The sequence below is a fragment of the Neolamprologus brichardi genome, chromosome 2 (assembly GCF_056152115.1).
Source record: "Neolamprologus brichardi isolate AB-2024 chromosome 2, ASM5615211v1, whole genome shotgun sequence".
Taxonomy (NCBI): domain Eukaryota; kingdom Metazoa; phylum Chordata; class Actinopteri; order Cichliformes; family Cichlidae; genus Neolamprologus; species Neolamprologus brichardi.
Genome location: NC_142105.1, coordinates 17,690,443 through 17,816,434, shown reverse-complemented (window position 1 = coordinate 17,816,434; position 125,992 = coordinate 17,690,443). Strand labels below are relative to the sequence as shown.

The following is a 125,992-nucleotide window of genomic DNA, read 5'->3' as shown; positions in this document are numbered from 1 at the left end:
TAGGAAAGATGTAATGATAAAAACTATTTTATTTCGTAGGTGTGTTCAGCTGCAGAGCATAAATCCTTTAATAATGAAGGATGCAATACAGCAGATTCTTTGGTCTGAGGTGACAACATCTTCACCTCAGACTCTGCAGGCCTCTGCTAGCATGTTAAATGTTAAAGTTAATGACAGTGCTGTTTGAAGTTTTTAGTGCCTTCTAAGTTTTTGAATCCTTTCTCGTTTTACATTTAGATTTCATTTGAGATTTAAGGAGCTATGATGAAAGTAAAAATGTAAATGACCATAATGTCTCTCAAATTAAATCAGTAATCGTTTCCACAAGCCCAAGGTGATGGAAGAGACAGAGGCAAGAGCACTGGTAGCATTCAAAGCATGAGAAGCACTGAGAAAGGAAATGAGAGTCGTGAGAAAAAGTCGACAGTAGTTCTTGTTGTGCCAAACTATTCAGCCTCAAGGTGGACGAAAAATCCTGGAGAGGTTAGTGCACTTGGTTTAATCCTGTCGGTCACTACAGTAGCCTGTAAATCCTCTCATAACCAACATAGTCGTGTAAAAACAATGGCTGCACTTGGTTTTAATATTTTAATAAGTCACCTCAAATAAATAGAACAGGATAGAATGAAATACAATAAACAGTGGAATGGAAAATAACTACTTAACACTGGAAACTTGTCAGCCGTAGCTCGCTGCAGTGCCAGGGTGTTTGGCAGCCATTACCCTAGCTTAAACATGCTCCTTTGAGAACAATACATGCCAATTACATACAACCAAGCACAATAAAAACACACACACACTGAGTCCCACGTGCACGTGATATTGCTACATAGTTAGCCAAGATACAAATAAAGGAAGAGAACAGATAGAACCAAACATCACGAGCATATTTTAAGTCATTTGAGGCCATTTAAGGGTTTCTAGTTTCCTTGTGTGTCTCTGTGCTCTCATCCCTCAAAGGCAAGCTGATTCATCTAACAGCTGGTTGTGTGTGCGTGTGTTTGACAGGAGGTCTTACAACGTGAAATTTGATTTGTTATTATCATTGCAACACAAATCTACGATCGTGCACTTCTCATTTTTCTTGCTATTACAGAGGTCAGGTCATCATCACCTGGATTTAGTCATGACAGTTTTAATCAAAATAAAGAATCTGTTCACACACAAGCGGAAAAAGACCCAAATGGACCGTTCTGTGTCAAAAACAATATTTTTTCCCCATTTGTAGTTAAAATAAAACATTCTGCATGATTTTGACATTCCAGGAATAGTTTAAATTTCATAATAACAAGACTAAAGGACCCAGCAAAGTATATCACTCGTAGTGGGAAGAAGCTATACAGACCTACGTCTACATGTTGTAGCTGTGATGGGGCAGTCTCGCCTGATCATGGGGGCTACTCCTGTTTATGTCTGCGTAGCTGCTGGTCTCTCGGTTTAGCCCACATGTCTAAGAATGCACAAGTCGGAGTGAAATGGAGTGTTAAACACCAAACACTCCATTTCAGCCATTGTGTGTGCTTCTGATCTATGCTTCTTGGCCTTTCATGTTTTTGCTTTTTTCCACACGTCTTCCTCTTTGCGGTGACTTCTGCTTTCCGTCCAAAGCGAGTTATTGACCAGTTTAACCTACACGAACTTTTTCAAAGACCACACACGAGTACATCTCATAGACCTCTGCATTGGCTAAGTTTTCTAAATCATTCCCACTGTGTCGCCAAAGACCTGCAAAAAAGCGGATACAACCGTGGGACCGTGAATTGGACTTAAGAGTCTACAGGAAGGATGTCAAACTCATTTTACATGGTGGGTCACATACGGTCCGCTTTGATCTTAAGCTGCCCGACCCGTGAAACCCCCTGTTCTGTCAGCATAAAGATGTCTAACCACACATTTAATCCTTAAGCTATGTCCCTATAAGAACATGAAGGCCATTTTCAACAGTACTTCTAGAGTTTTTCTACATGATAAAGAAATCCTGCTGTTGGTTTAACTGTGCAAAACTAAAAGAAACAAAAAAGACAGAAGACCTATTGTGACAGACACTTCTATATTAGATTATTAAAAAACAAACAAACAGTTACTTAATTACTTTTTTATAACAAATTATTCTATGCCCTCCCTCTCATTTTTCAAATCTGTCCAGTGGGCCAGAATGGAGTCTTTGCTGAGCCAATTCTGGCCCCCAGGCCTTATGTTTGACACCCCTGGTCTACAACCTTGCCATGAGGCTTATGAGCCCTGAAATTTCCTGCTCAGTCTGAGTATGATAGCAGCAGTTTGGGTTCATACAGGGAAAAATGTGTCCTCCACTAAGAGTTCAGGGGCTAAAGTACAAGTAAGGAAAATAATCTCTGGAGCTTTGGGGTCAAGGATGATATCACAGTATTCACAATAAACGTCCACGTAGCTTCAATCATCCATTCTGTGCTTTCAATGACATGTTAAAAGGAGTTATGTTGCAGTTTATTGGGTGTTACACATACCTGAGCAGCAACTTCATGTCATAAAACTTAAAAACTAGGAGCCAGTTTCATCGACAGCTCCTGCATAGATTTTATAGTCCAGTAAAGGTGTCCGTTTGGTCTCAGTCTCCAGTGTGAATGGATATGCTGATCACAGTGGAAAAGAAGAAAGGGTAAAGAAGTGTTTTACCCTTTCTTTAACACCTTTAACATTTCTCCGCCTGAAAACGCTGGAAACAAAGAGTAAAAGCTGGAAATTAAAGTGTAAAAACAGAGTGAGAGAGGGCAAGAGGTCGAAGAAAGGAAAAAAATGCAAAAGAGAAGAAGATTAAAAAACAGAGGCATGAGAAAACACATGAGGAGATGAGAAAAGGGTTTCCCTGAACTATGCAACCATAAAGCACCTGTTTCAGGCTTCCTCCCGACAGAGATTAAATGCATATACCTCCTGAAAGGGGCAAAGCACAAAACTCTCGGAGCTGTTTCTTATCAATTTCACGTTTTCCTGGCAAAAGTTTTTTTTTCTTCATGTCACTGCCAAAATACATCAATCTTTCCTTTCTTTCTATATGGTCATGCTGTCTTATAGCCATTCAGTTCTTTTCATCTCCACTGCACTTTTAAACACCCTGAGTGAATGAAGCAAAGAAAACTATACTGTAACCTGTAAAGTTGGTTTTCTATTTAGGTCAATGGTTTTGTTAACACTTTACACTTCGGCACATGGATTATCCTTGTGTGGAGTGTGCAAAGAAACTCTATATAATACGCCACTTGGCTTCTTTTATGAGATGTTACTTTTCCCGAATCACATAAAGAGTTTTTTTGTTTGTTCAAACACGAGGTTTGTGACCACTAACTACGTGATGTTAACTTGTAAGATCACAGCTGTACGGCCCCAGTCACACAGACCTAGAGACTGTTTCAAGGCCACCCAGCAAACACTGGTCACGAGGGAGAAATGTGGGGAAACACTCCTTGTGATTGCTTTGGTTCGTAGCAGATTGCTGCTCCTGCTTAGCAGAGGTGACAAAAGTACAGACATTCTCTACTCAAGTAGAAGTACAGATACTACTGTGAAAAGTAAAAGTTGAAGTACTGACTCAACTTCTTTACTCCAGTAAAAGTTAAAAAGTACAGGCTCTGAAAAGTACTCAAAGTAACAAAGTAGCTCCTTGAAGGACAATTCTACCACATATTTTTATGCCAATCTAACTGAACCTTGTGCTACATTAATGCAATAATAAATAATATTAGTAGATGGGAATACAAATTTTATTTCAATCTAAATTTTATTCTAATAAAAGAATCATAATTTCTATTCAGAGATCCAGCAGATTTTGCTAAAGTACAGGCTGTATTCAGCTGCTCTTTGTGGGTGTACACGTCTGAATTCAACCAGATGTTAGCAGATGTTTTATGAGTCGTCCTGGCTGATTTCCATCCTCTACACTGATAGTCCACTGTTTATGCTGTCTTTATATTTTACACTATACAACCAACTTAACTTCAAGTTCATCTCTGCCCTTTATGTAACCTAACTCTGACCATGAACACCACAGCCACTCTGCACTCTCACACACACTTTAAACCCATCACAGCACAGCAAACTAACCTATTTATCCTGCAGTAAGCTGTAGAGTATTTTCATGCAACCTTTAAAAAAACACAGTTACTCTGACACAGTTTGTTTTGTTTTGTAAATACTAAAACAAAACAAATGACTGTTTCTATTTTGTCAGACTTTAGATATTAACAGAACAGAATTCACATTCTTGTGTACAAACATCTTCTTCCCAGTAAGTACAAGATAGACGTTCAGACAATATTCATAAAGAGCAGATGGTGAGCTAAGATAGGGGACAATAGAATATTTCCTTATGGAGCAGAAAGAATGGTAAGCCAGCGGTCATTCAACATCAAAATATTTGCTAGCGACTTCTCCTGTGTACTGGTGGAATGTATCGAATCGAATCAAGGTATCAGCAACTCTCGACATCAACACTAAGCTTTAGTCAGTATTCAAAGTCAATACATTCCAAGGTAGTTACTATATATCCAAGATGTGCAATTGCAAAAGTACTTTGAGGTGCTTTTCTTATGGCGTGATAGGCTAGAGTTTTAGTTGAACAGATGTGGCAACAACAGTAACAGAGTCGGGTAGGCTCATTGCTTTTCAGTGCAAGTAAGCTACTGAATGTAGTTTACAGTTTCCTACCACAAGCAAGTCTTTAGAGCTTGTCATATTATGTCTCCCAGCCTTAATTGTGTTGTTAGGGTAAAAGTACTGTTAGTCAACAATCCGCCACTGAAGACTGATCAAAAGTCAGATCCCTCTCACGTTGATTATTCTTTTAAGAATGCCGGAGTAAGGCCAATACATCTTTATGTCAAAAGCATTATGCTGACAGTCAGCCAAGTCACAGCTGCTTTATTCAAGATAACACATGTCAGGAGAGGACTACAATATGATTCCCACATGTTTTCCATGCACGTCTGTAGGCCTGCGATCATGTGCTGCCCATATATCCTCATTCAGAAATCTCTTTCAACATTATGTGCCGAGTGTTGCCATTAGATACTAACCCTGTCTACATAAGGTCATCTAGCAATTATAATGGTTACATTTACTGATTGATGTGGCGGTTATGATTCTTTATTAATGCCTAATCAGCTCATAAGGGAAGAAATGGTAAATGGACTAGAACGTACGCAGCACTTTTCTGTTCTACCTGAGCGCTCAAAGAACTTTATGCAACTTGCCTCATTCGCCCATTCACACAGGCACTGTTTGCTATGCTTTTGCTGTCTAACATTCACACAAGTTCACACCACGATGGATGCTTTGCCTCTTGAGCTACAGCAAAATGATAATTGAATGTGTGTATTGCACAAAAAGGCTCTATGTTGGTTTTGCTACTATGAAGGTTGAGAAGAAAGTTTTTGTTTTGGTTTCTTAAAGTAGTTTAGTTGGAGATTCCATCTGGATTTTCCCTCCAAGTATAAGGTGTATTTCTCTTATAGTTTTAGCATGTGGATAAAGGGAAGCTTAGCTGACTTTACAGCTAATCTAAATGCTGTTGTTGCGTCTTTGTAGAGTGTAGAAGTCTTATTTCTGAAAGCTGGTCCTCATTAGTCATTAAAACAGAGCCGTTTCTAACATATACTAAACTGTGTATTCATATTGACCGTCTGTTTGCCTGAAGTGCTCATTTGTACCAGTATGATTAAAATGCATGTTGCCAAAGGACCCGGTTATAGTAAACAAAGATTTGGTCTTACATAAGTCTGTCTCGCACATAGTAAATCATGTATAAACATTTGCTCTTTGGACACCTTGGTGGGCTGTGGGCATGCATGTCACATTATTTATGTGAGAGCTAATTCACAGCTTCATTAAGACTTGTGGACAAAAGAATGGCAAATTTAATTCTAAGCCAACAAACAGATGAATTACTGTGACACTGGTGGCCAAAGTGGCTCTAAAACAATCATGTTTACTGTCTTTGGACTCTTATTAGACAACGTCAAATTGTTAAACATAGAAATTAAGAGTCAACAGTCACATTTCAACCTCTTAACTGGAGAAAATTACAGTCAGTTCTTGTAAAGTGTTCTACGTAGAAAACGGCATCCTGAAACTTCAACTCAAACAACTGCATCTGGGAGCATTTAACAAGTTCTCATTAGGAAAAACCACCAGAGACTCACCTGAAAATTCCTCTAGAAGAAGGAAAACATAAACAGCTTTAGTAGAAAATAGACAAAGTCCTTTGTTTTGGCTCCAGGATACAAAGCTTTACAAGAAAACCAGGTGTAGACAAGAAAAAAAGGATCCAGTTGATGTTCTAGTCCTGATGATGTTTGCTGATTTGCAAAGCCACCAACGTCCCGAGGTCTGAGAAGGAGGCAGTAAAAGAGGGGATGGAGCGCTCTGTCTGTGTGTGTGTGGATTAGTTTGACCCTCTGTTGGTCTCAGAGGCATCTGGATTTCAGTTTAACTGCTTTTCCATTTTCCCGTGCCTTTCTGTAACTGTGCAGTCAGGAATGCTGCTTCTCCATCCCCTTCTACACCTACGCTCCCTCCTTCACCTCCTTTATTCATCTCCTATTCCACTCTGTCTCTAACTATTCCTCGCCATTCCCTCTTTGAGGCTCGACTTCCACTTCATGCAGACTGTCCTGGTAGAAACAGATCACTTTCTTTTCCTTTTTGCTGTTTTCTGTCTTAGTTTTTACTCGTCTCTCTATCGCAACATTCTTTCTCTGTTGTCTCTGCCTGTTTTTCTCGTTACACCCTTTCACCTTTCCAACACTCCCTCTCTAGCTTCCTCCCCCCACCCCCCTCCTGAGGTATATTACAGTGTGTGAACGCATATTAGCCAATTATCATAACCTGTCCACAGATATCGAGCCTGCGGCTACACATGCCGACTCTCTCTTTGCAGAACTTGGCAGGTATTCAGTGTTATTCATTTGATCTGCCTACATAAGATTTACAATGAATTAAACAAGATGGGGACATTTGAGCTGTTCAATTGTGCCTTAAGCCCTGATGCTGTATGAAATACCTGCTGTTCTAACACTGTGGCACCGTACCTGCGCTCTGTTGACACAGCCGTTTTTACAGGCCTGAAGACAGAATTTTCTTTTTACCTCATAGAAACATGAAGTCTGGATTGCGGTACACCTTGGCTAAACATGAATATTAGATGTGTTATGTAAACTGTAATAGGTTTGATCTTATTGTCAGTATTTGGAAAGATTTAAGCAACTAACTAAACACGTCAATATGAATAGGCCTTTTGTTGCAGAGCTCTTTTGTTCTCCAGCCCCTCCTATAATTTCACTTTTATGTAGGTTACTTCACCTAGCTTAGGCCAATAATGTGAGGTTTAAAAGTGCAAGCTAAAGCTTGTAAAACATTCAGAGAAATATTTTGCTTTCTGTCCCCCCCCCCATTCCTCCATTGGAGAATATTATTCTTGGAAAAACTGAAAAACATTTCAAGAAGCAAACGAACAGGAACGCTGCTGGAACGATGAGCTTCTGAGGACATTAGTTTTATTATAGCAAAGAGTTCTTCATCTCTGATGTACAACTTGTTTGTTTCATAGTATTAAGTTATTGTATGGGTACAGCCCGTTTGGGTACAAAGTTTTTTGGCAAGTTTGCAGCTTCGGGCTGGTAATTGACACCTAAGCCAAATCTAGTTACTAAGCTAGGCCTCTTTGGTTTTCTCCTAGTTTTAGTGCATTCTTATTATGTTTATAGCATTCTATGAAATTAACTGTACGAACATGTTTCAGTGAGTAAAATTCTATAATTTATTTGCTTCTTTTTTTGCATGCATTGCAGCGTGAATTAGCGGGTATTGAGTGCTAATGCTAGCAAGTTTGGTTAGCAAGATGCACTCTGTTGTCTCATCTAATCAGGCTTATTTCTATTGCTAGAAATCCAAGATGGTGACAGCCAGTACATAATTTGGGCAATAAAGTTATTCTCAGAAATGTAATGTTGTCCTTGAAGCGTGTATTGTTGCCAGGTAATGTTAACATTTAGCTGTGCACACGCAGACATACAACTGTAGGTCTACATATGTGTAGCTCTGCTCAGAGAGAAAAGTACAGGGACTTCCAGTATCAAGAGAACACAGTGAAAAAATGCTACATAATATGGCCTTGAATGATTCAGCCTACCTTAATTAGTTAACTCGAGTGGATGGATATCAGCTACAGTAAACAGGTAAAACGTAAAATGTTAAGCTGTAATGTTTCCCCACTTCTTCTATAATTTTTTTAAACATTTTTTTAACATGTGTTACAATACCTAACAGGAAAATACTACATGTTAGCACATATTTATTCTCAGTCCCAGTTTCTATATTATATTATTTTAGTCATATTTGACAAACTATAGAGCATACCAAAATATGAAGTAAACTTTTTGTCTCTATTTGCTGTATTTTTAAATTATTACTATTAAATTAGTTGTTTGGGTTTTTTTCTATGCATCCCAGAGTAAGTACATTCATTTCTACTTTGCCAATCCTCAAGTATCTCCAATCAAGAAATAGCTATAATTTTGCATCACTCTTTAATTTCTTCATTTTTCTTTCAACTGCACATGTGCGCACACATGCAAACACATATTTCACTCGTTAGCTTATCATACTAATGATAGTGCCTGGTGCCAGTTCCAATCAGCCAAGGCTCCCCATTATTATTCTGTCACTTTCTTTAATCGATACATAAAAAACGTTTTTGACGTTCTATTTTTTTCCCTCTTTCTTAATAATTTTTAGATGTGTGTGAGATTTTATTTTTTCCAGCTCATCTTCAGCCATTTAAAATCTTTTTTTTTTCTTATTTACCAGTTGCGGGAATGTCCGAAGAGACACTTGCCTGACCATGTCTGAATGTGATGTGTCTCACACCCACACATAAAATGCTATGGAAAAAGACCTTCAGCAAAATACTGTTTTCCCATCACTGGGAGCATTCTCTGCCTCGGTGTAGGATTTCACTTGTTTTCTTTGTTTATTGAGACTCTCGGCCAAAGACTTCAGATTAAAGCTTTGTTATTCTGTCTTAACTTTTGTATGATGTTCTGGTGATCTTCCTCTCTGTTCCTGGAGCAGTAATCCCGTAAGCTCTCAAGTTCTCTTTTGTCTGTTCTCTTTCTTTGTGCTTCACCTAAACACCTCCATATTTCTATAAGCCATTTTCCCTTTCTCTTTGTCTCTTTGCCCTATAATACACTCCTGTAGACTAAGAAAGCGATTACACACATTTGAAAAGAAGTCTCTAGTGTATTTGTAATAGCTTTAGTGGAGGGGAGGCTCTGTTCTACATATTATCAGGTAGATTATTCACTTGTTGACTGTGGCTTAGCTGATGCTGTGATTCAGCTGCTGGGCTCCATACCAGTTTTTTTTTTTTTTTAAATTATCATTATTTTAATATTGCTCTCAGATGCAATCCGGCTCTATAAGCATATATGGTGAGACAAAATGATATCAGGTGTACAATAAAGTAGGTGAATGAGAATATTCAATTTTTAAACACACAAATATAAAACATAAACATAGTTTAGTAAGGCTGTGTAGTTGGAGCACACTCTGCGGTCCCCCTTCTTAAAGACTGGCAGATCGGGATGGTGGTTCCTGTCCAGAGGTAACGCCCCTGATCTCCACATAACATTATAGAGGTGTGTCAACCAAGACAGCCCTACAATATCCAGAGCCTTCAGGAAGTCAGAGCGACCCAGGAGCCCTACCACCAGCGAGTTGTTCAGTGACCTCATTGCTGGAGATAGATGAGTCGTCCCCAGACTCTGCTTCCTCTACGGAAGACGAACCAGTGGGATTAAGGAGATCCCAATGGCGGTGGCCTGATGAAGTTCTCAGTCGAAGTCAGCAGGTAGAGCCATCATCTGGTTTGGGGGTTACCACCACCACAGGCCCCAACCACCTTGTGGCCACAGCTCAGCAACTTCAGCACTGGAGATGCTGAACATGGTCCATTCAGACTTGATGTCCCCAGTCTCCTTTGGAATGCTGTTGAGGCTCTGCTGGTGGTGGGAGTTGAAGATCTTGCGCACAGGGCCTCTGCCAGGCCTTCCCAGGGCACCCTCACTATCCGTTTAGGTGCCCCAGGTCTGTCCCCCATCCTCCCGCACTCATCAGCAGGTGGTGATCAGATGACATATCAGCAGCACTCTTCACCCGAGTATCTAGAATATAAGACTGCAGATCTGATAATAAGATTACAAAATCAATCATCGACCTGCCGGCATCAACCCTTATTTTCAAACATGGTGTTTGTCATTGACAAACTGGTTAGAAGTCCAGTAACAGAACACCGCTCGGGTTCCTGCCAATCACACCCCTCCAGGTCTCACTGCCATTGCTCACATGAGTGTTGAAGTCTCTCAGTGGATGACAGAGTACTCTGAACTGTTGTTCGGTACAAAAGCGCAGAGGACAGTCAGGACCCATACCTGAAGGCGCAGGGAACAGACCCTGTGAGCCACTGGGAAAAACCCCAATATAAAGGCAGCAAGCTGAGGGGATACTAAGATACCCACGCAAGGCCATTACCTCGACCAAGGGCAACTTCAGGCTGAGACGGAGTCCAGTCCCTCCCAGGAGACTGGTTTCTGAGTCCAAGCCGTGTGTTAAGGTGAGTACGACTGTATTGAGACGGTATCTCTCAGCCTCACGCATTAACTCCTAAGCTCCTTCCCCACCAGAGACGTGACATTCCATGTCCCAGTTGCTATTCTCAGAAGCCGAGGATCAGTTAACTTGCTCTTTGTCTACTTCCTCACCCAGGTCCAATTTGCCATGGGAGACCCTAGCAGGAGACAAAAAGCCCCCAACAATGGCCCTGGGATTCCTGGGACACATTATTCCCTCCACCATGACCAACTGACATTCTATAAATGAAATTGAACTGAATTCAATTAAATTGAATAGCATCGTGGAATCCAAACACATGAATGACAGTCTGAAAGACCGAATGGCAGAAGAGGGGACAGAGGCAGCTTGCAGAGGGCAGCCATCCCCCCGCGCTGAAGAGGCACAAGCCACCCCTGACCACCACCCCCAAGGAAAATGCCAACACGTTCTCACTCCCAAAGCGTAAGATTTTACGCTAGGTGACAAATCGTCAACATATTACGTTTTCGGCTACCCACCACGTTCCTAAATGACGACCTCGGAAAAAAGAGGAAATATGAGAACCGTCTGGACTCAATCTACACAATCTCAATCTCGCTCTTTTTCTTCAAATCGCTTAGAAACACGCTATTTAACATCATTATAGTCCTGGTTAAGGTCAGGAATAAGGTTATGGTAAGGGCTAGGGATAAGGTTACGTTTAGGGCTGGAATACAGGGCTGGAACGTCTATTACCGCAGGCGCGTCATTGCACTGGATTCCAGCCATAACCCGCCGTGTACCATAAGAACGCCGAAGGTCTCCTTTCGCGTTCCTCAGGAACGCCGCGGGACGTGACAAAATGTCATGTTACGCCTCGGGAGTGAGAACGGGCTGAAAATGCTTATCGATGAACAGAATCAAGGAAAAGATTAATCTTCAGTAGCCATGCCAGCAGCTCTGTGAGGCTGTGTGCTGCTGTGCTTTAAGTAAAATATTGAGGGCAGCCAGCCAGCATAATCAAAGTAACAAGATCAACATGCTGATGTTCAGCAACTATGTTTACCTTGTTCACACTGATATATTAGCAACTTAGTATGTTAGAATTTAAGCTCAACTGTGGGCTATCAGAAAAAACCTGAAGTGAACTGAGACCATATAAAATATGTTACCTCATTACTAGGGGTGCAACGATACACAAAATTCACGGTTCGGTTCGGTTCGGTACTTTGGTGTCACGGTTCGATATTTTTTCGATACAAAAAAAATGTTCATGCCTTTTTATTAATTTGTCATTTATTAAATTTTCACGGCACATTCTGCACCACCTCTCTGTGCGTTCATCATTTGTTTGAAGCCAGCTCACCTCCTGCAACCACTTGTCCGAGAATACGCGCTTCTTTTGTGGTTCGGACTCCTGACATTTCTTTGGAGGTGGAGGAACACCAAAGTAACTGCTTAAAGGAGCTTCTTCGACATCTTTATGAGTTCTAAACAAATGTCTGTCCTCCTCCTGAAAATCTTATGTATGCAAACACGCGTTGCAACTTCTTATCTTGTGCGCGTTTTTTATTTTGACAGCGAATGCGCACCTGCGGACCACTTATGTGTAGACCTGGTTATTTAGCTCGTCATGTTGCAGCCACAGAAATTCTTTTGTCCATGAAACCATGAAGCTGCACTTTCTTTTTGCCTTATAGTCTGATTGGTCATAACTTTTCCGTTTTGTGGTAAGCTTTTCTTTGGCTGTCACTTCTTCACCCTGACCTGTCTTATTTGGCTCAGCAGAACTCAAATATATATCTTGCTGCTTTTACACACACACTCACATAACGCTCAGCGATTCTCTGCGCGATCAACCTCTCATATGTTTAAGCTGCGGGAGATTTCACTTGTCATGTTTGCATAGTAAGCTAACGATTGATAAGACGATGTCAGAGGAATTGGTGCGCAAATTATCATCACTCACCAATCAGTGCTGTCGCTCTCTATACACAGTTCGCGCGATTGCAAAGTGAAAGCAAAAAACAAGCGCAAATTCAAACGCGATTTCAATATGTCACATATTGACAGTGGCTCACCGATGCCAATGACATAATTACCCAGCTACATTTCCGAAAGAATGCAAAAGCATTGACATATATTTTTCCTTCCTATGATAGGCCGACGAGCAGAGCAGGGCAGCCCGACTGGAAAAATCGCTAGCGATTTTGCGAGCCCTGTATCTGATTGAGGAATCACTCATCTTTGGAAAAGAGAGTTTATTACAGAGAAATGTCTCTTTCCAAAATAAAAGCTATACTATACGCTTCTTCTGGGCTATATTCTCAGCAGCATATTAAACATATCAGGTCCCCATAAGGAGAATCATGTGCTAACGGCTGTCTAAATGACTCGGTAAAGTTTGTAGCATGCGTGCTTGTTGTTTTTGTCTGCTTCCACTTGTCTTTGCACGAGGATGATGTCGGAGTAAATGTGCAGTCATATTCGTTGTGTTCCCACTAGTGCTGTCAGCGTTAATCTGAAATGACGTTAACGCCACAACACGGCAAATCTCCGTTAACGAGCTACCGCGGATTGCCCCGTGTGGGGCTGGACAGCGTCAACACATTAACGAGCTAACTGCGCTAACACACTAGTTCCCACCAATGTAATTGAGCGTTGCTGGCACATCCAACATACTGTTTTACTTTAGTCCATGACTCGCTTACCTTCAGGGTCATACGTCACATGAAGACCAAAATAGTTCCAGACGCCAGATCTGAATAAGGGTGGGGGAGGTTCAATTTGCCATGTTGCAACGAGCTTAGCTTCTGTCTAGCTAGCTTGCGCTGCGCTCAGGGAATCTGTGTTCGACTACTCCGCCTAGGCTGCACTGTCGAGCGCAGATCCACTGAGCGCTCAACACAGACAGCACCGTCAGAAGGAAAGTTGATAAAATAAATTAAAAATGTTGTATTGTTCGATACATATGCGTACCGAACCGAAAGCACTGTATCGAACGGTTCAATATCGATACGAGTATCGTTGCACCCCTACTCATTACCATGGTCAGTTTAAAAAGCAAGTTATTTTACGTGTTTTTTAGGGTTAAGGTAAAATTATCCAGCATAATTATTTTTATCCTAAAAAAGTAGTGATACCTGATGCTATAAACGCTGTAAAGGAAAACAGTTTCCTGCTTGTGACACCTCCACACCACCTCCACACCACTGACCATTTAACAGACTTTGTCACGCTATTACAGTGAAAGCGCTGCGATATGTTACTTAAGAGTCAAACAGGTCTCAGACAGGTCAGTAACAATAAGTCTTGTTGAATTTAATCTAAAAGCAGAAGAAGTTGACTAGTGCAAAAAAAAAAAGTAATGCATGTTAGAAAATGCCAGACATGCCACAAGCAGAGCTAAAGGGTCGTGATCAGCCACAGCTCCACAAAGGTCAACCGTACAAAGGTCAACCGTACAAAGGTCAACCGTACAAAGGTCAACCGTACAAAGGTCAACCGTACAAAGGTGGGACAGTGGCACAAAGAAGAACAGTAACAATTCTCTCAGACTTTGTTTGAAAGCTGCAAATACCTCGTCGGGCATGTTAGGTGTCGATCTGTTTGTGAACATGTTTGTGTCTCATGGGTTTGGTTTCCTTCCTTCATTTCTCTTTATCATTAATTCTTTATTTTTGGTACCAGTCCTGTCCACTCTCTTCTTTCAACTCTGCGCATTATTATCCAGCCCAGCTGTGTTGATTTATCTGCAGGAAGTGAAGCACCTGTATGTCTCCCATCTTTTCTCTCTTGTCACGCACTTTCTCTCTTCTCTTCATCGCCAGCTTCTTCACAGAGCCAAGATTCCATCAGCCAACAGGTCATAAAGCATTTACAGTGTGTTGCAAATGTCTTTTATTTTCAGCAGCTCAAGTTTCTGCTTTTTGAGAAAAATAATGATAATAATCATTTTTAGGAGGAATTTTGTAAGTTAAAATATTCTGCATTGTCAAATATTTGTATGCCTTGTGATGGCTAACTCATTATTGATGACAAGTATCTTGCCCTAACCCTGAGCCATCAGCATATGTGATTGTTGCCCTTTAAAAATCCCAACCCTCCCCAAAGCTCATGATTCCAGGGCAGCAAGTGTATTTACACCTTAGAAAAATTAGAAAAAGTGTGGAGGTAAACACAGACAACACGAGAGCTCTCGATTAACACTGCTCGTTTATTCCTCATCACCACACAACTGAATACTTTCCCCTCCAAAACACAGCAACAAACTGGGTGTGAGTGGAGCCCTCCAGTGGTCCACCACAAAAGGACAAAAAAAAGAAAAAAAAATGCTCAGTGACAAGTCACCAACTTGTTGAAGATGGATATGGTCTGCTGCACATCTAACCACATCCAGAAGTTGAAAACGTGTTGTAGGGTCTAATATATATAAAGCACCTTGAGGTGACTGCTGTTGTGATTTGGGGCTGTATAAATAAAACTGAATTGAATTGAAACACTGGAAGTCGACAGAAAGCATGAAATTGATCTTCAAACAAACAAAATTACATGAACGGGCTATCACGTAGCTTCCATTACATGAGGACAAAATGAAGTAAACATTACAAAACGCATTCACATCATTTCCTAATTGTTATTAGGAAACATGCTCCTGCCTCTGTTAGGTTTTATGAGCTGTGTTGAATTTACATAATTTCCAGGTGCATCAAAGGAATGCCGATTATTATGAGTATTAAAGTTGTATCAATTACATAAAAGTAAAGGTCGTAAGAATTCATTTTCATAAAAATCTCCTGAGGGAAGTGGAGCTTCTCAACATTTGTGAACACTTGCGAACTATAATTCAGCCGTGCCTGCTTCAACAGGTTTCTGTTTGTTTCATGAAGCTTGATGTTACTCAGTCTTGTGGTATTCCTAAAATTATTAGCAATTTAATGATCAGGGGAATTTTTTGGTGTGCCTCATAGAATATTTTCATAAGTCACATAAAAGTGGGTTTTACTGCTCAGAGGTCACGTTTTCAGTGTTCTGGGAACTGCTGTTTACTTTGGTAAACCAAAAAGGGAAGACAAGACAAACCTGCAGCCTCCACAGCTACAACACAATTTTTTTTCTTTCTAACGTTTGTGATCTCTGCTGATTTTAATTAAAATATTCTATTGTTGCACAGCCAAACTTTAATTTAAGAGCATATTAACAAAGTTCTAAATCCCTTTTGTCAAAGCCACACAGCTGTAAAACACCATGTGCACATCTGTAATAGATTTTTTGGCTTTTGTTTGCACGGTGACTGTTGTCAGCATTTCACAGCTCATTTATCAGTCAGTAAAAATACACATATCTGTGTGTTGTACTGTTACAGCGATTCAAGTTTTTATTGTCTGTATGCAGCAAGTGATTTACTGTCACTGGGATAGCCAGGTATTCTTCATGCTGTGTCATAAGGAAATGGTTTGTTTCTTGGAAAGGAAAATCTGATTGTTACAATTGAATCTTATTTATGTTGCATACTTGGCAATATTATTTCTGTAGTACAAGGAATATCCATGAGAGGCAGACTTATATCCCCTCAGTTGGCTGCAATTACATTGGGGTTTTTCCTGCTGGACAAGAGGGTTTGTTCCCTCTGGGTCAGGGAATAGATCCTGACTGTCATCTGTGCTTATGTGCCGCACAACGGTTCAGGGGCGGTACCTCTGGATTGGTAGACTGGGATGGTGCTTCCCATCTTTAAGAAGGGAGACCTGAGGGTGTGTTAAAACTATAGGGGATCATACTCCTCAGTCAATGTCCCTACTCTCACATATGGTCACGAGCTGTGGGCAGTGATCGAAAGAACGAGACTATGGATACAAGCGGCATAAATGGGCTTCTTTCAAAGCATGGCTGGCCTGTCTCTTAGAGATAGGGTGAGCGGTTCAGCCATCCAGGAGGGGTTCAGAGTAGAGCCGCTGCTCCTCCACATTGAAAAGAGCCAGTTGAGGTGGTTCGGGCATCTGACAAGCATGCCTCCTGGGCGGCTCCCGGGTGAGGTGTTCTGGGCATGCCTCACTGGGAGGTTAGCCAGATAACTCGAAGCCAACAGACCTTTATTCATTATCAGCAACATAAGACCATACAAGCCAGGTCTCCACGGCTCTACTCTGTCCGTACATACATGTGCGGGGATCGGTAGTCGCCGGTGCCAGGCCGTTACAATGGTGAGGTCTATCCTGAGAACAGAACATGAGCAGCATGTAATGGCTGCCACGCTATACTCACACACCCACTAGGAGACTCCCCCAACTACTACAATAGTAGGGCAACCCCCCTAGTGGTGCTATAACACAATAAGGGTTGTTACAATATGCATCCGTAGATGAATCAGAGTCAGGGGTGGAGGCAATACTTGCTCAGCGCTCTGGCCCACAAGGTAAGCTGCAGCCTTGGCCCTTCTTTTCACACTGACAAACACCACCCAAGCAAAACTATGATGTGGGAGACTGCGAATTACTCGCAACTGGCTCTAGAGGAGAGACAACATTAGTTGGAGGGGGCCAAACAGCCTTTTGTCATCTGGAGAGATCATAAAACTTTTAAGTTAAGATTCCTCAGAGACTCAATGATTCAGTGATGAGACTCAAGTTTCCTGCTGTCCAGGCTCCAGGAAGATCAAACTCGACCTTGTCAGCCTTTTGCTTTGCTTTGTATTTTAAACATATCCTGTGTATATGTAGAAATAGTTATATCAGAGACTACTCAGTCTACTACTGAGTAGTCAGAGCGACCATCAGAGCGACCAGCTGCCCTACTCAGACTGAGATTACTCAGTCTGCTTAATCCTTTGGTGAAGATATTAAATGAATGTCTCATAATTAATTCCAGTTTAATGTTCCTCATGGGCAACATTTTAAATAAGCCCTTGATGACTAAGACTGTCTGAGGACTGTTTATTGCCAAAACTTGTTGACTCTTCTTAAGGCATTATTTGCCTTTCTCCGTGTAGCTTTGGTGCTGGGCCTGTTCAAAGATGCTAACATATTTGCAGGAATACACACCCATCATTTCAAACTTCAAAGCCAAACTTTGGTGAGACTGAAGTGTAATTGACACTGGGGGAGTTGGAGTTCTTCTTTCTCTTGTCCTGAGAAACAGAATGAGGATGCTCTGTGCAGTCCAGTGACTCAGCCTCCATAACAATGTCAATCATCACCCTCTGAAAGCAGCACTGCTGACAAGTTTAAGCCAAAGCGTTGCACACTAAGCTGTCCTGGAGGCATTTGGTAACTGTCCTGGTGCAACTGATGAATGTTGTATGAGAATTAAAGAACAATAACACCTGATGCACAAGTTCAGGATGATGGCTACACCTGCAGGCATACACCCTTTCTAAGCCTCTCTCACTATGCACATGCACTTGCAGTTATATATAAAAGATATAAGAAGATTTTGGGCACAAGACAAGATACACTACACATGCAAACTGGAAGATCCACAGCCCACCAAACCACCAAATACGCTATTATTATGTGCAAACTAAAAGGTTTTAAATATCAGGCTCTCAGGTCGAACCCCCACGCAAGCGAAAGAGAGGCCGCCCAAGAAACACCTGGCGATGAGAACTTGAGGCAGAAGCAAAAATGATGAGCTACACCTGGTCCCATCTAGAAAGAATGGCCTAGGACAGAAATCTCTGGAGATCTATCTTTGGCGGCCCGGAGGGGAGACGGGCAGTAGTAGTAGTAATGAGATGACAATATGACATGGAAAATGCAGACATGAAACACAGAACAGACTGGGAAGATGGAATAATACACAAGGAGAGGAACAGGAAAACAGATAAGGGGAACGAGGCACAGACATAATTAAAAATCTTACATAGAGGACAAGAGACTCACACAGCAGAAAGACTATGACACATAAACAAGGAAGCATGGATGAAACTTTAACCAAACAAAACCTAACAAAGACACACAGAATTACAAAATTAATTCAAAATGCTGGGTCATAGACCCGGCGCCCTGACACAACCATTTAGCAAGTAAATCCATTCAAACTACAGTCAACTGCAGCAATGCACGAGTGACCAAAACAATTGCAAAGAGGCTTTTGGTGCAGCATCATTCGACTCTTTGCAATCTGTTTCAAAGTCCTAACCGGTCAGGGTATTCATTTTTCATTAGTGATCACTGGTTGCCAGGTAGTTGCCAGGTAGTTGCCAGCCCGCCTCGGCCTGTATGACTGGGGCCTAAATAAGATACTTAAGCAACAACATCATTCTTCAAATTGTACAGAATAGTGAATAGAATAGTGCATTAAATTTGTCCAGGCAATATGCACAACATTAGCGCATGTAACAGGAAGGTGCTGACAGCTGAAAATTACACAGCGCTTCTTCCATTCCAGCTTTTTAGTCCTGCTGGCAACCTTGAAACATGCTGGAGTTTAAAACACCGCCCCTGACATCCTTTGTGCACTAGAGGAAAACCAAAGGAAGAAAAAAAACATTATGTACAAACTGAAAGAAAAATTGTGGAAGATGGATTTTCCTCCTGATTCGAAAAAAAAACCCCATCTGGGATTTATTCATATTGACCTCAATATAATCCTTTCATTTTTGGATAAAATACAAGCAAACCTTTTATTGTTAGCTCACTTGCCATTTTTTTTTTCTGGCCTCAACTTTGACACAAATATACTTTGATAGTAGGTAACTGGAAATATCAGTGTCAGTTTTTGTGGATTTCTGTCTCTTTGCAGTTAAACTTTGATGCACTTTGAAATGATACTTACTACTTTTATATGTCACAGACAACACCTCTGTGTGTTGTCTATATTGCCATGGCGATAACACACAGGTATGAGTTGGAGAGGTCGCTTGTCCTGTGTGTGTGTGTGTGTGTTTGTGTGGGTCTTAACAAGCCGGCAGAGACAGATGCTTGACAGAACAGATTTGGACCCTGGGGCCAAAACAAGGCAGCTAAGGAGGAAGCCCGCACACACACACACACACACACACACACACACACACACACACACACACACACACACACACACACACACAAAACAGACTTCATAGCTATACAAATGAAAATCTTGACAAGCCTCTAACTCTGACAAGTGTGACGCAGTTATTAAAGTTTGAAAGGTCCACGGTGGACTGTTTTGCAGGCTGCAGGATCAACAGTGTGTTATAACTGTGTTATAACTGAGTGTTATTTATATATTCAGTGCTGGATATATCCAGAAAAGGCTGCTGTCACCAGTTGGTAATATTAGTAAAATGTATTTTAATTCAATTCCCTGTGTGCCTCTTCCACCACACACTCAGGCCTTCCTTCAGTGATTTTGGTCTGTCTGCGATTGTGAGTCACATTTGTGTATTTATTTCTTAAGGCAAACCTCACGTCCACTTCCTGTACTGTAGTAGTCACCACCATCAGAGCGACCAGCTGCCCTCACATCACATGTGACACAGCTACTGGAGGGACTGGGCTCTCCCACCTAAGGCCACAGATGAAAATATCTGTTGACCCTTTGCAGTTTGCATACAGACCTAATGTGGAAGTGGATGATCAAATCTGCAGAGAGCTTACTCCTTTCTAGAGCGTGACAACTGTACAGTGAGGATCTGTCAGTATCCACCATGTGTATCATGGATTACTGACTACCAAACAGACAGGCTGCAGTACGAGCAGTACTTGTTTTGATTTGCAGATGTGCAGTACAGGAGCTCCACAGGTGACTCTGCTGTTTCCATTCCTGTTCAATTTGTACACCTTAAACTTTCAGTACAACTTTGGGTCATGCCACCTATAGAGAGACAATTCTGCAGTGGCTGGATGTGTCAGCAAGAGAAGGATAAAGAGCACTAACAAATGATTTATGGGACACCATCTGGACCCCCTGCAGTTTGCCTATTGGGCAAACAAGTCGGTGGATGATGCAGTGAACATGGGACATCCTGCAACATCTCAACTGTCCGGGAACTTATGCCAGGATCCTATTTGTGGACTTTAGTTTGCCTTTAAATACTATTGTGCAGATGACACCACCGTCATTGGCCTTATTTAGGATGGTGATGAGTCTGCGTACTGGCAGGAAGTTGAGCGGCAGGTACTCTGGTACAGTCAGCACAATCTGGAGCTGAACATGCTTGAGACTGTAGAGATGACAGTGGACTTCAGGAGACAGCCCTCAACCATATCAGACAGCCCTGTGTCTACTGTGGAGATCTTCAAGCTCCTGGGTACCACCACCTCCCAGGACCTGAAGTAGGAGACCAACAGCTCCTCCATCCTCAAAAAGACCCAGCAGAGGATGTACTTCCTGAGACAACTGGGGAAGTACAGGTTTCCACAGGAGCTGCTGATCCAGTTCTACACTGTAGTCATTGAGTCTGTCCTGGGGTCCTCCATCACAGCCACTAAACAGGACAAGTGCAGACAGCAGCGGATTGTACGGGCAGCAGAAAAGATCATCGCCGCCCCCATGCCCTCCATCCAGGACCTGCACCTCTCAAGAACCAGGAAACGGGCAGGGAAAATCATCACAGACCCCTCACACCCTGGACACAGACTCTTCTACCTGCTGCCTTCTGGTAGACAGTAGAGCCTGCAGAACAGTTTCTTTCCCCTCACCATCTCCCTTCTAAACAGTTGAACTGTCACATTGCTTCACACTGCCAGACTGCAGCTGCACTTTATGTACATTCTGTGGTATTAATTTTTGTAATCCTGTATTTTTTATATAAAAATTTAGACTGTTTATACTGTGGTTTATTTATAGTGTTCATTTTGTCGCTCATAAATTGTGTGTTTTACATTGCTGTGCTTGAGAGACACCAAGCACAGCAGGTCTGTGAGGAATTGTCTGAAAGATGGGGATCGACTTCAGAAGGACGAGGAAGGTTGTGTGACCAGCATCTATCCTGGGACAGGATATTGATGTGGTGGAGGAGTAGGAGTACCTGGGTGTCCGCATCGGCTGAACTGGGAGACCAAGACAGAGGCTACAGAAAGGAGATGAGCAGGCTCCTGCTGCAGAATGATGCAGATTTTCTGTTAGTCATTAGTCTATCGTGGTAAGTGCTGTCTGATGGGAGAACCTGTGACAGCAACAGATGGAACAAACTGATTAAAGTTGGCTCTGTGATTGGCTGCAAACTGAACAAAAGGTTGTCCAACATGAATAGTTGTAATGACTGTGCACCTGTCATTAATATTTTATTATTATTAGTATTAGTATTACTATGCATCTTGGTATTGGCTTCAGTCCTTTATACACATTAAATTATTATTGCAAATAAAAAGTTACATTTATACATTAATACATTTAAATCTATACATTGTGATCTGCTGGGGGAGGGGGGCAGCAGCATCTCTGCCGGGGACAGGAAGAGACTGATCCGAAGAGCCAGCTCTGTTCTAGGATGCCCTCTGGACCTTCGGAGGTGGTGAGTAACAGGAGAATGGTGGCTAAGCTGTCATCCCTGTTGGACAACATCTCCCACCCCGTGCAGGAGACTCTGACAGCACTGAGCAGCTCCTTCAGTGGCTGCAGCACCCACGATGTGGGACGGAGAGATTTCGCAGGTCTTTCCTCCCCACTGCTGTCAGACTCCACAACAAAGACTTCAACTGATCAAACACACACATCCACACATGTGCAATAACACTAAGTGCAATACTTTTCTGGCATCATTGTATTATACTCAATTGTATATAGCATTTGTATTCTATTTTATTCTATTGTACATAGCATTTTATTTTATTCTATTCTATACAGTTGTGTTCAGTGTCTTATTCTTATCTTATTCCAGTGTTTTTCTAATTTTTCTATGTAACTTTGCACTGTCCACTTCCTGCTGTAACAAAACTCATTTCCCACGTGTGGGACTAAAAGGTTATCTTATCTTATTTTAAGTTTTCAAAATAGTTTTATTAATGATTTCTGTGTTAGTCGAGCTCTGGTAAGGACAGCTTGTTTACTGTAAATGTGATCTTCTAGCAAACATTTGTTTGCCCCACAAGACATGAAACCCCAGTAAAAACAATTTTTGTTCAATATTATTTTGGGGAAATAAAAGGAGCTTTAAATAGTGCCTAAAGGTAAATTCTTATCATTCTTAATGATGGAGACAGACAGACAGACATATAAATTATACACCTGTGCTAACCTGTGTTGAACTCTCTGTAACTTGCAACTTCAGCAATGAATAATACATAAACGATTCAATTCCAGAGCAGCACTGCCTTTTAGCTTCAGGCAGAAAAACACGGAGCAGGGAGGGAAACAGAGAGAGGGTGAGAGGAAGCAAACAGATAGAAAAATCAAACATACCTCCAGAAATTCCAGCGCAAAACGACTGACAAGCCAACACACATACTGCAGAGTGAAGGCTTTAGTCGTGCCAGCCTCTCCAGCACACTCCTTAAAATTCATGGATGACCAGCTGTGTCCTTCCCCTCCTGTACACCAGCCTAACATAGTGTGTTACTATAAACTTAACCACAATACTGCACAATAACCCATTTACCCTGCACTAAACTGTATCAGCTCCCCTGGGATTTTCATATAACCTTTCATGCAGCATCACAGGCATAGATCCAGTCTCTTATTTAAAGTGATTGAATTTTACTCGTTGAACAGTCCTTGTCTTTTAATAATATCTCCCGTCTTCCCTTCCTGCCCTCCCTTTTTCACACCTTTCTCCAAAATCCTTAGGGCCCAAACTGTTTTTAGAACAGGTTGTAATGATGCTGTAAAGTTGCCTCTTTTATAATGACTGACTGGGATTTGGAGCCAGGTTTTTAAGCTTCCAGTGTCAGAAGTTGTTGCTTGGTCCTTACCAGTGTTTGTGGTGTGGCATATTGCTGGGGCATAGCCCCTTACCCCTAAACCTAACCATGAAAAATGATTGCCTAACCTTAACCCTAACCCTGACACTAAAACCACATTTTTAGTCTCAAAAATGCCTTCAAACTCGTGGGGACCAGAAATTTGGTCATTTAGCCATTTAATTCAGCTGTGATGGATCAAGGACACATCTAAAACCTGCAGGACACCGGCCTTTGAAGCCTGGAGTTCCCCATCCCTGCCATAAGGGCTGTTGGTCCCCACAAGTATAGTAAACTTCCAATTTTTTAGTCCCCACAAGGATATGAATACACACACACACACACAGATTTTTATTTTTTACTGCAGAAAAAAGGGAGGACACACGTGGACAAGACAAGAAGAATACAGACGGGCACAAAGAGGTGAAGGAAATGATGAAGAGGAAATTTCACTGGGAGCATCTTTGAAAGACATTAAACTTTTAAAGCTTCACAGTGTGATCACATGTTTACTGATCTTTACTGATGCTGGATACAGTGGATACACAGTAACATGGTTGCTTTGTTTCCTACCTCTGTTACCGTCCTTTCATTGCCACGTGTATACAGTCTGCCCTTTTTTTTTCTTTTTTTCTTTAAAAAAAGTATTTTATGATGCAGAGAAGCTCCAGCAAGTTCCGCTTCATCATTTTTAAATGAGCAGGTGTTCAAGAATGAAACCGGTGCCACTGTTAGTGCTTTGGTGCTGTTCTGAATTTGTCCTCATCTAATTTGTCAGTAAGCTTGCAGAGACATGCTGTCTTGGATGAATAATAGATGCTGTCAAAATCACCTGAATAGCAAAATAATCCTCTAAAAATAGCTCAAAGGTAAACATGAACTACATTTAAACCTGACACTGCCAAGTGATAGCATGCAACAGATTTTAACCAGAAAGGTATTCTAACAGTGTCAGATCAGATTTATTGAACTGTTTGCCCAATTTGTGGCTATTGGGGAGCAAAGAAAATAATAATTGCATATGACATACATCAAAAAGAGGGTTAAAACTGATTAAAATTGGTTTTCAAATGGTTAGGATAAGCTTTGTTTTCTTTTCTTTTTCTCAGGTTTGTGTAACATTGGGTATACATAGCATTTATACAGGTAAACAGAAAGGAAAACAAATCCTTAGCAGGTCTTAGCAGGCAGCAAAGATGTGATATGAACTATATGCTCAAAGCACTTCATAACGATGGAGGTGAATGCTACTAGGGGATAGTCATTGAGGCAGCTCAGATTCTTTGGGACAGGTATGATGGTGGTCCTCTTAAAGCATGAGGGCACTACAGGTTGAAGATTTCTGAGAAGACATCTGCCAGTTCGTGAAGGCATGCTTTGAGAGCACAACCTAGGATGTTATCCGGTCCCGAAGCTTTCTGTGTGTGGTAGTAACACACGTCTGCTTGAGGAATTTAAAACAGACCGGATTATTCTACAATGTTTCTCACTGCAGAATAATGCAATTCAAATTGTTTTTAAATGCCCTTTTAGCCAACTGCTAAAACTTTTTACACTCACACTAATCAAGTGTGTTTGATTACCTGGCTGCTACTTACTCTCTCAATTACAGTTGAAACATTAACCCTGGAGAACCCATGGGGTCAAATTTGACCCCATGGTTTCCCTAGAAAACCAATGGGGTCGGCTCTAACCCCATGGGTTCTCCAGGGTTAAGAGTGCATTGGCTTTTCACACACTGCTTCTGTATTTTCTATTTAAAAATAAATAAATAAATAAATAACACAGTGTATATCATATGCCGTGTTATGCTGTTCAGTCTGAGATTTTATTTTCCTAATTTTAAGACCTGACCAGGGGATTTGTATTATGCACTGATTTGTAAAAAATATAAGTTTTAATTATGTGTGGATGAGTTTATTAAAGTAAACTGTATATTATATGTACTGTATAACTTAAGCACATTGCTCAAGGTATCTTTCCACTCTTTTTTAATTGCACGCCTTTACCTTCCTATAATGAAAAATACAGAAAGCTACTGTAGCTTTCTCTCCATCTGTCGCGGCCGTTTTGTTGTTTTTCTTTCCGGCTCCGTGGCCCCTCCCCTCCCCGTCGCTGCTGTCTCCGTGTGATGACGCGTACGCCTCGGTGTTTACTATGGCGGCTATCTGCTAATTGAAAGAAAAATGCGGGTTTTGTAGCTGCAAAGACGACAACAGTTTTTCGTAGAAAGTCGGGAGACATTGCTTTCAGAATGACCAATAGAACATCTTACTTTTACGACCCAGACGTGGGCAATTTCCACTACGGTAAGTTTAATTATCATAATGAACCGGCCTACTCAGGGAGCTGATGCTAAGGAAAGCTAGCTACATGCTAATGTGTACGAGACTGTGTTTTATTCTTATTTTCTCACTTATTTTCTTTCTTTCTTTTTAACATTTAGTTTTGCGTCACTGCTACACTTTAATATTTAATTTGATTTGTTTATATATTACAGTTGGCCTTTGCTTGCTCCTTTAACCTTAAGATGTAACGTTATTGACGCGTATTGTAGCCCTGTGTTCAGTATTTGCCTGTTAAAGCTTTTATTAGGACGTCTCGGTGCTTCCTACGGTGTCCTGGATGGATAACGTGGCGGTTGTGTAACAGTAACGATAAATAAATAAAGTAATATGTCTGTCTACGCTTATGCTGCTTTTACGAAATGATACACTGTACAAATTCAAACTTTAGTGCTGCAATACGCATGCTCACAGGATATACTTACCGTGCTTATTTTTTATTTTTATTTTGTGAATTACCTCAAGTATTTTCGCTTTTGTAACAGCGCATGGATGGCTCTGTTTCAGTGTGCCAAATCTCTTTCGTCATAAATTGTACCAATTTCAACCGTGTTTCTCTTTTAGGTGATTAGCCATAATGTATACACTTAATTCTTTCTTTTTTTAAAAACCATTTTGACCTGATTAATGTCTGTGAAATGCAGATATAAGCCCTGTAATGCATGAACTGTGTGTTTCTGTTAGGTGCTGGCCACCCGATGAAGCCTCACCGGTTGTCTCTCACTCACAGTCTGGTGTTGCACTATGGACTTTACAAGAAAATGATGGTGAGCAAGCAGTAGTGACAGATACTGTCACGTGTTCACACCTGTTGATGCTTTTCACACTGAAATAACATTTGATAAATCTTGTGTGTGTTTGTTTGGTTTTTATTAGAAACAACAAGACCATGCTGCACTCTTATCAAATGTTCTTATTCCCACCAGGTGTTTAAGCCCTACAAAGCGTCTCAGCATGACATGTGTCGCTTCCACTCTGAAGACTACATTGACTTCCTACAGAAGGTCAGCCCCAATAACATGCAGGGCTTCACAAAGAGTCTCAACGCGTTTAATGTGGGAGATGACTGGTGAGTGTTGTCTCTTTCTCATTAAATACGTTTTTATCGAGAAAAAGAATCTGAATGATTCAATGAAGTTTTCACAAGATCTATGAAAAACTAAGTACACCTTTACTGCTTCCATGGGAACTAAGGACTGTATTTTTCAAGCTGCCAACTTCCTTTTCTTACATCACATCTGTCAGGATTGTAAATGTTTCAGTATAAAAGCCTCTCTGATCATCATTGCTGACAAACCCATAACCTAAATATTTCATGTCTGTGTGTTTTAGTCCTGTGTTTCCAGGATTGTTTGAGTTCTGCTCAAGATACACGGGAGCATCCTTACAAGGGGCTACACAGCTCAACCACAAGGTAACACGCACACATAAACCCAGCTGATGGTTTTGGTGCTACAGAGAAAAAACAAAACAAGACTGAGGTAGCCTAGGGTGGCATCTGTTGGTTTCATTTTGAATTACAACTTAAAGTGTTGAGAGAGACACTCATTTATGTGATATCCTTGAGGAGTAGGTTGAATCATTCATTGTTCTATGTGACCAAGGCTCTCTAGCTGAAGTAAGAAAGAAGAAGAAAGGCCTCTCTTCATGTTTGCTGGAGGGAACGTATCTCTCTCTCTCCCAGCAGCAGTAGACCTGCTGTTCAGTCTTTGGTCGTGTCCAAATTCATGGGCTACATCCTCACGTAGACCGTGAAGGCCAGGTCCTCAGGAGGATGCAGCCCATGAATTTGGACACCCCCTTTCTGTTTGTAAAGGGCAGCTAATCAGAAAACAGTGAACTTAAAGGGAGGATAGGAGAAGCACTGCCTTTGAGGAGTTTTGTGAGAATATTTTAGTTTGTGTGAAAAACTAAAATCGTTACTCATCAAAGACATTCTTTCTTTCTTGTTTTGCTTTCCATCCTTTAAAACTGTCATAGTCTTCAGCTTCGTGGTCAGTTAAAGTTGTGAGCTCTAACTGATGCTGACTCTGCTTTATTTTCCAGATTTGTGACATTGCTATAAACTGGGCCGGAGGTTTGCATCATGCCAAAAAGTTTGAGGTTAGAACAAAGCCACGTGTATTGATGTGTTTCTTCTCTGTTCAGCTCATTTGAGTTAAATGTCTCTTGGTTCTTGTGTTGGTGTAGGCCTCTGGGTTTTGCTATGTCAATGACATCGTCATCAGTATACTGGAGCTCCTCAAGTAAGACGGCGCTCCGGAGTAACTCTCCTCGAATCTTTACCGTGTCTGTTTGTGACATAAATCTCCTGCTCTGTGCTTGTTCAAGGTACCACCCCAGGGTTCTTTACATTGACATAGACATTCACCATGGCGATGGCGTCCAGGAAGCCTTTTACCTCACAGACCGAGTCATGACCGTGTCCTTTCATAAATATGGAAACTACTTTTTCCCAGGGACAGGTAAATGCAGCTTTAATTATCTAACAAATGTTTGCTGTCCACATAGTGGTGTTTATATCATTTATTATTTTACTTGCGTGCATATTCAGCCCCAAAAGGCCAATTTAAAGACATAGAAATACTGAAGTAGTCCTCTGTCAGCTGTATCAGCAGATAAATGATAAGTGTATTCCAGGCGGGTTTCTATCCGTAGACTCAGGGTGTATCTGACCCTGTTATTATGAGCCGTTTGGTCCCTATTAAGTTTGTCTTGGACTCTGTCTGGGCTGCCCTTTGTCACTGAGTCAGCTGCTTAGCAGTGCTATTTATTTTCTTTTTAAATAAGACTCTAAAGTAGTGTTTGTTTTTCTGACTGTGGAAACATTGAATGGAATTAAAAGTCCAGCAAAAACAGAAGTTCATCATCAGTTCTTCGCTCTGCTTCCTGTAGGTGACATGTACGAGGTCGGGGCAGAGAGCGGCCGGTACTACTGCCTAAATGTTCCTCTCAGAGACGGCATCGATGACCAGAGTGAGAGCAACAACACATGAGGTCACACTTTCTTATTGTTCTGTGACTATCACATGAGATTCGACCAATGTGTTTGCATGTTTTGTTTTGTCTTCAGGCTACAGGCAGCTGTTCCAGCCTGTTATTAAACAGGTGGTGGATTATTACCAGCCGACCTGCATCGTCCTGCAGGTCAGTCAGTAGCTCCTATCATTTGCTTCTGTATGATTTAATCTGTGTGTGTGTGCGATTGCCTCACCTGGTGTGTGTCTGTCTGCAGTGTGGAGCGGACTCACTGGGCTGCGACAGGCTGGGCTGCTTCAACCTCAGCATCCGCGGACACGGGTGAGACATAAACAGTTTTTTCCAGCTGAACTCAAATATTTTGAAACAGCCAGCACATGAGTACTGATAGTTGCATAATCTGTGTGTGTGTGTGTGTGTGTGTGTGTGTGTGTGTGTGTGTGTGTGTGTGTGTGTTTTTCAGTGAGTGTGTGGAGTTTGTGAAGAGCTTTAAGATCCCTCTGCTGGTTCTGGGAGGAGGAGGATACACAGTGAGGAACGTGGCTCGCTGTTGGTCAGTCTGATGTGCACTTTCCATGAATACAGCTTTAAGATGATGATGATGATGATGATGATGATAATAATAATAATAATAATAATAATAATAATAATAATCTGTGCTGTGTTGTAGGACCTATGAGACGTCTCTGTTGTTGGATGAATCCATCAGTGATGAGCTGCCTTACAGTGGTGAGCCATGTTTCATGTTTCAGTAAGATTTTAATATCTTTGTTGGATAGTTTTTGTGCGTTCTTGTTGTTCAGGATGTCACAATGAGCCTGAAAAATGATTTATGCATAAACAACAAATTAAAAGCCAGTTAGTAGTTACTCTCAGAGTCGCTACACGTGCCGCTACAGAGGACTGCGGGTGAAACAAGAAGGAAAGTGAACAGAAATACTTGGAACATCCTGTTTGTCTGATTTGGTTCGTCTGCAGAGTATTTTGAGTACTTTGCTCCAGACTTCACGTTGCACCCTGATGTCAGCACCAGGATAGAAAACCAGAACTCCCGACAGGTAAAAGCGTCATTCCTCTTTTCATTGGTGTAAAGTGCACAGTAGAGATCCTGACATGCAGTCGGCCGACCTCTCGCTGTGTTCATGTGTGTGCAGTATTTGGAGCAAATCCGTCAGACGGTGTTCGAGAACTTGAAAATGCTGAACCACGCGCCCAGCGTTCAGATCCACGACGTCCCGTCCGACATGCTGAGCTACGAGCGCAACGACGAGCCCGACCCCGATGAGAGGGGAGCTGAGGAGAACTACTCCAGGTCAGCACGAGTCCGCAACACATGTGTATTTATAAAAGATTGGTGTGCACGATCCTCACTGTTCATGATGTGACTCCCACAGGCCGGAGGCAGCAAACGAGTTCTACGATGGTGACCACGACAACGACAAAGAGAGCGACGTAGAAATTTGACGGTATTTTCAAATCCCCTGCGGTGAAACAAAGAAAGCATTTCTGGAAAGACTCTGAGAACAGACTCCTGTGCGTTCTGGTCTTTGTATACACACAGAAACGTGACACATATCAGACGTGCTGCTCTTTTTCTCGTTTGTGCTCCAGATGTTTTGTTTCTTTCATTTTTTTTCTGCTCATGATCTTCATGTTATCTTAATGAAATGTTTGGCTTCTGAAAGACTTCTGCTGCACACAGCCTACGATTTAGATTCACCAGTCAGCCCGCAGGAGTTGTGAGCAGCTGGTTGGAGGGCAGAGCGCATTGGGCGCGTTAGGCGAAAAAACTGCAACACCAAGTTAGCACCAGGTGGGAAGGAAAAGGCATAACAAGAAACAAACGTGGGAGTGCCTGCTCGGTGGCATTAGTCACACACAGGCCTGCTCAGATGGTTGCTGAAGTTTTCAAAGACACAATCTCAAATATACTCATTATTCATGTGCCTTACAGCTCTGAGAAGTCCAGCACTAGCACAGAGCAGGGCACTATTTCAACTCTCACTGATCTGGCAGCCTCTGTATGCAAGGCCACCGAGCAGAAGCTGATCCAAGAACTGCCCATGCTCCAGTTTCTTCTGGTGCCCGTTGCTGTTCTGCACAAAACTGGGGATGACTGTGCTGATGAAGCCTGTAGATTCCTTCAGGATTAATAAAGTATTCTGATTCTGAGATTGTCTGATCATGCTTTTGCAGATGAACAGTTCTGTCTGTGGTCTTGGCAGCCACAGTAGAAACACTTTGCCCTCTTTTAGTCATAAACAGCTTTTTTGTGAATTTTGATATCGTCTTCAACTTGTTTTTAATAAATTGACTCACCCGTGTGTGTGTGTGTGTGTGTCACATTATCTGTACGTTTCCTCTGCTGCCACCAGAGGGCGACATCGTGACATTGAACTGAAGCCGATCAAAAAAAAAAAAATGCAGGAGGACAAGGTCTTGTAGACTTTATTCCTCATTCATCCAGTGATATTTAGAAGTTCTTGTCACAACAAACAGAACAGGAGAATACACACTGCAGTTTAAAATCTCTGAATTATGACTTAGTCCTGTGCTTTATAAACGTTTAACCCCATTTGAGCCGCATGTCTTAGTGACCAACTGAAGATCAACTAGCTAAACCAGTGGATTAGACCAGTACAGGACACTGGTGTAAAGTTAGTCCCACTACTTATTGTAACACCTGGGACTACACTTAAGGCAGAAAATGTAGTTTATCCAGACCTTGGCAAACAACCGTCACAGCGAGGCCGTGGCCACACAGGGGTCAACGCCAGATTTTCATGGCCACAGAACACACGTTTCTATCTTGGTTTTTGTGACGTGAGCTCCAGGCTGGTAATAGCAAGCAGTTTCAATGTAAGCACGCAAATTAAGCATATCTGATTAATCCATTTGGATAAAGTCACCAAAAGACAGACTGAGGCTGACATGCTGATACCCGCCTGTACGTTTAACAAGAAAAAACATTTTCTGTCTGGAGTTCAAACGTATCTGCACTGATATGAGAGAGATGAGATGTGACCAAGTGTAAACGTTTAAAGTTCAGAGCACGTTTTGGGTTCAGGTATCAGGATGGCAGCCTGTGTTTGGCAGCAAAACGCTGCAAACATGAAAAGTCTCAACACTGATAAAAAGCTTCAGTCACATAAACTGTATCAGAACATTTCAACCCGATTAAATTCATACAACAGCAGAGAATCTGATCATTTAAAAAGCGTTACAGACACATCACAGGCAGCATTAATTCAAGGACACACAAAATGATCCTTAGCAGTAATTCACAAATACAGAACTCTTTCTCCTCACTGGCAACCTGTCCACGGCGTCCCCACCTCTCACCCTGTGACAGCACAGAAAAGATGGACGTAACTTTAAGCAGGTCTACAAAGTGGAGCCGACGCTTTGCTTTGAAGCTGCATTGTTGTTAAATGGACAGCAGGGGGCAACGATGGTTGCAAAAAGACTTGAATAGAAGCTATGGGGGGAAAATAGCCCTAGGCTTTCTTCTTGTGTGACCTCTGTAAACACTTTCCTGATGACTCCGTGATTAGATTCGGGTTACACTGAATAATGGAATTACGGTTATTATTAGAGCCAGAAAGGAGGAATGTCCAGGATATTCTCATTGGCTAACGACGCGTCAATCACAGGCATGCGGTGTTCTCAGTTTCACAGTCCGAGTCGCCCCTCCCCTATCACATCCTGTTTCAAACACCAAAGACGGAAACGGCTCGAGGCTTCAGAGGGGACTTCGCTAATCAGTGACATCACAATGGCTACGTCCATCTTTTTTTTTTTACTGTCTGTTCCTGTTCCTTCCCCGCAACCCCGAGTTGGATAAGTGGTTAAGAACATGGATGGATGGACAGAGGAGTGATAAGCAGACAGCTGTCAGGATTAAAGTGGAGTGAGTGTGATATGTAGAGACAGTGTGGGATTGTGGGAAGACTTGGTTCTGTTTTCTACTCTCTACCATAGAGGAGTTTATCTGAAGGGTGCACTGCAACACATGCACTGCTGTGCAGAGGATGTTTGTCCTCCCCTGTGCAGCAGCATCCAGTTTGTCTGACTCGGCCTGCTCCAATCACAGATTTTACAATAAGGGGAAAAAACTTAAAATGTGCAAATGTTAAAGAACCTTTTAAATATTCAGTACATGTAGTAACATATGGCCGGTGTCCTGTCATCATTGCTTGAAATGTGCGTTTTGAAAATGGTTTCTGGACTGGAGGAGATTGTGTTGCAGTAATGTGGCTGCTCACTGGGACCAAAACCTGACAGCAGCGCAGCCTGTGCCACAACATACCCAGCTCTATTAATACATCCATGACCGAGGAGCCACATTCTGCTGAGAGCAGCCAGGACGGGCACATGAAGAGACGGAGAGGAAAAAGCAGAGCAGACAGACAGACTGGCAGAAACAGTGTGACAAACAGCAGCACATGGACGAGAACAAGTCCTAAACCCTCACACAGTTTTCTCAAAGTAAAAAGTCTCCAATGCTGCATCATAATCATTTTGCCCAAGTGTTGTAAAGATGGCAGATGTGCTTTGCTGTTGCATGAAGCTTAGTGAATGTGTTACTACTGTGAGTTGTGCGCGCTGCGATGATTATTAGTCTGCACTCATGTTTCGGCCCTGACGCGACAGTCAGAGGCTCCTCTCTTTACAGTTCTGACATGATGGTTAGTGGAGGGTGGGAGCGTGTGGGTCTACAGCTCTTCGCTCTCGTACAACGGCGCCGTGTGCTGGGCGGGGCTCTCCACCGTCAGAGCAGGGACGTGGCTCAGAGAGGACAGCAGCTTCAGAGTCTTGGAGCCAGCAGGAGCAGTCTTCATGGCCGGAGTTGTGCGGGCTGGTAGGGGCGGAGAGACAATGGGTTAATATATTGTTTTGGGTTTTCAGATTGATTATAAATCAAAGTTTAAATAAATCAAGTTTTTAAAGAAAGCAAAGCAACACCTTTCCTGTCCCTGAGAGCAGCATCAAATCTTACTAACACTCAGGGAAAAAAAATTCCTCTCATGCCAGGTGTCTGAAAATAACTCTTCTACCCTGCATGCCACAGCACAGCATAGCTCAGAGCCAGATATGTGACCAGCACATATATGCAGGAACAGTGGATGCACAGTGTACACCTCCACAAGCCTGAATGAGACAAACCCACAACACCAACTCATCATATCCACATACAATAATGAAGTCAATGTCACCATTAAAATTTGATAATTAAAACAAAACATCTTTAGTAAACATAGTAATTCACCACTTAATGTAGTTTACCTTTTTATATTTTCAAAGCAAACGTTCTACTCTTCAATGACGAGGCTGCAGACTCTTGTCTGGTAAAGAATTAGTTCAGATAAACTTCACTGATATATGTTGTTATGAACCTTCTAGGACCTGCCGTCCACATATGTGGACATCACATTTTGGGTTGTCTAGACCAAATTACTAAATTTTGCTCTACAAGGGCCTGATATTCACTTACAAGGACGTTTACTGCCACTGTTCCATTGAAGTTTAAAGCAAATGTCATATGTGGATCTAATTTTTCTCAGAAAAAAAAAAATCAGGTAAAAACAAAACAAAAAACCCCCCACGTAACTCTTTGTTTTTACATTAATCAGGTCCCAATCATCTCTGCTTTTCGCGGATGATATGGCTCTGTCGGCTTCATCGGGTGATGGCCTCCAGCTCGCACAAATCTGAGGCCATGGTTCTCAGCCGGAAAAGGGTGGAGTGCCCACTCCGGGTCAGGGATGAGTTCCTGCCCCAAGTGGAGGAGTTCAAGTATCTCGGGGTCTTGTTCGCGAGTGATGGGAGAAGGGAGCCGGAGATCGACAGACGGATTGGTGCTGCGGCTGCAGTGATGCAGACACTGCACCGGTCTGTCGTGGTGAAGAGAGAGCTGAGTTTAAAAGCAAAGCTCTCAATTTACCGGTCGATCTACGTCCCTACCCTCACCCATGGTCACGAGCTGTGGGTAGTGACCAAAAGAATGAGATCGCGGATACAAGCGGCAGAAATGAACTTCCTCCGAAGGGTGTCTGGCCTCTCCCTTAGAGATAGGGTGAGAAGTTCGGCCATCCGGGAGGGACTCAGAGTAAAGCCACTGCTCCTCCACATTGAAAGGAGCCAGTTGAGGTGGTTCGGGCATCTGACAAGGATGCCTCCTGGGCGCCTCCTGGGTGAGGTTTTCCGGGCATGTCCCACCAGGAGGAGGCCCAGGGCACGCTGGAGAGATTATATCTCTTGGTTGGCCTGGGAACACCTTGGTGTTTCCCCGGATAAGCTGGAGGAGGTGGCTGGGGAGAGGGAGGTCTAGGCTTCTCTGCTTAGGCTGCTGCCCCCGCGACCCGGCCCCGGCTAAAGCGGAAGAAGATGGATGCTTGGATGGAGGTCCCAATCAGCCCAAATAGCAAAGAGAAATTAAAAATGCATGCCACGAAAGAGTTCGGGTTAAGCTAAAGTGCATTTAGCATTTCTTTCAGTTCACCATCAGCCTTCCCTGCTGCTGAGCCCAAACTGAATACTGTTTTAGTAAAGTTCTTGTAATAATGCACTGTATGAAGACACAACTATGTTATCTATTACTATTCCCTCCTTTTTAAAAATATTTTCAACACTCAGAGGCTATGATGAAAAAAAACAAAAAACAAACAGGAACAATTTAAAAATGATTAAGCATAAAGGCCTAAAGTTAAGATCAGATAACCTCTACTCTTCTGGTCTAAGCCTGAAATGTTATCAACTGACTAAGGTGTCAGATTAAAAACATTTGGACTAAACTAAACACCATCAAATGTTTTTCATTTTAATTAAGATGAATAAACATGGAAAGAGTTAGGAGACAAATCCAGACGCTGTGCTCTTCAACTGCATTTTCACACACTGAACTCTGTCATCACTGAGTAACATCCTAACCCAGCGCAATCCACACTATTCAGTCACATGACCGACTTAACACCTCGGTGGGCAAAACATTACTCTATAGTGACAATCCGATAGAACGTTAGAGCACTTTTGCAAATATGTGATGTCTTGATAAATCGAGCAGGTATTTGAAGTTTACACAGCACCATTCTCGCATGAAAATATCTTAAAAGTTTATTTTGTGACCCAGAAAGAGTAATATTTCAAACTCCGCCCCTCTGTGTTCCTCCGCCACTGCCTCATTTGAGTTTTGGACGAAATGGATTCTGGGATTTTGCATTTCGTCATTTCGAGCTGATTGGAGACCAAAACAGCCAATCACATTTTTTTTGCATCCAAGTCTGTGATTGGCTGGTTTTGTGGCACAAATATAACGGTTTACAGAAAGAGTTGAGCGCGCACGGGCAGAAATGTTGCGCGCACGAGCAACACATTGCGAGCGAGCGCAAATGCAAAAACTGAGCGAGAGGGGCTGCTGTTGTGTGTGTGTGTGTGTATAATAGCAAACACTGAAATACAGCAATACAGCAATGAATTTTGTTCACTCAAATTCAGCTTTTCTTCGCTCAAAATAAATTTCTCCTCAAAATGCAACACTTGCACAATGTTTTTTTCACGTGCGCTCAGAACAGTGGCACAAAAATAACGCCCTAGTCTTTACTTCTAAAAACCTCCTGATGAGCTCCCGTTTCTGAGCTCTGGTTCAGACAAAGTGCTTTAAACTCACTTTCATGTTTGCTGTGTATGGAGGACCTCTCCACGGAGCAGATGGTGTTATGTGAGAAAGCAGAAACCTAATAGCCGTGTTGTATTTGCCTCACAGTTATCGCTCAGCGATTATACCGTATTCCTCGGCAGCTCGGAGCCTCGTGCGTTCATCGAGTTTCCGCTCGATCACATAACGCGCCATTTGTTTGATGAGCTCCCAGAGACAGAGCGGGATTCATGGAGACACCGGGCACACAGCGTTTCCCATCTGGTGTTTGATTTTACAGCCTGGGCTTCTATGGTAACGAGCAGCGTGTCGTATCTCATGCAGCAGATAGCTGAGGCGGCCTCTCAGAGCTTATTTGCATATAAGAATGAACAGACTTACTTCCTACATCCAGCCTGGCGTTGCATGTGGACATGCCAGCTTCGTTGATGGCAGACAGAGTGTACCAGCCAGCATCTGACTTCATCACCCTCTCTATCAACAAGCACTGGCGGCCTGACCCGTCCTGGTACAGACTGCAGTGAAACAGTGAGAAAGACTGCAAAGTTACACATACGGGCCAAAGTGTCACAATCACAGAGTCGATGCCAGGTATCATCACCTGAACAGTGGAGTCTGAACTTAAGCTGACGCACCTCATTCTGTTGGGGTCAATGCGCAGCATGTCTTTATCCTTCTTCCAGAAAAGCTGCGGTGGAGGGGAAGCATCCACTTTGCACTCTAACCTGATTGTGTCGCCCTCTAGAGTTCTGGAGTTCACCATCTTCTGGACAAAGGTAGGAGGACGGAGCGCTTCCTGAGCTGCAGAGACGAATGAGGATACATGTGATTAGGTCCTCTCCCACGGTGAAAGGCGGTATCATTAAATCAGTCGCCATGACGAAGAGCACAGTACGCTAATATTTACCGATTACATTGAGCCTCATGGTAAATCTGCTCTCCCCGGCTCGGTTCCTGGCCACACACTCGTACACACCAGCATGATGCACCGTCACAATCTCTATGATGAATGAGTGCATCCCTTTCTCACACACCAGCATCTTATGGTAGTCATCTGGACGAATGGCTTTACCGTCCAGATACCAGGAGACATCGGGTGTTGGGAGGCCTCCCACCTGAAATTAACACATTTTTCATGGTTCATCACTAGTGAAAAATAGCTTATTGAACCTAATTTTGTTAGGGTTCTGGTTTATATGAAGTATTCAGTCTTAAAAGAGCCACCTTGAAGTCAAGCCTACAGAAGCGCCCCTCCTCCACTGTGAGGTCTGGGGGGACCTGCAGGAAGCGAGGCGCGTAACATTTCTCCTGGATAGCCAATCCTTCGTTACCCCTCTCATCTGTGCGCGAGTGGTGCCTCCCCCTGCAGAGGACATTACTTATTTATAACCTCACTTTCAATGACTGAACTTTACAGGCCACTAGTGACCACACACAGACGCACGCAAGCAAATGCACTAACACTGACTGCTTTTCCTTTTCTGTCCACTGACATCACAAATATGCTATGAAGAACTTAAGCCTCCTTACCAGCAGGCAGCTGGGGTTGGGTTGCACAACGATTAATTGCTTGGCTTTTGTTTTAAATTGAGGCTTTAATTGAGGTAAAGTGTATAATCTCACAACTTTGTTTTCATTTTTCTCTTGCTTCAGTGATCTGCTATTAGAATGGTATACACTTGCATTTGATGCAGCACAGACTCTGCAGATATAAAGTCCGTTTTAGCCAATTCAAAAAAAATAAACTAAGACAAAAAAAAGGATGCTGAACAGGTTGAATGGTCAGCTACTGTTTGAGCCAGGAAGTCAGGACGTACTCTAAACTGTCTAAACCGAACCCTTGATGCCCCAACATCCTTCACTGTGCAGCCTAAATGCATCACCTCTAATCAAGCATATGATATTATTAAAGGAGCAGGTCTTTGTGGAAAACTATAAGATTTAAACAGGAGTAATACAAATTTAGCTTGGGCAACCAGGGTTTCTTTCCAGCAGGTTAATAACAACAGTGACACAGTGATGTTACACACCTACAGCAGCCGCAGAGAGGTGGAAATGCAGACAGTGAGCTCAGGTAAAGTGAAAGATAACTGCCAACTATAACAAGCATTAGCTACATTGCCTTCAAACCTAGGGGGGCGAAAATCTTGCACCAAACCTGCTGTTGAACAAGATTAAGCCTAAATAAAGCTGTATTTTCAGCTGCTCCCAGCACCAGAGGCATGTTTACAAAGGTTCAATCATTTTAAAACAAGCTCCTTGTACTCAATCTGCTATCTTAGATTAAATTACTACAACCTGTCAGCCTTCTCTGTTCCAGCAGTGCTACCTGCAGCAAGCAGACAGATTAAAAAATATCAAATCTACTTATAAATAATTGCCATTTTGTTTTTTAGCCTGCAGATGAAGTGCACAAGTGCACAGATGCTGGATAAACATTAAATGAAACCTGGGTCAATCATTCTGTGCAAATGTAGAAGTTGTATTTACCATAGTCCACCCGTGTGTCTTCCTTCTGGTGAGTCTGGCTGTAACAGAAAGACTGAGATAAACTGACACAATCACACTGTAGGTTTCAGGTTTGAAAACTAGCTCATACAGGTCAACAGGAATGACAGCAACTGTGTGTGTGTGTGTGTGTGTGTGTGTGTGTGCTGACACAATGGTGCTGTTGTCACGACTGAGAGGTTCATTCCCAGAAACAAGCTAGAAAAAGCTGCTGACAACCTCGATGGCTTGAGAGGATGATGTGTGTGAGAGAGAAATTAGATGGTGCAAAGCCCTGTGAGCAACAGGCTTTTTGACAGAACAATCCCACGTGCGCGCGCACACACACAGTGACGTGGTCAAAATGACAGTGTGAAGCCGCTCGCTGTGGCTGCTGATTATACTGCTGCACTTTCTCATCTTCGAGCTTGGGAGCCCATCAGGAGGCCCTGAGAGGGAAACTGGCTCCCTGCTCTGCTATTCAAACCCAAATGACTGTATTAATGTGAGGTCTTCACTTAACGGCTAAATGAAAGCTAATGGGTTTTGGAACAGGGCCAGCATGAACGTCAGCCCTGCAGCGCACTCTGAAACGCTCTCTTGAGATTGGAAATTTTTTCATAATAACGGAGAAAGTCAAAGCTGTACCTGGTCGAGTTGTGAGTCTGAAAGATTGTCTTGGTCAAACATGTAGGTAGTGTTGTCTGGACCCAACAGCCTACGAGCCATGCGCTCCTCGTAAGACAGCTTCTGTAAAAATGAAGCTTCATGTTGGTAAGTTTTAATTGATTACATCATTTTTAACCAACACACAGAGGGTGTGGACAGCATGGGTCACTGATATTTCTGGTAAACTACTGCACTGCATTCTCTTCAAACAGACATGGTGGGTGTGTGTGTGTGTGTGTGTGTGTGTGGTGGAGGAGGGGGGGCACACCTGGCTGTTTCTCCTCCTGGCTTCCTTTGAGCGGAGCTTCTTCTCCAGATCCTGAATCAAAGCGTCTTTGGAACCTTGAATGTCTTCATCTGTGGAGCGGGCGGAGGACGGTCGAGGAGCTATAGCCTTCTTCAGTATGGGTTTGGGAAGGCTGTGAAGTAGAAAGGAAGGAGGGAGAGAACTGAACCCTTCTCCTTACTTCCTGTGTCCTACTTTATTTAAACGTTTCTTTTTTCTTATATATAAAAGAAAGCAAAAATGTATGCACTGAAAGGATTATATGGATACTTATTACAACAAATATTACAATAATAAAGTACTGGTGGATGCTCGTACTAAACATGACTAAAGCTAAAAGCTTAGGCTTCAGTCTGCTGGGTTGTTTTTTCTTGAATCTTAACGTCGCGTAAGGGCGGATATTCTTCTTATGGTCGTCTTATGCACACAGCTCGGGCCGTGAGCAGCTCCAGCCCCCTGTTAGTAAAATCTTTTATTTGTACAGGCAGCCAATAACAGGAAAGCTGGATTATAGTTCGGGGAGAAAGAGAGCTAAATAGCTTTGAGACAATGGTTGGACTGAGTGCCTATTATAAAATAAAGATTACTTTGAGTTCAACACTTAAAAACACGGAGAAATAAGTAGAATCTCCTTTAACTGATTTCACAGGACTGTACAGAGTCCTGTCAAAGCTCCATGGCTGGTTAAAAGTTATTCTAAACTCTGAACAGATGTCAGGTTTTTCAAAGTGTGTACACTCAGGCAGCCATCTATTAGGTACAGCTATCCATCCATCTTCTTCCGCTTGTCCAGGGCCGGGTTGCAGGGGCAGCAGCCTAAGAAGAGAAGCCCAGACCTCCCTCTCCCCAGCCACCTCCTCCAGCTTGTCCGGGGAAACAGCCAGGCGTTCCCAGGCCAGCTGAAAGATATTATCTCTCCAGCGTGTCCTGGGTCTGCCCCGGGGCCTCCTCCCGGTCGGACACCTCTCCCAGCAGGCATCCTTATCAGATACCCGAACCACCTCAACTGGCGCCTTTCGATGTGCAGGGGCAGCGGCTCTACTCTGAGCCCCTCCTGGATGGCTGAATTTCTCACACCATCTCTAAGGGAAAGGCCAGCCACCCTTCAGAGGAAGCCCATAGCTTCAATGCGCGATCTCGTTCTTTCGGTCACTACCCACAGGAACGTAGATCGACTGGTACAGCCTGGGATAAATTCTTCCTTCATGAAGTTTTTGTTTAAACTTTCTGACAGAAATGTTTAAATTTTATCATCAGTTTGGAGGCTGTGTGGAGTTTTGCTGTGTTTTGGTTTATTTTCAATGTCAAAATATCAGAAACTGAATTTGTACCGACTGTAATAATGTGCATGCCAAATTGTAAACTGAGGTATCGGGCAACTCACGTGCTTGGCGTCCCCTTATAGTTGGCAGGTAAGGAGACCACAGCAGGCTGTACACTGTTCTGGGTGCTGGGAGTGAAAGGCTGCTGTGGGACACAGGAGGGTGAGGAGGAAGAAGAGAGAGGGGAGCGTGGGAGGGAAGGAGACACTGGTGGAGGTTGTTGAGGGAGGAGAGGGCTCGAGGGTGCGAGCGGGGAGCGGGAGGGGGAGGTGGAGGAGAGGGGACGGTTGGTGTTAGGAGACAGTTTGGAGGAGGACTGGGAGGGTAACACTGAGCAGAGGTAAGCAGCAGAGGCCGACATGCTGTCCTGGTTAGCAGGTAAGGTGGCGCTGCCAAGGCCAGTAGCACTGGGGACGCTAGGGGTGAGGGTGATGGTGGAGCGCATGGTGGTGCGGGGGAGAGATGAGGATGGGAGAGATGAGAAGGAGGTGGGAGAGTGACTGAGCATAGGGCCGGCGGAGGAAAGAGCAGGTACAGCAGAGGAGGCCGGGTTGGAGACAGGGGAGCTGAGGCTGGATGAAGACGGAGAACTCTTGGCTGTTCCGTTGGCCTGGATGTGGATCTGTGGCGGTGCGGCGGACTGGTATTGGTTCTGACTGAGGCTCAGTGACTGAAACTGTGACTGGGTCTCTGACAAGGACTTTGACGCGGACTGAGAAAATGACTGACTTTGTGTGGACATGGCTTTAGTTTGAATCTGCGTCTCCAGGACATTTGGACTGTTCTGGGCACTGTTGAGGTTCTGCTGGGAGTTGTTTTGGTTTTCCTGGGCTTCCTTCAGCACGCTGTCGTAGCTGGGTGCCTGGAAGGCCGGCTGAGACTGAATAAAATGCCTCGGTCGCTCATAGTTGAAGGCGCTGGGAGGGAACGTGCTAGGAGTGAACGTAGGCAGGTCGGACAGGTTCATGTTGTTGCCTCCTGACTGGGAGGACTGGAATGAACAGGAAAACCAAATTTGCACCATGGAATAAGACTGGATCATGCAACATCTCAGTGCAATGATTAAATAAAAAATTCTGAGCTTTTTACATTTGACAACAGAAATACTCTTACTGTGAAACTGAGCTTGCTTGGGGTGAACAGCTTGGGGACCTGGGCTTTCTCCTTGACTTCTGGCGGTGGTGAGGGTGGTGGGGTTGGGCTAGACGTACAAGTTTGGGCAGTAACCTCTGGGGATCTCTGACCCTCTGAGCTCAGGGCGATCTCGTCCTCGCTCCGCCCAAAGATTTCTTCAGAGTACTGGTTGGCCAGCTGAGGCTCAGGGAAACTGCCATAAAGACAAGTGTGTTAGCTTTAGATTTAAAATATATTACTAGAAGTCCCTCAAAGTTAAAGGATTTTTCTCTCAATAACCCCCGATGTGTCCACGTTCTTCGTTTACCAACTTCTGGCTCCAAAATGTGGAGTCTGGTGTTGTACACATTTTACGGGATACACAAGTTTCCCACAGCTATACAGTCATTTGAGGTGGGAGGGATGTCTTTGAAGTAGTGACTGAAATACTCATGTGTGCGATCCATATGATAAAAAGTGTATTTGTATTGTTTAAAAAAAATAAGATTACAGTATGTTTCAAAATAACTGAAACGGTACCAGTGAGGCTGTTTAATGAAAGTAACAGATATCTACTCCCATTTCAGCCCACTCGCTGGTTTTCCTCCTGTAATACCGAGCCTGGCTCGACCTCTATTTTTCTACTAGGAAAGAATGTTGTTCCCATGGCTACCACGAAGTCTGGGCTACGCAGGAGCAGTAATGACAATAGCAGTCTCCCTCTCTTTACGCGCTCTCACACACTTCCTTGCATCCACACACTTGTTCTGCACTTCTCCTGGGGGCACAAGATGACCAGTCAGCATCAGCTGACCCAGAGTCTAAAACCTTGGATCTGAATCAACGCCGTCTGATAGATGCTTATTGGGAGATTCTGAAGCATGTTAGACTTAGTGGTGTAAGCACAAAAGACAAGTGTAAAGTGTTCTGTAAGTGGAGGTGTGTGTAATCTCTGGCCTATTTTATATCTCCTTTTATATCCTCATTACAAAGAGTTTGTAATGAGGATATAAAACTGTCTTTGGAGAATGGTAATGCTTGGAGTCTGATGAAAACAAACAAAAAGAACTGGATGGCTTTCATTTTATTAATTTTTTTAAAGAAATGGGCCCCTAGATATATGTGAGCAGGACTTTTTACAGGTGAAAACTTAATGTGTCGATGATCTTTGCTAGACATGCTAAGCAGGAGAAATGTTTTTGGCACTATATCTGTGATGTGTACATATTAGCAGAGAACTCTGAATACCCACATTTCAGTCATTTAACGGTTGCATTTTAGGTTAGCATGATTGGATTGAGGATTTAAAGATCAGTGATGTTCCTTCTACCCAAGCGGTTGGTTTATAGCTTTGGACAGTACTGTGTTATCTGAGGGGGTTTCAAAATTCTGACAGCATGAGTTTCAATCTATAAGTAAGAACCAAATTAACTACAGTTTGGGAATATTTGGCATGTTTTAACAGACATGGATGCATCTGTGTGGACTTTCTGCTTCTTGAAAGTAGAGTCTGACTGATCCAGGATTTTTAAGACAAGTACTGATATTTGGGGATTTAAAAATCTGATACAGACCAATCAGACATTTGTTATGTGTAGTTACTCTGCTCAGATCAGCTGGTTGTTTGTCTCATCACCAACTCTTACAAAGTGCCTTCTGATGAACAAACTCATAACACAGTTGAAGGTCGCTTCTCCCATTTCCATTTACTGGCAGTTATAAATGCAAACACCAGCAGATCAGTAAATAGCGCACACTGGCTGCCTGAACACTTCTGTCTGAAGACTTTAACACTTTAAATTGCCAGTTTGCCAACATCTCTGCTCAGCACACTTATCGGTTTGTTTCCCTCGCTCTGTTTAACCTTTCTCAGTTTAATACGCATACAGTTAAACAGAATTTTAAGTATAGACTGATGTAAAAGCTTTAGTGTGTCTATCGTCCATGTAACATGCATATGAAATCCGGTCATGTAAAAAAAAAAAAGCAGTGTTAGGAGCTGTCAGGCCTTAAATGTGCAACACTGTAGCTTACTGCTGCAAAAAACAAACAACTTCTATAATAAACTTCATAATAAACATTGTGAACTACATTCATGAGTATTCCATCAAGCTCAGAAGAACTGAAATAGTCATAACTCTGTTGAACAAAGTCATGATCCAGTCTTTAAATTATGACTCGGGCATAAAGATGAATTCTTTGCAGCTTTTAACAGAGATTATGTGTGTTTTTCAGCACTGACTGTCCCCCTGTAGACTTTTGTACACAGCTGAAATTTTCTGGGAAAAAAAACAACACAATTTTTTAAAAAGCCAGTGCTTTTCAGCAAACGCCCATGTACTGCATTGCATGGTTTTGTTAATTATCCTAAAGTCACTGTACAAAGAAATCAGCTGATTCTGATTAATTTTTCTCAGATCTGATTGGTTAATTCCTCATATCCACACGAATAGTGTCATATACCTACAAGCCTGGTGAAATATGAGGAAGGCCTGAAAAAACAGACCCTGCTCAGGCCTACTGGTTAAACGTTCCTGCTTTGTGTAAGTGGATATTAACCTGCCAGAGGCTCAGTTAATTAATGACAGTGCATTCAATGTGTTGATCCATGCGTGGGATTTTTTTTGTGTGTGTTTTAAATGCTACTGTCTGAATACATGATATATGTGCCCGTGTGTGTCTGTGATCTAATCCTGTGAAAGTGTGTGTTTGTGTGATTAAGTGGGCAAAGCTATATTAATCTTGGTATTCGGACATCGGCTGGCAGGTGCAGACACTTTACTGGTGACCCAACCCATTTAACGCGCACACACACGCACACAAAAAGACTTGCATGGAACATCACTGACTGCAACACAGTAACGATATAATATGAATCTATTCTTTGATTCTATCATTTCCCTTTATATCTTGGTAACAGCCATGGAACCTGGGGTGGGGGTGAGTGGTTGTGGGTACTTAATAAAAGAAAAAAGGAAGAAAATGGAAAACAAAGTCACTCCTATATGTGCCAGCTGGGTCACACAAAGTGTCTCAAAGAAAACAAACCCATTCATTTTCAGATTTTAAAGTGCTCTTTAACAGGTGTTCTCGGAATTAATCCTACCTAAAAAAAAAAAAAAAAAAAAAAAAAAAAAAAAATCCTACCCAATGTTTCTGCGCAGACACCAACGCCGAATTAACTTCTTTTTCTCTCAACCATCCAGAATACTTCTTAAGGTTATGTTTAGGGTTAGTCGCAAGTCACCGTCAAATTATAATTCGGGTAGGACGTTTTGTCAGAGTTGGATGGTTTCTCAGAACACCGGCCATAATAAGCACACTGCACCATCATTTATCTGGGCTGTTATTTTTACTGTAGGAAAAACCAACAGATGCCTTGCCAGCCTCAGATAATTTCCTCTTCCTGATCAAATAATTTAATCGATAATCAGATAAACTTGATGGCGGCCAAAGAACCTCAACTTGACCTTAATTGCCAGACTGCTGCCAACAGTTTCTGAACAACTGTTGTTGTGTGTAACACAGAGGAAGACCGGGGAGAGGGGGGGTTCTGAAGGACACCAACGCCATGTCTGCTCTTCACATTACAGATGAGATCATAGCTCTGAACGCTCATATAGGCTGGACAGCCAAACATACTTCACAACGTCAAACACTCGCTCTAGCTGAATGTGAACCGAAGAATGAGGACAATCAAAGCAACACACTAAAAAACAACTTACTGAACAGCATTAGTGAAGTGATGTTATTTTTATCTGCAGCCTATAACTAAACTTATATATTATATTTATTTTACTGAGAATTTATTTGTGGTTCATGATCCATTGTGGTTCTGCTTAAACCCATCATAGTAACACATCAGAATGGAGAAGTCTTCTTTTGGATGGAATTTACACACACACACACACACACACACACACACACACACACCAAAAAATATACATGCCCACAAATATCGGTGTAGTGCAAAATCAGATGATCAGCAGCTGGAGAAGTCATTGGAAAATGGAGCATTTTGTTTGACCGCCGGTGGCTTGAAGGGCAGAGTTGCCACTGTACTGATGAGCTCATAGCCCATTCTGAGGTACCACTTGGCCCGAGCGGGGACTGTGCTCACCAAACACAGCTATCAGCAAAATAAAGCCAGATATTAATGGTATACACAGAAAGGAGCTCTAGAAAAGCGACGAATGACCGTTTCGCACCTGACGGCGTCGTAAATGTCTTAATTGGCTTAATTTCAGTTATGACGTCTACCCCACAGCCTGGGTCAAACGGCACCAACCAAATGACACCGACCCCCTAAATAGACCAAAGTTCACTTTCCAAGCGCTCTAAACATAGTTTGGCCTTTTAAGGAGGACATAGCATATCAGGTATCCACGATATAAACAAGGAAGGAAAATTATCATGTTGGAAGATTAAAAAGCGGCGATAGTACGGAGTTAAACGAGCTGGAGTCCAAACAGCCAAAGTTAACAGCAGGTAGTAAAAACATGCGTATTGCCGCTACCGGTGCAGACACATGCGGGGGCATTCTTACCTCGTTAAACGTTTCCACACCACTGTCCTTAAACCTGAGAGAGGACTCACTTAAGCGGGAAGAGCGCGACCCCCAAAACTCCACTGAGGAGAAGAAGCGCGAGGCAAGACTGCAACAGGTGACACCGCGCGCTCACGAGCAGCACGCGGAGTGACGTGACCGCGCACGTCTGGCAGATTGGTTTAGTTTTTCAAAAAGCTCAGCATCGTTACACGTAGTACACACATGTTATTTCTATTTACTGCGTAAATTTAAATATGTTTTCCCCGAAAGTAGAAATTGTTTTCTGATCAATTATCAAACATACTTCTGGCTTGTTCTTAGAAGTATGGAGTATCGACCGTACGGTGTCAGGTGAGAGAGATAATGCAATAATACAACAGCGACCTCATCTGGATAAAAGTAGAACTACAAATGCGTAAAGGAAATATCCAATACCATACAGTATAAAACAAACTAAAGTTCGTAAATAAAAAAAGGGTATTTTTTTTTTATACAAAACAGGGATGTAGAGTCATACACATTGAATAGTGCCATAAAAACACAAATACATATCAGTGTGCATAAACAGCGACATCAGAGTTGTGTAATATTTTTACTGTGCTGCGAAAAGTGTTTGCCCACTTCCTGATTTCTTAGGTTTTTGAATATTTGCCTGGAAATGGTTAAAAGGCCATTTCTAAGATTTTGGGACTGCAGCAGTAGAATGACATTTTGCAACAGTGTGAGTTCTGTTACATCTGGAATAAATCTAACACAGCATTTCATAAAATGATGATCCAACAGTCAAACATGTTGAGATGGTCTGGGGCTGCTCTGCTGCTTTTGAGACTTGCTGTAATTGATCTAACCATGAGTTCTGCTCTCTACCAGAAAATCCTGAAGGAGAACGTCCGGATGTCTGTTTGTACCTTGAACTTCAAGATGAGCTTAAATAGTCCATTCATCATCAAACACCCTCCCATGAAGCCAAATTAAAACAACTCTGCATAGAAGAGTGGGCCAAAATGTATCCTCAGTGAGACTCATTGTGAGTTATCACAAAAGCTTGATTGCAGTTTTTACTGTCAGTGGTGGCACAAGCTGTTATTACCTTCAGGAGGCAATTATTTGTTCACACAGAAAAAGTAAGTGCATTTTGTATTTACTCAGGTTATCCTTGCCTAATATTTAAAATTCTTTGATGATCTGAACATGTAAGTGTGATAAACATGCAAAAGCACTGCACTGCACTGTAGATACTGTTGGATGTTCATGAGACCATCATGCACTCACTCTGCAACAGAGATGTCATCTTCTACAGCGCTGTCAGGCCACTCAGGAGGAGGGAGGTTGATACTGTCTGACAGCCCTGGAGGAAAGTCTCCGCTGCTTGCTCTGCAGGACAAAGTCTCTTGTTGGGACATGGCCTCTTTATCTTGCCTGATAGAAACAGCTTCCTGATGAATGGCCTCGGCCTCCAACTGCTCGTCCAGGTCTGCGTGTGGGGTGTAAAGTATCAGAGTCACCATGTGAACTTTTAACTGGAAAACATTGTGGTATGTAAAACTGGACTTCCCACCGTCATAAACTTCCAGCATGGCTGAGCAGGAGACAGTGCCGAAAGCGTTGTGGACCACACACTTAAACAGGCCAGAGTCTTCGGGAAAGGCCTCAGTGATCACCAGTGTACACAGCTCCTCTGCAGGGGTTAACACAGCATCGGTAATCAAGACGCCAGGGCTGCAGTTTCACACATGATCAAAGACGCACTGCTCCTGGTTGTTATAGAAACACACCCCTATTATCAAATCAAAATAAATAAATATCAATTAAAGATGGAGGCCTTTTATGGTCTTAGACCAGTAGCACTGTTGTATAACAACATGTAAAATTGTCAGTGTTTCACTTTCTTTTAGTGGAAAGAACTTTCCCCTCTCATCACAGAGAGCTACTGCGATCGTAAGACGCCTCTTTGGTTTAACTACCTCACTTCGATCAGTACAGGAAGCCCTGGGTAATGACTTTACCGTTAAGAAGACTTCAAAACTGATGATTCAGACATGAGGCTCAAATTAATAGTTCAGTGACTCTGGTCATGTGATCCATGCTTAGCAACTTGTAACACAAGCACCAGGAAGAACCAGGCTTAATACAATTTGCCTTCTTCTTTGCAGTTTTATCCCTCTATAAGCTCGATACCATAAACCATCCAGGGCACATGTTTCTTCTCTGATCTTACAGGCTTTGGAAAGTTATTCACCTGCAGAGGGGAACATGGATTCTCTCGACACATAAGTAACTACACAGCTGGGTAATGAGTGCTGATTGTGAAAATGAACATTTCTCCAGCATTTACATCTTTTATCCACTTGGAGCTACCAGTGTGCTGAAGTGCTGAGTGTTCTCACTCTTACTCAAGCCAACAACTTCTACTCATCCACATTTCCCAGTCACGAATAAAAAACAAAACAAAACAAAGAAAATTAAAATAACAACACAGAAACATCACTTTTAGTAATTTCAGAGACTTTGTTTTTTTGTTTTTTGTATCTTACAATGTCAAGTAGGTTTGACACTTTGGGGAAACAGCTTCTCTTTGAGTTTGAATGTAATTAACATCAGGTACTCACCCGGCACTGATGCAGAACTGGCCTCTGGAAGAATAAGCAAAGAGATGAGATCATTTCTGGAGAATTTACACGGTAATAATATTTTCAGAGTTGTATATATATAATTCTGTTTCTGGATAGAAAACATCTAAGCGCCTCTAATCTGACCCATGTGAGCTCTTAACCGTGGGATAAAAAGATGTTTGAGTGCAGGGTGTGGATCTTTACACACTCTTCAGAGGCGAGATCGAGGAGTGTATTTCTGCTTAATCCTTCATCCAAATATATAGTTTAGTATTTTCTAATTAGCTTTGATTTTGATTTTTTTGTATCCAGTTTGGTTGCAGTTAGTTTCCAGAGTAGCTTTTCCAACGTCAGTTTAGTTTTTATTGTTTGAAAATGTTTAATTTAGTTTCTACTAGTTTCAGTCTTTTTTTTAATGATTATTAAGGTCGCCTATGCAGTAGTACACTTCTTATTATTCGTCGGATTTATTCTTCCCAGCCCCAGTCTGAAATTTCTTCTGCTGTGAAAGATCTGATCATGTGAAATCTTGCTGCGAAACTCACCCTGCAGCTTTGAGACAACCCCCACATGTTATATCATTTTGTGCGGCTCGATTGGGAATGGTGAGCTATGACTTTGGGTACCGATTTGTCACACGTTTTCTGCGAAATTCCCAAAAAAAGCACCCGAAAAAAAGGCACCAACCCAGGTCACTGTGGGACCCTATCGCTCGGCCAGACTTCATTTAAACTTTATACAAGTCACAAGACTTTGGACTGAAATTCATTACAAGGATCAAGGAGGACTCATGATCTTCAGCAGCATCTCCCTCATTTTCAGAGCTCCTCCGTAGGCCCGCCCCAGAAGATGGATAAGCCCAGCATTTCATGAACAGTCATGGACATCCCCACAAAAGTTCATCTCACAGACAGACAGGGCCGTGGAGGAAGAGGATCAGGGGCGACTGATAACATGGCTCCGAGGTGCTGCCTTGCATTTTGCTCTTTCTCACTACAACTATGTCTATTACTGAAAGGCAGTTCACAGTAAGGCTCAGGCTGCTTGGGAACTGAGCATTTCTTCTCCACTCACATCTTTCGACTTCCCATTTGTATACACCACTACAACTCTGTCCCTTCAACCCCCATAGACAGTACAGAATATAGACTGTATAAAATATTGATATAGCTACAGTAACATCATCCATTGGTCTCTGAAGTCCTATTTTGTAGCATCAAAATGAGCATTATCACCGTTGCCATCTTGATTGCAAAAACCAGCTGTGCTACGGTGGGGTGGGTCAAGAAAGAAAGCTGTTTTCCTATAGATTTCTGTAGGTTTCCATCAGGCTAGCTGTTGCCATCTGGTAGACTTCAGACCGAATGTACATTTAGGGTCCTTCTGTATTGGCTTCATGTTTCCAACAAACAAGCGATGTCCATGTTTTATACTGTCTATGCTTCAACCGGTCGCGGAAGATTCCACAGCATGTCTTTGTCCTGTCTTTCTTCTCTCGCCCCAACCGGTCGCAGCAGATGGCCGCCCCTCCCTGAGCCTGGTTCTGCCGGAGGTTTCTTCCTGTTAAAAGGGAGTTTTTCCTTCCCACTGTTGCCAAAGTGCTTGCTCATAGGGGGTCATATGATTGTTGGGTTTTTCTCTGTATCTATTAAGCGCCTTGAGGCGACTTTTGTTGTGATTTGGCGCTATATAAATAAAATTGAATTGAATTGAATTGAAAAGATGACTGCCCCTTTCTGAGCCTGGTTCTTCTGAAGGTTTCTTCCTGTTAAAAGGGAGTTTTTCCTTCCCACTGTCGCCAAGTGCTTGCTCACAGGGGATCGTTAGATTGTTGGGGTTTTCTTTTATAGTGTAGGATCTTTACCATGCAATATAAAGTTACTTGAGGCGACTGGCTATGAATTGGCCTTAATTAGCCAGTGATCATATTCCATACCCAGCTATTTATCAACCATCATTTGCATTCTATATTCCAAAAGGTTGAATCTGTTCATCTGGACGTAACGTTTTCAGTGGGAGAAATGTTATGTGACCTGCTCTAAAAGCAGAGTGTAGAGAATAATAATAAAAAAATTATCTTTGCTACTCAAACCTTTTGCCCTACATGTCTAATATATATATATATATATATATATATATATATATATATATATATATATATATATATATGCCCTCTTTCATTCAGTGTCATCCTTAATGAGATAGGAGTAACGGTTTTCTCGCAAATGCCATCAAAGTGCAGCCTCCTCCCTGTCTGTTCCCCATAGAGGTCCATTTAAATCGGCTCCCAAATTTCAGCTCAAATTTAAAATTGGGAGGGCATTTTTTACACTGTCACCACATCAATATAATAAACTCAATATAATAAACAAACGGTGAAAAAAATTTTGCGATACAACTTATAGTTTTCTCTAGGAAACATTTGTTTCAGAGCTTAAATCCTGTTTGCCCTGTGTGTCTGACCCTAAGGTGCAGAAGAGTGTGTGCTCCATCACCCCACCCTCCTCCTCCTCCTGCCACTCACAGGAGTTACTATAGTAACTGGTCCTAACAGCTGTGCACTGATGACTGCAGATGACTGATGAGCCTGTTTAAAACTCACAGTTCATTGCTCCAGTCATGTAGATCCTGATGTTTTCTGTCAACTGACCTGGCAGTAGCATGGGCAGACTCAAAATTTCTGAAGAAATTTCCGCTGTCTAGTTTTAATTACTGTCTCTTATAATGGTATGGAGGGCACATGTTAGAACCAAGATTTAGGAAAATCAGAGCAAGTATGAAAACACTCACTCTTGCGGAGTATCCTAAAATCATCGGAGTCCAGTATTTGCTCATCCTCTCTGTACCACATAACCTGCAGGGGCGGAGTCCCCCTCAGTCTGCACTCCAGGACCACCAGCTGACCCTTCACCGTAGACACGTCGTGGAGACACTGGCAGAGGGAGCAATGATGACCATGATCAAGAGAAGGTATGACAACAGGTTCATATGAGTATGGTTTCTGGTTTTCTTTGTACACTTTCATGAACAAATACAAGATTGCACATTTATTTCACCTTAACAAATGTGGGAGCCACTGCGCTGCTTGAATGCTGCTGGTTGTAGATGGGACTCTGAGTCTGGGGAAATGGAATAATATAAATCACCTAATTTGTTTGAAAATCATTTGCCATATCTATTTCTTTATTTACATAAAGGTTGCTTTCAACATTACAGGACATTAAAATGACATTTAGCTATTTAACCAGTTTATCCCCATAATGAAACATACTCGTGTGTTTTATCAAATGAGGTGAAATGACTCATTTTAATTGGCTGTAATTACCCTCTGAGGGCTGACACACAGCGGCTGCACCAGACTGGAGTGTCTCTGACTGAGGAGAGTGGAGGAGGAGATGGTGGAGGAGCAGGAGGAGAGCTTACGAGTGGAGGATGCAGCAGCAGAGGAGGAGGAGATGGTCAGAGACATGGTGCTCGTCTTCTTCTGCACCTTCTGGACTCTAATCACCAATAATGAAATGAATAAATCTGTGTTTGGATGCTTCCTCGGGTTGTGAGAACATAAGTCTGTATACAGAGTCACACTGTGAGGATTCTTTCCTTATTGTTAAGGACAAAAAGTAAGTCTCCATCTTACAATCATTAGAAATGTAAAGTAAAGATTTAGGATAAAATTAGGTTAAATTGAGTCAAGTATTACTTATGGTTCATGAAAAGGAAACGTGTGTGTTTGTGTGCAGGTCTAACTTACTGTTCCATGTTCCAGGATGCAGTGACAGAGGTCCTGCAAAGACAAAAGGACACTCTCAAACATGCTGTGCTACAGTGTTGTAGAAATGAGTGTCTTCAGGTATGACTGAACACATACATTTCATTTTACAAAGCACCAGCACAGACTTTTAGCCACTAATAAGATGTTAATCAAGAATTAGATTCCAACCCATTAAATCATATTAATTCAATGTTTTTTCCAACAGTTTGAAACACGGTTCAGTTGTTGTTTGCTTCTGCACACGAGTCACATGTGCAGTGGGGAAGTAATTATGTGATCTCCTGCTGAATTTGTGAGTTTACTCACAAAGATGTGAACAGTCTCTAATTTGAAGGTAGTTTCATTTCATTTAATAAACATGACTTAATACTTGGCTTAGAAACCCTTGTTGGCGAGCACAGTGCTGAGGCGTTTCATGTAGTTGTTCAGCAGGTTTGCACACGTCTCAGGACGGATTTTGGTCCACTCCTCTTTACAGAAACTCTCTAAATCCTTTAGATTTCTTGGCTGCTGCTCAGCAACTCAAAGCTTCAGGTTCCTCCATAGATTTTCTGTCAGACTGAGCTCTGGAGACGGGCTCAGCCACTCCATGACATGGCGGTATGCTTTGGGTCAGTATCAGGCTGGAAGACCCATCCATGACCCATCTTCAATGTTCTGGCTGTGGGTTTTATGGTTCATTGCTCCATCCATTGGCCTCTTAATGGGGCTTAGGGTTAGTGTATTCAAGCTGTCCTGTACCCTTAGCAGAAAAACAGGTTCAAACAGGTGTGCTGGAGTGTTGGGATGGTGTTCTTTGGGTCACACACATTCTCACACTTTTGATTTCTGCCAACCCTTCACTGAATCATTTATATGTTCGCTGGCAAACTTAAAACAGACCTGTATATGTGCCTTCTTGAGCAGGGTGACTTTGCATCGCAAGATTTCAATCCATTATAGCACACCGATGGTCTTTTAGTCCAGTCCAGCCTTGTGCAGGTCTACAGCCTTGTCCCTGACGTCCTTTGGCAGCTCTCTGGTGTTGCCCGTGGTGATGGAGAGGTTGGAATGGAAGAAAGTGATTATGTGGACGGGTGTGCTTTATACATACAAGTTGAGATCAAGCGAATCTGTAAATGATCGACTGGTAGGTTGATTGAGCCAATCTGTGGGAGCTTGTTCTGACTCTATTTTAGGGGATGAAATACTTCTTTCTGTCTTTGGTCGATAACCTGTCTCTTTCTCTCCTGTCTCTCTTTGTACGTGAGCAGACTTAAAAATTCAGCCAGAGATCAAATAATTATTTCCTGGATTGTAAGCCTCCTTTCTGCTGTCTTTGTGTTTTGTGTAAACCATCAAATAAGTAACACATTTTTGGATTAATGCTGAACATGTGTAGGCCTATAAACAAAACGATGATGTCGGCACTGGTATCAGTAAAATCTTAAAAGTTCTGAGAGCATCCCTGGCCAGAAAACGCCTCAGACAAATGCTTGAGATTAAAGCTGGATGAGACCCTGTTTAAAAAAGACACAGAGTCAGGTGTTGATTAAAACAACATCTTGGCAGGACTGTACGTCACGTTTGGATCAATGAACGTGCACAAAGCCTATGTAATTATGAGATTTCACGTCTAGTGAATCTTTAGACAGGTTTAATTTACAGACTGTATAAAAAAGATGTGCCTTAAATCTGAATTCTTCCAAATGGCCAGAATGGAGAGAACTATCTTACTGCAACAAGAAGAAGTTTTGTCCAAATGATAGTAAAACAGATAATAAGGCAGGACGGAGCTACTTTGTAACTGACGAGCTGTTCGTTTCACAGTCACTTCCACCCCTCATTTATAATACTGAACACAAAGCTTCAAAACAGGATTTCACAACTAATTAACACACAACACTTTGTTTGCCTTGAATTAAATTTTACAGCCACATTTGCCTCAACGCAAATTATATTGTACGGTAAAGACTTTAGAGAGAAAACCCAACAATCAGACAATCCCCTCTGAGGAAGACCTTGACAACAGTGGGAAGGAAAAACTCCCTTTTAACAGGAAGAAACCTCCAGCAGTTATATTTAATACAGCTAAATTCAAGCTTGATTACATGCATTTCTATTGATCTGTTGTTTCTTTCAGGTGGTGATATACAAACACAGTAATGTTTTGTATTACTATTTATCATCCCCAAACAAATGAATGGTCACGCACGCTTACGCAGACTCAAAGTTAGACGTGGAAACAAATAAGGTTAAACGCTTGAGCTCACACACTGGATTCCTCAAACAGGGCACCAAATCACTCTGGTAACAGGTCACTGTTTCTCCATGACTTTGTTTGGCAACAGCATGGCCATATCTGAGCTAACTGAAGGCATAAGGAGACTCATACACCCAAAAGACTCCCTCAGATCTCAGCCTTCCGGCCTTGGGAGGTCTGTCTTGGTTTCAGAGAAGGAGCTGCCTGAGGTTCAGGTTTCTGGGCTAAATTAAACTTTGTCACCTCCTAAGCACTGCACAGACTGTCTGAGCTGTGATAAATCAAAGTGTCTCCATGTCGAAGTCGCAGAGGTAAAGAAAAGTCTTTACTCTAGAATTATGTGTCATATACATTTAATCTACAACAGTACATCTTAGCTGGGTTACTATTTGTACTAGTTGTGCTACATGGGGTCACAGCAGTCAAATAAACACAGCCTAAACATTGTCTAAATGAGAGGATCACAGCTTAAGAAAGAAGAAACAACTAAGGCATGTATGACATCCGTGTGTACATCCAGTTTTCCCCTCACATAATCACTCCAAACAGCTGTGTGTGCGCGTACTAAAGCCCACTGCTGATACAACAGCAGCTGTTGCTAAACCCTTTGTATCAATTGTCTCTCTTATATAACTGCAGAATTTATGGCAGGACACATTCATGCAGTGCAACAAATCCACTACCTGGCAAGCAACAGATGGACAGAGGCACACAAGCAGTGGCAGCCAAGTTCAGTGACGTCCCAAACAAGGATGTAACATTGATATTATCCGACGACAGGCAAATCAAAGACACAGGTGACAGTGGCATCCTTTTTGCTTTAGTGTAGGTGAAGACTGAGCAGTATTAGACCCTACATTTCCCATAATGCAACTTGCTGGAGGCTTCTCAGTATAACCTCCCTCCCCGGGGGTCCGATATCGACTGGCATGCCTTCAGATTATTAAGTTTTTCTAAGTGCCTAAAGTTTAAAGTGAGACGAAAGGACGTCCAGACTGACAGAAGATGTTAAAACATGAATCCAAAGGAGAGCAAACATCATCACTAGATCGTCCAGAAGCTTATTGCCAGTTGGCCTTTAGCAGCCCTCAAAGAGGAAAGATGCTACCCATCTCAGACCTCCTGTTTCCCTGAAGCCATACCCAGTAAAACATGGCCAGGAGTTCGGTGGGCTCCTGCACCAGAGCTCTGAATACAGTGACTGGAATATTTTTTGTTTCAAAGTCATTTGAAGTAATTGTTGTACTCTACACAAAGGATCTGAAGAACAAACAAAGACACACCAAATCTAAAAGAACACAAAAAACACAAAAGCAGACCAAACTGCTACAAAGAACCACAAAACCATAACTTCCAAATTGATTCTTCTTTTTCTGCTGTTCCACTCACACATTTATACCTGAGTTTACGTTCGAGCCTGCTCTGCTCCTGTCATAAGTGAGAGTATAGTGACTGTTCTGCCTCTAGCTTCAACCTGTTTTTGGATGGTCTAAGAAACATGTTGTCCTACCACAAATATCTCCACACACACCTGCCTGCAGGGCAATATTTGTCTGTGTGGTGAGAAGCATTAATACAGTATAATGCATATATAAAATCACATATCTTTAGACCATCTTTAGAGATCTTCGTAGGTCCCTATTACTGCAGACTGCTACTCTAAACATTTGCATGTAATTTGTCAATATGGCTTGCTAATGCGTATGGCACACAACTCTGTGTTGCTCACTGATGTGTCAATGAAGAATCATGGCTGGTATTTTTAACAGCATGTTGAGCCCACTGATTCTGTAACACGGGGAAAGAGGAAGATGGCTGCACTGAGTCCAATATTCCAGTAAGTGCATTTCCAGTGCACCTGTTCTCACCTGACAGGAGAAAGCCAGCCTTTGGAGATGAGTCATGGTGATGACTGTTTGTCATTTGGTTTGCTATTAAAAACGGTGAGTGGTGATAGTTAACAGGTGCCACAAATGTATCCTCCAACCTGTGTTATTAGCATAAATGATCTATTTTATACACTAACAGCATGTATAGATGTGTCATTTACAGTTATCAAAGAAAACTGAGCTGTCCTGCAGTCGACGAGGAGATTCTGACAACCAGGAAGAAACAGTCAGCCTTGCTCATTTAAACAGATCCTTCATTGCTGTACACAACACCATGAAGCTTTCAGCCACTAGCAGCTCTCAGCTGTGGACAGGAGTGGCACATTAGAGCAGAAATCCAGAATGAAGTGGACCGTGTTAAAATTAGCTAACAAAGCAACCTTTATATAAACCTGTGGGCTTTGAAAGGTACCCTCCAAAAATAATAGAGTAATATAGAGTAATGTATTAACCACTGAATGTAGGAGGTTTATAACAGGCTAAGCAAAATGCACAAACACAAACATCATGTTAAACTTTTTCCATACATCTTTGTGACCAGACCAAGAGCACACCAGCAAAGAGAAAAGATAAAAAAAAGGCACACACTGTTGCTTTACTCAGCTGTAATGATAAAAGTAGCATTACATGATGCATACTGCACACAGCTATTATTAGTTATTTATGAAAAACTGAAATTATAAATCTAGTACTATTCATTGTTGTACATTAAGAAATATATTTAATACATGGGTCTTTCCAGGAAATATCTTTGTAATTAATAGATAGAAGACTCTTAAGTAAGTGAATGTAGCATTAGTGTCAGTTTATACTGTATATGGTATGATCTTTTGTGATAGCAGCAGGATATGATAAGGAATTAAATTGTATCTTCTCTAACAGCATGAATCTTGGTTCACTCCAGCGTTTCTCTGAGACTGTTCAGATACAGCAGTAATTTAAGCTAAATGCTAATATTGGTAACAATGGTTGTTTTGGTGCGTTCCAAAATAAGTAAATAAGGAAAATTGAAATTCCCAGTTGGAAGTTTTTTGTGGAATTCAGATTTCCCCTTCGGAAAGTCAGAGCAGACCAACATATCCAACATAGTTGTTGGGTATGTTGGTCTGTAATGTTGTGGGGATGGAGCTGGACTCCCTTAAGGTGGTGTCAGAGAGGTGGATGTTGTCCAAGATAAAAGACAATGTTGGATAATACCAAATAATTACCAAAAAGCCCCACTGAACGACACAGGAAATCCTTCCTGCCTGTGGCTCCCTGTACAACTCATCTACTTAACACACTGTATACTGCAATAGCTACACCCTTTTTGCACATGCTCTTCTTTCTTATTCAGCCATTTATCAATAAATGACTTAATTATTTAATAAAGAGGTGATTTCCAAGGCCAACTCTTTGTAAAGGTACTACTGATAACAAAGAGAAATTACATTTTGAATTTTCTCAGTTGCATCACTCCAGAAACCGTCCTAGTCCTCAACCTATGACTCTCCAATTCTCCTACCTCCTCAGCTTGGCTGTGCACAGGACCAATTTAGCGCAGACTGGGTCACCTGATCTCTCTTTTGGCCAACCAGAACCCAGTAGCTGAACACAGTGTCACACAGGCATGCCAGGCTTGTACACACACACACAGCTCAAATTTGGCTGGTATGTCTTATGTTGCCTCACACTGCAGGACATGTAACTGACACAGTTCCTTTTTTTATTTATACCCTTTAAATTCCCCTCTTCATTTGCTGCACTGGATATCCTATGTGGATAGTTTGCTCCAATGTCTTTGAGTGTGCCTATATATTTTTCAAAGACTATCATTGTGCTAATTTAAAGATGTGCATTGGGATGTTCTCTTTTGATAGATGCCGTTTTGTAACAGTAACTACAAAGAATCTTTAGTGGTGTCACTAGAAGCTGAAGGCAGCCAGGGGAAAGTAAGTAGGTAGATCAACAGATGGATAGGAGAGTAGAAAGGTAGGTTATTCGATAAGCAGGTAGGTAGGAAGCTACGTAGCTACAAAGGTTGGTAGTTAGAATAATAGCGTATCGAGGTAACTATTGTCAATGAAATATAGCTAGATAGCACATGACGCAGCATATAAATTATAAATAACTTTAGACAGATCATTCCAGCTGTCCTCTTCCTTCTGGCTGCAAACTCAGTCACTCCAGTACTGCCTGCAGTATCAGGATCTCATTGGCCATGGACCAAATGATATACACCATTTGATTATCTGATTAACTTGACTTTTGCTTTCTCTTTTCTTTGAATCCTGACAAGGAGCAGGGCTTGAAGCATGCCACACATGCTGGACTTACACTTTTGCGATGTCTCTACTGAAAAGCTAATGATCTGAAATGCAAGCTGGGTTGCACAAGTTCCTCCATGCTGTAATTGTGTGTCATATGCTTCTAGCTTAATTTAGACAAGCAACAGGCAGCTCTGCATCCTCACCACAATCTTTAACCCATCTGAAGTGAACTTCCGCAAAAATATCCCCATCCTTACCTGTCTGCTTTATCCCCAGCAGGCCACAAAACCAAGAATAACAACAAATATATTGATCCAACAAGCAGAAAATCCAAATGCTAAAACCAAAACTGCTATATGACTGTGTGGCTGCCAGTCATGGCTTGGTCACTGGACGCTCCTGCTTTGGGTGAGCTGACACACACATTTACGCACAAGCAGGGGCTCGTGTGTGTGTTGAAGAGGTTGGGGTGTGGGACGGGGTTAGGGGGGAATCTGAGGCTGAGGAGGGGGGTGAGAGGAAGCCATGTGGGGTTCGGTTAGAGGGGTACGGAAGGAGCAAATTTAGAGCAGAGTGAAGTGTTAATTAATGGTCAAAGAGAATAGGGAAGCTCAAGTCTGCCCCAGCTGGTGCCTCATGCCTTTGTGCTAATGCGCACAGCTATTGCCAAATCCAAATGACCATGGATAGCTGACACAGAGCTAGCTTGTTGCACGTTGCTGCACAAACTATAAAGATATATTGTTCCATCTGAAATTACAAAAAGTGGCGGAGGCATCATAACCGGACCAAACTTCATCCAAGTGTGAGAGACAGGGGCCAGAAAACCTGCAACCGGTGCCAGTGAGTCTTTGGGTAGAAACCTGAGAACCAGAGAGAGTCGGACAGACGGAGGGAGACGTGAATACACAACCTTGGAAAACAGATCACACTCAAGCTCAGCTCATCAGGGCTTTATTCATCATATTTCACATAGATCTAACTGATGCAATATACTGAGTACATCAAACAGAATCATCTCATTCCAAAAGGCTTCACTTATTAAAGTAATGGACATAGAAGCTTCTGGGATAGTTTAAGATACATGCCTGAATATGCAAAACCTACATTGATCCATACAGGATCCCTACAGGTCCTCTGCGAGGGGTCTGGGAGCTTGCACGCCTTGTACAGCATCTTTGCTGTTTCTACGACTGCGCTCTTGCTCTTCTGGACAGAGATTTTCAATGTTGTTCCCTGTCACTATCGCCCCCTGTCACTATAACTAGTACTCTGCTGGGACCACTGCAACCTTCACCCTCCACATCTTCTCGAGCTCTTCTCTGAGCCCTTGGTACTTCTCCAGCTTCTTGTGTTCCTTCTTCCTGATGTTGCTGTGATTCGGTATCACTACGGCTGTCTTCCTCTGCTTGTCCACCACTACCATGTCCTGTTGGTTAGCCATGACCACTTTGCCCGTCTGAATTACGAAGTCCCACAGGATCGTAGCTCGGTTATTCTCCACCACCCTATGTGGCGTCTTCCATTTTAACTTCAAGACTTCCAGGTTATACTTGGCACAGATGTTTCTGTACACTATGCCGGCCACTTGGTTATAGCGTTCCATGTATGCTTTGCCTGCTAGCATCTTGCACCCTGCTGTTATGTGCTGGATTGTCTCAGGGGCATCTTTACACAGCCTGCACCTGGGGTGCAGGTCTATGGATCTTGTGCTTAGAGCTTGTTCCTGTGCTGCTATGATTAGTGCCTCTGTGCTGTCAGTCCAGCTTTGTCCAGCCACTGGTAGGACTTCTGGATGTCAGCAACTTCCTCTATCTGCCACTGGTACATACCGTGCAGGGGCCTGTCCTTCCACAATGGTTCTTCTCCTTGGTCCTCTTCTTTCTCAGGTTTCTGCTGCTTGAGATGAGCTCCAAGCACAAGGTCAGTTGTGGCCTGATGAAATCATGGATGTTCGTCGTCTCATCCTGGACAGTTGTTCTGACTCTCACTGGTCCTCGGCTTTCTTCGTTCCTCTTGGCGCACAGTGTCAAAGTGCTGGATTTGGGGTGAAACCCTCCATGTATGGTAAGGAGCTTGCATGTCTCGATGTTAGTGGCTTCTATCCCCACTTCAGTTTTGGCCAACAGGAATCTGAGTCTAATAAAATGATCCTTTCTAAATGGGAAATGCATTAAAAACATATTTGATATTCTTTTTCTTTTCAGTATATTAGAGTCATCATTAGAAAATGAGTGACAGAATGTTTCTGTTGATGCCAACTAGGACAAACGCAACATATTTTGTCACTTTGACAGATGCAGCGTGATCAGAAATATCAGCGTGCAAATCAACCCATCAGTGGATTAAATAAAGTCGTCCTATCAGTGAAAACTAGGAAGAAACAGAGACGATACTTGATTCAACATATTTATTGTGGCCTCACCGTTTTTTACCATTTTACATGGAAACACGAGTTAGTGTGCGTTCGTATCAAAGCATGAGGGGTACAGTGTACAATGCATAAAACAAAGGTCCAGTGCAAAAATATACCAAAGTATCAAAAGAATTATCTTATAAATGATACAGGAGCAGACAGATATATTTTCAGATATTTAGCCATATAATATTTGGTCTTATATAATCTCAAAACAACGGTTCTGTGGGTCAAATAACACCAAAAACTTCCAACTAAAGAATAAAGTCAGACTACCATGTAACATGTAATTAGTTGGATTTTGGAAAATATCACGCCCCCCCCCCCCCAAATTGACCAGGAAAATAATTTTGCTTATTGATGAATGACGCAATAAATGTCAATATTTAATCTTAAAAGGCTAATGTATACAGTCAGCACCCCTTTCACATCCTCTTCCTCCTTCTCTTCATCACAACCAAAGCTATATAAATATCTAAACATATGTTCTAGGTATTATTTAAAGAAATTAAGCCTCTTGAAGCCTCTTCCTCGTTCCTCCTATTGACACTTGACTAAAACCTCCTAACTACATCCTCCAACTCTGTCCCTCCTTTCCTTGAAGACTGAATTCTGCCTTTTTAAACACCAGTTTTCATCACACTCTCCCACACATCACATCCACAGGGTGGAAAACAACAGCTGACACTTAAGTGAATACTGCAAAAACGCAAGCTGCTTTGTATTCATTTTTTTTCGTCCTGTATCACGCTTCATCCCACTTTGCAACACAATCCGGAGAAATAACGAGGTTGGGCTAAATGTTTGGGTCCATCTCCATCAATTAAACCTTACTTTTAATCTGAAAAGCTGTGCAAATCTACTTGGTGCAATAAAGATGTGCTATCTGACGTGACAGGTCTCCGTGAACCGAACAGAAATAAAAGGAAGCGGGCGTGGGAAGCTAAAGAGACAGCCAGGGGTGGGAGCATGAAGCTGAAGATGGGGAAAAGATGCCGAGGGGATGAAAAGTGGCAGCAAGAGGAAACGTGTTGTGAAAAGTGAGAGAAAAAGAGTTTGTGGGAGAGTTAAGGATGTGAGTCACCACAGGCCTGATACAGAATCTATCACGTTTTTAACCAGTGGAAGGTGTAGGAGGAAGTGCGCTGTTCCCTCGCTCTCTCATTAGTGATACAGCGATCGTCCAGTGCTAAGCAACAGGGAGCAAAGAGTGGCAGCAGGCAGACACTTTGCTTCAAATAAACCAGAAAAATATCCTCATTCTCTAAAAGAGTAGCTTAAGATCATAAATGGATAAACCCTGATAAAAAGGAAACTGTTATTAGGTGTCAAACTGGTCAGCTTGCAGATGAGCTGATTTCATATGCTGTTACTTAAAGCAGTTCAGAGAACAAGACAGATACTCTTAATCATTCCAATGTTAGACCATGTAAAAGAAAAGTGGTTATTGTAACAGAATTTCATAATGAACTCTGCAATTTAATCAGTTTTGAAGACAAATGAGAATTATGGAGTCAGAACTCATTTTAGAGCTGGTTTATTTCCCAGCATATACCCTAAAGGTGTATGACAGAGTGTGGAAGCAGGATGAGCAGATGCAGGCTGTTCGATAACTGAAAGTTAGAGCTGAACAAAAACTATAAGAACTGTGGAGCACTAGGTTTTGGTCTGCTCTCCTGTCTAGTCTGGCCACGGTCCTGCTCAGGAACCTGACCAAAGTTGTCGGTTCTACACTGTCACCTTTCCCTGTAGGCCTGACCACAAGCTAGCACAGCAACAGTCTCTATGTACTTGTCCTATTCCATACTTACAACAAAAACCCACATATACAGTAGCCTACAGGTTTTTGAAAAATGTTAACATTATTGGTAAAAAGTTAATTTAAAAAAAGCAAGCTAGGTAAGGTGTATTTACTCGTGACATGCTTGCCAGAATTTAATTTAACCAAATTTAATTTCAGTTGTTATCCACTTCAAACAAGGATAACAGTTTTAAGGTGCCTTACAATCTGAATCTATGTAAATATTAGCACAAAGTATGCTACGTGTGTACAAGTCCTTTTGTTTATGAGAAAAGTGACTCATTTTGGTACTGCTAGCCAAGCTTTGTTTTCATATAACAACTAACAGCATTAGCTAGGAACTGCAAGTTAGCTAATAGTTACGGTATATTTTGGCCCTGTTAGCGAGCACCTCTTAGCCTGGTAATATTAGGTCACAATCCACTATGTTAATGCATAATAGCCATGTTAAGTACGTCAGACAATCAAACACCTTCTGTCCCCGAAAGAATCGTTGTAAGACGTGATTAAAACTTAGCAATAAGACAAAAACTTCATTTTCCAGTTCAAAATATTCTCACAGAACCAGCTGTAATATTTCTCACAAGTCATAAGTCTATAATAAAAGTAAAATTATAGTATAAATGTATATAAAAACATTTGGCACAATTATGATAACGACAAAATTCAAGAGTGTGCAGGATAACGTAAAAAACATAAAGTTAGCTGTTTAAGCAAACTCTCGTAGAGGAGAAACAGAATAATAAAATGGATAAATACGCAGATTCACATTTGAAGGTAAAAAAACCGCAATGATTTCTTTACCTTTACCAAAGCAAATAATACTTAATGCATACATCTGTGCTATTTAATACACAAACACTCGTAACATTGACTTGTATGTATTTTGTTGCAACACTTTGGGCCTGGGCGAGTTTACAAGGTGATCTAAGAGTTTATCAAATTAATAACTTGATTCATAAATGAGATCAGTTGTCACTTGTGAATCATCTGTTAGAATCAAGGAAGCAAATACATCAAAGCTTTCATCTTTGGTTTCTTGCTTTGAAGCTCATTGAATAAAAGACAAAGAGGCCCAACTCACTACATATCCTATATTTTATATTTTCAACATGTTGCCCCATCAAAAACTGGTCCCACAGTGGGTAGTGTAACAAATACTGATCCAAAGGTTAGCAGTGATCTCTTCAATACTGACGACAGGATGGCTTTTGATGTAACGCGTATAAGAGGGCAACTGTGCAAAACACCTCTCTTATACACGCAACAAGAAAATCAAACAAAAAGAATTCACATTTGATTTTCGACGATTCAGCCAAGTTTGTGAGACCTGTGAGCAGCTCACATTCACAATCAAAGACAGTGGGGGGCATGCACGACTCTGTTTTAAGATTGAATTTCACATTCGTAAGCCTGCAATTCTGTACATATATGTAAAGATGGCGTGTAATAAAATATTTAGAAAACAGTGCATCTTACAGGATTATATACAAGCTATACAAAAAAAGAGCGAATTATACTTGCTTTATATCTCTATTTATCTACACTATTTATGCTGCACATTTAAATTGCTCCTTTTATGGTAAATGGCTTTTAAGGTCCTTTGCAAAAAGAAATGCGATTTAAATGACGTGGTCCAGTTCTGTGGTAGACTGACCTCTCACACTTAGAGCCGAGGGGAGGGGCTGTGCTAGCAACATATATTCAAACTAATTCAAACTATGCAACGCAGGAAATATACCCATCAGTATTTTTTTTCCCCCACACTTCATAACGAATTTGCAGACTAGTTGCGTGAGAAAATAATTCCTATCTAACATTTGATAGTGCTATATATTAAATAAAATAGTGATATGTATTTAATAAACTAGAACATGAGTCAGTACAGTAATATGATAGTTTGTTTGGGTTCTACCACTCTGATAAAAGCAATTATATCAATTCAAGGACTTCATAAATACCGGAACAGTTTTGAGGTATTGCAGACAGGCAGCGAACACTGTGGATCTAAAACTGCTCCAAGGACGTAATCATGGCACGAGCAACAAAGATGGAATGATATGAAGCAGCCCACATTTCATTAAATGCCCAGGTGAAGTACAGAGTGAACAAAGCTACTGACAGACAAACACAAATTAAGTGATGATTACTCTCTGGTGTGTGCAGCAACAACTGTGATCCAGGTGTGAGGATGCCGATGATCCAGAAATGCATCAGAGCTGGGCATTTTAAAACGCACACAATCGAATACTTGTTAAGCACATAATTAAGTCATAATTGATTCTTGAAAAAAAGAAAAAAAAATCCAGGCGCTGAACAAACAGCCAGTGGTTCATGTGCAATCCCAGAACAACCGTTTACGTGAAGCCCTCGGTTTTGGTGAAACGTCACGTAAAATAAAGGAAAAAAGACGCTGGCACAGCTGCTTGTACCTTTGAACATTTCTGTGGATGTGTGTTTGTGCTGAAAATCATGTCCAGGCGTCAGTGCTGTGATCCACGCGTCAGTAGTCGAGGATGGAGCGATGAATTCAAGCTTTTTTCCTGCAGGCGGATTTTTGACCAGCTCAATCATTGATCATAATGGTTTAATATGGCGACTGCACAAGGCTGAGGGACGGATGGAGAAATCGAGCAGACTCTTGCAATGGTATCCACCACTTCACGGAGGTCAACGCAGGTCAGCACAAAGCCAAAAAACACACAACAAGGCATCACCAGGATAACCCAGAACAATGAAGGCAGACGCCCACCAGTCGATCCCAGAGGTAACTGGTCTCGTTGTTACCAGTTGAACAGTGAGTTCTGTCCGAGAGTCATGAAGTAAATCTGACTGCTGCCACCCGACTGCACCGATGCAAAGAAAACCTGCAACAAGACGGCGCTTTAAGGAACTGAAATCAAACAAACAGTGCATAAATAAAGAGAGTGAGGCTGTTTTTTGTCATAAGTTCCTCCTACCTTGTCATTTCTTTCACACAGGAACTTCAGCTTTTGAGCCTTTTTATGCATGAACACTCCCTCCAGGTTCCCCGTGTTCGCTGACCTCAGCTCTATGGCCTTTTCTCCCCAACCCATCACCTGGTTAGACTGCAGGTAGGCTGGATTGGAGAGAAACAGACGAGTATGAGAAAACAGTCTAAATATGTCTCCTACATTTTTACTCCTTATACTTGAATACTGCCTCATCTCCATGCCCCAAAAACACACACACACACACAGATTGACTACCATCTTATTTTTAGCCCACCCTGTCCCCAATCTGTCTCCACTGAATGTGGTTCAGGTTAAGTTCTCAGTGGCAGGACAGCTGCTCATCCAGATCTAGTGAGTCGAACTGGAAAAATCTACAGTGATGTTAAGCAGTGCCTGACTAATCGTTGCAATTGTGTTGTTGTTAGTGGTACCTGCACAAAGACGCACTGTGTACAAAAATAGACCTTTATGGGTGTATATAGCATTTGCATAAAGATGTGTGCTCTAACATTACCGACAGATGTAGGCATTTCCCCCCACTGCAGCACTGTATCCTTGGTGATACGGCCATAGGTGTCAATGTAGACGCCCTCGTCTTCATAGCAAACCAGGACCTCTGTTCCAGCTTTGTTTGGCAAAATGATTATTGCATGGGGACGGATGGGACCCGGGATCTGTAGAGTAACGCACACATAAACACAACATGAACACAACATGAACACTCTTTTTTTTTTTTTAATTATTGTTTGGAAAGAAAAACCCAAATTAAAAACCCCAGAAAATACTATCATCTATATGGATTGCAGAAAACATGAAGGCTGTTCCTTCATGCTATTTAAATGTTAGCTTACAGTCACTGGTGATCCAAAGACTAAGGTTCAGGTCTAAATGCACAACCATTGCAACAATCAAATGTAACAAATCCATAGTTACAACTTTATTTCAAAGACTAGATTTCATGATGAAACTAAAGTCCTTGACTAAATATGGCGGCATTGTATCAGAACTGACCAGATACTCAGATTCTCACATTCTTAATTTAATATCTGGAAAACAGTTTAACAGAGGTTGAACACAGCAGACTGTATTTAAGATCAAATTCCAGGAGGAAGTAAAAAAACAAGTTAAAGATTCGATTTTATTCGAAGACACATTTCACTGCTCAGTTAAGTTTATCTAACTTTAACTTTATTTAAATCCATTCAGAAAATTGTTATTACATTATTTCACTGAGAACATCTTCAAAGTAGTTACCTAAGAATATATTTAACAGTTCAGACACATGTTCACAACAGCTCAGGATGTTTATCTAACCAGATAAGATCCATTTACTTATCCAGCAGAAGGACGAACCCAACGCTTCATAAACAGGTTTCTAAGAAATCAAAGGGTCCATCAAGCTTTGGTGATTGGACAAATACATTAACTATCGACGATAAGCGGAGCCTTTCGCTGATCGTTTTTATTTTTTTTGCCCGTGAGTACATTTGTTAATAATGTTGGTTGAAGCTAAGAGAAGCAGTCAAAAATAACAGCGCTGTTTTAACTAACAAAAGCACTTTATTTAAATTAAAAAAACCACAATGTTGGAAACAAAGAGGAACAAGCTTCTTTTCCCACTGTAACGTGTTTACAGGCTGTTCCGGTGTTTATCTGTCTGACACACTCGACCGAACAACAAATACAAAATTAAACAAAAAGTAAGTTAAAAATCAAAATGTCTCTTCCAGTGAACATAAAACCCTCTGATGTAAAGTTAAGTCTTTTGTTGGATTTAAATAAATGAATAATCCAAAAAGTATCTATAATAATACTGAAACAAACAAGAAAAGAAGCTAAAATATTCCCTCCAAACAAAACTTAGAAATTTAAAATGCGCAAATCAGTCCGTGCATAATTGCATTGCTCCGCCCATCAAAAAGTCTGCAGCTGCACGACTTTTTCTCCTATCATCGGTTATTGGACTGTCGGTTGGAACATTTTTACATATCGCACAACCTTAAAGTCCATAAACGTGAAGGAGAGGTGTTTGTTTGTTGCCAGCCTCATTTAATCTAGAAACTCTGAAATATCTGTTCAGACACTTTTAGCAAACTAGTTATGAAATATTCCAACCAGCCAAGCGTTCACTGCTGCAGGTCTGACAAGATTTAACTATAAATAAATCATTGTAACTTTCTAAACATAAATATCAGACAAACTACAAAGATTAGGACAAACACTTGCTTCGGTGGAATCTGTAAAGGATTCATTGACGTTGCAAAGTCCTACAATAAAAGAAGAAAATGCTGGGCTGAGCTCTGTGCCCGACACAAACACTGCGCTTCACACCAAACACCTTACCAGAGTATGAGCCACCACAATCCTGAGCATGAGAACAGGCATCCACAGCCGCAGCGCAATCTTAATCCTCTGCCTCGGAATCAGCATTGTTACATAGTTTGCAGGCAACAACAGGAGATGGCTGCATGCGTGTGTTTGTGTGCGTGTGTGTGTGTATACTTCTTTAAGTGGGTGGGCACATTGTGTGTGTGCGTGTGTGTGTGAGAGAGAGAGAGAGAAAACGTTTGAGGGTTAGGCTTCGCTTACAGGTGAACTGATTTTAACAGTAACAGAAATCATTGTTTTGACGTCTTTAACTGATTGTGTGTGTGTGTGTGTGTGTGTGCACCTAAGACAAGAATGAGTGTGTATCTGATAACAGCAACTCGGAAAAGCCCCAGGAGTGTGAAGGTTCCTCCAGTGTGTGCGAAGAAAGAGAAAGTGAGTGGGTTTAAAGGAGTGCTGCAGCTGAGTGTGTCTGGCAGAAAGCTCCAGTGTGTATGTAAGAGAGACAAGAAAAGAGGAAAACACGGGAAGGAGCAGAAATGATATCGAAGCAGCAGCAGCAGCAGCAGCATAAGGCACCGGTGTAGTAAGCAGCTGTGAGCAGGCTCGCTTAATATACACAGGAGGGGGGGGGGGGGGGGGGGGGGGGGGGGCAGCGCGCGCGCACACACACACACACACACACACACACACACACACACACACACACACACACACACACACTCACAGTTAATGATGGTAAGAGAAGGAGGACAGAAGGGGTGTATTTTTAGAGCTAATTTCTCTCTTCATGTGTCTCCAACTCCTCCTTGCTTACAGAAAGTAGCACAGTTTAGCGGTGGCAGGGGCGTTGTGTGTGTTTGAGTGTAAAAAAAAAACAAAAACAGCCTCACAGAAAGAAAGTTTATAATCGCTTTAACTCCACGCAGCAATTTGTGACCGAAAAATTGAAATGTGACACGAGTCCTTTCAGAATGACTCACAAAATGATTAAACGTTCCTGGATGCTAGGTGGACAAATATAAAGAACATCTTTAAATAAACCATTAAACTAGAACAACCAGCCACCCACTCACACTCCACACCACATGTAGTGCTGTATAGTTTGCACAGTAAATCAACCGATGGAATCAGATTACCTTCAGGCTCTGGAAAGACTGATTAAATAAAGGCTCAAGCCAAAATGTTTCCAGCGTAAAGTTGAACAACTTTAATATAAACTGAGCCTCGGGCCTCTCCAGTTGTTGCTAAGAACATATTTAACAGGATGTGTCAGAATGTGAATATGACTCACTCAAGCTACAGCGAGCTTTACATGCCCACATACAGCAGAGGAAGAATAATAACTGCTCCAACTGTACCAGCAGTGGGCGATTGGTCACAGTTAAAGACACAAATACATTTACAGCGTAACCTTTCTAAATATTAAACACTAAACAAGTAAGATTTACATGTTCCCAACAAGGACCAAACAAAGAAATACTGGCCGTGCTGAATCCAGCCACCAAATGCAGTCGTTTACTTTCACCAAAGAGATCATGCAGAGTGTTGAAAACACACCTAAGATGCTCCAGTTCATCAGTGCTGTGACTGTGTCGTTAACCGTGAATGTTTTCAGAGTGTACTTTAAGGTGAAAGTGAGGTTATTATGCAAAGTTTAACTGGGACAACCCACTTGAGATTAAATCGCTTTGTATGTGACCTATAAACTGAAATGAATCTGATGCAGATACTGAGGCATAGCATATACAGTCATGGTACCTCTTTCAATTCTAAGGTTTTACATATCAGGAAATAATGAAGACATCATTAGAAAAAATTAAGCCTGAATGCAGCAGTAGTGTGTAGTAAGGGTGTGCTTAGTTTGACATGGTGTACAATGTGTTATTGCCTAATTTAAAGTCCCTCTAAGGAGGGTGGTGACTTGACTGGACTGTGAGTCTCAGTTTATTAGGTTTATGTGGCAGGGCGTGGCTTGCGATGCCACTGCAGGTGAGATGGATGCACCTGAGTAGCATCTACAATCACGCCTCACCAGCTTATAACGGATCACTGGGTCTGCTGTGGTTCATTATAGTTTGAGAACAGCACTTTGGTTCTACATGTAAATGGTAAACGGACGGCTTCAACATGGGGTTAGTATCTTGCCCAAGGATATTTGGCATGCAGACTGGAGCAGACTGGGATCGAACCACCAGCCACTGTTAGTAGGTGACCTACTCTCCCACCTGAGCTACAGCCACCTGCATCAATGACACTAAAGCATGTGACTCCTTTAGTGTCATTGCTTGTATCGGTCTCATTTTCAGGAGGCGGTGTCGAGTCTGTGATGAATCTGTTGGGTGAAGCTGTGCTAATTCTAGAGAACATCGCAAATCAAACTCCTCCACAGCCACACAGGAAATGATCAAACGCTCCAGTGCCTCGTCAAAACATCCACATTTCAATATCAGCTGAAAAATCAGCGTACACGCATAAAAGATCTGTGACAGCAGCTTCACTCAGTCAGTGTCTGCAGATTTAATGAAAGTTCAAACACCACATGTGAACGTGAGTCACAACAGTTTGATATTAGTTCCCACAGACGGAGTGAGGGCGAGCAATGATATTTTGGTAAATGCAGAAAGAGAGACGATGAAATTAAGAGAAAATGAACAGTGGTACCTTGAATGATAGAGTGACAGTGGGAGGGAGAAAAGGAAGCGGATGGAAGAATAGTTTCTGACAGCCATCGACTGTGTTGGAGGAGAGTGGAGGGAACACAGCAGAAATGCAGGAAAGTAATGACTGACATGACTGTGAGTGGGAGGAGGGCTATACTGAGATGTATACTAAGAGATGAAGAGTGAGGTGATATGGTTGACTGGAGAGCTGATAAATGAAAGAAAAGGACTTAATAAGCTGCTTTAACAGAAAGCTGCAGGTACAGAGATCAGACATCGGTTTAGTCTTTAAAGATGTAAAACTCTCCCGATGACAACTACAGGTCATCATATGAGCCACAGTGATGGAGCAGAGCAGGGAAACCCTCAAACTATCCCACGTCACAGACTTGACACGCACCTTTATGGCAAAAACAGTGATGACTGGCACTGGCGGCCTCGTTCAACCTCGTTTTTCCTATTTCAATGTGACATCTGTGATTGCTGCAAAATCTGTATTCAGATCAAAATCAACTCCAAAAGATAATCATGTCTAAAATGGGCTAAGCCCCAGCTCTCACAAGTATCCACAACTTTTTGAATAATCCTGCTAACAAAACATGCAAACCAACACAAACAGACACGCACAACCTCCTGAGTCGAAGTGATGACGCGATCCTCAAAGAGTACGAAGAACGGAGCAGATGCTTACATGTGTCGGCAAGTAGAGGTCATATGGTGTTCCAGAGTCTACGTCAATGGCGTGGAAACCAGACACGGAGCCGTAGATGACCTTTAACCTTTGACCTTCCTCCACTGTCAGGTCAACAGAAAGGGGCTTTTGAGGCAGAGTTCTGAAGGACTGGGCAGACACACAGACACGATGATTAAGTTACATAAGTTTGCACATTAGCCTAATTACATAATCTAAAGTGGAACTGCTCCATTAATAATGATGCAGTGTCACAAACGCTGCCATCCTAAGATAGTCCACCTAATTCTTCCATTTTTGGCCTTTTCAAATGAGAAAAAAATGTGACACAGTATGGAAGAGAAAGTAGTTCAGGCCTCAATGGACAAACAGAAATGGGACACATCTCTGCTGAGAGTCTGTGGTTATGAGACCCAGAACCTGATGTGTCCTGTCTGTGTACATGCAAGTGTTCGACTGTGGAAATAACACAGCAATAACCCACTTAATCAATGAATCGATCAATGGAAAGGAAAGCTGAGCAGGTTGATGTTCTTAGGTGTTACACCGCGATGTTAAACTTAGCTTCACTTTGTCTGTAGTGCTGTTAGTTAGCATGCTAAAACCAGCATGTCAGCCTGTTTACATGACTACACACACTGGTTAATAAAAAGGCAGGTGCTTCAAGTTTTCAACTAGAAGAAAAGTCTGAGATAAACTACTGTGTGACTTTACGATTACTACAAACATCTAAAAAACCTTCTAATAAGTAGAATAAGTAGTACTTTCCATGATATTAGTATTTCACAGCTCCACAGACTGATGAACTTACTTATATCTTCAGTATCTCTTATTTTATATTGCATTTCATTAATTTGTTACCAACCTTAAAGGCCATGAATTTGTGGTAGGGTTTTGGGGCCCAAGCGTACACCTCCACAGCATTCTTCAAGGCAATCACCAAGAACTTTATCTTCTCATAACGCACTAGAAAACAGAAAAACAGAAACAAAACAAGCGGTAAGGAGCGTGAAAAATCTGAGACCACATATTCTACACGTAGCTCCTAAAGATCACTACATACACAACATCTGTAACCTGCATTATTTGTAAGTTTGAAGCTCTGTAAAAGATCATTCTGTTTTTATTTAGTGTACCTACCCACTTTATAGTGAACACAGCCCTCTAAATCACCCACTGACGTCCAGCCCTGTCTCTTCTCCACCTCCGGGTCATTACGCAGGATTTTATTCCTTAACCAGGACAAGTAGTAGAGACGTAGCTTGTTCTTTTTTCCTACAGACAGAGAGGGAAGGATGCAAACGACTCCTGCTTCAGTGTGACCAAGTTTCAGTCAGTTTCTTTGAGGTGACGGAGCAAACCAGAACAGAGCATGAATATCGAGCAGTCATCCACACAAGTGTCTGTTTTACCTGAAGAAACCTGTTAAACTGTTACAGTTTGAATGTGGTCTCTTTGAACTACTGTGCAAAACTTATAAGCAGAGTTTAATCATTATGCAGGACAGAGTGCTGCACTCTGTGTCACTGTTTCTGTAGCTCTGAACATTTGAACATGCAGCACATATACCTGATATAGTAATCAACACATTGAGTCCTTCAAGCACGTCCATTTGTTGAAACCGTCGCCTGCTGATGAGCGGGTACACCTTTCCCTGACCACTTCGATCCAGCAGCCACAGACCGTTTTCTGTGCCCACCAGCAGATTCACACCTGCACGTCAAAACAGAAAATATCAACACTGACACAGTTTGTATCATTTTCTGAAAAAAATCTACTTCATTTAAAAACACAAACAACATAAAACACATAAAAACTACACCCCATACCCCATAATCCAGCACACAGAACCTCCGCGTTGAACTTCTTTTTGTACTTTCGGATCTCTGGCGTGTCGCTCTGTGGTCGAATGTTGGTTGGGTTCACATTAACCACGGAGCCCTTCCTGTGGTTCTCTCTCTTCAGTGGCTCGCCCTTAATGCCCGCTGAATGCAAAAATGATTCAAGATAAAAGTTTAAAAAATAAAACTAAACTATGCTCACAAAGCAAACTGTAGCTCGGCTCTCTGGTAGAAAACTCACTCGGGCTCTGTGGTGGTGATGAGATGGGGATCAATCGTGGATCAATGAAGGGCAGGAAGGAGGAAGATGATGATGTCGGGCTTTTACCAGTAGGACTGCCGATATCCTGATGAGCACAATGACAAGGGAAGAGATTTTATACTTTAATAAAACGCGAACAAAAAAACCAACACAACAGGCAGTTACAGTTATGAAACTATAAACCATTTATATAATCATTTACCAGTTACAAATTATGGTTTTCATAAATCAGTAACAACAGTTACGTTAACTCGAAATCCAAACTGAAACCCAGGAAGACTGAGCTCCCAGCCTGTGCCACTACCTCCCTCTGGTGGACATTTATAACTAATGCATTCTGTCACTTTATTTAAACCTTGGCTGTGATAATGAGCCCAAAGGTTTATATCAAGTAGTCTGTTGACATTTATTAACACAAGGTCATTAATACTGATACAACTGTAAGTCCATCTGAACTTAATAAGCACTTTGTCTTAAAAACAAACAAACAAAAAACAAACAACTATTATTCTCATTTACAATCTAATTCTTTTGTTCTTGGCCGCCGCTGTAGTGTACACTGAATGATAAACAGGGATGCTGATGATGACAATGACCAGAAGAAGTAAAGCAGCAAAGCTCTGAGAAATCTGTGCTGATTTTCTACTTACATGTAGATCCTGGTGTGTGGGGGATCCGGGAGATGTGGGCGATCTCAAATAGCCGAGTTCCCGTGCTCGCTGCTGCTGGATGAATGCATTGTGGGTAGGACTAGAGGAAGAAATTTTTTGCAGCAGGTCTGGTAGCAAGTAGGTGTCATCTGAACCCAACTGCGAAATCTATAGAGCAATACCAGGAAAGGAAGTAACTTGAGTAACTGTGAGGCGTCACATGAATGAATGTTAAAGCTTAAGGAAGCCAGCTTTTTTACACAACCGACCACAGAGCAGACAGTCACGTGTGCTCTGTGGTTGTGTTTGCTCAGTACCTGGTTGAGATTGTGGTGAGGCTGCAGGACGATGCCGTCGGGTATTCCTCTGAAGTATTTCCCTTTTCCATTGGAAATGCCAGACCTTGAAACATACCACTCGAGATTTTAGACTACAGACCGACTGCAGATGTCGCATTTCATAGTTAGAAACAAGACTGATGCATCCTTCAGCAATAAAACCAACACACTGGATTAGGGCTGGGCGATATGACCCAAAATTCATATCTCGATATTTTTTACCTGGACGGCGATATAAGATATATATCTCGATATTTTTTTTTAAAGCCATAAAGTAGAAAGAACAAAAAGAGAGTTCTTAGTCAAAGCTGTGTCCCAGATGTCACACAGGCACTTTTATTAACATAGAGCATAGATGTACATAAAATTTACTCAAAAATAAATTATGAGCATTTATTAAATAATAATGCTCCATAAATAAAAGAAAACAATGTTGTTTTTGTGCATAACAAAAAGCTCACAATTGGGCAGTCAAAATGTAAACTAAAAGACGCTGAGCATAGTAACAAAGACAGATTTCACAGCTGCTCTGTTCCCAACTTCTACTGCGTGACTGACAGCATTGAGTTTGAAATCCTCTTCATAACCACGTCTCTTAACAGGTGCCATTTATGGTCCTTATACACAGTAGGGTAATATTACGTTGAAGCACAGTACGTATCACTCCGCGAGGCTCCTCGGTAGCCGTAATGCTCCGACAATCCATCAAGCGGTGCAGCACCGTAGCTTACCAAAGTCGTACTAAAACATTTTTTGACAGATTGCTGAGCGCTGTGTACCACATAAAATCGGTTCGCGGCCATCAAGCACAACCAGAATTCATACATAAGGCGCGCTGTCAACTTTTGAGAAAATGAAAGGATTTTAGGCTGTGCAGCCCCTCTGGGCTGCATGGCGTTAGCTCGTTAGCGTGGTTAGCTCGTTAGCGTGGTTAGCTCGTTAGCGTGGTTAGCTCGTTAGCGTGGTTAGCTCGTTAGCGTGGTTAGCTCGTTAGCGTGGTTAGCTAGCTAACACGTTGACGGCGTCCAGCCCCACGCACGGGGCGATGCGCAGTAACTCGTTAACGGAGATTTGCCGTGTCCATCTTGTCGCTTCCTGCAGGTGAAGCGATGGGGGAGGAGGGGGAGTTGTGTTCAGTGAAGGAGGGGCGAGGCCAAGTAATGTTGCGTAAAGACAAAAGTGAATGAAAGAGAGGCAAACTTGCGGCTCCACAAGTATAGTTATAACGTAACATAGACTATATCGATATAAAGGATATTGTCACATCTTATATCTCGTATAAAAATATATCGATATTTTTTAAAAACTCGATATATCGCCCAGCTCTACACTGGATCCTAATGACACCTGCTGTTTCAGACTGTGACTCTAACTCACAAACAACACTATAGTAACACTAATTTGCTTTCAGGACTGTTAAACCAATGAGATACTTGGCTTCTCCCAGGTTTACTGCCACAGGAATTTAAATCACAATAAGCAGTCTCGGATTTCATTTCCTCTTCATACTTAGCAGAAATATTTCAGTGCTCATTTCACCCAGTAGATGCAGCAGAATGACTAATTTTGTGCCTTTTTACTAGATTCTAAATATCAGTTTTAAAAAAAATCTTGCAACATCAGGTTTTGTCTCAGTGCTGTTTGGAAACTAAAAGAGTTGCTTCACTCCTTCATGTGCAGCAGGACACTTGTTTTTTTGCTAAAAGAAACTATCGAGCAGGTCAAACACATGATGAGCTTGATGGGAACATTTCTTAAACAATAAACTCTAACAATAACATTACAGCATCATAAATACACTGAGGATGTGTTTGGTTACCCGCTTCGCTCCTCGTCATCACTGCTGCCGACTTCATCGCTAGAAGAAGAGTATTCTGCGGCCTTGTTAAGCCGACCCAGAGCGGGTTTTATTCCCTGCGAGAGGAAATGGAAGTAGCCGGAAAAATGAGTTGGACAGAGAGAAAAATCATAGATGTTAATGTGATGAAGCAAGTTTCAAATCAATGAGGAAGAGGGATCTAGATGACGTGTATGCATGCTTTGTACTGATACTATGATATACTGAAACAATTTAAATCTATAACCAGTGAGACTGCACACATGCTCCAACAACACTTACCTGTGTGTGTCCACTGCTTATGTTATCCAGCTTCCTGTGCGGGTGGTGCTGCAGGAGAGGACTTTCCAGCTTGAAGTAACCTAAGACACACACGTATGTTAGCAGCAGTAATCAGTGTGAGAGTTACATGTGGAATCTCATGTGTAAATATACCTGTTTCTTGCCAGACTGCTTTAAAGACAGTAAATGGACCCAAGGCTGTGAGCTAGTTCAGGCAGGTTACTCGAGCTGTACTGTCCTCATTGTCTACAGCAACACTTCTGAATCTAAAAAACGCTCCCTTATTCACAAAGGGTCACCACAGTGGGCAGCACGGTATGTTTGATTTGACTTGACAGATTTATGTTGGATGCCCTCTCTGGGGAAAGCCTGAAATGACTTGGACCTCCTCCCGGGATCGAAGTGACAATCTTTAGCTTGCTAGGCAAATGTGTGAACCACAATCTCAGCTTCATGTCACTGCATTACTGTGTGCTGTTTAAACTCCAGCATCCACCTGCAGCTTCCAGGGGAATGTTTAATAATGACTCCCTAAACTGCCCAGGTGATTTAAAATAAAAATATATTTAAATTTCCATAAGACAGAGGCATGTTGTTCATAGTGTATTAGAAGAAAACTGATTTACAATCCACCTTTTAAAAGTCCAGCCCACAACAGTTTACTTAAACTTATACACTAGCATTTCTGCTGCGCTCTGTCCAAATAGGCTCTATTTTCTTTCTAATTTTTTTTTTATCTCCGCATGACAGAAGTATCTGGCTCACCACTTGGTGTCTAACCCCTCTTGGTGCTGGTTGGTAGTTTACTGTGGGGTTTTAGAGCTATTTCCCTGAAAACTGCACAATACTGCAGCTCAAACTTTAACAATAGAAACTAAATCAATACAGTAAAGATTTAGCCTGTAAAACAAAAACAATGGACTAAAAATAGAGCCTTTGTCACGCTGTCACTTCAAACACTCCCTTTATATTTTCCACAGATTCATGTGATGCATTGTAATCATGAAGTAGAGACTTACAGGATAGTTACATTAGGGTTGGTTATCAAGTCGTTCAAGAATGTAATTAAATACCCAAAGAATGACTGTGTTTATAAAGAGTTTGTTTTATGGAACAAAACAGGAAACAACTCCTGTTTGTTGTGTTTCCATCAAGCGTGAGAAAGAAAAAAGTCTTTCTGTGCTGCTGGAATCAAAAGTGTTCGTGGAAATAACATCATCGGGGCACCCAAGTAAGCCTAGGTATCACACATTCAATAAATCGAGACATCAAACGCTCCTTTTACTATTTACAAAGCAGTAAGCGGCTTTCTCTCAGTTGTAGCATGAACAGATAAAGGTTTCGTCTAACCACAGAGGAGCTACACCACTGTCAAGAACAATGTCTGATCTGTGGCTTCGAACAAAGGAGGCTGAGGCTAGCAGCCAAACTGAGTGGGAGGCATCAAACGGTGTTTCCTTCCAACTACACGCAGAGGGCAACTTTGAAATCCTAAACATATTCTCCCCTCTGTCTATCCCAGCAGAAGTGCAGCTTCCTTGCTGCCGACCACAGAGGACACACCAAGCAGAACTTTGAAAAAGATGACTTGGTTGTTTCTTTCTCGCTGGAGACACGGATGGAGAGGGCAGGCTTTGAATACATCGCTCTGTTGTTGTGCTTTCTGTTGCAGTGTACTCTGCATGCGTACACCCCTCCCCCAACCCATGCCAGGCACCCATGAGATCACACCCACGTACGCTGTTCACACTAGTGTCACATTCATGGGCAAGTAAGGTGTAAATTTGAAGCCCTGCTGAGAACAGCAGTCAAAAACAAACACATTGCAAACACATGTCATTACTAAAATAACACGAGTGCTTTTAGCTGTTCAAAGATGGCAGAACCAAGATTATTAGTGCACAATATAAACTGAACCCTAAGGCGAGGACACTGTGCTCTGTTACTCCAACAGCACAGGACTGAGTTTAGTGAGGTGAGCTGTGTTTAGGCGTCACACACCTGGATGATTGCTGCTTAAAGAGGAGCCTCCATGGGACGCACACCTCCCACTCTTATCTGCTGCAGACACTGGACTGCCACTAGATGGCGAGAGAGACACATAGACAGCATTACAGACGCAGCGTTAAAGACAGTTAAAGACAGGAAGTGAGCTGAATTGTGATCAACACTATACTCTCTGTCCTGATCTGAGAACGTCCTTCACGCCGTCACTGCAGTGACACAGTTTTCCCACCATTATTTTCATCTCATCAAAAATAATCATCCAGGCTAAATGAATCTGATCTGCTGTTCTCCCGAGGTGGATGCCGACATGCTGACTTAGAGCGCCACACAAACGCCAACAATAAATCAGGCCCATCAACACTGTGGTAAAGGGACGTTTTATTCTAATGAGGCATTAAAAGAAAAATGACTCGCCAGCTTAAAAGACAGTTTACTAGAGTTTACTACAACTAAAATAAAATGTTTAACTTCATATCAAATAATATTTTATACTAAATATGATATATACACCAGTAAAATAATGTGAAGAGCTGGTAGACAAATGAGGTGCTGAACAACGCTTTGCATCTGAAGCTAATTATTCTCACTGTGATTCTGGAAACTGCATTAAAACTCATTAATTATCGAGTTTGATTCCCGTGCATTGGCGTGTGCATTTTAAAAAACAAACACTGTGTCTACTGACTGCTTCAAGAGTTCATTTCTCAGCAGAAGAAGAACCCAGGTGAGGTTTATGGCTGCTTGCACCACAAACAATGAGTAACATGGTTGTTAAACCAACAGTCATCATGTAAGATCATGTAAGTTTCCCTCTTTGTTTTTGTATTTGATCTTTTTTTGCTCTCTGCTGGGGTAAAGTTTAGTAATTTAGATGCTGCACGCTCCTATTCGGTCACCAGCTAGTTGCTATTGTCTAATACTTCAGATGTGGTGTGCAGTGGGTTTCTGTAAAACAAAAAACGGCACTTAAGTGCGCTTCAAGCAAGAGGAAACTAAAGTGCTGCTAAAAGTTATTAGTGGGTTTGTCACTGCAAGTAACACTTGCAGAGTTTTTGATATTGTTACGTGTGAAAAATGAGCAACCTGTAACATTTAAACACACTTCTGCTCTGTCAAACCCAGAAATGTGATGGTCTCTACTAATGGCAATCACATTACACACTTTAATACAAAAATTGATCCAAAAAAAAAAAAATGCCTCAGACAAATCTAATTTTGCACACACACCAGACTCGTTGTGTTGGTACAGACTGAACTGTAATGACAACCTGCTAACATTATGAACAGAACCTAGCTCAGTGTAGCCTACGCGTGTTAGCCCTCTTGCATTAGCAGCCACGTTTGGCACCGACTTGGTGAACCAAGCGCTGGTTCTTGTATGGACATCATGTATTAGTGCTCTACCTTGAGGCGGCCCTCTTGTGTCCTATCATCGGTTCCCTGCAGTAATACTTTGAGGTGGTGCGCTCTGGGACCTGAAAGATCAAAGCAAAATAGATTTAATAAAACCACGTGGACACAAAGCTCCCGCCTGATTATTTCACTTTTTGTTTTCAAACTAAATATTCTGTCGAGTCAAAGTGTGTTAGAGCTAATTCTAAAAAAGGTTTATGTGGTTATGAAACCTTTACATTTACAATGCCTGAAAGGCTGCAGAGCAGAGTGCAATAAAATCTTTAATAACCCTCAGGGAGACATTTATTACTAAGAAACTAATGAGACCATTTGGCTTTGCTATTTCATAACATTTCAATGTTGCCCCTCTTAACACATCAAAGCCACGTCCAAATCATAGAGTGTGGAAATATTATCTGACTCGGAGCAATTTCTCTTTTCAGATCTTTGTGTGTGAGTGTGTGTGTATTTTTCAGTCAAGCAGCTGGCAGCCTTTTAACCTCTCATCTCTTGGGTCAAGTGACAAAGTCACAGAGAGGAAGACACACCCAGGAATGCAGGAAGAGAGCTGTGGAAATACCTATCGTCCTTCTCACGAGTTGCCCACATCCTGCATCTGCACAAGCGCAGACACCCACAGAGACACCGAGCTGCACCAGTATCTATCGCTTCCCGTCAACTACTGTGCTAGACACGTCAAATTTAAGGCTTTTAAAACATTTTTTAAGAGCATTTCTAAAACTTTAGTAGGGATTTATAAAAATGCCCTCTAAGTTTAATCATAATACTATTCAGGTGGTAAGTTATGTGAATTCAGGCAGCATGAAAAGTCATTAATGTCTGCCTCATAACTCACACTGTAGTGTTGTTTAACCCGGTGTTTTCACAGCCACTCCTTTGTTTAAGTCACCACACAGCAAGAAAGTGTACTGACTTATTAGCTGCTCTCTCTATAAGCACCATATGGCCTCCTGTTAGATCAACAACATAACACAGCAAATAGACAGCTTTACTGCACCCCCCTGCTGTCTCTGTAGTACTTATAAGTTGTTTCATCAACCCCATATGGTGTTCTGTTGGTAAATACACCGACTCTGTACTTCTCTGTACATCACTTAGCAGGGAGAGCCACGATATTAGCAGGTGAGACGAGGTAAATGTGAGAAAGATGATTTTAGTTGGGGGCATTTCACAACACACCTCGAGGTAAAACACAGTCCCTTCCTCCCCTCCTATCTGCTGCACACACAAAAGACTGACGACAAACACGCCAGCAGCATAACAACCTCGTGCTCAATGCACCACTTCCTTAGCTGGGCAACTGATCAGAATACAAGATGCCACACACACACACACACACTCTCTCTCTCTCTATCCTGTGCTCATGTGATGCAGGACATAACAAAGACTTCCTCTTTTGGTGGGAGCCAGAAGAACAAAATGCATCACTTGAATTTATGTCTCGTTCACGCCAATCATCAAATCTGCACCATGACCCAGTAAGGTGCTGGAAACTAAAAACAGATGATACTCACTTTGGGTGGAGTCTCCACAGAGTCCCAGAAGACACTGTCAGTTGGGGACATGGGGGAAAACAGGGACAAAGGGGAGATGGCCATGTCTGACATAGAGCTGCTGTGTGGGGCATCCCGACTTGAGCGAAGATTTTCATTCTGGGAAAAAAAAATGTAAAAAGTTATTAAATAGTACCTTGTGAGAGCATTTAGCATTTATACGAAATGAGTATATTAGGCTTCAGTCACACTGGAGTAAAAACAGGATGGCAACCTCCGAGGGACCAAGAAACACCAGAGGTTTGTGAGTAAATAGGCCCCGTGACATTCTGGGGACCTGTTTGGGGTGTACCCCACATCTCGCCTCCTGGAAGCTGGGATAGGCTCCAGCACCCCGACAAGGAGAATGAATAGTTGGATGGTGATTTTGTTTTTGCTGTCTGGGGCTAATTGCAAGTAGTTGTGGCACGAGCGTGCAGCAGCCTCAACCTCTGGTTGACCACTTTTCAACATAAGGCAACAAATCTTGGTCTGACTTGGACTGAGGGCAGTCACTTTCTAGTAGGTTGGCAAAGGGTTGCGATTAATTGCTATGTCATTTATAAATGTAGACAGATTGTCAACATGTTGCAACTAGTGCAACTTATCTGCACCATCAAAACCCAAGTTACAAAGGTTTGTAGCAGGTTATTTCCTGAACACTGCTGAAATTTAACAGTGAAAAGCATATCTTCATTCAACATGCACGATAGTTGCTGCTAGGAATGCTCATTTATTTGGAATTAGAGTTGCGATCAGAAAGAGTGCGTAATTGTCACGGCTGTATGTGTCAAAACTGTGTGCAGTGCCAAAACTTTGGCTTTGTCCTGTTGCTCCACATATTCCTCCTCTGCAATAAGACTGATTTTATTGAAACGGAGCAGAACTGAAGTGTCAAAGTGAGGAGACGGCGAATCCAGATCCAGTCCATGTCGTTTCCTTCTTTCCAGTGAGCAGAGCAGCTTCCAATGTTTCAGGCTTTTATTCACGTTACTAAATCGGTACACAATCTCCCTGTTGTTTCTCAGCAGTGCGCACACACACAGAGGAGCAGCAATATTTATTTCTTAGGTTCTTCTTTCTTAAAATCCAGCTATTAATTGGACTTTGATATTTGACCGGCTATGCCATATTTAATAAGAAATAATGTCCAAATGCAACAGCACAAAACGCTGTATTTAAAACTTCCATCTGTAAGTTATTATATACGTTAAATTCTTTGGCTCTGTATCATGTTTTACAGCATCATGATCCGCAGGTTCTGTGAATGACGCAATGAATGACAGTCAAGTTAGGGTTGATCTTATCACTCAGGAGTGTTCCTGTTCCTCTCTATCAGCTCATCACAGCTGCACCATCAGTAGCAAAGCCAACAAACTACGCACATAACATTTCTTCAGAGAGCAAGGCCCTGATGCAAAGCTCAGTTTCACGTACTGCAGAAAAACATAGATGCAAGCATTTACGCACACAGCACAATAACAGCATCTTCATTAAGCTGCTGGACACAGATTCGAGGTTTCATGGAGGAATAGTTTGTAACTTTGCTCCACCCGAGTCTCTCTTCTCAGGACCACACACACATTCTGTTACAGCAACGTGTAACAGAAGAGTTCACCCTTATAAACATTTATTCTAAATGCCACGTTTCAGAGAGAAAAACAGAAACCCTGCACGCATTATTCATGCCCTCATTTTTGATGAGCAAACTTGCACTGCTCTTAATAAAATGCAGGTGATTAAAGAAATGAACGAGCTATGTCTGCTTGTTGGTACATTTGCCACGTTTAGATCTGGCCCAGTCTAAGACGGTCACGTTTGATCTGCAGATTGTGCATCGTTGGCTGTGTGAGTCCACCCTGGTTCAGATACAACAATACAAGTCTGATGGGAACAGACTTAATTAACTGCACTAATGCCCTTTCCTACTCAAAACTGAAAGCAGACCGACTGCCTTGTTGCCATTTCATCACTAACTTAATGCGCCAAAGTTTGAAGACAGCAACTGCCTGAGTGGTCCCCAGACTTGGTCCCCATCGTTGAAGTGATCCTCTCAAAGTTAACTGCAATAATTTTGGTCACACAGCGGTCTCCATTCATTGTTTTCTCTAGTGGGACTGTAGCCTTACCCAAAGTGTTAGAATTGCATAATTGCATGCATGAGCTATGTGACACATCTGTTGTATACCTGGACGAAGTGCGCTCTCTGCATGGCTGGGGTACAAGGACTAGAGCTGCTTCCGGAGCCCAGCCTCGAGTGCATCTGGCCAGGAAGACCAGCAGCTAAAAGCAATTTGGCTAAGTTTGATTCGTGGAAGTCCATCTAAAATATAAAACAAACCATTAAGTTTGTTTATGTCTGTTTTTAAATAGACATAAACAAACGGACACAGTCGTCTGGTTAGGAGCTAATCTAAATGAGGTTAGAATGAAGGTTGGAATGAAGGTTTTGAATTTTATTGTCGAGGTGTATGACATTTTGAAAGATGCCATTTCTGAGACTGTGAAAATGTTTCTAATGAGAAGTGACTAAAGAGACAAAAACAGCCTGTGCAGGAAGAAGTTATTAAATTAAGTAAAAGAAGTCAAATTAAACCGATTCTTAAGTGTCGTGGTTGAAAAAATAGTCTTAATTTACTTCAAAGTTTATTTTCTTTAACAGTTTATACACTGAAATTGTTCACATAACTATCGGGGGGTCTAGTTTATGTAATAATGTGCCTTTAATCTCTCAACAAGCATGTAACAACATATGAAAATATAAAACCTCAAAGGCAACTTTTTATGCTGATCTTTGCACCATCTTTTCATTCTTGGACTCTAGAGTCATCTTGTCAGATTCTTGGTTCAAAATAATCCTCATCTATCTTATACCTGCGTCTTGGTTTAACATATACAGCTTTCCCTTTAAGCCAACCCTATTTTAATAAAACTTTCCTGTGATTCGCTGCCCCTCACAAGCAAAACATTTAAAGAGGAGATGGCAGGCTGAGATGTGTTTCTGAGAAGAGCATATTATGGATAGTCTCTTATTACACAGAACCAAAGGCTAAAATAAAGGAAATCTAAACAAAGCTGCCATGAAACTGTGCATTTAGACTAGTCTGAAGACTCAGCTGAGCTGCCCTAATGTTTAATATAAACTATTGTACAGTATAGCTTTGAAAAATAACAAAAAGCATATTATATTTGTGACACAGCTCTGCTTCCCTGACATTAAAGTCCTAAAGGTGGACTCTGTGAAGCCCTGACTGCGTTTCAACCTGTTCTCCTTTTGAGGCGCTCAGGCTTAAATATTTTCACATGTTCAGAAATTCATTTTGTGGTTTGGAGAGTGTCTAATATAACATCAGGAGCAGAAACAAATGTTTTTCAATCACCACAATCATGTGACTGTTTCAACATATTTCTGTGAATAACACCAGTGGGTCATGTTCATGTTCCTTGTGTGGTTTAGCTTCGATGATATGAATAGAGGCCAGAAACCACATGCACCCTCAGCCTCCACCCCCCACAGACAGTCTTTCATCTGTCATCATGCATTTACATGAAAAGCAAAAAAGCCAAAGCTGATTAAATCATCACAGCGTTGCAAAAATGAAATGTTTGCACTTTGACAACAAATAAAAAAAGTGCATGATATTCGCACCGGTGAGCAAGAAGAGAAAGTACAAAAAGACCAGGTAGGGTGTAGAACAGGGGTGTCAAAGTCCAGGCCTCGAGGGCCGGTGTCCTGCAGGTTTTAGATAACGCCCTGGGTGAACACACTTGAATCAAATGAGTAGTTCATTACCAGGCCTCTGGAGAACTACAAGACATGTTGAGGAGGTCATTTAGCCATTTGAATCAGCTGTGCTGGGTCAAGGACACATCCAAAACCTGCAGGACACCGGCCCTCGAGGCCTGGAGTTCGACACCTGTGGTGTAGAAGAAATGAAGATGCTAGCAGGCTGATGGGGGCAGGGTTTACCGCTGAGCTCTGACTGACTGGAGAGCGCCTGGGAGAGGCGGCGGCGGCAGCAGCAGCTGTGTTCCCGCTATTAGCTGTTAGCTTGTGGGGTGATGCCACAGGCATTTCTCTTTTCCTCTGCTGCTCTTTCTCCCTGTGTCTGTGGTCGTGTTGCAGGGACAGGAGTTGGGTTTGGTCCTTGGGCAGGGTGCGGTGGGATCTCCTGCCCGCTGAGGGCTGCTGATGCTGGGCCAGGGGCTGGGACTTGGCTTGCGGCTGAAGCCGAGACTGCGAATGCTGGGCCTTACGCTGAAGCAGCTGGTTTGGAGCCACTGCTCTCTATGTAGCAAACAGCAAGCAGAAATACAAACTGACCAAGCCTGGAAGTGTCCTTCTTGAACGGCGTGTATACTGTGTTACAAAGTAACACCCAAACAGTTCACAAAGCTACTCAGAAGATTCAAATGTAACACAATCACATGAACAAAGACAAACTGAAACGTTTCCCACCATCTTTGCTCATTTAACTACTAGTAGTAGTGTTAAAGTGATTTAAGTGGCAGATGCCCCATGAACATGAAAATGTGATTTTACTCAAATGTCAATTATGGCGGGACAAATGGACTTCAGCTAAATGTACATATAGTTTATGTGGAATAACCCTTTTTTTGATAGAATGGTTTTTTAAATGGCCTAATGGCTTAATAAGCACACTTAAAATAAGTGTTTTAACTGTACAACGGTCACTTTTAAGTCGTCGATTTAAATGGTCATGCTTAGCAATCAATTGTAGTAGAAAAACACTAAAGACGTGGCTAATGATTTTCTTTGCTAACAGAATTGAGTTTTAAGCTTTATTTTAGCAATCTAGTGCTGACATCCCATTTTATATGGCACCAAATTTGTCCATGCACATTGCTAACTAACCAGTGCTACATGGTTTGGTCCACTCCAACTCATGTACAACTAACTCTGTACATCTGTATCAAATACAGTATATAACTATATGCAGACTATGAGGGTAACAAAGGTCATTTGTGTTAAATGTTAGCTGTGCATCCCCAATGAAAAGGACACTCCCAGGCTCAGCCCACAGATATAGCACAGAAATATAACACACACTGGCCTATTAAGCTAGTTTCAACAACACAAACTGGTAAAGCAACAAACAGGGGAAACATTCATTAAACCGCAAACGCAGTGACAGGAATGAAGCTGTAAATAAATCAGCCAATGGTGTCGTCTGCACATCAGTATTTAACTATAAATGTATTCATTTCTTAAACACATCCAACAGGAATTTTATATTGTCTGGAACATGAATTAAAATGATATTTTTTTTTACAAAAACATGGATGAATTTATGTATCCTGGCAATATTTAAAGCAGATCAGCCTTCAGCACACAGTATCAGATCTGTTAAAACTGCACGCTCTGCTTTTTGGTCTGATTTGCCCAGAGTCACATTAGTCACATGACAATAAATATGACATATTAAAGCATGAACTGTTATAGTGGTTTATTAGAGAACAGAAACACGGGGAAAGTAAGTAGGTTAAAAAAAAAATCGCTTCAGGATTTGTGAGAACAATTTAACAACGACGTCCAGTCTGTGTTTAAGACAACAACTACAGCAGCTCAGGTATTTGCTGCCATCGAGGGAAAAACAGCTTTAAATCACTTTAATGCAGTTTTCTTGAGAATGAGGAAACAACATGGAAGCCGCAGTCAGAATGCACAGCATAGTTTCCTAATCCTGTTTAACTAAACTGCACCTGAACACAAGGCCTACACACAGAAACATTACAAACACACTGTCTGCTGTCCAACAATGTGAGATGGAGACAAAATACAGAATCACTATCACTAATTTCAGATCTATATATAATCTCAAACCAGAGCTTGTTTTTCTTCCAGCTAAAACATAAACCTCAATCAAGATAAACATCTGAACAGAGAAAATGGAACCAAAACAGACAACAGAGGAAATCCATGTGTTCTGTTACAGTGATGGAAATGAGTAAAACTCAGACAGACTGCCATACTCTGCTGCTGCCCTGTGCATATCGACATAACGGGGAAACCTTTGACTAATGTTCACCTGTAGTTTGAATGCTGAACATTTCCCAGTTTCAATCATAAGAACTGTCACTATACAGAGATGTGGACGATGTGTCTTCTGCATGCAGTAATGCATTTCTGCTGTGTTGAGTGATGTAAACAACCAATCGATCTGCACTCTTCAAACGTCAAAATTGATCATTTGATTTGGTGATTTGGCAGTGGTGAGCGTTCCCACCTCTGCTCTTTGTAACTTTACGCGATTTTGGGCATAATTTAGGAATCCATCTTTACAGTAGCGATTGACCTCAAAGTAAAGCTACCGGAAATGTACAACCCTACATCTGGTCTTAAAACAGGAAGTTAGCATTTTCTCGTGCACAGGGTCTGTATCAGGACAGTCAGCGCATGTGCAATACTGGAGTTTGTGCAATATAATTGATGTGTTTCCGTTATTGAAATCTATATTGTCCTCTGTTGTCTACTCTTCTTGTCATTGTTTGTTCTAATATAATGTGATCACTGTTTTTGTCCCATGACATCACATGATCTGTAAATATTGTCTCTGTATGTTTTTACTAACTTGTGTTTAACACCAACCTGTCAGAGGGTCTGCAGATGGAAATTAGCCCCAAGTATTTAGTCAGCCACCGATTGTGCAAGTTCCCCCACTTAAAATGATGACAGAGGTCAGTAATTTGCACCAGAGGTACACATTAACTGTGAGAGACAGAATGTGAAAAAAAAATCCATGAATTCACATGGTAGGATTTGTAAAGAATTTATTCGTAAATCAGGGTGGAAAATAAGTATTTGGTCACCTCAAACAAGGAAAATCCCTGGCTCTCACAGACCTGTAACGTCTTCTGTAAGAAGCTTTTCTGTCCCCCACTCGTTATCTGTATGAATGGCACCTGTTTGACCTCATCATCTGTATAAAAGACACCTGTCCACAGCCTCAACCAGTCAGACTCCAAACTCCGCCATGGCCAAGACCAAAGAGCTTTTGAAGGACACCAGGAAAAGAATTGTAGACCTGCACCAGACTGGGAAGAGTGAATCTACAATAGGCAAGCAGCTTGGTGTGAAAAAATCAACTGTGGGAGCAATCATCAGAAAATGGAAGACATACAAGACCACTGATAATCTCCCTCGATCTGGGGCTCCACGCAAGATCTCATCCCGTGGGGTCAAAATGATCATGAGAACGGTGAGCAAAGATCCCAGAACCACACGGGGGGACCTGGTGAATGACCTGCAGAGAGCTGGGACCAAAGTAACAAAGGTCACCATCAGTAACACACTACAACGGCAGGGAATCAAATCCCGCAGTGCCAGACGTGTTCCGCTGCTGAAGCCAGTGCATGTCCAGGCCCGTCTGAAGTTTGCCAGAGAGCACATGGATGATACAGCATTCCCAAGAACACCATACCTACTGTGAAGCATGGGGGTGGAAACATCATGCTATGGGGCTGTTTTTCTGCCAAGGGGACAGGACGACTGATCCGTGTTAAGGACAGAATGAATGGGGCCAAGTATCGTGACATTTTGAGCCAAAACCTCCTTCCATCAGTGAGAACTTTGAAGATGAAACGAGGCTGGGTCTTCCAACATGACAATGATCCAAAACACACCGCCCGGGCAACAAAGGAGTGGCTCCGTAAGAAGCATTTGAAAGTCCTGGAGTGGCCTAGCCAGTGTCCAGACCTCAACCCCATAGAAAATCTGTGGCGGGAGTTGAAAGTCCGTGTTGCTCGGCGACAGCCCCAAAACATCACTGCTCTTGAGAAGATCTGCATGGAGGAATGGGCCAAAATACCAGCTACTGTGTGTGCAAACCTGGTAAAGACCTATAGTAAACGTTTGACCTCTGTTATTGCCAACAAAGGTTATGTTACAAAGTATTGAGTTGTATTTTTGTTATTGACCAAATACTTATTTTCCACCCTGATTTACGAATAAATTCTTTACAAATCCTACCATGTGAATTCATGGATTTTTTTTTTCACATTCTGTCTCTCACAGTTGAAGTGTACCTCTGGTGCAAATTACTGACCTCTGTCATCATTTTAAGTGGGGGAACTTGCACAATCGGTGGCTGACTAAATACTTTTTTGCCCCACTGTATGTATTGACCCTCTTTCTAAATAAAATAAAATAATAAATAAATAATCAGATTTCTTCACTCAGATGAACATTTGGGGCTCAAAACTGCAATTCACTTAACTTAGTAGCTGCCCACTTTAGTCACCTTAGTGCTTCTAGTCTCTCTTATACTCAGTTGACTGTCAGCTCTTCACTTCTCTCGTGTGCCCAGCTCAGCCTCCACCCTCCTGCAGCACAAAAGCAGCCATCACCTGCCTGCTCTCACTCTGCCTCCACCATCAGTCTGCGTTTCTATCTGCCTGCCAACAAGCACAGTTTGTCCACTCTTGCCTCGCCAACCTAACCATCTCACCTTCACGATCACTCGAAACGCAGTCTTTCCTGACTCAGTGTCATGGTAAGGTCTGTTATTCTGTTTGTAGAGTCTAAAAAGTCACCGAACACCAAACCAGACTGAACTGTTGAAGAAGGAAAAATGATCGACTCAAACACACAATACATGTGTACTTCTCACATCAGAAAAGATCATGTACAATGTAATTATTCTGTCAGTCTGCCCCAGGGCAGCTGTGGCTACAACTGTAGCTGCCTCCACCAGTGTGTGAATGTGTGTGTGAATGGGTGGATGACTGGGTGTGTAAAGCGCTTTGGGGTCCCTAAGGGGGACTAGTAAAAGCGCTATACAAATACAGGCCATTTACCATTTAACAGTCAGTGCAGGTGGTGGAGTACAAATTAAGAAGAAGTCTAATCACACCACAAAATCATAACAATACTGAGATGTGCGGCTTTAGAACTAAAGAAGGAGATGAAGAGCATGAGCATTAGAAATATAACCATGTTTTGCAAATTTTTATGTTGAAACATCTACTGAGGTTAGATAGTATCATCCCAAGACAAGTTAAAAGAGAGCTGCTGGAAGTGAAAGAGGTCCCATGCTGTGAGCAGAGGGATGGATGGAAGGAGGACCCAACTGAGGATGGGAGGCGTGCTGGGATCAGCGGAGAGAGAGATGGAGAGGAAAGCCTTTTAAAACAAAAAGAGATGCCAAGCTGTGATAAGGTTTGGCTTTAAACTGAGAACTGATGCTATCGGTACAGTAAAGTGTAAGTCAGTGATTTCTCAGAGACTTCTCTGAATTTCTGCAATAGTCTCACACTGAAAATTACAAACCTCTAATCTCTGACTGACAACTTTAAATAATAAACTTCACCAGAACAAACAGGTCTGTCACCCTCCGTAAACTTCACTTCAAAGATGAAACGCAGACGATCAATTACCACCACTGTCCCCTGCTTCACCTCTGTGACTCTTCATCTGCCTTCACTCGCACATCTTTTCATCTTCCATCCACCCGAGACACAAACAACAGCCAGCTACTGTCTCTCTGTCTGCATTTCAGTCTTTGGGTTAAACCTTATTCTCTTGTCAGCAACACATTTTTTCTCACCTCACATGTCAGAAAATTTCTACTTAAGAAAGATTTAAACAAATACAAGTATAAATACAAAAGTCTTTGAATAGTTTCAATTTTACTGTCAGGCTACAAGAAAAAAAAGAAGCTGTAACTATAAGAAATAAGAGAAGTTAACAGTTTACACTGATGCTGTTCATGAAGTGTTAAAAATAAAAGAGAATCCAGGTTTATAACACATCTAACAACATGCAACACATTCATAAGAAAATACAGAGACGGTGAAAGAAAGCAAGAGAAAAAGAGACCCGAGGTGCAGTCTGGACACTCCCACGCTGTTTGCTTTCATCGACCACATGAAGGATCGGCTCACATTTGGAATATTTCAAGAGAAAATTCACCTGCTGTCACTCGTATGTGAGTGACAGGTAAACAGGCAAAACAAATATGAAGTGAAGGATTGTTACCTGCTCCGCCACGGAGTCCAGAGGCCTCACTGACACATCGACACTCCACTGTCTGCCTGCCTGATCCTGTTCAGGACACACACACACACAGACACACACACAGACACACACACAGACACACACACACACACACACACACACACACACACTTTAATTAAGATGTTCTGAGGTTTTGAGGAGGTGGGAACTAAAATATTCAGAGTGTGCAAGATGGCACAAAGCTTTTAGCCGCCACACTTAACTTTAAATATTTCATTATAACCTCATTTGAATTTCTCTGAAAAAAGAGAAAAAACTAAGTAGCACAAACTGAATTTTTTTTGCATTTACACTGGTTAATCAAATCTAATCTATGTAAATATTTTCAGTGATTGCACCATTGGCTTCAAATTGTGTTCACTGGGCTTTGATGTGAAGGGTCACACTCAACAGGGTTTAAGCTGAAACGGCAGCTTAACCTGATTACAAATCAAATGTCTGCAGGACAAACGTAAGCGCCCTCTGAGCAGTGATCCAAGGTGAAGCTCACCTCATCTGTGAACAATCGACGGTGCCACTGTGAGGACGCGCAAGGACAAAACTGTTGCAGGGTGAGAACCAAGGCCTTGAGTCTACAAACTAATTACAGCTTTGTTAACAAGGAAGCACTAACAATTACACCTGAGACAGGAATCATGCTACACTGAACTCTACAGTGATACACGTGACAACAGAAAAACAAGAACAAAGCCACAGTGACATTACAAATGAGTTTGTATTTAGATTGAAAGGATGTGTTAAAAGTCCTCCAAAGCAACTAAAACCACAAACATGATCACGAGGTTCAGTTCTGAGGTGAACCCTCAGAGACAGCTCGCAGCTGTCACTCAAACTGGTCACAACCACAGTCATGCACATTTTAAACCTTAATCTGATTTAAACTGGTAAGTTACTGGTTATTTGCACAATAAAATCATCTCCTGTTCAACTGATAGAAAGATCATTTTAGTTTTAGGCACCAACACAGTTTTGTAGCAGCCTACAGACAAGCTTACTGCTGTAAAAGTGATAGAAGATAAAACTGCGTGGGCACCGAATCACTTTTATAACCAGATCAAGTGACCGACTCGATGTATTGTTCACATGTGTCATCTGGACCGTGTGGTTTATGACCTTCTGGTGGTATTAGATGAAAGTCACCAATCAATAGAAATAAAGGATATTGTGCTGATTTGTTCTACATTTTGCCAGAAAACCATTTTATACTCAGGTTTAAGCCATGAAAATGGTCTTTTTCAGAAATAAATAAGAAAATAAGAAATAAATAGTATTTAATGTGTGCCAGTCAGAATGATGATTTAAGATCCAGTCAAACACACGGGCCCAGTTTAGCTCAGTGCGTTGAGCAGGCGACCACGTGGCGTACGCGTCCGGCCCACAGCCCTTTGCCATATGCCTTCTCCTGTCTCTCGCTCCCTCTGCTTTCCTGTCATTTCTTCACTGTATCTGTCAATAAAAGTTAAATAAGGCCAAAAACAACTATGCCAAGTTTTTGTGACGATACAGGTGGATTCAAAGCATGACATCACGATTAAAGCAGAGCCATGCTGCAGCTGTAGCTCCTTTTAAGTGACCGTCACCACTAATCCAGTGAGAACTGGAACCCATCCTGACCAGTACTGTAAGAAATGTCACACTGCAACTCTTTAAAGGGAAATCAGACTCTTTGAAATCATAAATCATTTAGATTTGTAACGAGTAAGGTTGTGTAATGAGTATTCCCTGTCCAGTTGGAGAGGCGACCTCTACAGTCTGAAGCCGCTGACAGTGAACTGAACTACATCACGCAATACTTGCTAAATCAATCGATGTGTGCGATGATTGGGAGCAGCAGACGTGTTATTCACCTGACATAATACAAGATCACATCATGTGCTCACTGAACCTGTCGCATAATTAAACACAGATAGAGTGAAAGTTAATGAAGCATCAGATAGATCCATTACACATGCTGACCTTAATGACTTTGAGGTAATCTGTGTAATCAGACTAACACGTACAGATACCTCCCTGACACACACACACACACTGTAAAATAAGACAGATATTAATAGCATTTAAATACAACATCTTCAACAAGAAGAACCCCCAGTCACTAACCTGCTCTGCAGTGTTAATATAAACCTATTGAAACCCACTGGTGTATGGAATAGATTCATTAAGCATGTGTCAAAATTAATGAGTAAAAAATGAATTTCTAAAACAGTAAAAAGAGTGTCTTTGTGTCTTTGCTCAAAATGATTGAAACTGATACAGACAGTTCACCGTCTCAGCATACTTCGTTAAATGTGTGCATACAGACACACACATAGCTACAGTTACTTTGTAACACTGCCTCAGAGAAAAGGTCATTCTCATGGTCTCAGGTTTCTGTGATGCAATAAATGGAGTTTTAATGAAGTAAAACATATTCATGTTGTAGCTTTGTGGGGGGGGAAATCAGTCTTGATGGGGGAAAAAACTTATTCAAACTCCAAATAATTCAGAAAACTTTCAGCGGTACAGTGAAATATGAAAAAATGTCCAAATACAGACCTCCTCTTTTACTTTATTCTTAACCTGCACCGGTTAAGTCATCAAAAACTGAGAAGACTACACCAGGTCCTTCATCACTCTGTTACATTGAAGGAGGTGTGTTTTTATCACCCAGGTGACAAAGCCTGACAGGTGCACCCGCTATCAGTGCCGTGCACATCATCATCATCACAGCTTTAGTTTCTGAAGCTTGAACCAAATGTAGATGGCACATGCACGCGCGCACACACACACACACACACACACACACAGTGTTTCATGCAGTCACCTGTCACAAAGTAACTCCTCTGACAGCTACTTCACAGGCATTATATAACTTTGCTCAAACTATAATCTAAAGACATGAGATGTTTTAGTGATTAGCTGTTGGAGGTCAGAGCAGTTGTGGTACCCAGGTCAGACTCTCAGGGGCTCCTATCACTCACATATACACGTTCAGCTGTTGTGTTGGCTTTTATGTCTCAAACACAGGGGTTATTAAGGACGTGCAGCAGTCAGCCTACTGGGAAGACATTTCAGCAAGAAGTAACTTATCACTATGCACTTCTTCACTTTTGTTCCATCCCGACAGTCCTCATCAGCGTCATTTCCATCTCAGTAGCCAGCTGTTTTTGGCAAAAAAGGCTCTGTTTAATGCACTGTAGACTACTTCTCCAGCACCAGGCAGCAGACAAAGTTAGCAGCCAGGTGACGAACACAGCGGAGCATTAAGCAGCTATGGAGCCTGATCTTCCCCTCAGGAGCTTTTTTTAATAAATCAGACAACTGAGCACATGAATATGAAAGAAACAAAGTGACAAAGTTGCTGCGTGTCTGCTTGATGCTTCTGATCATTTTTTTAAAACTCATCCGAAACCCTGGGAAACCATCACAGGTGGAAAACTTGTCAGGTGAAGAAGGTGGTAAAGACATGAACACGGTGGGAGAGCCTGGGACACATGTTACAGCTCATCCAACAGCTGTTTGGTCAGCTAAGAATCAGTCCTTACATCTGACGTTTTTAAACCAATCATTGTCCACCTTCACGTAGTTCAGCTTTTGTCCTCTCCTCAAGCGACATCATATTAACAAACCAAACAAGCTTTTTTGGAAAGCACCAACAACAATGGTAACTGTTTAAGATAAATATATCAAGCAATTTCATTAAGTTGTGGTTATCTACCATATTAGCTTTGCTAATATTATCTGCGCATAGAGAAAACTGAACCATCTTGAGCTCAGGACGTGACAAAAAGGGCTCGCTTCAGGTAAAGTTGCAAATAAACGTAACAGGTCTCCTGTAAGGTTATCATAACACTGCTGTAAAACCTGGAAATTCACGACTACACCTACAGTGGACTCAGTATGCATGTATAAAAAGATCCTCCAACTGCTACCAAGTCAAAAGTTCATCTTCACCTGTCTCCTGTCGCTCCTCTTGTTTCCCTCATCCACTAAGATCCTGCTGTCGTGGAGCTCAGACTCCTCCCCAAGGAAGACCTCCTGCAGCTCTCCCCACTGAAAGGCACAGTCTGTCAGCTGTCGCCTCTGCTGCAGGCAACAACAAAGGGAACTGTTTTAATCAACCTAACAAACGTAAGTATTAAACAAACATTAAGGCCTTATGCTGACATTGTTCCCTGCAGTAAAACTACATAAAGTCACAACAGTCGCAGTTTAAAGACTCGATATGAGGAAGGTGAAAGAGGAAGTTAAGCACACACAATAAAATATCATATTCGCTCTTAACGTTTTATTATTAATGTGTCAATGCTGAGTGAATCCTATGGAAACCACTGTAAATAACAGCACTTACATCCTCTAACTTTTGCCGTTGCTCTTGCTGCTGCTGGATCCTCCTCTGTCTGTCAGCCAGGATCTGCTGCTTGTATCGCTCCTGTTCTTCCAGCTGCTGCCTGTGCTGCTGCAACGCCTGGATGTCAAATACAACATGACCACAGTTAAAATACAACTAAGAAAACCGATGTTTGACTTCATCCACCGTTGAGCGGCGTGCTGTCTAACCCTGACATGATATTGAAAGCTAACTGCTAAATGTGAAATAGTTCAGTAAAATAACCTGCTGCTCATAATAAATGTATCACATGTAATTCTCTGCATCTTACTAAAATTTATATGCATGTGGACAAAACTGCACGGAACAAAACAAACTACCTGTGGTCCCCGCTGACCTCCACCACCTCCTCCGCGCCCTACATCTCTGCCGCCTTCGTGATCTTCTGTCTGCAGTCGAAGAAACTCCCGTCTCAGCGTCCATTCGCCGGGAACATTGACTATGGAGCTGATGGAGAGAGACACGTGAGTGGCATTAAGTCAAGTGCGAGTGACGTGCTCGAGTTAACGTGAGGACGAAGGGAAAGTGGTCACAGCAACAAAAACACACACATTAATCTCACTCTAGGAGTGAGTGAGCTCTGTGCACAGCACCATCTGCTATTTGACATCCAGGGACAGCAACATCTGTCTGTGGACTTATAATAAAGCATGACCTGTAGTGATTCAGTAGCAATGATCACTTAAGACCTAATAACAATAAAAAAAAAATCATTTACATGTTTATATGGCAGACGCATGATGTGTGCTTGACAGCTTGTTGCTTAGCGTGATTATTACTTCACAAAGGATCATGCAGTAACGGAGTCCTGCTTTAATTTCTGGTGAATAATATTTTGCCTGGCGTGACAAAGCTTTACCTGGGTTCTCCTTCCTCTTCTGTGACCTCATCATCCTCTTCCTCACTGCCACTGTATTCATACTCTGGGCCCTCTGAGAGAGTAAAAAGGAGAGAGAAGAGAGAAAGTGAGGAGGGGTGGATACAGTAAAATGTTACTATGCAGCACCCAACATGGTGATATTTAAATACACGTACTCCTTTTCCCACATGGACACTGGTCCTGATACTTCACACTTTTTCAGAGTCAAACCCAAAATGATGGCGATGAAAAATAAGCTGAGACACAATCTCACCTTTAGGCAAACAGCTGATATGGCAGAACATTTTGTCCTGTTTACAGAAGCGCACAGACGCACATCTGTATGAATATCTCCAGTTTAAGTCATCTGGCACATAATTTAATGGGTACTGAACCTCATGAAACTTTTTCTTCTCTTTGGTAATTGTAGGTGCTTAAATAAATTGCTGTAGTAATAATCTGCCCGTTTGTGCTGTGAGTGGTTACACCATTTCTCCTTTTTGCCTTGCAGCACCGAGGCTCTCGTTCTCTTTTTCTACAGATTATTCTTCTTTTTATGATTCCAGAACTGAAACTCCAAAATAAAACAGTTTCTTTTCTCTACGTCGAGCGAGTGCATTACTTTCACTTTTGCTTCTTCTTTGTCTTTCCTTTCACTGACATTTCAAATAACTTGATGCACAAACAGCCACTGTATGACGTCAGTCACCAGGCCTTCATGCATCTGGCCCCAGATGCAGAGAAAGTGAAGACTCTCTGACCATCTTCGCACCATCCACACGCTGCACTGCACGCTCTACTGTAAAGTGACGCATTAGAAATGCAATGCGCTCACGGGTGGTGTCTTGGGTGAACGCTTCTGATGTGTCAGCACCGCAGTGGGAATTCTCATCTGTGTTTCTGGCTTTGTGAGCAAGCCGCTATTTCATTAAAATTTCCTCCATGCCCTACCCTCTTCCCCCTTCATCGTCTGCTGCCAGTAGCAATTTTGTCATTATCAAAGCCACACAAAAGTCTAGTGTGGGCAAAGTTATTCAGCAAAAAATGAAAGAGGCTTCTTTTGTGGAAGCCTAAAGGAGCAGAGTTTTATGCTGTAGTAGATTTCAGGACAGCAGTGCTCCCCCATCTAAAAGGTGTCTCTCGTTTCCACATACACCTTTTATCAAGGGACACACGGCAACACAATGCATGCAAGCATGTGTTAGCACAGGTAGGAAATGTTTAAAAATGCCACTATCCCAGTGTAATTTATTTTTAACCAGGACCGCCTTCATGAACACTGTGTCCATTGCACTAAAATCAATCACTCTTCCAAGGGGGTACATGAAGATCGGTCCAGTCAGCTTCCTATAACAACATTTGGCCACCATATGGTGTGATAGGAGCTTGGGGTAAGTTGAACATCAACTTGACACACCATATGTTGCCATTAAGAAGCCAAAAAGGTAACGCAACACAGGTGGATTTGTTCGAAGCAGAAAAGAAGGAGGAAGACTGACAAAACTGACTTTCGTTAACCAACAGGGCAAAAGCATATTTTATATGGTGGTGATGTCATGCTTGAAGGGCTCCAAAGGAGCTGAAAGACACGGGAAGGACTGGAGGGGATGGCCTAGTTTTTCCTGACTGAAAAGTGGGACCTTAATCATTTCTTTTTGGAGTGACTCATCTTCCAAAACACAGACATCTTTGTCCAAACTATACTCTTGGGTATGATGAATGACACATCCGTTTTTGCATCACATCCGGACGTACTGATTTTCTTTTTTTTTTTTTCCTTTCTTGCAGAACTTGCAAAGTTTTTTTTCTTCACAGTAACACTACCAACATTTCATTACTGTGGAGGGGCACAGGGGAACAGAAACACACACTAAATCACAAATATGGCCTTATACACACTGCATACACACAGCGCATACAGCAGAAAGCCTACCAGTCATTAGAGTGTTGTTATAAGCCAACAGAAGATTAGAACCAGATGGTGATTCGTTTCCTCCTTACTTCCCCTCAGCGTCTCTCTCTCTCACTTTTCCAAATGAAGAAAAATAAAGCTAATAGACATTATGAGGATTGCTTACACTGTCTGAATACTGACATGAGAACAAAGCAAAGAGACGAGTCATAAATATCTCCGTCCTGACTGTTTTTCTCACTGTCTGACTGCACATTTTGGCATCAGTGATTCAGCACATGCAGCTCATCCAGAGTAAGAGGAGGATAAATTACGTTCACACTATACGTCTCACAGCTTGCTTCCTCGTGTTACACATTCCTAATTTGTTGTTCTTTTGTCTGTTTCTATGCCTTTTGTTCCCTTCGTCCTCGCTTCATTCGTCCATCTTTGTGAGCGAGACATTGTTATAAAAGAATGCAGGAGAAAAAGGAAAGCAAAGGTCAGCCCGAGACTTCCCTTCGGCCTGACCTAACATTCTCCCGCTGCTGCGCTCTCCTCGTCTGCCTCGCCGGCGCTGTTAGCATCAGAATATGTTTTCATAAGCTTTGACAAAATGAATGAAGATACAACAAAGCAGAATATATGCAAAAGTACCAAATGGCAACCAAATGAAACATTTCCATAAACAGCAGGCAAGAAATGAGGCAAAATGCTGTGTTTGTCTGAGCAGCCTGAGCGAAACAGCTGCTGCTGCCGTGAGAGCAGCTGGTCCACTCTCAGCTCAAGTGTGCGGCGTTATCCACCACGGCTGGGCTCAAAGCCAGTCAATTTTTAAAACATGGTGATAAATTCAACCTGACATTTTACTTTGAAAAACCCCTGACACTTAGACACACCTGAAAGATTTTCAGATTCTAACAGCGTAGTGCAGATATGACAGCCTTTGTTTTACGTGGAATTAAACTGTGAACCCTGTAGAGAAGTGGTGTCAAACCCAAGGCCCAGGGGCCACAAGTGGTCCAGCAAAGACTCTGATCTGGCTCGCTGGATGACTTTGGAAAATGTGAAGCAGCCTATGAGCAGAAAAATACCCCTAGCTTCTGTCACTGTAAACCACCCTGTATACAGACAGCAGGAAAACAGCCAATAGCTCGTTTATGGTTTAAATTTACTGCTTTTATTTGCCCTGACCTTTCTCTCGCTTCTTCCTGGTTCGGTCCAGATGATCTTTAAGCATGATGCGAACTTGTCTCTCGTTAGCCAGGTCTTTGATGAAGGCGTGTCTCAGTAGGACATCTGTGGTGGGTCGATGTAGATGGTTCTTGATCAGGCAACTATCAACGAACGACAAGAAACGCTTCGACCTGCAGACAAAATACAGACAAATGTGAAAGCATTACAAGCAGGTTTAACAACAGACACACTAACGTAACAAAGTATCACTTAACCTCCTCCACATTTCTGTGAATACACTAAATTCTCTAAACCGAATCACTAATTTAAAGACTCATTTTTTAAAATCCACTTTTTTTTTTTGCTATATCATGTTGTTGCTGATATATTTTTTGTATCACATTTGATACATTCGGTGCTTTTGGCAACTTTTTGTTAGCAACAATGTTAATTTTAGACAAATTATGTCTAACATTTTAGCGAATATGATAAAAATGCCTTTGTAGGGTTAAAACCAGCAACAAATTGTAGTTCCAACCATAAAACTCAACAAATCAGAAGAGAAGACAACATTAAATAAATATCTAATTCACTGAACTGCATAACACTCCACATAATTCTTAAATAAGTATTTCCACTCACCCACAGTATAAAAGCTAGAATCGCCTCTCCCAGCGCTACTCTACCGAGGAAAAGCAAATCCAAAATAACGAGTCCAACTTTTACGATGATATCTACCTACAGAAGCACTCAACAATCAGTGACATGCGCCGTGTGTAAAGTCATAGAAAACTGGGAAGGAAAATGTGGGGCTGCTTTATTTTTCTGCCTCAAGGGGGCCTGGAGCGAAATGGGGAAGCAGTTCACCCCAAATCATTGACGCTATTAAAAGCACCAATAGAAAGCATTTTTCAGATGACATTAATACTGAATGAAAGACAGCATGAGAGTTCCACCATGAGTTCAACAAGTGCCTATCAATTATCCACAGAAAATATGGAGAGAGAAAGGAAAGAGGCTGATAATCAAACCCTAAATAGGATTAAATCCAGAACACACACCCACCAGTGGGTTTTTAATCTGGACGACTGGACTTCTTTAAAAAAAACAAAACAAAAAAAACAACAACAAAAAACTTTATTCATCTTGATATATCTAGACATGCCCATTACTTTGAACCTTTTCTTCTCAAGACGAGTGCTGGAAGATCTTTTATCAGATGCATGAAACCCACAACAAAGACCCCTCAGAGGCCCTGTTTTTAGAAGAGAAATCCCAAACACTGCTGTTTGCATCCTGCTGCATGTGTGTGTGTGTGTGTGTGTGTGTGTGTGTGTGTGTGTGTATTTAGGGCTTACCATTTCTTTGACTTAAGTTTTGGTGGAGGGTTTCGAGGAATCAGAAACAGCGCTCTCATTGGATGCATGTCACACAGAGCTATGGAGGGCACAAGGAAGAGAGCAGCAGAGTCACAGATGTGGAAAAAATAAAAATAAAAATAAATGAACAAATGAGAAGGGAAATACATACGATGTAGTGTAAAACACTTCAGCATATCAGTTAGTCATGTGCATGTGTGTAGATGTGTTTTTAACTTACGGGGGGCTCCTTCTGCCATCTCTAGGGCCGTGATGCCTAAAGACCAGAGGTCACTCTAAAAACAAGACAGGCGGGTTAAAGGTTATAGTGTAGCTAATAACCTTGGATACCATTTTAAAATGACTGTATGTAATTAGTAAAAGCTGTGTAGTGCATCGAGGTCTGGGAATCACAGAAACAGTTTCCAGAGTTCACAGATCTGCAGATTTCTTTCAATCGTGGGTGTGAGATCTGATTAATATAAAATTTCTAAAAAAACAGTCTCAGGTTGTTTCTGCGAAATACGATAAAATTAATCAGTCACTCAGTAAACTCAAACTTTATCGTGAAGATTTTGGATGAGGTTTACATCATAAAAAAAAAAAAAAGAACACAGCAAAAAGATTTTGGACTGTGTTTGAAAGATGTTGTCACTCTGGTGAATTTCTTATATTTATGGAAGCTGTCTGTTGAATATATGTTTATGCAGACTTATTTCTGAGTGCTGCTATGAGACCGGGGCTGTTTCTCAGCCCACATCTGACAGGCTGGAGAAGCGAGCGCTACACGACTTTACGTCACAGAAGTTGGCGTCGTTGGAATTAAATCATGGTCGATGCGATTTGCAAGCCATCTCACAGACATTGAACTTCTTGCATGTGGTGATATGTGTTGAACTGGCTCAATATTGCGAATCGACACGTGTTGGTTAGTGACAGACATTACAGATGAAAACGCAAGATAAAGTCTGACTAAGAATGATTTTTTTCTGTGTTTCAGAACAATAATTAAAAGTTTCAGGACCAAACACAGCCATGGCAGACTAACATGGTTCAACAGTGTCAGCTGGAAAACATGAGGAAGGCAGCGAAGTAGCAATAACATCCAGAACCACGTGTTTCTCAGCAGCCAGTCAAACTGAAGGCGACGACTGGACTTTTTATCCCCTCAACAATGTTAAAGAAGAAACTGATCCTGGCTGTCAACACAACGTTGTTTCAGCTAACAGGACTAAAGCAAACCTGTGACCTCCAAGTGAGTTTTGCCTTACACAGCAACAAACAGCTTAAAGTTCTTTACTGACACCCTCACGTAAAAGGTAATAGAGTTGATGAAACATAAACTCACATCTAAAACTTCTAAACAAGAAGAAAAACTAATATTGCGCACTTTCAAAAATAACTAAAACAGACAACACACACAGGAAACGTCTGCAGACTTGCTCTTCGTCACACTGGTCAAATTTGTCAACTCAGGAGGGTTTTCATGGCTGCAGTGTCTACATAACAGGAAGCTTTGTGTTTATTTTGTATTACCTATTTTGAACTTCCTCAATCATAAATGGATAAATCCAAAAACATTAAAGTAACTAAGACTGAAACTAATAAAAACTAGAGTGAAACACTGCAATGAGTTCTAGAAACCAAGTAAAACTAAACTGAGCTCAAAGCAAAAGCAATAATAAGAGCTGTTTGAATCTTGGTTGAGTGTCTCACATGCGTGTGGCACAACAGATATGACTTGTGGTTGGTGACCCACACTCAGCATAATGCCTCAGCAATACAGTACAAAACAACCACAGTTACACAAATGCTGCTTTCCCTGCATCTGGATTTCATGAGCTGTGAGATGACTGAAACTGTAAAAGTGTAAAGTAGTTCATCTTTATCGGTCATTTCCATGTATGTGTGGTTGAATAACTGCAACATTAAAATATAACCACTTCCACTTTGTCCACAGCATAGTCTGCACCATGTTAGATAACAAATAAACCACCTTAAGCAGCTGGGAACTGCCTTAATTCTCACTTAAAAAACAAAAATGAAACAAGGCTGTGTCTTTGAAATTAGGTACCCTGTAGTCATATGTAGCCTCAGGGTTCTCATCACAGGCAATGACCTCCGGGGCCATCCAATAAGGAGTACCGATGAAGGTGTTCCTCCGACCGATCGTCTTATCGAGCTGGGCTGACACGCCAAAGTCAACTGCAAAAAAAAAAAAAAAAAAAAGGTTTCATATGTGAAAAACAGCCACAACCTTTGCTACTTTCAGAAGCGTCTTTGTGGTTGTGTGATTTATGTGTTTGAATATGACTGTGTGATTGTTCTGTTGTTCTCCCAGGGGTTACGTCTGCTTGAGGAACCACAGCGCATGTGTCAGTGTGTCATACCCAGTTTGACTTCGGCGTTCTCTGTGAGCAAAACATTTTGTCCCTTAATGTCTCGGTGAATCACATGGTGGGAGTGAAGATGGGAAAGGCCCTGGAAGACAAATATGAATACATATAAACACTCCCGTGCACACACGGTCAGATGACCACCGCTGTAAATACGAAGGGGCAAGCGCTGCCCTCGGAGAGCATTTAGATCATGTGTCTGAAGGATTACTGAACGGACAGCAGGATTTAGCTTTTAGCTTCAAGTCCATCAGTAGACATCCTTACTTTAGGCAGTTACTGAGTGGCCGAGTAACTCAAGCACAGTTTTAGTGCGTGTGTGCGCATGTGTGTGTGTATTTGCATTCTCGCTTCTTCAAAATGGGTTAAATAAACAGAGGAAGTAAGTCTTATTTCAGACAATGACTTCATCATGGTGTCTGTGTGTATTTGTGCGTGCGTGTGTTGTGATGTTAAAACAATGGGGAGACAGCATGGCTGACAGCAGTGGAGAAAACTCTGGCGACAGTCCAGAGCCCTTTGTCTCTCAAGTTTTTTTTACAACTACAAAAACAAAAAAATAAAAAAAATGAGCTCAGTTCCATTTTTGTTGCAGATAACGGCAACATCAAGGACACCGGGGGCTGATATAAGCTGATATGTTACTGTGTATGTCTCTGAGCCACAAACACTAGCACAGAAAGCGAAGCAAACATCCCGGAGCCTTTCTCAGGACCTCGTGATCTCTCATAATGATAACCATAACATTTTACAGAGACGTGCTTTAAACTGGCCTTTTAAGTATATAACTAAAAGAAGAAATCCCCCCGAGTCACAGTGGGAAACATACGAGAGAATAAATCCCTGAACATGAGGAAGTATCACTGTCAGTTTGGCTGCTCTTTGATGTTTTGGCAAAGAATCACTAAAAGCAGCCATCGTGTTTCTTTACAACACCAGACACTGAACCACGCTTTACATCCACAAACAAGTTACTACCTGCGTTTTTTTAACCAACACTAAAACAGCACCGCAGGCAGAGAGAGGTCCCTGCTGAGTGTTTGTTTGTGTTATTAGATCACACAGAGTTAGCTGACGATGGACGGTTTGACACAAACAGCATCGTTGCATTACCCAGAAAGCTCACATCTTCTATACTTATTTAAAATGGTCACTTATAAAGGTAAAAAAAAACTTTTACGCTGTGTGCTTGATCTTACCCTGAGCACCTCCCGGCAGATGTAAGCAATCCAGTCTTCTTTCAAACAGTTTCCTTTGGTTTTCTTCACCAAGTCTGTCACAGAGCCAGCGCCACAGTACTCCATCACTAACTATATGGGAAATAAATAGTAGAAACATGTGGTGTTTGACACAGGTAACCCAAAAAAACAGCAGTTGTTTAATAAAAACTAAGATAATCCACAGTTTGTGCTGAAGAACAAACAAATGTGACGAGTTTACAAACCCAGAGTTGGTGGTCCTGTCCAGCAGGGCCTTTCTTAATGAAGGCACCGTAATAAGTAGCAATGTTTCTATGGTGGGAATAACTTTTTAACATGTTGATCTCCAGCTTTATCTCCTCTTCTTCCTCCTAAACACAAGAACAAAAACATAAGGAATCAAACAAGAGTTGGGTGTTCGTCTTGTAATTGGAAGGTTGCCGGTTCGAGCCCAAGCTTGGACAGTCTCGGTCGTTGTGTCCTTGGGCAAGACACTTCACCTACCGCCTACTGGTGATGGCCAGAGGGGCCGATGGCGTGATATGGCAGCCTCGCCTCTGTCAGTCTGCCCCAGGGCAGCTGTGGCTACAACTGTAGCTTGCCTTCACCAGTGTGTGAATGTGAGAGTGAATGAATAGTGGTATTGTAAAGCGCTTTGAGGGGTCCGAAAAGCGCTATATAAATGCAATCCATTATTATTATTATTATTATTATTATTATTATTATTATTATTATTAACTGGAATTTCATTATTAGTCATGGTCATGTGACCGTTCACAGGTGATTGAAAATGGTGCTGCCTGGTGTTTGTCTGAAGAGCAGGTGTTACGGCGCTGTGATGCTTCTGTGTTGGGTTCAAAAAGGTTTCAGGGCTTTTATAAAAGTGGCCCTTCTGCCTTGGACACGTGATCTGTTTTTTTAACCCTTAGATGCACACGTGGGGTCAAAAATGACCCCATCGGTTGTTTTTCTTCAAAATCTTTAAAATGAAAAGTTGTAATATATTCATATTCCAGGTATTCCTCATAAAATATGTTTGTAACACAATGCCATTTACATTTTTATTTATTTTTTCATTAATTTAAAGAAAATGCAGTTTTTGTATCACTACCCCACTCTTCCACAAGTGGGGTCAAAAATGACCCCAAGCAGTTCCTATGGAATCTTCTATGAAACTTTCATTCTTAGCAACTCTGACTTACCCACTTACACTTCTAAAGGATCAGGAATTAATTTTTACACAGTAACATATATAATTTATAGTCAGGGCTGCACATAAGTGGTCTGCAGGTGCGCATTCGCTGTCAAAATAAAAGTATTCCCAGAAATTCTGAGAATATGCGCTTCTTTTGCGGTGGAGGAACACCAAAGTAATTGCTTAAAGAAGCTTGCTTCTTCAACATCTTTAAGAGTTCTGAACAAATGTCTGTCCTCCTCCAGAACATCTTATGTACGCAAACGAGTGTTCCAATTTCTTATCTGGTGCGTATCTTTTATTTTGACAGCGAATGCGCACCTGCGGACCATTTATGTGCAGCCCTGTTTATAGTTTTCTGTGCATTTCAAACATTGTACTTTCTGATGTTTTTTTTTAAATATCTAAAGTAACATGGCTGCTATGAGGCCAGCTAAGATCCCTGTGGCCCTACAAATGATCCAGGGTGGATGGGATGAAGAGCCCATCGAAAGCATTGACTCGGACATCGGACATCTCAGATATAGAGGACCCAGACTATTGTCCCCCCCACTGAACAAGGCCAGTCAGATACAGAGGAGTCCTCTGATGAGACCTCTGAAGAGGAAATGGATATTGAGTCTAACAGAATGAGCCCCTCTTACTGCTCTAGCCACAATATTCTGAATTAGTCAGCCAGGGCTTGCACCTGGGTTTAGTACTGTCTCCCCAATAGATGTATGGAAGATGTTCATGTCTGATAATATAATAGAAGAGGTGCTGACATGCACAAACATGGAGGCACGAAGAGTAGCCACAGACAGGGGAAAAGAGCGGAAAATGTAATCAAACATAAGCTGGCCTTCATTTGATTGACCAATCTTGCAGGAAGTGAGAAGAACTGGGATGTACCAGTCGGTGTGCTTTTTGGGAGTCCTCTGCATAACCCATTGTACAAGGCCACTATGTCAATTCAAAGATTTGAAGATATTTGCACGTCTTGCACTTTGATGACAAGAGGACCAGAGCCTACCGACTGAAAACAAACCACGTGGCAGCTTTCCGCTACATATGGGGCCTGTTCCTGGTCAACTGCAGGCAGAAATTCATGCTCAGTGATTGTGTTACAATGGATGAACAACTTGTGCCTTTCAGAGGGAAGGCCCAGCTTTTGCAGTATATGCCGAGCAAGCTTACAAAAGTGATAGAAGTAATACAAAAACTCCAATTTCTTAAAATTAATGAAAAAATAAATAAAAATGCAAAGGGCCTCATGTCACAAACATGTTTTATGAGGAATACCTCAAATATGAAAATATTACAACTCTTCGTTTTAAAGATTTTGAAGAATAACAACCGAGTTTATAGCAAAATGCATTGATTTTATTTGGGGTCATTTTTGACCCCACTCGTGGAAGAGTGTAGGTATTGGTAGGTTGTGCATCCAAGGGTTAAAGTTTTAAAGTGTCGCTCCAAATGTAAAATCACAAACACATCTAGGTAAATAGCCTCTTGAATCTGTTTTATAACCCTTAGATGATCTCTCACCCAGCTACTGGACCTTAACTCAACTACTGCCATCTCACAACAAAACCACTGGGGTTGGTCGACTTTACGTGACAGAGGACAAAAAGAAAGCAGAGGAAACTGTGTGCGGCACTTTTTGTTTTCCTAGTATAAATCCTGGAAATGACTTGTGACTTCTCCAATTCACTGGACTCCTAAATCTACTCTGGATCTGGAAACGAGAGCAGAAGAAAAGAGGAGAGCTGGAGAAGCTGGCTGTGGTTGTTAATCAGGAAAGTGGAAACAACAGAGAGCTTCTCACAGTCGCTGCCCTCCCCTAAATCTTCACAGGAGGGGAGAAAAATGACAAGGCACAGTTTGAACTTTCACTTCCGTTTGAAACACACAGGCTTCTGCCTACGACGAGGTTGTTTGTGTGTGTGTGTGTGTGTGTGTGTGTGTGTGTGTGTGTGTGTGTGTGTGTGTGTGTGTGTGTGTGCGCGTGTGTGTCTGTCTGCGAGAAGGCAGATAATAGCCAAGCATTTCCTGCTGTCACATCCACACAAAGAAACTATGACGTTTAGATGTCAGAACAATCTGTAATATAATTTATTCAGGCACTCTGTAATTTGTATTTGACTTCTTTTTCTGGGGGATGCTCTAACGAGTTCTTAACACGTCATCTAGTTGTCTGATTATTCTCCCCATTAATCACGTAATTATCTGCTACATAAAATGTAAGAAACAGAGAAAAATGACAAAGTCTGTGCTAAACTCTCCAGTTTGGCTGCATTACTGAACAAGAAACCAAAACCCAAAGATATTCCCTCTCCTATCCCATAAAGCAAATCTTATCAAGACAGAAGACGGAGCGTGTTGGATTTAGTGATCTTTTAACATTTTATTTTACTTCACACCGATATAAATCCAAAGCCATGCAAGCCTGTCTGTGGAGCGGTACCTTGCTAAATGCTAACATAGGAACTCACTCATTCTAACAGCAAACATAAGCTGTTTACAAAAAAAGCTCTAGCTGCTCGCTAGGCTTCACCTCTTGACTGTATTTGTTATATTGGTGCCCTTTTGAAGCATTTTCACAGCTCTGGTTAGTGAAATTCTGATCATTAGTCTGGTACTTTGCCTCCCCAAGTAGGTAACTCTGTGTGTTAAACCCACACAGTTTAGAAATGCAGCTGGCTAACCTATACTCCTATTGTTACCTGACACCTTCAGATCAAGATGGCCACGAAGTTAAAGAGCAAACTCCAAAGCGAGGAATCTAGAAGCCAGTGGTTGACATCATAAACCACAAAAACAGTGTGTGGAGGTTATTACAGAGCCATACGTTCACACAACGCGCACTGCTATGGGGACTTAAGACTAGGATGTAGGCCGAGAGCAGGGTCTCTGGAGAGAAATACACCACCACAAACTGTCTCGTCTTTTCTTTCAATCCTGCATATTACATGTCTACCGGACATCATGCTATAATAGTACAAGGGATTGTTTTTCTTTAGAGGGTACAACCATAGCAGTTAAAGTAAATATCGAACACATGGATTGGATGGGTTGTTGCCAACATCTGGTGATAATCTGGAACTATATTGGTCACATGTTCAATGCTTATTTTATCAGCTGTATATTCAGCGATTCCTAGTACCGAGAAAACTCAACTGTATGTGTAATAAGTTGCAAGAAACTCTTGCACTACAGTATGTGTACATTTAATCCAGGAGCTGAAGAAAAACAGGTCATCTCGATGCAAAACCCTCAAACAGGAGTCATGTATTAAAGGCTGTCATGTATGATTTATGTTAACAGGATGATTATCACGGTGGTGTTGAATTTAATTACACTAACGTTCCACTTTGGTCGTTACACATCTTATGATGTTCTGTCAGTTCTATACTGTGTAACGCAGTCTGCCATCCATCTGCAGACTCCTGTAAGTATGTTTGTACAAGCTAACAGTCAGGCTTCAGCCTGCTCTCAATGGCTCATTAGCAGAGTTACCCTCATTTCTCCATCAAACTGACGTCAGGTAGTTCATGCGATGGCACAAATAGTGTTTGATGTTTATGGTGTTGCTCAGGCTGTTTGAACATGAAAGGATGCATTTGAGAAGTTGACATTCCAGGTAAAGAACAGGTGGAGCATAAAAAGGATGTCGAAATAAAATAGAGATAAATAAGGATTATTTTTGAGCAGAAGACAGCGTTGCCTCAAACACGACACAGGTACACTCTGAGAGTAGTGAGGTAATGAACCCTTACCTCTGTGACCTCCATGACTTTGATAGCTGCCAGCTGACCTGTCTTGACATGACGGCCCTGTTGGAAAACACACACAATGAGATACGATCACTGTAGAGATTCTGTTAAATATTCTGCACCAGTTCAAATTTCTTAAATCACAAGTGCAGCTGTGCATCTTGGAAAGACAGGCAGCAACTGGATCGTAATATAAAAGATTAGCCTCTAAATGTTTGACGATTTGTTCTCAGGACTACAACAACTGTCCCACGCTGGAGTCTGTAAACAGACGAACGCTCACAAAGTGTTCCCGCTCTCCCTGTAACTCTTCTGAGTGAATACTTGGACTGTGATATAATTCTCAATATTCATGGACTCGGGCAAGTCCACCTAATTTAATTTTTTTTTGAGAGACGCAGACAGAAAGAACAGGACATGACACGAGAGAGAGAGAGAGAGAGCGCGAGAGACCAAGTCAGGATGGAGGAGCAGAGCTGTAAAGTGCAGTCAGGTGAAAAAGGAAAAATTGAAAACCATGTCACGACTCAGAAAGCTGACAAGATACTAGAGTAGCTACTCTATAAGCCTTTAAGCTGTGATGTATGACAGTTCTGTGGGAGTGTATAGTGTATGTGTCTGAAACAGACCACCAGACATGACAAACTCGCCATTATTCAATCAGTCAGCAGTCAGGATTCATATAGAGAGACAAAGTCAGACAAACACAGACACTGAAATGAGGGGCGAGTTTAAAAGTAACAAATATCTGCCTATTCATCTTTTTCCCCCTCAGCAGCCAATTCTTAGAAACGCTCGCGGCCATTTCCAAAGAAATATTGCTGATATGAACAATTGGTCCCGTAGCTATACAGCTTGGACTTGGAGGACAGCAGGGTGTCAAAACATGTGTGTCTAAATCGACCATTTCCACATCTGAGGAGTTTTCAGGAGTTTGCAACAAGCTTGATGGCATAAACACGTCTGTCATAATCCAGCTGAATGGTGGGTGGCATATTTTGTAGCTCCGTGTCCTGTTATAGTTAACCTGTTCCTCTTTATGAATAGAAGACAAGTCATTCAACTGCAGTGGCATGAATGGAAAGTCACCAAGTTAAACTGAACTAAAGATTATTTACAAATGTGCAGTTTTGATGTGAAAGAGTGGGGTTTTTTTTTTACAACGAGCACCAAGTTTACTTTTACTGGCTAACAAAACCAGCATCCATCCTTTTGCGTCAACATGTTTTTTGATTATGTCTCAAGAAAACAGAATTCAATCATGGGAAGAGGCGGGAGTTCTTGGCTGATCGTGGAAAATAACAAATGGGAAGTTTGGAGAATATTTATTATCACAGCAAATAGACTGTACTGTTCAAGAACAGAAAGATGGTGAGAAACAACTAACAATGTGCTGGCAAAACCTGCTGTAGGCTTCAGGGATACTCAGCACAGACAATTTATTTTAGAAATAGATCCATGAAGATGTGACATCTTTAAAGAAAGTGTTGTCAAGAGAAAGAAGAGGAGTTGCCTGGTTAGTTAGAAATATACTGCAGTAGAATATTATCCAATGAGCTCAAGTTATTCATGTAAACATTATTCAGCAAGTAAACATCTGTCATGTAGCTCTGGTCTGATATTGATGGCACTTCAAACTCTTAAAAAGAAGAAACAAATCAAAAGATATTAAAAATAAAATAATCTTCCCTCAAAAGTGAACAGTGCCCAGAGAGTGAGCTGCAGCTGGAGCCTGAATCCTTGAAAAGTTTTATTTATCACGCCATGTGTTCTTTGATATAAAGCATGTCAGTGTTTTGGTCACTACAGTGAAACTAAACATCTTGACCAGTGGCATGCAGACTTGGTTCACAGTCGGTTGAAGTGTTCCTCAGCCAGTCCAAACCCTTTTCAGCTGGCATTCTTCACACACATTTCACTGAGTATGAGCTGTGATGTGAAGCTGTCTCTTCATCCTGGCCTTGATTGTGTCCTGAAGTAGAGGACAGCGTCTCCATAACGGCAAAGAATTGTGGCATTGAGTCATCCACTAGCCTGGCTATAATAAATAAGGAAATGGCCTTCCTGTCCCATCAGACTTGATGGTGTCTGCTTGCTGCCACCACAGCAAACCAGTGTGAAATGTTCTCCACTCAGCTGATCTAGTTACTCATTAAAAATACGCCGCACTGACGCGCATGCACACACTAACAAGGGTCTGGTCTCTCCATCAGAACTAATTGGAGAAAAATGTTGCTCTTATTTTGCATCCTGAAGTCCATGAATCACACACATAAACTTGTGCGCACACACACACACAATAAGGGAACACTACAAATATCATTTCAGTGAAAAGGTTACTATAATATATTCATGCATATGCTAATCAGATACAAGCGAGACATTTATAACACAGACAGCACGGAGACAAACGAGAGAAACACTCTTACTGCATCTCTCTGCTAGTCTTTCTTTCTGTCCTGCTCTTGTTTCAGTGTCAGTCTCGCCACCCGCTGTATCTGTCCCCTTCAAGATCAATATGTTGGTTACATATGTGGATATGTGAAAGATTAATTCTCCTGAAGAAACTGAGTGTAGAAACTGTGCCACTTAAAGCCTATACGGTTGTAACCTTAGTCAGTATAAAAGATGGATGTAGCTTCCAGTTCACATAAAAGTGAAGCTGTTGCAGAAGTGCCTTTAACCTGCATTCTTTCACATGGCCAGCAGGGGGCGACTCCCGTGGTTAGCTTCAGGTGTCTCAGCTTCCTTGCTCTGAAACTTCAGCAGCTACTTTTCTAATTGTTATATCGGCTGAGCGGCTGAGCCATGAAAGGAGGTGTGACGAGGCAATCGTGGAAAAAATGCTCAAGGCTCCATGACAGGACTTCACTAACCAAGGGGTGACATCATGGTGGTTACGTCTATCTGCTATACGGTCTGGGGCAGTAACTGCATGTGTTTGTGTTCATATAGCTTTGTGAGAATAGAATGGGGACTGTGCGATATGACCAAAATCTCATATCCATATAAGACATTTCTCATCCCGATAACAATATATATCACAAAATTTTACATTTTCTGTAAATTCTGTGACTTTCGGGCAACTTGACTTGTGTGGAGTGTTTTCAGCTGGGCGTCGTGCACCTGGAGTCGAGTGTTTTGATGGATGCATGAAACTATGTACTTTTAGACAGGAGGTGTAACCCCGCCATTTTCTTTGTGAGTATTTATTACACGGCGTGCTGTGGGGGAGAGCCTGTTCTAACGTTTGAGTCTACGGTTTATTTTGAGCACTTGACGGCTGTTTTTGCTTCTCATCTGTAAACTCTCTCCACACTCTTTCAGGTGCTTCTTGCGTCGGTGGTAGAGGTTTGTCAGGTTTGAGTCTGTGGTGGAGACCTGTTTCCTGCATAATTTGCATAGTACAGTTTTCTGGCCAGTGTCAGACTTTTGAGAACCAAACCATGTCCATGCTGGTCCTCGATTTGTTTGGACTGGTCCTTCTGTTTGGAGCTACCTGGTTCTGCCTCATCTTCACTGGCCATGCTGGGACTCTCTGTGCCTGCATCCATGTGCTGACCATCCAAACGATGAAAAAAAAAAATTGCTGCAAACTGTTTATTTTGCGACACCACAAAACAAACAACAGTGTATAATATGAAACGACAGATGTTTTAATTTCATCATCCGATACATGTCCTCATATCGCACAGCCCTAATGAGGACATTTTTCACTTCACCTTCAGTTTTGAAGACTTTGGGTCACGGTTGAAGTTAGGATGGGAGTAATATCTATTGACAGATATCTCCACATGAATATGCAAAATAGATTTTCGATACTGGCTCTTTGGGTTTTTTTGTTTGGAGTCTTTTGTGACGACACTGCAGTGCAGACCAGTCGTGTTTGAGGCAACTTTGGCTTTTAGCAGTTGAAAACTCTGGGCGGAGAGAATAAGAACAAACTTGCTGAAAAGGTTTCTAGAAACCATCAGTTATCATTTGAAGTTCATTTAGCTTTTTGTTTGCTTGTTAACATGTCTCAGCGTTAATAGTTAGTCTGTAATCAGTAACCACCGCTCAGAACCACAAGGAACCAGAACACTTGGCCTGCGATTTCCACTTGTCTGGAGCACTGCTGGCACACACTGATCATTTTCCACACCGACAGTCAAAGTCCTTTTTCCCCTCATACGAGTCAATTTTAAGTTGCCGCAGTTAAGTAACATTATCATTAACATGAACCTCCAGTGATAATGTTACATGAATGGTTATTTCTTATTCAGTGATGTTGATAAGGTGCATGATAAAAAGTGTACACCCAAACAAAAGATTCATTTTATTTCAACATAAATAGCAGCTTAGCTGTGCTTGCACATGTGGAGGCTGCATTACTAAAGTTCACCACATGAAATTCAGAGAGGCAGTTTCAATCCCAGGACACTAGTGATGGGATTTCCGGCTCTTTTTAGAGATCCGGCTCTTTCGGTTCGGCTCACTAAAAAGATCCGGCTCTTTCAGCTCCGAACCGGCTCTTCAGGTTGTTTTGTTGCTTTAATTAATTTATTATTAACAATAATATAAAATTATGCACAAAAGGAATTACTGACGTAAAAAAAAGTGGTTTTATTTATATATGTTTATATATAAATATTAGGGGTGCAACGATACTCGTATCGATATTGAACCGTTCGATACAGTGCTTTCGGTTCGGTACGCATATGTATCGAACAATACAACATTTTTAATTTATTTTATCAACTTTCCTTCTGACGGTGCTGTCTGTGTTGAGCGCTCAGTGGATCTGCGCTCGACAGTGCAGCCTAGGCGGAGTAGTCGAACACAGATTCACTGAGCGCAGGGCAAGCTAGCTAGACAGAAGTTAAGCTCGTTGCAACATGGCAAATTGAACCTCCCCCACCCTCATTCAGATCTGGCCTCTGGAACTATTTTGGTCTTCATGTGACGTATGACCCTGAAGGTAAGCGAGTCATGGACTAAAGTAAAACAGTATGTCAGATGTGCCAAGCAATGCTTAATTACATGAGTGGGAACTAGTGTGTTAGCGCAGTTAGCTCGTTAATGTGTTGACGCTGTCCAGCCCCACACACGGGGCAATCCGCGGTAGCTCGTTAACGGAGATTTGCCGTGTTGTGGCGTTAACCTCATTTCAGATTAAGGCTGACAGCACTAGTGGGAACACAACGAATATGACTGCACATTTACCCGATAGCATCCTAGTGCAAAGACAAGTGGAAGCAGACAAAAACAACAAGCACGCATACAAACTTTACCGAGTCATTTAGACAGCCGTTAGCACATGATTCTCCTTATGGGGACCTGATATGTTTAATATGCTGCTGAGAATATAGCCCAGAAGAAGCATATAGTATAGCTTTTATTTTGGAAAGAGACATTTCTCTGTAATAAACTCTCTTTTCCAAAGATGAGTGATTCCTCAATCAGATACAGGGCTCGCAAAATCGCTAGCGATTTTTCCAGTCGGGCTGCCCTGCTCTGCTCGTCGGCCTATCGTAGGAAGGAAAAATATATGTCAATGCTTTTGCATTCTTTCGGAAATGTAGCTGGGTAATTATGTCATTGGCATCGGTGAGCCACTGTCAATATGTGACATATTGAAATCGCGTTTGAATTTGCGCTTGTTTTTTGCTTTCACTTTGCAATCGCGCGAACTGTGTATAGAGAGCGACAGCACTGATTGGTGAGTGATGATAATTTGGGCACCAATTCCTCTGACATCGTCTTATCAATCGTTAGCTTACTATGCAAACATGACAAGTGAAATCTCCCGCAGCAAGCTTAAACATGTGAGAGGTTGATCGCACAGAGAATCGCTGAGCATTATGTGAGTGCGTGTGTAAAAGCAGCAGGATATATATTTTAGTTCTGCTGAGCCAAATAAGACAGGTCAGGGTGAAGAAGTGACAGCCAAAGAAAAGCTTACCACAAAACGGAAAAGTTATGACAAATAAGACTATAAGGCAAAAAGAAAGTGCAGCTTTATGGTTTCATGGACAAAAGAATTTCTGTGGCTGCAATATGACGAGCTAAATAACCAGGTCTACACATAAGTGGTCCGCAGGTGCGCATTCGCTGTCAAAATAAAAAACGCGCACAAGATAAGAAGTTGCAACGCGTGTTTGCATACATAAGATTTTCAGGAGGAGGACAGACATTTGTTTAGAACTCATAAAGATGTCGAAGAAGCTCCTTTAAGCAATTACTTTGGTGTTCCTCCACCTCCAAAGAAATGTCAGGAGTCCGAACCACAAAAGAAGCGCGTATTCTCGGAAAAGTGGTTGCAGGATGTGAGCTGGCTTCAAACAAATGATGAACGCACAGAGAGGTGGTGCAGAATGTGCCGTGAAAATTTAATAAATGACAAATTAATAAAAAGGCATGAACATTTTTTTTGTATCGAAAAAATATCGAACCGTGACACCAAAGTATCGAACCGAACCGAACCGTGAATTTTGTGTATCGTTGCACCCCTAATAAATATATGCCGTGGCCCCTAGAGACAAAGCACGTACAAACTCCAAAACACATTTCTAGCATGAACTGAACTTCCAAAGCAGAGCTACTAGATCACTTAAATTACACAATTGAAAGCATGTGTGTATTGTTTGTGTATTTATATATAATATATAATATATAATATATATATATTCAAATAATTTTTAAAAAAGTTCATTTACCTGTTACTACCACACACCAAATCGGGTCGTTGGTACTTGCTGGCTTGTGTAGCCACTAGGTAATAAAAGCTCAACACTGCGCCCTAGCATCCTGGAGCACTTCTGTTGTCTTTTGTACGTGTTTTGAGTTTTTACGTGCTTCGGAGTTTTTACGTTTTTACGTGCTTCGCAGTTTGTACGTGCTTCGAAGTTTGTATGTGTTTTTACGTGTTTTGGAGTTTGTATGTGATTTGTCTCTAGGGGCTGTAAATATACTTTTATTTATTCACTCCACATAAAATGTAATAAATAAATCATATAATACAAAAATCAACTATTCACATTTCAAATTTTAACTATTTAAATTTTCAGCTTTTTCCTTTTACAAATTTAAAGTGAAACAACACAAAACACTGCAAACCACAACACAATTAAATATAAATTAAAATATGAAAACAAAAAAAAGATGCATATTCTCTGTCATATGGGCCTGCATGAATAAACTTTCTGAATCCTTTATCATCTGCAACCGAAAATAGTTGTGGATGATTACTATACCTTTCTAATGTGACCTTGTTGTCCCTCGCTCTCTTTCTCTCTCTCTGTTCCTGTGCTACTGAGTGTAACTAACGCCCCTCCCCCCTCTGCCCAGCGTAAAGCACAAGGCTCGCGTGCGGAGTGAAGGAAAAAAAAGTGCGAGAGAGAGAAAGAAAAAAAAAAAAAAAAAAAACACGTGACGGCTCGCGATAAGGAGCCGGCTCGCGATAAGGAGCCGGCTCGCGTCGTTCACGTCAAAGAGCCGGCTCTAAGAGCCATTTCGTTCGCGAACGACCCATCACTACAGGACACGTGAGCGTTCACTGAGAAATGAGAAACAGCAGCAGCAGAGAACAATTACTAAAACTATTAAATATGACAGCTCAGATATGAAGGCTTTGCTTGGCCTACGAGTGAAAATGGTTTTGGTATCTCATACGAGGAAATCAGTCCCACATCCACTGGGCTTTAGCTGGGGTGGGACCTTCAGATGCATTTCACATGTTTGATCACAATGGGATGTGGGGAGTTTTTGACCAAAGTCAAAAAGTCAATCAAATGTCACAGTTTCAACGATGAGCTATGTTGGTGGGAATGTTTGTGGTAGGAGCTGGGCTATGTCTATTACCAGGCCAGGTAATATCCTGTGACGTGATGAGGGCTGAACTAGCATAATTATCTTTATTTTGCTATCACATTAAAGCTTTTTTTCTACCTTTCCATTCACATGTAACCTTCATTAGCTGGAACTACAGTTTCAAAGCTGCAGTGTTTTCATTATATGGGTGTAAACTCCACAAAGGTAAACTCACCACACCGTCATCAGAGGAGAACTGGAAAAAAATCAAGCAGCTCCTTTTTTGCTTTCTATGCATGTTACATGTACAGCCAGTCAGATGAATAGCAGCTTGGCCAATCTGTGGGCTCCCACCACATACTCTCTTATTTTATTACCACAAAAGAAATAAAAGGAATGCACAATAAAAACAAAGAGCTAATGAAAAAGAATCCTAATAATTTTTTATAGTCTGGGAAAAAAGCCCTAACTGACAGCAATAGTCATTACATACTCAGAGCCTGCATCACAAACTTAGGAGGTGGGTGAAAGGTAATGACCAGGCAAGCCAAATGCATTATGGGAATTCTAAGATTGAGAAACTGTGAGGTTGGCTTCATACTGTCTGACTCTATCAGAGTGTCAAATACTGATTTCTCTGGTTTTTAAACAAGTTCTACTATTGTACGGAGTTCAGCGCTGAATCACTCGAGTACTTTTAATTATAGTTTTGGCATTCAGAAAGTAAAGTTAGGAGGCCAGATACTTTTATGAATGTTCTAACAATTGGACTCACAGCTCTGGGACACATGGGTAATCAGCACAAACTGCAGCTCTAACCCTCATGGGGGGCCGCTTTCCTCTTCTCTCTCTCTCTCTTTAATAGGTCTCTCTCCCTCTTCCTTCCTCCCCTCCGCTCTGTCTCTCTGGCTTTCACCTCTGCCTTCCTTCCGTTGCCCTCACTCACTTTCCTCTCCATTTTTACCCTTTGTCTCGCTCTCTCTCTCTGCTCTCTCCGTTTCACTGTTAGCAAACACAGTATTTCTAATACTACCCATCTCTGCTCCAGCTCACACCTTCCCCCACAAACACTTACCTAAGAAACTAAAACTTTAACTTTGAAAGCTATTACTCATTTCAGTTACATCTAATAAAGAAGCATTAGGTGACTACATTTTTAATGTAAGGAAGCTCTTAGTTGTGTGGCAGCAGAAAGTGTTGAGCTAGGGGAAGGAGTCAGTCTGTGCTGTCAACACAGACTGACAGTTGATCAGTCTGTGAATGTCCACGTCCACATTTGGACATCATTTTGGTCAGCAGATCTCCTCATGAGCAACACAGGAATGATGATATGTGAATAACAGAAAGGGAAGCAATGCAACTGAAACTTGAAAGATTTGAGGAAGTGCAAATGATTCAGTCAGAGTGGTACTACAGCCAGCTGTTGTATGGTTTCAACACCGAGTCAAAGTTTGCACAGATGCTCGAGTGAAACTTTCTTTGACCCATCACAAATGTAATTCACATTCATTTACGGATCATTTTACATTGATATTCTCGATTTTTGTTATTCATGTGATTACCGCGACTCAGCCACGCAGGTCAGTGACACACAAATAGTTTAAAAAAAAAAAAAATATTCCAGCTCCTGTAAGTTAGTCACACTAATTATCATAGTGGCATCATTGTAAATTATAAAGCTACAATATTATGCTTAAGATACTGCAGTCACTTTAGTCAGTGTTACTAAGGAAAATTGTGTTGCGTCAGCAGTGCTCAGAGGTCTGTGCTTTAGTAGAGCTTGGCTTTTTCACAGTGTGACACACACACCCACACACACACACCCACACACACAAACCCACACACACAAACCCACACACACAAACCCACACACACACACCCACACACACACACCCACACACACACACCCACACACACCCACCCACACACACACACACACACACACACACAGAGATGACTCTATAGCAGTGGCTCGCAGAAGGGAAGTTCCTTTTGCAAACAGGGAAACGCCCTGTGCGTGTGCGTGTGTGTGTATGATGTGTATATGGTGAATAAGACAAGCACACACCATGCACTACGAATGTCCAACACAGCATTTTAATATATTTATGTGCATGACACATATGCATGTGTCACCCATTTCTCCTGTCGAGCACCTCCTTGCTTTTAAGCACTAAATAAACTTCTGCTGTCTCTTTATATTTTCTTTTGCTTTTTTATACTTTAAGACAGGGCAAATTATCAAAGATGTACAGTAAAATGTTTAAATCTGTATCTGCATTTATACTGTGGGAACTTGGGTCGCTGCAAGGTATTGTTCTTTGATGTGCCAAAAACTGTCGGGGTGCACTGTGCAGCACGGTGTTAGATTTAATTATATGGAATAACCACTCTTACTATTATTTGTATCGTGCAAATGGGTTCATCTTTTAATTTTCAAACATCTCGAAATCTACACTTATGAGTGAACACACTGGACTTTTTATATTGGTGTACTGGTTTATTGAATCTGTTATCACCAAGTTCTCTAATTGTCACATGTGCTTAGATGAGGTTGAACACAAAAGCACTAAAGCTTCTTTGAGTCCCTGAGTAGTTCCTGGCCTCTGTTTCTGGAGTAATTTGGAAGAAAAGGCCTGATTGTCTCCAGGCCTCTCTGCTCTCTATGCCGTCTAATTGTGTCTGTCTTTGCATGTCAGAAAATCCCATCTGCTGACCAGGAGGCTCTTCCACTCAATTAAGATGAAAATGAGGATAATTTGGGCACACTTTTCTCCGGTGTCTGTTCCAGTGGACACTGGGGTTTGATTGACACGGGATCAGATGTCTAACTGACAATTGCTGGATCAAAAATCAAATGTGTACATGAGTCATGGGAAAATTTAGTAATCACTACAATCAATTCCTGATGCACATCAACTCTGAGGCCTCAATTTAGAGCAGAACTGATTGGGAACATAACCTAAGTTGGAATACAAACATTTTCATCAAGCAGAGGATCACTGTGACTGACAGCAACAGCAACCTGCACATAAGGAGGTATATTCACACTGGGTGAGGTGATGCAATATGCCTCCTGCATGCTCAGGTAGCACCTCGAATGGGGAATCTGCAGTTGCAAGCAGGCACCATCTCCTGCTGTGTGCTACGTGTAACAAAGGGCAACTTCAGGCAATGCTTGCACCAGATTCTCCTGCCACTGCTCAGTGTTCATGTGTAAAATTAGTAATGCACGACATTTGTCTTTGGCAATACAGCCATTCTTTTTGTCTTGTAAGAATGGCTGTATTGCAATAGCAGTTTCACTGTGAGTAACAGGAATTGCTGCATGATTATTGTACTCACAGATTTTCTTCCTATTAAATAGAAGAGACCTTCAGCACAACCATGTGCAGCTCATACAGCATTGTTTGATTGTTAGTTTTATACCTCTAATACTACCTTAAATGATCTGAATTAAAATTATAATGGTGGCATTTTAATCCGTGGTGCTCACCTTTAGGTAATCAAAGAGCTCAAAAGCAGCCTGTTGCTTGGTTTCTTATTCATCCAACAATACTACACACCTGTCATTCAATGCAGAGGCATGAAGAAATAAACAAAGGAAGAGCCCAGATGCAATGTCAGCACTCACATCAATCCACAAGTGTTTTTGTACAGGGTGAGGAGAGCGTGTGTGCAGTGCCAGTTATTGTTCTCCAGGCCATGCTGCATTCATGGTTTCCCAGGTTGAGGCGCACTCTCATTATAAGACCGTGTACATGGTAAACCAGATTTGCTCAGCCTCATTAAGGTCTGATTGATTGCCTGTTAGAGCTACACACCATCATTATTACTTTACCCATAGCGAGGCTTTTAAACCACAGCAGAGTGCTGGCAGACTGCGGCTCCATTATTTGTACTGATGCAGGCAGGAAAATGCCCCAAATAACTTTTTTTTAAGAAAGTTAAAAACACATAGAGGGCCAGCCAATTAACTTTTTAAACTATTCTACACAAGTAATTTTTCAAGTAGGGTCAAGCATCATTAGAGAATACAGTACACAGGAAGAAAAAGGTATCAGACATTGTACCGCCTTCAGTCATTAGAATCACTGCTGTGATTCAGCTCACAGTTAATCAGTTTTTGGTTTTCTTCCCTTGTTAATGCTCTACTAAATGTTACTCACATTTGTTATTGCTTTAGCCCTGAAAAAAAAAATCTTTACCAAGCATGCAATTTGTGATTTTCCTCCCCTGTTTGAAAGAACCCTGTAAGGCCTGACTGTCCTGCGCATCGCTTGCAACATATCCTCTTTCAGGAAATCAAATGGCACACACACCCTACTTTCTGTGTCACCTAATCCCACACAGACATGGACAACTCTGAGAACGCATCATTGGCTACGTGCATCCTTCAGCCCTTAACTTTTAACCTCTTCCTTAAATAAACCTCTTACTTTAAAACTTTTGGGAGAACCTAAAGCCTGCTTCTTCCAAAACAGTTACACCTGTTGTACATGTATCCTGCCCTTCATGTACAACATTGTTCCTTTTCCATAATTCACAGTGGAATAAAAAAAAAAAAAAGTTGTTTCAAACATCTGTCCACACAGTCTCTCGTCCCATATCCACACACCAACCCAGTGGTTCTGGATCACACCTGCTAGTTCCTTGGTGAGTTCTGTGTAGTCTCCGCCTGCTACAGGTTTTCTAGCTCACGGTGGATCTTTAAAACTGGCAACTGTAGTTATTATTCTAGAGCAAGTAAGTGGAGCTGGAGTTCATCTTACCACTCTGGAGAAGCATCAGAATGATGCTGAGAACAGCCTCCACAATAATCTGTCAGCTAAGCTCACGGGTGAGGAAACAAGACATAGGACTGAAGTTGGAGTGAGCCAACTGGTGTTATTCTCCTAGATTGATAACAACAAAACAATAAAAATCTACCCAGCTCCTACCACACAAGGTCCAAGTAGTGGAAACACTGCTTATGTCTAATCTGAAATCATGCAAACATTTCTGTTTGTTATAGGGCAGGTAGATAGGCATTCATGACTTGACCCCTCCTAAACGGCCTCAACCACAATAATTTTTCACCCAGGAAGCTCTCAGTTGCTCAAAGATGAAACTAACCCACAAAGGTGTAGCAAACAGTGCAGCTGGTAAAGCATCAGCTTTAGTGGTTTAGCAAACTCGTGTGAAAATAGGGCACAACCAGCTGCAGAAGCCTAAATAAAACTAAACACCTTCTATAACCACAAACCACTCCCTCACATATAAACAGATACTGTGATAAGGAAGTGAGCCCCACCCAGGGCCTTTAAAAGATGCTCTAGTTGCACGGGTGTGTGTGTGTGTGTGTGTGTGTGTGTGTGTGTGTGTGTGTGTGTGTGTGTGTGTGTGTGTGTGTGTGTGTGCGTGTGTGCGCACGCTAAAGGATATTTCAGTAAACAAAAGTATCTTTTTTTTCCTCCTAATTAACTGGAAGTAGCTGTTGCAACTTTTACCAGAAATGACGTTTTACAACCGTAACACCATGAGTCTGCATATGCCAACAGCTGCTACATGTTTAGCTTCGCATTAGCTTGTAAGGTAAAGACGACGACAGGAAGCTACTATTGCTGCCATTTAAACAATGTTTAGATTTAAAGTACTACATATGACACTTTCATGTGCCTGTTAATGTTACAATGTGCAGCAAGGCATCATGGCAGTACTCACCTTGTACACCTGACCGTAGGTCCCATTGCCAACTACTTCAACTAGCTCAAAGATCCCAGCTGGATCCTAAAAAAATACAAATAAATAAATTGTTATTAAAAATAACAGCAACATGCTGAGAAATCCAAGCATGTTTGTTCTCGAGTGAAGCAACATAGTGTATAGGAAATGCGACATTACAGCAAAGTCAAAATGCAACAGGCTAGTGCCAAGCAAAACTATAACAAACAGTTTCATTGCTCAGAGCTGAGGGTACAACTCAAAGTTATGCTTGGATGGGGACTGAAGAAGTGGGACTCCAAATGTAGATGAGAGTTTGAGCTGAAGATGAGACTGCACCAATTTGTATCAGAACAAAATCAGTTTGGCTGTTAGTGGAGGATGGTGCGTTAATTTTACAGTTTGATGAAGGCTGTAAAACACTTAAGTTACATTTCTTTGTTTCGCTACGCAAAAATGAGGAATAAATACAGAACAAAAACAGAACAGTGACACTGTCTAAATACGGCTTATGTTTAGGTCACGGCCTGAGTGGCTACAGAAACATCATCACACCTAATGTCATATCAAATGTTTGTAGTCACACAGGCAAACGACTAAGCAGCATGAGGCCACGATAAAGCAGCAACCAAACATTACAGTTGGGAAAAAACACGCCGTGCGCTACTTGGACTGCATCTTAAACATTAAACAAACTCTGTTTATTTCAGTTGTCACTTGTTGCACACTAACTTTTCGGCAAGTCTACACCGGGAGAAACCTTGTGTAAACAGTGCAGCTTGTAAAGTTAACACCAAACAGGACACAGAGCAGACAGGAGGCACCGTGGCACACGACACGCTATATTTACACGCCAAGTTAAAGCACACTGAGTTTGTGTAACAGTGAAGAATAGTAGCGAGTAGCGACCGTTAGACGAGGCACAAAAAACCAATCACTGTTTGATTACTCAGCTGCAGCTTGAAAGTACCGTTAAGTTTTCAAGCAACACCCACCACATCCCGCACTGTTTAACATTACCTTTTATATGTATATACAGAAAAAAGAAGCGAGGTTTCTTTACTTACTCTCAAAGCAGCGAGGTCTATGCTGTCCAAACTTCGGGTGGTGTTTTCTCTCGACATTGCTGTCAGAAACTTTGTCAGTGTGCTGATATGTGTAAACAAGACATGGACGGTCAGAGTTTGTCTCCCAACGTTACGCACTAACGGGCTTTTCTCTAGTCGGGTCCATTCTGAAGTTTAGCTTCACCAAGCTAGTCTCCGAAAACACGCAACATCCGGGTGCACCTTTCAGAATAAGTGTCTTTTGTATTCTGTCTTTCAAGACTGCGATTTTTCTTTGTGTAAAGTTTTTATTGTTACTTTTTGAGACAGATAAAACATATCATAGACATATTATGAATATATCTTATTTACAGTATGCTAAATTGATAGCAATTTATATTTCAATATCTGGCATAAATCTTACTCTGACAACCATTACGTTTTTGTGGTTATACACTGTCGCAATCTTGCTAGCACCATTTAGTTTTTCTACCGAGGAGGGTTTTTGTTTTTTTTTGTTTTTTGTTTTTTAATCTAAAGAAGTCACTCAACAAGACCTTGTCT

At 41.8% G+C, this 125,992-nt stretch overlaps 3 protein-coding genes across 7 annotated transcripts; 1 reads left to right on the top strand and 2 right to left on the bottom strand.

The window, feature by feature from the left end:
• Nucleotides 1-25,570: 25,570 nt before the first annotated feature.
• On the top strand, nucleotides 25,571-31,095 carry hdac3 (histone deacetylase 3). Its single transcript, XM_006781880.2, has 15 exons — nucleotides 25,571-25,756; nucleotides 26,477-26,559; nucleotides 26,719-26,861; nucleotides 27,125-27,206; nucleotides 27,839-27,895; nucleotides 27,983-28,038; nucleotides 28,124-28,257; nucleotides 28,688-28,768; nucleotides 28,866-28,939; nucleotides 29,028-29,092; nucleotides 29,235-29,324; nucleotides 29,442-29,500; nucleotides 29,750-29,829; nucleotides 29,926-30,083; nucleotides 30,166-31,095. The coding sequence occupies exons 1-15, from the start codon at nucleotides 25,702-25,704 to the stop codon at nucleotides 30,233-30,235; spliced, it is 1,287 nt and encodes a 428-aa protein (XP_006781943.1). The 5' UTR covers nucleotides 25,571-25,701; the 3' UTR covers nucleotides 30,236-31,095.
• A 698-nt stretch (nucleotides 31,096-31,793) lies between these two features.
• Nucleotides 31,794-60,052, bottom strand: myot (myotilin). 2 transcript variants are annotated; one of them, XM_006781881.2, is made up of 18 exons: nucleotides 59,873-60,052; nucleotides 53,215-53,247; nucleotides 52,789-52,963; nucleotides 52,520-52,582; nucleotides 52,254-52,395; nucleotides 49,461-49,484; nucleotides 48,410-48,529; nucleotides 48,124-48,325; nucleotides 42,303-42,516; nucleotides 41,252-42,180; nucleotides 39,850-40,000; nucleotides 39,561-39,662; nucleotides 38,916-38,953; nucleotides 37,650-37,788; nucleotides 37,333-37,540; nucleotides 37,061-37,226; nucleotides 36,807-36,940; nucleotides 31,794-33,629 (listed from the first exon to the last, which is right to left on the bottom strand). In XM_006781881.2, exons 2-18 carry the CDS (start codon nucleotides 53,220-53,222, stop codon nucleotides 33,487-33,489), a joined length of 2,958 nt encoding a protein of 985 aa, XP_006781944.1. In that variant the 5' UTR covers nucleotides 53,223-53,247; nucleotides 59,873-60,052; the 3' UTR covers nucleotides 31,794-33,486. The 2 variants fall into 2 exon arrangements, with proteins under 2 accessions (XP_006781944.1, XP_087703789.1); XM_087847663.1 differs by having other exon boundaries at nucleotides 48,124-48,529.
• A 1,959-nt stretch (nucleotides 60,053-62,011) lies between these two features.
• Nucleotides 62,012-125,632, bottom strand: si:zfos-2326c3.2 (mitogen-activated protein kinase kinase kinase kinase 4). Of its 4 annotated transcripts, none has more exons than XM_035912222.2 (33): nucleotides 125,450-125,632; nucleotides 124,383-124,448; nucleotides 110,892-110,948; nucleotides 106,184-106,309; nucleotides 105,939-106,049; nucleotides 104,734-104,824; nucleotides 104,418-104,548; nucleotides 102,585-102,639; nucleotides 102,344-102,422; nucleotides 101,004-101,176; nucleotides 97,919-97,991; nucleotides 97,377-97,506; nucleotides 97,021-97,137; nucleotides 96,624-96,755; nucleotides 92,652-92,717; nucleotides 86,625-86,942; nucleotides 84,843-84,977; nucleotides 82,637-82,774; nucleotides 81,111-81,181; nucleotides 79,701-79,780; nucleotides 77,700-77,779; nucleotides 77,400-77,494; nucleotides 75,560-75,644; nucleotides 75,243-75,410; nucleotides 74,572-74,677; nucleotides 74,319-74,474; nucleotides 74,059-74,202; nucleotides 73,630-73,764; nucleotides 73,355-73,455; nucleotides 72,490-72,639; nucleotides 67,322-67,481; nucleotides 66,793-66,932; nucleotides 62,012-66,699 (listed from the first exon to the last, which is right to left on the bottom strand). In XM_035912222.2, the coding sequence occupies exons 1-33, from the start codon at nucleotides 125,504-125,506 to the stop codon at nucleotides 66,616-66,618; spliced, it is 3,810 nt and encodes a 1,269-aa protein (XP_035768115.1). In that variant the 5' UTR covers nucleotides 125,507-125,632; the 3' UTR covers nucleotides 62,012-66,615. The 4 variants fall into 4 exon arrangements, with proteins under 4 accessions (XP_035768115.1, XP_006781946.1, XP_006781945.1 ...); XM_006781883.2 differs by having other exon boundaries at nucleotides 96,624-96,752; XM_006781882.2 differs by having other exon boundaries at nucleotides 97,380-97,506.
• Nucleotides 125,633-125,992: the final 360 nt, after the last annotated feature.

Coding starts and splice junctions, on each gene's coding strand:
- hdac3 (XM_006781880.2), top strand. CDS start 25,702: ATGACCAATAGAACATCTTACTTTTACGACCCAGACGTGGGCAATTTC. Junction 28,769..28,865: donor AGACGGCATCGATGACCAGA/GTGAGAGCAACA, acceptor TTTTGTCTTCAG/GCTACAGGCAGCTGTTCCAG. Junction 30,084..30,165: donor GCTGAGGAGAACTACTCCAG/GTCAGCACGAGT, acceptor TGACTCCCACAG/GCCGGAGGCAGCAAACGAGT.
- myot (XM_087847663.1), bottom strand. Junction 52,583..52,788: donor TGTGTGTCAGCCCTCAGAGG/GTAATTACAGCC, acceptor CCATTTCCCCAG/ACTCAGAGTCCCATCTACAA. Junction 52,396..52,519: donor TGGCTCCCACATTTGTTAAG/GTGAAATAAATG, acceptor TCCCTCTGCCAG/TGTCTCCACGACGTGTCTAC.
- si:zfos-2326c3.2 (XM_035912222.2), bottom strand. CDS start 125,506: ATGTCGAGAGAAAACACCACCCGAAGTTTGGACAGCATAGACCTCGCT. Junction 84,978..86,624: donor CAGTCAGTCAGAGCTCAGCG/GTAAACCCTGCC, acceptor TTTATATTTTAG/ATGGACTTCCACGAATCAAA. Junction 73,456..73,629: donor CTGTGTTCACTATAAAGTGG/GTAGGTACACTA, acceptor TCTGTTTTCTAG/TGCGTTATGAGAAGATAAAG.